Source organism: Hyaena hyaena, unplaced genomic scaffold (genome assembly GCF_003009895.1).
Source record: "Hyaena hyaena isolate Hyena2069 unplaced genomic scaffold, ASM300989v1 scaffold_799, whole genome shotgun sequence".
In the NCBI taxonomy this organism is placed as follows: Eukaryota; Metazoa; Chordata; class Mammalia; order Carnivora; family Hyaenidae; genus Hyaena; species Hyaena hyaena.
Window position 1 is genome coordinate 682076 of NW_024081430.1, and position 144179 is coordinate 826254.

Sequence of the window (144179 nt, forward strand, 5' to 3'; positions counted from 1 at the left end):
CCAGTCCTTCTTACATTAGCAGAGAGAAGTGAAAAGCACTCAAGATGTTTATTCGAACAAGTCTGGAGTCAAATCTGGAGGCTACTACTTAACCCCTCCCCCCGCCCCTGTGTCCCTTGGGCAAATCACTTAACCTCTCTAAGCTTTAAAGAGGAGAGATGGTAATAATATTTTGAGAGAGAGAGAGAGAGAGAGAGAGTATGAGCAGGGGGAGGGGCAGAGAGAGAGGGAGAGAGGGAGAATCCCAAGCAGAGCCTGATGCAGGCCTCGAACCCACGAAACCACAAGATCATGACCTGACCAGAAATTAAGAGTCTGATGCCTAACCAACACAGCCACCCAGGCACCCCCAGAAATATTTTAATGCCTTTTCCCTTAGGGTTAGAAGACAGTTACTGAAATCTCTGTCCTATATCTTCCAATACTGAATAAGGGAAATATTTAATGTCATGGAACTTTTTTATGATCAAGAGTTATTGTGATATCATCCCTTAATCTCTGTTCTCCCTAGCTTCCCCATTTTTCTTTTTTTTAATTGAAGAATTTCCCTAAAACATTTTTTATCCTCACTTGTTTCTACTCCTTGCAAATCTCATTGTCTCTTGAAGGCATTGCATTTAGGACTTTCTCCCACAACACCGACGAAACTGTACTTCTCAAAGTCACTGACAAAATCTGTCTTGCTAAATCTGGTGCATGTCTTTAATTCTAGGAGTACTTGATATATTAGCGCAAGATCACCCCCTCCTCCATTCCATATATTTGTTATTTCTTTACTATCTCTCCCCCACTGGAATGTAGGCTGTTTGAGGATTACTACGGCTATAACCCCAGCCCCTTGAATACTGCTGGCCATATGGCAAGCACTCAAGAAGTGAATGAAAAACTGCAAAAGTGGTGTGCTGAACAGAAGACTATTGCAGGTAACAGACAGACTTTAGCTGGGTGTGTGTGACTTAGAATGGAACCCTAACTGGAACGGAAATGAATGTTCCAACCTGAAACTCATCCCATAGATGCCATTTCCTGAATACATTCTGAACTTCTGTTCAATGCTCCTGATTGTTTGGCATGTGTGATGATGTGGCTTTAAAAAAAGATGCGATTCCTGCTTGGATTTTCCCGCAGTGAGCATTCTGCAGATGCCCATGTTTATTTGTGTACAGCGTGTGCCTTGCCTGGCACGTGCTGTGCCCCCCGCCCCTTTGTGCGCCCATGCCCACAGGGCATCTGGGAGTTTGCCGGCATGTTATAAGGAGGTTTGGAAAATTCTCCTCTCTGAGCCCTCTGGCTCATCCTATCAGGGCTGAGAAAGCTACCAAGCACTGCTAGGCTGGCAGGGTGACAAAAACAACCCACACAAGGAGATGAAACAGCTGCAGTGGGGAGGGAGCATTTCCGAGGACCAATGAAAGAGAAAGACAGAGATTGTGGCTCATGGATGGCAGGTGGTTGAGGTCTGGGTAGAAATCGGGTTGTCGAGAAACATTTTGTCTTAGGCAGAGCTAGAACATCGGCATTTAAAGCCACACATGGGCCAGTGACAAATCCTGGCAATCTCAGGCTCTACTGGTGTCAGGATGGGGTCCTCTGCTTCATCATCCTGCCCTCATTTTTGTCCATAATGGAACTTGCAAGTTGGCTCTTGCGAGCCCCGAGTTTTGCGATGCTGGAGGGTGTGTTATCTGGGCACTGTGCCCTCTTCCAGAGCATTCAGCCATTGCAGGGACATCTCTCTGATGGTGCAGGGAGAGGATGGTGCATCGAAGCACTGGAAATATGGGTGTTAAGAGAGGAGATTTCCATGAGAGCCATGGAAAAGGAGTTTGCCTTTCAAAGCGATTTCCTGACTTACTGTTTCCAGAAAGCACTATCTTGGAGGGGGATCACTTGTGCGTTTCCTGCCAGTGAATGTGCATGGTTCTGGTGATGTGAAATGGGGACATTGGGAGAAGGAGTAAACAAATACAAGGGAAGGAAGAAAGATAAATGAGAAGCATTGTTGTTCGAGTCTTTGGAAAGATTACTCATCCTCCCCAATACTCTGTCTTTTTTCCCTGCAGAGAAAGTGTCACAGGGTGAGAAAAGCAAATGCTTTGGAATTGGACACATCTGTGCTTGAATCCTGGCTGTTGCAGTTATGATGTTGGCTTAGGCAAGAAACCTAATTTCTCAAGCCTTAGCTCCTTAATCTGTGAAACTGGAGAAATAACACCTATCACATGGTGTTGCTTTGAGTTTTAAGTGAAAAAATATGTGCAAAGTGCCTAGCAAAGGGCCTGAAATAGAGTCCTTCCTAAATAGTAGTTTTAAAAAAGGTCAGGGGAAAGGAGCGTCATCTGGGCGGCTCAGTCAGTTAAGTCTCTGACTTCAGCTCAGGTCATGATCTCATGGTTTGTGAGTTTGAGCCCTACATCGGGCTCTGTGCTGACAGTCAGAGCCTGGAGCCTGCTTGGGATTCTGTGTGTGTGTGTGTCTCTCTCTGCTCCTCCCTGACTTGCACTCTGTCTCTGTCTCTCTCAAAAATAAATATAAAAAATTTAATAAAAAGGTAGGGGAAGAAAATACAGCATCAGATATGATAGACCTGGACTTCATTGATCAGTTTATTCAGCAGATATTTAAATGGAGCATCTACTTTGTATCTCGAGATGTGTGACATGCTGCACAAGACATATGTCTTCTTAGGGGCTAACAGTGCAGATGGACAAATACACATGCAAGCACAGACAAATGGGAGAAGTACAAAGTGTGGCAAATGCCATCACAAAACACAGGGTGGAGTGAAGGGGGAACAGCTTTATACAGGGTGGTCAGGGAAGGCTTCCCGGAGGAGGAGATGTTGATGTTGAGAATGAAAAATGACAAGGAGATAAGCCATGTGAAGAGTGGAGGGGAAGAGTTTCAGGCAGAAGGAAGGGGACAAGCAAATGTCCAAGACCAAAGAAGCCCAGAGTGGCTAAAATGACAGACCTGTGTCAGAGCAAGGGGAGACCTACAGGTATAAGTAAGGGCAGTCATTCCCAGGGAAAACCTCTCTTGGGAGTGTACCATTTCCCCCTGCCCCCCTGAAAATGCCACCTTGTAACGAGATTTCTCCCATTGGTTACCAGCCTGTCCTCCACAGTTTGGGAAACCAAATGATGCCATTTTGTTGAAGTGAAGTAGTCTACCTGCATTCGAATAGTTGGCATTTGATTGTTTGCTCCTGTTAGATGACAGAGTGGTACAGTTTTGTGAATGTTCTCTTGTTCTCCATGAGAACCAGACAGTGCCGCCAGCGGCTCCAATATGGAAGCCCTCTGGTCCTCTCCAGGGGGAAGCGTGACGAAAGGACTCCCACTCTGGTCTTGGCATTCCTGCGGCACGTGCTGGAATCTACTGGTGGGATTCGTGCTTTTCCTCAGACCCAGGCGCCTGTGGAGGTTAGTATGCTGCCAGGAAAACTCAAACTTTATTTCTTTGGCTCCCACCAGAGGCTGAGAGCTGCAAGCTTCCTCTCCTCTGGGTAGAAACTGCTCTTGCTCGCACCTGGAATGAGGTGGTGGACATGGCAAGGGAGTTTTATTGCACTCACAGCGGATCTAGGGCAGTTGTCTTTGTTTTTTGTTTGTTCATATTTTTATAGGCCTTAGTTCCCTTTGTTTTCCTTGTATAAAACTATGCGGTGAGCAGAACGGGAGCCTGGGTCCTCTGCACGGAGATGACGTGGGTCTGGACAGGGTGGTCAGTGAGTTCCTGACAGGGAGACTTGATGAACGCAGTCTCTTTCCAGAGAGGGGGGAGAGACAGGTCTTGGGAATCAGAAGTGGCCTTGGTGAAGTTGCCCAGGTGGCAGTGCCGTCCCTGGCTGACGTGTAGCGGTCGTCAGGACCGGCATCACCCGTATCTTGGGCACAGGGGCTGAGACGGCGCCGGTGTCCCTGGGGTCGAGGATGAGGCGCACCAGCAAGAGCCACAGCGGCCGGTCACCCCGATGGGACGGTGTGTGGCTTGACGATCGTGTCCCCCAAGTCACCTCGCCACACAGGTCAGTGGAGGTCTTGACGGGGATCCTGGCCTCATGGATGACAGTGGCTACCTCCTTGGAGCACTTAACACCCAGACTGACGTATCCATTGTCCTCGCCAATGACAATAAATGCCTAGAACCTGGTCTGCTGGCCAGCACGGGTCTGCTTTTGTGCCAGCATAGTCTTCAAAACCTCATCCTTGAGGGACGCCCCCGGGAAACAGTCTGTGATCTCAGATTCCATGATGAGCAGGGAGAAGAGACAGGTCTCCTCCAGGACGTGACCCTCATGTCCTTGACCAGGCAGCCCAGCTTGGTCATGGGGATCAATTCCTTGTCCTCGGCCTTGCCTCTGCGAGCTCTGTGGTCTTGGTGGCTCCAACTCCCGCCGTGACCCTGACCCCCCAGTGCTGCTGCAGAAACTGCCAGCTCCACCTCCCATCACAGGACCCTCCAATAGCACTGCTGTCCTCCGCTGTTTGATGTTTTCTCAGTGAAGCAGCAGGGCAGCTGTGTTTGAATGGACGATAGTAGTGGGCGGGAGGGTAGGCGGAGGCCAGATCACACCTCTTACTAGCTGAGTGACCTCAAGTCAGTAAAAATAGGGCCCATACTCTCTCTTAATGTTGTGGGGATGATAAAATTACAAAGCAATTGGCAAGCGAGGGATTAATTTTCTCTTCTTCTACTTCCTTCCTTTTCTTCTCTTCTCTCACGGTCAGCCACATCTTTTCCCTCCTGTCTGCCTCTGATCATCGAATGGCTCATCGTGGGCATGTGTGGAGCCCTTGGGGGTGGTAGTGAAGCCCCCACAGTCATTTGTGCCACTTGTTGGAAGTCATGGCCAAATGCTTGGAGGAAGAATGTGATCATAATACAGACAGTTCCCAGCTTAAGATGGCTCCAATTGCCATTTTTCATCTTTACTCGGGTGTGAAAGTGATTTACATTCAGACTTTACATTTTGAATTTGGGAGATGCCTGGGTGGCTCAGTCAGTTAAGCCTTCGACTTTGGCTCAGGTCATGATCTTGTGGTCCAGGAATTCAAGCCCTGCATCAGGCTCTGTGCTGCCAGCAAAAAGCCTGGAGCCTGCTTCGGATTGTGTGTCTCCCTTTCTCTGTGCCCCTCCCCCACTCATGCTCTGTCTCTCAAAAATAAATAAACATTAAAAAAAATAAATTCTGAATTTGGATCATTCCCAGCTGGTGATATTTTGTGACTAGGATTAGAACAGTCTCACTTGATGCGGGGGCAGTGGTGGCCTTGGTTGTCCATCATCCCCATATTCACAAGGGTCAACAACCAACGCACTGACGATCATTGAGGCATACAGCCATTCTGCTTTTCACGCTCAGTACAGGATTACAGAAATTACATGAGATATGTATTTAGTATAAAATAAATAGGCTTTGTGTTGGATGACTTTGTCCAACTATAGGCTAATGTGTTCTGAGCACACATAAGGTAGGGCTTCACTAAGCTATGAGTATTTAGCTGTAGTAAATGCATTTTCAACTTAATACTATTTTCATTTTATGATGGGTTTATTGGGACATAACCCCACTGTAAGTTGAGGAAGACCTGTATTTTTTTTAAAATTTTTAATGTTTTATTTATTTCTGAGAGAGAGAGACAGCATGAGCAGGGGAGGGTCAGAGAGAGAGGGAGACACAGAATCTGAAAGAGGCTTCAGGCTCTGAGCTGGCAGTCAGCACAGAGCCCGACGTGGGGCTCGAACCCACGAACTGCGAGATCATGATCTGAGCTGAAGTCAGACGCTCAACCGATTGAGCCACCCAGGGGCCCCGAGGAAGATCTGTATTTAAAATCAAGTTGGGGGCACCTGGATGGCTCAGTCGACTAAGCGTCCGACTTCAGTTCAGGTCATGATCTCGCGGTTGGTGGGTTTGAGCCCCGTGTCGGGCTCTGTACTGACAGCCAGCTCAGAGCCTGGAGTCTGTTTCAGATTCTGTGTCTCCCTCTCTCTCTGACCCTCCCCCGCTCATGCTGTCTCTCTCTCTCTCTCTCAGAAATAAATATAATTTAAAAAAAAGATAAAACCAAGTTGATTGTGGCCAATTTCACTTAGTTATGCTTTTTCTCTGCTCTAGCCCCCACCAGGCCTGTTGTCAATATATAATGACATTTAATTTGGTGGCATCTTTGGAAAACAGGGAGTTTAAATTTGTTTTCCAGAAACATTAATTTCATTTCCTTGTGACAAATCATACCAGATTTTCTCTAGGCTCTAAGGCACAGAAGGAAATAGAATGTGTAAGTGGTAATGGTGCAGAAGCAAGAATTTTCTTATATGAGAAAGTCCCACCTGGAGAGCTTTTAACATCCTTCACACTCAGGCCACATCCCAGGCCAATGACACCAGAGCCTCCAGGGCTGGGATCCAGGCGTCAATTGTTTTTAAAGCTCTGGGTGATTCTAATGTACAATCAATGTTGAAGCCACAGCAGTATGGTTTCTCAACACTTTGAACCTCTATGTGTCTACGTTTCTATGAATTAAAAAGGAGAAGGAGAAGGAGAAAACTACAATCATGTGGCCACCAGAGGTCAATGTTGGGTTCCACAAGAATGGGGTGAGTGAAATGTTAGTCACATCATTATGGAAATGAAGAAGATAGACCAGCTTCAGAGTGAGCCTGAGCACTGGCCATAGTTGATCCCAAACCATGGAACTGGGCAGGAGAATAAAGAAAATAAAGAAAATACTTTTTATCTCTTTAAGATAAAAAGACCAGATGAGAAGGAGAAAAAAGGCAAATCATATTTAAAATAAAGGAGGCGATTGGCAGACATGACATTTAAATTCTCTTTGAGGGAGAAAATAGCCACATAAAACTGATAAAAATCTAAGATAAATGATGAAGATGATAGTGGCAGGGGTCATTTTTATGCAGTGTATGTTTGTTCTCCCCAGTCAGGATAATTTTCTCTGGTCAAGATTTGGATTTGGTGGAGGCAGGTAATGAGTTGGGAGAATGGTAAATTGGGGAACACATGATCAGCATTAGGCTAATGCCTGGGCTGAAACCTTGGGATGTGATGAATGTATTCATTTACTGGGCATCACACCTAATAAGAAGAAGCATAAATACTAATATAGATGGAAATGTGGGTGAATGAGTTCAAATGACAGGAGGTATTGTATACACATTGATTACCATGGAAGAGAGAGCAGAAAATATCTCGCTTTTAGACATCTGGTTACAAATAATCCATGCAAGTCAATGGCTTTTCCAGTTCCTTCCCATTTAATTTCCCCTCACCCCTCCTGTAAACTCCCCTCTTCCTCCTGCAAACACTATGGATCAAAATCACAAAAAAGCATTCAGGTTTGAATACATTCTGTAGGATCATACATTCTGTATGTATTCTGTGGAAGGAATACAATGGGGGAAAAAAGCCCTGTGTCCTCTGGAGCCATGATTTTCAAATTTTAATTCTATAGCCTTTGGTCAAATGAAGTGTTACCAGGAAGGGTTAGAGAACTAAGATATAATTAAAACAAAGAGAGGGTAAGCCAGCATCTATTGCATTTCTTCTTGCATTAGCCATGAAGGAAATGCTGGAGGAAGCAGTTTGGATATGATTTGAAAATGAGAGTTGACATGAGATTTCCATATGAGACTGGACAATCTGTGTGGCAGCTCCGCCCTTCCAACTCCACCACCCCCCCCACCAGGTTTTCCTCTTCACTCATTATACTGCCCTAGAGTCCCCTGATCAATAATTCCTTTTGTTCTCTCTATATATATCCATCAGAAGCTCAAGTCAATTACAGAGGTCAAAGGGCTCTCAGTCTCACATCCATGAATATGAATTCAATTATACTGGCCTCCAGATTTCGAGGTAAATTCCTCGGCAGTTAGGATATGGCATTGTATGAATTAGGAGATAGGTAACACTGGAGGAATGAGGTGGGGAAATCCCATTACGGGGTCCAAAGGCTGTTTGGAAGGGGGTGGGGAGCTCTGAGAGCAATGCTACAGAGAAAGAGGAAACAGGTTCTGAAATGTTAATACATGTACAATTTTGTCTAGGGTCAGTTCTGTCCCAGAGAAGGGGATGACAATCTTTTTCTTCTTTCCAACTATATTCCTTGGTTTCTCGTTCTTAGTCTCTTTACAGCAAACCAGAATTTTGCTGAATTATTATTTTTTAAATGTTTTTATTTACTTTTGGGAGAGAGAAAGAGCACAGGTGGTTGGGGGAGGGGGGGTTGGGGCAGAAAAGGAGGGAGACACAGAATCCAAAGCAGGCTCCAGGCTCTGAGCTGTCAGCACAGAGGCTGATGTAAGGCTCGAACTCATGAACTGTGAGATCATAACCCGAGCAGAAGTTGGACGCTTAACTGACTGAGACACCCAGGTGCCCCTTGATGAATTATTTACATTGCTTTATGAGACAATGGGTTCTGGGTTGTAAACAGAGCTTTGGGTCATAGCCCATTTACAAGCTGATGGTTTCCTGAAACGCATGACTGACTGTTGAGCATGGAAGAGAAACATGTACAAAAACTGTTAATGAGAGATATGGAGGTGTACACACTTAAAAATTGCTCAGAGATTAAATGTTTATCCAGATGGGGCATCTCTGAGGGAAAAGAAAGAATGTAAGGCAGTGTTTATGGCTTCTGTGATCCAAATTCAGTTGTTGCCATGGCAAGGCATCTACTACAGTGGTTCTTAACTCTTCAGAGTTATTCACACCTGGGAAATCTGAAAATTGAATACATTCTTTCCATAATATGCTTATACATACAAAATCTTGCTTATATTTTCAGGGGTTTCAAGATATTGATGAAGGCTTCTAGTTGTTCTTGAACACTAGGCTAAGAATTCTCACTCTATTGAATTCAGGGAAAGCACTGGTCCATGTATTCCTATTTGGATAGAAATATTCCCATTGGGGAATAGGCTGTAAGGTAGAGGTAGAGAATCCATCCCAGTGCTTCTAGGACCTGGTGCATTTAACATTTGAAGAGATCAGTGAAGAGCTTGCACAAAATACAGAAAGGTGTTGAAGGCATGCTCTTTTCCTCAAGGAAAATTAGATTTGGTTAGACTAGAGTATATGGGATGAAAGTAGTAGTACTAGTAGTTGTGGCAGGAAATGTGGACTAGATCTAGACTAGAAAGGGCCTTGAATGTCACATGAAGGAACTGAAACTTAATCCTGAAATCCAGTGTCTTCCAACCAGTCTTTCTTATAGAGTCTTCATTGTTTTGCCATATCTATATGCCAATACCACAATCAGATACCCCCTTACAATTAGTGTTTATTTAGGCTTAATATTCATGGTTTTGTGTTTTATTGTCATTATTTGTAATATACATGCAAATAAAAACATCCCTCTTAAAATAAAAATATTCATTTGCCTTCTTCCTGTAACAGTCTCATAGGCAATCAGCATTCTTCACTTTGGGAAACACTGTTGAGGACAGTAGGGGTTTCTGATAAGGTAGGAGGTTACGTTATGAAGGTGGCTCTTCAAAAGGTGTCATTTGGCAGTTGACTGTCAGTGGGAGTGAACAGACTAGTGGCGGTGAGGCCAAGCAGAGACCATTGGTCAAGGCAAACATGGTGAGACCCTGGCCTAGGAGGCAGAATGGAGGAGAGCTGTGGAGTCTCTGAAGCCCAGTCTCTAGAAAGACCAGCTTAGAATTGAAACCCAAGCCGATTGTCAGAGAAATTACTTAGTAATTACGTCAGCTCCTGGGGGGAGTACAATAATATGTTTATTTCTTGAGTATTTATATTTTACTTATTTTTCTTCATAAAGAGAGTATTTTCTGTGCTTTTCTATTGACTCTAATCCACTGATAATTTTTGATGAATATGGCTGAGAAAGGTCAGGGGAATCTCTGTTGCTTATGAGAGTCTGAGACTTTTTATATTTTTATTTTAAGAGTCTGAGACAGTGAGGATGAAAGTCAAGTGGGATATTTCTGTACACTCCTGTAGTCTTCTCCAATTTGTTTTTCTTGTTGGCTGAAACATAGACATAATTCTTGACCCATTGTTGTGGGCAGCTCAAATGACACATAGAATGCAACAGAGCTTTGTCTATTATAAGGTATTATTATACATTATGTAAGATGAAAAGTGTTAGCATTGTAATTAGCTGTCTTGGCAAGGATAAATGACATTTCCTTCATATTTCATTTTCATTTCAATGAATATTTTGTAAGAAGAACATAGTATGAGTTTGATCTCTAAGTGGAGGGCTTCTAGTTAGTCTGATTAAAATACTATCCTGGAAAAGAATAACTTCAGTTTGCCCTTGATGCAGAAGTACTGAATGGCCTGGATCATGTGCTTATGGTTTCCTTGTAGGTATATGATGACTGCTATGTAGGTGTTTCTTCCAGAAACACCAACCAACAACGTATTCTTTTTGTTCTGAGATTCATGAAGTCTAATAAATACTTGTTCAGATTATTCTAGAAATGAGAAAGAAAATGGGTTCTGACTTCAAAGTCACTTTGAATTTGGTTCATACCTGATATTTAGAATAAGGAATCAGCAGAAATACGGTGGAAAGTGCTTGGGCCTTGCAGAAAGATGCTCCTGGTTCAAGTCTTGAAGTTGCCCCTAGCTAGCTACATGAATCTGGGGCTCTCATGTGAGTCTCTGAGTCTTGGTTTCTCTCTCTAAAATGGAAATAGTAATAGTGACCCTAGCAAGGTTCATTGTACCACCAAATAAGGTGACTTGTAGAATAACCATAAATATAGCGAAAGTCATTGAGTGCTTCTTGGCAATCACACACTGTGCCAGCATTCTTTAGACACACTAAAATGCTTAGTTGTCTTAGTAACCCAGAGCCGTAGGGCCATGGGGGTCTTCAGGAACATCTCCTAACCTGCCAAGGAATACTCACCCACCTGCCCATAGTATTAACAGTCTGACAAGCATCTCTTTTTCTTTTTTTTTTTTTTTTAAATGCTTATTCATTATTGAGAGAGTGAGCGAGCAGAGTAGGGGCAGGGAGAGAGAAAAGGAGACAGAGCATCTGATAGCACAGAGCCCAATTGCGGCTTGAACTCAAAAGCGGTGAGATCATGACCTGAGTTGAAACCAAGAGTTGTACACTTAACCAACTGAGCCACCCAGGCGCCCTAAGCATCTATTTTTCTAAGCAAGGAACATCTTGGACTTTGTAATCCTTTCCTGCATATAAGAGGCCTGTTCTCAAAAGGAGAAGAAAACTCTTTGTTTAGAAGTCATGTTTGCTTGGTTTTTATCAATCTGTGAAAAGGTAGGTACAGAGTTGTCCCTCAGTTTCCCAAATGTGGCAGAAGCTGTAATGGGATATCGGTGTACGGTTTAAATAAGTGCTCATTAAGAAACACATCTCCCTGTGTTGGAAGGTAGCAGAGGGGGGCCCCAGAGATTCATGGGCGAGGCACAGACAACACCCCTCTGCTGCCCTTCCCTAGCATCTAGGGGAGATTCATCAGCTCTGGAGCCCAGGATGTCAAGCAAGAACAGGAAGCTATGTGAGTGACATGTGCGTACTACTTGGCCTTGAGCCTGGCAAGGCATATAAAATCCTCGAGCCAGCCTTCACCTTTTGGTATTGATATATTTTTCTCAGTGTGTGTGTGTGTGTGTGTGTGTGTGTGTGTGTGTGTGTGTGTCTGTGTCTGTGTCTTAAAGAATCAAAGTATAATCTGTACCAATAAGGAAGAAGTGTGGCAAATCCTAGAATAGATGGGTATTCTTATCATTCCCTTTTACAGTGGATGGTCCTGGGGCTTAATGGAGTTAAATCACTTGAATGATGAAGCCAGATTTAGAATCCAGGTTTGTGTGCTTCTAGAGCTTGCTCCTCATAACCACCACATTAGAATACTGCCCATAACTTAAGCAGATGGCCCTGAATCAAACCTAGGTCCATAAACCAAATCTGTGACTCCCTAAGGAGATGTGACACCGTGTAAGTGGAGATTTTAAGGCACTTTATGGATACTAAATACGTATCTCTTACCACTAATGCATGTTCATCTGAATTCATTCATTTACTCATCCATTAAACAAAGATTTATTGAGTGTCTGCTACATATATACTATTCTACTAAGGGATAAGGGATAAGTGAATGCAGAAAAAACAGAATAATGAATTAGACATAGATTCTGCCCTTAAGGGCTCACATAAGTCAGAGATACATATAAATAACTTAAGGTACAAATGGTAAGTACCACAAGAAAGTTGCAATAATGGAGTGATGTGCATTCTAGGTTTGTGTGTGCATGTGCATGAACGCATGCATGCACATGTGCATTTGTGTGCAAGTATGTGTTTGGCAATTGGTTATGGCTAATGAGAGAGCCTTAAGTTTGAAGAAATGCAGGGAAGCAGGCAATAAAAATAATAATTGCAAGCGGATTGGTTTAGATAGCATGAAGGGTCCATAAAAAAACAAAGGAATTTAAGACTAGAAATATAAGCAGAACATTACACTTTGCATTCAGAGAAGTGCATTCTTCTTCAGCAAGAAGACTTGGCATCACTGTGCTGCAGGGGCCACAGCTCGTGAATCAAACATGGCCCATGGCCTGTTTCCAGTGGCCAGTAAGTGGAGAATGGCGTTTTAGATTTTAGAGTGTTGTTTAAAAATAAATGAGCAAATAAACAAAGAAAATATATGACAGGGACTTTATGCAGCACACAAAACCTGAAAGTTTGCCAACGCCTCAGTGCATAGAATGGATTGGTGGAGGATACTGGCTTAAGGGAGACCAGGCTTCCCCAGGGAATAGCCATAGTCTAGGAAAGAAAGAATGAGGGCACGGGTGAGAGCATGGAGTCTAGAAATGCAGGACCCTGGAGGAAGATAAGAACTGGATATTTGTGTATTTTGGAGTTGTCTCAAAATGATAACTGAAGGCAGAACAGTGCATGAAAGGGGAAAGAGCCAAGAAGTGATCTTTCATAAACATCTGTTTATAGAACAGGGAGGAAGAAGAAGGGTAAGCAAACCCAATGACCTAACATCATTGGTTCCGTTTGTTCAATTAGCATAAGCTATTATGTCCTTGGCTTTTTCTGTGCCTTAAGGTGCCCTCCCCAAGTGAGAATGTGATGATATCAAGATGCCACAGCTTCAGCTTTTAGGACAGAACAGTGACCTATCCCTTAAGTTTTGCTTCTCAGTTTACGTGTCCATCGTCTTTCAAATACAAGTAGATCCCAGGTCCCTTCAAATTCTCCCCAAGCCATCTCTTCTCTGTATCTCTGCAGAATCCCTCGATGCTTCTTGGCTGATGCGGTTTCTGGACACATCAGTTTCTTTTCCCTCCTGCACATCCAGAATTGATGGGCTGGATAAGCATACTTAATAGCCTGGCTGCAATGTTGGGTTCTAGACTTTAGAATTGTTACTGCACATGAGAACTGCTACCGGAAAGGGAGCAGGGAGCTCATGTGACCTTATCATAAACACTGTGAAATGCAATGCACAGGTCCTCAAGAGGCAGTGAGGAGATGACAATGATAAAAGTTTACCGTGATTGTAGGGGACAGGAAAGGCTTTCAACTGAAGATAAAGAAAAGATGGTTGGTAAGAACCAAATGAACTGCTTTGGGGATGATACCAAGAAGGACCAGGCCCATGGGCAGAGGGCAGAGGGGTAGCTAAGTCAGAGGACCCAGGCAAGGGAAGGGCAGAAATAGGCTGGACTCTCAACTAGGCAATGGGCAGAGAAAACCTCCTGTCACTACACTATGATTCCGATTAGGTCATTTCAGGAGTTTAGACTCAGACTAGCAAATTATGGAGAAGCTGGATTTTCAAGTTCCCTAGGAATGAAATAATGGTGGTGAGTGCAGGAGGGAGGGTGGTTATGTTTGGAGCAGCAAGTGGATGTTAAAGTCTCAGGTTTTGGAGCAACCTCAGTTTTGAAGGCAGGCATGACTCCCAGGTGTGACTGGGAGGAGGTGGTGGTGAGGTGGACAGCTTTGGCCCCTGTGAGGCCCAGAAACTGAGAAAGGACAGCAGATGGAAGGAGGTGTCGGTATGGAAACAGAAGGTGGTGAACTAGTCTCTGGGTGGATGCCCTCCTCCACTGTGACTTGGTTAGGGCCACGCTTACCCTGGGGCTTACACTGCTGAATGCTGAGTGGGGGAAGCAAATGTAATGGAACTTAGCTCTAAGGTAGGGTTCTAGGGGGATGTACCTTCTCAAAAGGTGACAGATTTTTGAGATGTTGTTTGGACCCAAGAGGAGAAGTAAATTTAAGAACAATATGAAATGAATAGAAAATATGAACACAAGATGCCCATCAAGAAATATTTTCCATGAGGCCACACAGCTCAGAGACCCAAGTTGCACAAGCTAACTATGCATGCCTAGTGCACTTCTTTATTACAGAAGCTTCTAGGATGCTGGGATGAGAAAGATGTCAGATCAGCTCTGGAGCCAAATCCCTTCGCTGAACTTGCCCAGGGTTAGACTGACCTCAAAATATTATATCCCACTTCATTTGTTAAGGGAATAAAGGAAACTTGAAGGATTCAAGAGTGAAGAGGAACTCCACTTGAATGTCTGTGTTGTGTGTGTGAATCTAGGCAGAGCGGAGAACAGAAGCCCCCTGGGCTCTGCAGTAGACAGCCCCATTGTGGTTCTTCCTGGCTGTATGCACGTCTCCTCCCCTCTCCCACCTCACTTCCCTCCCCAGTTCCCCTCCAAAGGGAAAAACCAGTGACCACCTCAGGTCCACATCCTTTACAAAGCATCTACTACTATCTATACATATAAACAGCCTCTCCAAAATGAAAATTATTTTAAATATATTTATGATTTTAAAAATCCCGATTTCTGCCCAGATGTGCAGGTAAGGACAATTCATTTCTTGTTAAGATTGCATTGCCTTAGCCTACCTCTAGGGACACCTCACACATCTTGAAGGAAATACCTGTCACTAAAATACATTGACCTTTACAGCAAGAGTCATGATGAATTATTGGGCAGAATCCCAGTGAACAGTCCTATGAAATATCCAGAGAAGCACATTCACCTCCATTTGGTTTTATGACTTCCAAGTGGTTCCTTGAATTTTTAATCCTAACTGAGTCTCTAGGAAATTTGTAAGACTGCTGAAATGGCTAGTTCTAGTAAGATTTCACAGCCAGCATTGGAAAACTGATAGCCACAGTCAGCAGGAAACCCATCCTCTATGACGTGGGCAGGTGCTCTGGGATACATGCACCCTCTTGAGGCTAGAGGCAGTGTTAGAACTGAACATCCTTGAGTCGCCATGTCCGAGATAGGAGATTTCCAGTAGGCAGTCGAAAGAGGCATCAGTCATTATGGCTATGAATGCCATCTGTGTACTGGCTTCTCTATATAAGACTACCTGGGTCTACAGACACTCAAGGATTAGAGGTGGCAACTTTCACCCCAAACCTGGAAGGTGCTGAAGGTTCTCACAAAGGTCATGAGGATGCTTTCCAGTGATGGGTCTGCTTACTTGAATCAAGTCCTGTTTTTCTAAATGCTTGGCTTCGCAAACTCAGAAATTGCCTCCTTCCCTCCCTCCCCTCCCTCCTGGAAGTCTCAGTGAGCCCCTGTGTGTGTCAGCCACTGTCCTAGGCATAGGGATATCATTGTGAGCAAGGCTGCTCCAGCTCATGCCTTGAGGAGCTTGCAGTCTAGTCAGAGAGCTGGCTGAAAGTGTCTCACTCCAGCCCCTCCCACCCTATCTGCCTCCATATGGTTGAACCCTTCAGGGTCTGGGCCTGATGTCCCTCTGGAGAAGAAGTGCCCCCATGGGATAATCAGCCCAGGATGCCCATGTGGCCATGAGGTGATTCAAAATATGAGTGAGGCTTCTGTTCAGGTGTAAGATGCTCCTTTACCCGCCCTGTCAGCACGTGGGTTTAAATGACCTCTCAGGAAAGTCTCTGCTTGCCGAGGCTTGCAGAGAATCTGCTCAGAGCGGGCGATCCACTACCTTGGCTTCAGTGAGACAGCTTCTGATACAAGCATTTCCCACAGAGAAGAAATACTACTGCTATTGAGTCCTGGTTCCTCATTTATTAATCAGGCGAGTTTGCATGTCCTCATTTGTAAGGTATGATTATTATCATACCTCTCTCATTGGGACACTTGTAAAGATCACAGGAGTTAACACATGTAAAGAGTTAGCATGCTGCCTGGCACATAGCAAGTGCTTGTTAAATGTTAGCTCATGTTATTTCTGTTCACTCTAACAGAAGGTCTCTGTGATTATACCACATTTGCAAGACACTTTTGCCAGATGTAAGAAAGGTTTCAGTAGCTATTGGAGGACACTTCAGAAGTTACAGAAGTTTCCAGCATTCCATGGGCACGTCTCTCCCTTTTCTACCCATATAGGTTACCACATTTGCCTGGATCCTGTGTCATTAGGATATCTGACAATAAGGACATCAGTGATTCCCTCCTCACAAGAAAAGTGAAACCCCAGAAGTATTTTCCAGGAGGAAACCTATTTTCTCTCTTTAACTCATTTGATTGAGGCAATCAGAAGCATTCGGGTGAGCTTCAGTAGGATGTTGAAACCCTGCTGCACACACTTCATTAAATCTGGGCAGAAAAAAATAGTGCCTTCGCTACTGAGGGAAGGAGGCTACAGGAGCCAATGGAGCCTGAGGAACACTGTGAGCTTGGCTGGAAATAAAACACAGTTGGTGTGTGATTCAAGAAAATGGTTCAACAGACGAAGGAAATATGGAGAGGGCTCTGCCGCTCATGGGGAACACTGTTTACATACCAATTCCTTCTTCTTCATGCATTCCATGAGGATGATGAACAGATGCTGAGCTTGGGTTCGGGTGTATGTGAAAGTCTTCTGGATGGTCACCAGCAGCTGGTCCCTCAGAGATTCGTTGATAAGTCTGCAATCAAAAACAATGCAAACAACAGGTCAACCCAGCTCCTATTCAGTACATGTTTCTGAGCAACAGTCTAGAAAATGGACAAGAAATCATTAGGAGAACTAACTTTAGAGTCAAGTTATTTCTTCCTTTATTTTTCTCACAAGTTATTTTGACTGTAATAATTTTAAAAAAGTGTACTTAAAAATAAATCTATTTGAATGTCTCAGAACCTAAAAGAATAAAGAAGATTAATTTGATTCTTTTTTTGTCTGTCTTTTTCTTTCTTTTGTATCGCAAGTGTCTAATACCCTCTTCCTCAAGTGTGGGTGTCAAGAAAAGCCTTAGTCAATTGGCATCTTGGTAAAGATTTACTGTATTACTTACACAAAGATTTAAATTTCAACTTTGTCTCTAATTGTGAGGGAAAAAGCTTACATCTCAGTAATTTGAGCACCAGTAAGGAGAAGTAGGACTTATGAATTCTCTAAAATCATTTCACATAGGTAGCTTATCTGGCCTATGATTCAGGTCATCATTTATGTCAAACATTGGCTCTGTTATATCCAAGAAGACTCTGATCTATAGGAGGTTTGATATGGATATTTTATTAAGAGATACTTTTCATACTATAGAGGATAGAGGGAGAGCAAGAGAGGCACATCATGCCCAATCCCTGCTCTGTTACCTCTTGAAGATGAACCTGTTGTAACATTATCTCTGCTCTTACTAGCCTGGTGAGAACTGGGCTATCTTTACCAGCCGTCAGATGGCAGGGAATGAAAAATCACCCTACTGTTAATAGATTCTGTCCAAAATCAGGAAGATAAGACTGCTTTCAAGGGCTAATGACAAAATTATACTTTGCTTACCATTTTACAGTTTTATATTTTTCCCCATAATTGAAGTACCAGAAACTCCTATGTATAATAGTAAATATAATGATCTCATTTGGCAGTTATGGAAACCCTATAAGAAAAAGGTCTGTACTATTTATTTTTTTCTTTTCTTTACTCTTTTTTTTTTTTGAGAGAGAGAGCTCATATGCTCAAGCAGAGGAGGGGCAGAGAGGGAGGGAGAGAGAGAACTCCAAGCAGGCTCCACACCTAGAATGGAGCTCAACATGGGGCTCAATGAAGGGCTTGATCCCATGACTGTGAGATCATGACCTGAGCCAAAATCAAGAGTTAGACACAGCTGACTATTGGTTGTCCTGACCTGGAGTCCCAGGTCTATACAATTTAAAAGGGAAGGATATTTAAGTTGGAAAGAGCCAGATGCTTAAGGTCACTCAGCAAATAAATGGCAAAGTGAGAACCAGAATCTAGATATTCTGATTCCTTGTCCATTACTCTTTCCACTACACCATGCTGTCTCTTATTACACCAAGTGTACTATATCATGGCCTCTCTTCATCACTGTGGTTCCTTGAGAAGCAAATTATAAAATTTGCTTTAATGTGAAAACATAATAAAATTTGTTGCTTAAAAGAAAGCAAGATGAGAGGCTTGAGGATATTTTCATATCTGTGGCCTGCCCCAGGATTGTGTGAGGGTCACCTGAGCCCACTAGGTTGGACATTATGATGCCCTACACTGAGGAGAGTGCATTCCTCATGACCGAATTATACCGGATTATACTGGAATGTCACTTAGCTTGATGGAAGACTGGGTTACCCCTTCTGCCCCTCAGGAAGATTTATATCATGAACATTAAAAACAAGTATTGTCCAGAAGAAGTTGAAAAATAATACCAGATCCTCTCAAGATTACTAAATTATTCTGGAAGACTCTGGCCTTAGGTGTAGACCAATCTGAAGCCATTCATTCATTCATCCATTCAATAATTGCCTAGTGATGTCTATTTAGTACCAGACACTGTGATATATGCCAGGGCTACAGAGATAGATGAGATATACACACTTCTAGCCTTCAATGAACTTATACACAGGTAGAGTAGAAAGACATGAACAAGCAATTCAAGTGTGATTGGCAATGGTAAAGAAGTAAAGAACTTGTGACAGTTGAATATAATCTAACCTAGGGGGTACAGGAAAGACCTCTCTGAAGAACTGTTGTTTAAGCTGAGACTGGAAGAATAAATGAACATTAGGATGATCAGGGATGTGGTGGAGCTGGGCAAGAGCATTCTTGGCAGCATGAACAGCCTGAACAGGAAACAGCATTAACAAGCCTAGTTTTGAGAAAATAAAAGGTGAGTATGGCTAGAAGGTGAGAGCAAAAGAAAGAGTGGAACAAGATGGCACTGCAAAAGGGGTAAGGATGAGATCATGGGGGACTTTTGGAACAGTGCTGTAGATTTTGGATTTTATCCCACAGGCAATGAGAAGCCATTGGAGAGTGACACAATCACATTTGTGTTGCCAATTTTCCTGAAGAGTCAAGACATGAGCACTCATACCTGGGTATGTGTCTACTTGATAGGCAACCGATGTGGATGGGTCTAGAGAGTTCTACAATATCAAATGTACATAAATGATGTACATGATTAACAACAGAGGAAGAGACTCTCCTGATTAGCCACTTGATAGATCTAATCATTCATTTGCAGGTATTTAATTTTGATAACAACTCAAAATTTGTTTTCCACTGCTAACCATCTGTAGGGAATTCCCAGTTCCCTGAGGTCATTAACTGTTTGAAGGATCTGTCATCTGTACCTAGTGTATCATTTTGTAAAAACTGAGAAATGAAGTGCAACTTAGCTAATTGTGGGTTTTAGTGGTGAAGAGAGTGAAAGACACTAAGCATCTTATCTTTTTTTTTTTTTTTTTTAGCTCAATTTTAAAACTGAATGAAGTTGTGGCTTTGGTTAAATCATATAGCAAGAGCCCAGAATTCTACTACTGGAAGTATAAAGATTCTCCAGGTTGGTGTTTTCCAAAGTGTGGGATGCCAGTCACTGATGGAGCAGAGTGAGTGGTCTTAAGTGGGATGATTTGCTCTTTCCAAAACATTAAGTTTTACTCATTAAACATTAAATAACTGTTATTTTGGCTTTAGTTCTTTTTCCATCCTTCTGATTCCATCAAGAAGAAAATCACATTTTTGATGCTTCTTTGACTTTAAGAGCTCACAAACATTTGCAAACCTCCCTCTCTTGACAAAGAAATAACAGGTATCAGGTCCCATGCTTTTTGCAGAAAGAGTTTAATAACTTTTCAAAAATAAGATCCTGTATAACATTTGATGTGCTCAGAGCACATCGTGGTTTACGACACATGATGGCTACAGAGATAATATTATTTGATTTTCCTAAGAATCTGAGAGAAGCAGGTATTAATTCCATTATGCAGAAGAGGAGGCTGTGGCCCAAAGAAGCTAAACGATTTGTACAAAGTCACATAGCTTGAGTTGAGTCTGCTGAATTCAGCCTTCCTTCCTTGGTGTTGCTTTTCCTGTTTGTAACCTATAAATATGTTTTTTGGTTTCCTAATCATCTGCACTGGAAGTAGACATTTAAATATATTTGTTGTAGGAAATTGCTTTTTCTTTTTTCTGATAGAACATTGGAGGGAAATCAGAAGAGTTTGGAGAAGATAGGGAGAAAATTGAGAACAATGGCAAAGTGCATTTATGATGCTGAAGATTCTATTTGCTTCTAATTTTTCACAAGTATTTGCTCTGCTGAATGAGATGTTTTCTATTTGGCACAAAGGCTTCCTCTGTCTTCTCTAAGGACCCTTTCTTACTTTGTGGCCATATTCCATAGGACACTGGGAAGCCTGCTTTATTGAAATTATTGCTTTCCTAGCTCTTCCCATTTTTTTTTCCCCTGCACAACACTGGAGTGATTTAAAAATCTTGATTGTGATATTTAAAAAAATAGAAAAAAATAGCAAAAAATAGAAATAAGCCCATTTTATGTTTCTTTTTATGGAACCAGAATAGTGATTGAAAATTTCTTGACATCAAAACATGGTCATAGTATTATATAAAATTTTAGTTTTAGAATTGGGTCTTTGACAAAGCGATGCCTATTTATAGAAGCTGTTAATTTGTGGCTCCATGTGTCCTAAAGCTATTTTTGGTATACCTCAAATTAGAATGTTTCTTGATTTAGGAAGGGTAGTCATTGAAGTGAGGAAAATCTCCATAGTATGGCATTTGTGTCTCCATTTAAACGCTGAACTTGTGATCTGGAGCTTTTTGGATGAGTCACAGAAGTATCTGAAATAGGTCAATGTTCATCCAGTCCTGTAAGTAACCCGTGGAACTTCCCATACTTTGCTATTAGCATTCTGTTCAGAGGCTAGCAGTACAAACCACGTGTTCACACTTTTCTAAGAATAACTTTAATTACCTGCAAGATGAGTCTCATTCCTAGATTGAAAAATTAGAAAATGCATTTAGAATTCAGTGGGACACGAAGAGCTAGACTTAGGTTAATGGCTTTCGAGGAGCAAAGCCCTTCTCCTGCCCTCTGCAGACACCCTCCATAAATTTATTCAGACACAATATGAGAAAACTTTACCTATACAAATAAAAAAAGATCACTAATAATACTGCAGTTTGGTACTTAAAAGGCATCATTTCCCAAGAATCTCCTAATGCTCTAAAAAAAAATGAAATTTTGTCATTTGCTAAAGCCAAAGCAAATCACCAAATATAACCTTGGGAGACAAAAAGATTACGTGTTTTGCCTAAGGTCACAGAGAATGGCATTTTTCTTTTCTTCTCCGTCTCCTCTCCTCCCTCCCCCACTTCCTCCTTTCCTCTTCCTCCCTATTTTCATCCTCCTTTCCCTTTTTCTTCTTTGTTAGTAGACGTTACCCCTTCCTCCCAAATGCCATGACTCTGGGGTCACGATTCTTCCCAGAGAGGCAGGACAACATTGTAAATAAATAAGCACCATGGTCACCAGGGGCAGGGTGTCCAGAGTGAAGCTGTCGCTTGCTGCCCATATAATCGTGTGCAAGCTATTCAGTCTTTCTGTGTCATGTTTTTCATACATGTCAAATGAGAATTATAAGAGTTCTTATCTCACAGGCTAGTGAATAGTAAATTAGTTCATCTTTGTAGAGGGTGTGATACATAGCAAGGCAAGCATTTGATATTATTAACACACAGTCCCACATGGCTCCATGATCACTGACATTCATTCTTGTTAGGTAGCATGGCCAGTGGCTAGGGCCTTTGACTGCAATACAGAGCTCTCTCCTGAGACCAACAGTGCTCTGCACACTTGGTGAGCTCAAAAGTATGAGGCCACACCCAATCCAAGCTGGAGAAAGAACTTTTCCACTTCAGAGAAATCAGAGATCACCAGTGCTTTCTTACAGGTGGGAAATAGAGATACATAGCAGATTTAGGAGGCTTAATTATCACAAAGGCTTGCAAATACTCCATGCAAACATCTGCACATCTATTTATTTGTTCATTCAACAAATAGTACCGGTGCCTACTGTGTACCAGGCACTATGCTAGAGGTATACATATGAATAATATTTAGTCCTAGCCTCAGGGAACTCATAGGGTTGATATTCTGGTAATCAATTAATAGGTACCACCCCTCCAAACTCAGTGATGTAAAAGAACATTTTTTTTATTGTGTTGATGATTTTATGGGTTGGGAATACAGGTAGAGTGGCAATGAACTCATGCCTATTCCATGATATCTAGGTTCTCAGCTGGAGAGGATGGAATGGCTGTAAATGGCTGTAATGGCTCAATGGGCATATGTCCATTCTTTTTCCACATGGCATCTGCTGCAGATACAATGACCAAGATGACTTCTTTGCTCCTTTGTCTGGTACCTAGTCCAGGATAGCTGAGAGAACCGATGACTGGCTGGCATTGCTCTCTCTGGTGGTTGCACGGTGGATGAACTTCTTACATGGAAGCTGGCTTCTCTCAAATTGAAGATTCCAAGAGAGTGTTTGAAGAGACTTGGGCAAAAACTTTAAGACTTCTTCTGATTTAACCTCAGAAGTCCCAGAATGTCATTTTCTTACATTCAATTAATCAGGCAACTCATTGAGAGCAACCCAGATTCAAGAGGAGGGAAGAAATGGACTCCATCTCTTGGTGGAAGGAAAGCATGAATATACAGAGAAGGAATATACTGATGGTGATCATCTTGATCATCTTCACAGCATAGAGCCTGCAAATATTTCCTTTTTTTATTCAGCTGCCTATTTGTGTTTATTTAGTGTGTACTATGTGCTAGGTATTTCTTTGGGACCTTGGGCACCTGGCTGGAGCATTTTTTCCATGGGTACCACCATTGTACTTTGCCCCTGTCAAATGCAGTATGCAAGGCACATCTTCACTCAAATGGGCAAATGCCTGGGTCAACCTTAATGCCCAGGTTAAGTCACCACCAAAAACAGTGGGTATTTTCTTGGTGCCCTCATCTCACTTTGAGGTCTGTTTGAAGAAGAAAAGCAACAACATCACCCTGCCAAAAGCTAGAGAGAAATCTGACTTCCTAAATAATTGGTTCAGTGTACCTTACTTCTTGATCTACCTTGGTGTGGGCCCGCCCCCTATCTTACTCAGTTGGTACCAACAGACCACTAACTGATTTCTTCTCTATCTTCTTCTAACGCACTCCGCACAGTTGGTTGAATGGTTGCTCTATGAAGGATTCCATCACATCCTTCTTAAAACCCTACAGTAGTTTCTCATCACCAGTAAGATAACATCTCAACTTTTCGTATTTCTGGATTCTGTATGTTGGTAATCTGAAAATACAGCTGCAGAATTTGATCTTTGGGATAAAGGGATGATACAGCTTAGGAGCTGTGGTTTTACAGATGAAGAATCTGGAGCCTACAGAGGGAAACTAGCTTGCTAAAGAAACATCAGAGCCAAACTTAGAGGAGAAGAGAGTCAGGAAGAATCTCTGATAATGAACTACACTAGTGTAAATATGTAGGCTCGGCTCAGTGGTTATGCAAAGCTAGTGAATTGTTGTTTGATGACTGGATACAAGTGGGGATTTCTTCTATTTTTATCCCTGAGACAGGATTTCTGTATCTTATATGCAAGAAGACTGAGCCTGAGTAATATGGATTCAAAGATCCACTGCCTACCCAGAGTTACTCCCCAGCTTCTCTGAAGCCCAGAGTTCCTTTTAATTAGTTAAAAGACAAACAAACATTTTGTTGAACAATTAGAAGTCCTAAGAGCAACTCTTAGGTTAAGTGATGTTTTATGTTAAACTCACATTCAACTGTAGCTGACTGATGCTGATGGTTTTTAGAAAGTACTAGTTGGAAAGAAAGTTGGGGAAGCTGTGAAGCGAACACCTGGAAGCGACCAATAGGTGGGTAGGAAATGACTTTGCCTGACTTTCTCCTGAGGATCAACTCCCTATCCAAATGGCTTCTACCATCTAAGACCTGTTAAAATAGTACCTCTAATCTCATTTTAATACATAGCCTAGACAAATGGTTCACCTTGGCTTTTCCTGAGGGCTCTATCTAGTCACATGAGGCAGGTAGAATGATCTTAGAGAAGCTGTCTGCAATCAGGAAGGACACACCCCGGAGGATGCAATCAGTTAAAAAAAAATGTCATTTACTGCTACCCACCGAGGGAGCATTTATTTTGGTTCACTTTATCTTTACTTTTTTTTCTTTTTAAAAATCCACTCTAGAGTCTTGAGCTATATATGGTAAAACAGAAGGCACAGATACACATACAAAAGGAAACAGCAGGAGGATGGTGCAGTGAGGTTGAGGGTTGTAAGAGAGGCACTTGGTATCTATTCTAAGATAAGATTTGTGCTAGGCATTTTATGTGTGGCATTTCATAAAGTCAGATTAGTCTAAGAAATTCCTAACTAGACTAACTCCTTGATGCATAGACTGCACATGCTCTTACTTATGTGTTCTCTTCTCTCAATCTTCATGAAGGTGCTGAAGGCAGATTTTCACTACCCCATTACCTTGATTCCCTTACCCTTCCCTTTCTCCATAGTATATCACTTTCTAAAATATTATACAATGTGTTTATTTATTATGTCATTACTTATTATCTACCTAACCCTGCTAAAATGTAAGTTCTGTAATCATAAAAATATTTGTTTATTTTGTTGACAGGTGTGATTTTGCCAGTGCCTAAAACAGTGCCTGGAACATAGTAGTGTTCAAAAAAATACTTGCTGAATGATTGAGTACATAATGGTGGTTGGTTAAAAGAATGTAATCAAAAAACAAAGGGGAAAATGTCGCGTAATATTGAAAATCTGTCAGACATTCAAGGGTTCCCAGTTTGGTGGAACTCAGTTACAGAAATACTAGAGCTATGTTATCTAATATGGTAGCTGTTAGCCACATGTGGCAATCTGAATTAAAATTAATTACTGCTAAATAAATTTAAAATTCAAACCCTTAGTCACACTAATCACAGTTCAAGTGCTCAGTGGCTATTTGATTGGACAGATAGAGAATATTTCCATCATCACAGATACTTCTATTGGACAGCACAGATAGAGAACATTTCCATCATCACAGAAAGTTCTCTTGGATAGAACTGCTGTTGAGGCAGACAGGGCTGCCAAGCACTTTACCCTGGGCAGAAACTAGTGGGACATTCAAGTGAAAAATCCCAAACAGTGTTGGCTATGTGCCTGTAATTTCTCTCCTTCCTTTTGCTATTGATTATGATTATGGCCAAGAGTAGAAATTGTTAAGTGTTGCCAAAGAATACAGGGACTGACACATGGTCAGGTACCTTCTCTGCTGCCAAAATGAAAGGGAAAGACACATCTTCTGTGTTCATCCCAAGTGAAATTCTATCAGTGATTATTGCACATGGCCTGGCAATAGGAATAGTCGGAATTTTATTGTTTTAGACCCTCTATAATGGAGCGAATCAGCTGGACTTAGATGTATGAAGTTCTTGGACAGGCAAAGACACTGGCACCTCTTTCAATGACGTGCTTTAAAGGTTGGTCCAATATTTATTCAAAGGAGAAGTTAACCAGCATGTGAGACAAAGTGGGGAAGATGGAAGCTGTTTTTCAGAATAACTCATCTCTGGGGCACCTGTGCGGCTCCGTTGGTTAAGCATCCTTCTCCTGATTTTGGCTCAGGTCATGATCTCATGGTTCATGAATTCAAGCCTGGAATCAGGCTCCACACTGAGAGTGTGGGAGTGTGGGATTCTTTTGCTCTCTGCCCCTCCCATGCATGCACTCTCTCAAAATAAATAAATAAACTTAAAAAAAAGAGAGAGAGAATAACTCAGCTCTGGGGCAAGCAAACTTCCTGCAGTTACTGGGTCTCATCTTCCTAGAGGTGATGCCCCATCTGCCTGGGCAGACCACCCCCTACCAGTGAGATACTGAGCAAACTTTGTAATCTTTCTGTCCTTAATTTCCTTATTTATAAAATGGGGATAATTATCATAGCTACCCCATAGAGTTTATGAAAGACAGTGTTTAGATCAGGCTCTTGCATGCAGAAGCTTTAAAAAATATTACCTTTACTTTTGCAAGTATGCTTTTGGGAACAGGGTCAGAGGTATGTGGAAAAGGGCAGGGTAAAAATTCTTGCTCAAGGCTTTGTCGAAGATGCCTCTAATCCCATATCCTACTCTGTGAGATGCTGAAACAAGTATAATTTTCTTTCATTTTTTTTTAGATGGATTAGTGATGGATTAATTCCTCACTGTTTTCAAATTAGTCTTTTATGGGGTATCTGGGTGGCTCAGTCAGATGCTTAAGCCTCTGACTCTTGGTTTCGGCTCAGGTCATGATCTCATGGTTGGTGAGTTCAAGTCCTGAATCAGTCTCTGACAGCACAGAGCCTGCTTGGGATTCTCTCTCTCCCTCTCTCTCAGCTCCTCCCCTGCTTGTGCATACTCTCTCTCTCTCTCTCAAAATAACAAATAACAATAAATTAGTGTTTCTTATCAATTATCCATAGATGATTGCTGAGTTAACTTGTCCCTCAATCCAGCTTCAAACAGAATCCCACAACAAAGAGCCTCTTGTTTTTGATATCCTATGTGTTATGTCTGTAGGGAAAGACTCATAATGTCAGGCAGTTTAGACTGATGCACTTCACAGTGTTGATTAAAGGTGGACTATTTTCCAGGTATCTTTTTAGGCAGATACATTTCTTATTTTTCCCTCGGCTTCATAATTCCATGTGCTATTTGATGACTGCCTGATGGTGATATATGGGGCTATCTATAAAATGTTGTCTTCATTCTAGAATAAAAGTAGACATCCATGGCATATTGACTGTACATTTCTTTCTTTGCATCATTGTTAATCTATCACATTAATCTCTCCCCTGAGCCCCAATGTGGCCTCGGAATAATTCTCAACACATTATTCTAGGATGCCAGTACCAGTTGATTGTTGCTGACATTCAAGATGAAAACTATTTGTCATCCCTGCACCAGAGATAAAAAAATCTCAAATATACTATCAAAGGGTGAACACCAGGGATATCATAGGGTTAAAGAACTCTAGATTTTAGGTCTGTCTCCAAGACACTGAATGAACTGTGCCTTCCATGAATTCAAAGGAACTGATTATTTTAGGGGTCATTGCTTATGGGTACTTGATTTGCATGGAATAGCTCCAGGAAATATAATAAATATGTGTATCAGCTATAGGACAGCTGTCCAGCAATTAGGACAATTAAAGGAAAAGCATATTGAAGATGAGTGGAGACTTTTCTAGACAACAGTAGTACAGACTTGAGTTAACCTTGGAATACTACTTTAATGCATGTTTAATGTGTCTCTGGTGGAAGAAGCTTTTATAGCAGGTGGTCACTGCTGTATTTAGTTTTTATGAATCCTGCAGTCCATAATCAACAATGAGAATTGCATGGAGAATCTAATGGAAATCCATTAAAGACATTGCAAACATTATCTATTATTAATGATACCACAGGGTGAGATGTTAATCCACTCTATTTCTAACAGCTGTGGTTTCTAATATCAGTCGGGATGATTCAGAATTCATCTCCTCTAGGGTAAAGGAATTAAATACCAGGACATTTTATTATCTAAGTCTCCCTCAAATATATTTTAAATGTATTTGTGGATTTTAAAGCCCTCATGACTTCTTTTCATAAGAGAAAGAGGCTATGTTGTAGAAGTGGGTAAAGAAATGTACATGTACATCTCACACTAAGGCAGCAGTGGGAGGGGACAATTCAGTTCTCTTGTCTGGTGAATGGAAGGTTCATTGAGAAGGCCATGGAGAGAGAGAGCTGGGGCCAGAATGCAAAGGGTCTTCAGTCCAAGCATAGGAATGTGGACTTGCCCTGTGGATTATCAACTGGTTTTCACCAAGAAGTCTTGAGAATTCTGAGGAGGCATTACAAAGCTGCCTCAGAGCTGCCTTAGTGGGTGAGAGCCAGACAGAGAGAGGAGACCTGTATACCAGTGGTTCTCAAATTATGGTCCCTGGACCAACAGCTTCAGCAGTTCCTGGTTACTTCTTGGAAATGCATATCACCTTGCCAGTCAGACTTACTGAATTAGAAAATCTAAGATGGGGCCCAGCTATTTGATTTTTCATAAGCCCTTTGGGCGATTCTGATGCAAGATAAACACTTGAGAACCACTGGTCTAGGCCTTCCACCCCAGCTTCGACACAGTGAACGTGTATCCTGTGTCTTATACATTGCACTTGTATCTGAGATTTCACATGAGGAAGGACCCACATATGAGCTTTACAAAAGTGAAAATCAATGTTACAGGCAAGTAGGAAATTGGGACTCTTGAATGGTTGCCCATTGTAATTGTAAAGTCAAAGGAAAATGAACTAATGCTGAACTTAATGACCTTGATGACCATCCATGGCGTTGCCAACAGCAGAGAGACCCATCATTCGGTTTTCAGTACTTTTAGATTTCTCATCCTCTTTTTTTTTTTCTCTTTGGAAATGGGTCATATATTCTGAACTAGTAGGAAAATCATTTTCGAAAGAAATAAAAAAGTGAACTGAATGCCCTTAAGAAATCCATGTAAATAAGAATGTGAATGGAGAATCTACCAGTCCTGTCAAAATGGGTATTTTTATGGTATAGCTTTCTCTTCAAGGGAGGAGTTTTCAAGTCTAACAGATGTTTGAAACCAAGAACAGCTGTGGTAAAGAAATAAATGAGGTGATCCACGCTAAATCAACTTCCCAAGCCAACTGGGTTCCAGGGACAAAATTTGGCAGAGGGTACAAAGTGCTTGTGGCAACAATGCTATGGCTGGTGTGAGCGGAATGTATGCCAGGCATGGCAGGTGAGGAGGCTCTTTCTGACAACATCAGAAAGCTAATTTGTACACATTTAAAAGGAGTTTCTGAAAACGTGGTCCATGGACCACTCTGGCTGGAATCACCTGAATTTTGGTTTCACATACAGTTGCCTTCACCTCAGCCCAGGTACACCAAATCTGGATACTTAGAGAAAACTGTGTCTCCTCACACTTTCTGGGTGATTCTAAGGCATGCCAAAGTGTGATAACCACATGCCTATTTTGAATACATTCTGTGTAACAAGTGGCCCAGAAGTGAGCTGAGCTAATCTCAGAGGAACATGGTTGATCCATCCTGTACAATGATCACTTGGTATTGATGAGCTGCCTAAAAGTCCTCTGGGCAGTGGTTCTCCAAAAAGGATTTCTTTATCATGATGGATTTTGCAGCTCTGTGTTCTTTCTAATGTTTGCTGCTTATGTTCATGGCCACACTTTCTCAGCTTGGAGCTGAGCAATTCTAAAGCAAATTTAATCAATTTAGAGAACTGATGGATGGGCAGAGATCAATAGAACTTTTCCCCTCACTCGTACTTTCCTCCATGAACTTTATGTAATTGTTTTTTAGTCAATGCTTCATTCTTTCCATGCTGACACAACATGGAGGGATCAAATAGCAAACTGGAAGACAAAGTATTTTCTTTTGAACTTTCCTAAATAAATTAAGCTACTCCAGCCTTGCAGAACTTGGATATAATGGTATCTATATATCTATATATCAATATCTTTATTATATTTTATATTTACATTGCCTTTATTATATTATTTGTATAGGTATCTACATATCAATATCTTTAATATATTCCACAGAGGGGAAAATTGCAATAATAATAGGCATTATTATATATATAAATTATATATGATTTAATTGATTTTATTGGATTAAATTCATTTGTCAATTAACTTGATTTCATTAAATTGAAATATAGAATTTCAATATGTAAATATATATTATATATAAATAATATGAAAATATATTTAAATATATGTAAATTTGAGTATATATAAATTCAACATAATAGTATGTATACACACATACAAACACAGTATCTCACAGAATTGTCCCTTTTATCAACTTTCTTTTAATGTTCTTCAGGCTGATTCTTTTTTTTTTCCTGTGTTAAGTTACATAAAAGAGAGTCAAATAGTAGCTTTTTCTTGTCATCCAGGGTGATACTCAGTTTGGATCCAATTTTTTTTTTTAATGTTTTATTTATTTCTAGGAGAGAGAGAGACAGCGCGAGCAGGGGAGGGCCAGAGAGAGAGGGAGATACAGACTCTGAAACAGGCTCCAGGCTCTGAGCTGGCAGTCAGCACAAAGCCCGACGCGGGGCTCGAACCCAAGAACCGCGAGATCATGACCTAAGCGAAAGTAGGATGCTTAACCGACTAGGCCACCCAGGTGCCCCAGTTTGGATCCAATTTTGATGAAAAAGGGGACTAGCAGCAACAGAGTCACTAAAATGTCATCTTGTGAGTAATTAACACCCATCATGGGGCTGGAACTCATGAACTTGAGATCCAGAGTCACACGTTCTTCCAACTAAGCCAGTCAGGCGTCCCTGAATAGACTCTTGAGAGAAATGTCACACTCAAGTAGTTGGTCCTCTGGGCTCTTATACATTTATCACAGCATACATGACCTTCTAGTTATCTGTATTAATAACTGTGTTTTTTAACCTCCGTTATAAAATCTCTGACAGGGCCATGTCTTTCTCATTCTCCAACAGTTAAGCTGAATGCATATAGTAGGTACTCAATAAATGTTAACTTAGAAAACAGTTTACAAAAACAAAACCCTTTTGAAATAAAGCTCCAAGTATGCTTTGTCTATACAAGATACTTCCACATTTCTTCCCTTCCCTTATGAGAAAGTTATAAAACAGAATCAAGTTTTGATGTGCTTTCTTATCAAAAATTCTAGAAAAGAGACAAGGTAAGATGAAATTAATGGAAACTAAAATAGACACTTGAAGTCAGCATGCTTGGTATTTGTTTCCTTCTTTCTCACTTGACATTCCAATTATGTCTAAATCATACTGGGAAACAGACTACTGAGATCAATTACTTCCTTTCAGGAGATCTTCTAGAGAGAAATGACATGGCTGTGACATCCTTCAGCCTTAGATGGAAATCTCTCAAGCAGAAGAAAACATTAGTACCCACCGCACAGAGTGATATGCTGTAGGGAATATAGGCTACACATGGATTTCTAAAATGGCTAGTTTTCTGGTAACTTCCTCCTGATTTTGATCATTTTGATGTGTATTTGGAGAGAAGCAAACCTTTGTTATATTTGTGCTAGGACACAGTGATATAATTTGAAGCCATGTAATGTACTTTTCCTTTCTCATCTCCACTTTGTGTTCCATTTATACTTTTGCCTCAGCTAATATACAATGAAGGATTCTTTATTAAGCCTGCTTTAAACAGGAAAATCAGATTTTTACTTGAAATATATTATCTATTCTCATCCTCAAGAACAAGCCATTAGTGGCCCAGTGTTTCTCCATGATATCTAATACAAATTCCAGACAAATATGAATGTGAACAGTCTATTGGCATCTGCTCCTTGGTGATGCCCCAGAGTTATCAACAGACTGTGTAACGGCTTTCTGTTACCATCGGGTCTGCCTCTTGTCCTAAGTTCTCTAAAAATGCTAAGTTCAGATACTTAATTTCGGGAAAAAGATACCAAAATAAATGTAAAACTTAGCAATAAAATCCAGAAGAATGAGGAGCATCATCTCAGAATGCACATTCACTCAGATGCCAGTTTCACGCTGACATCTTTCATCTGTGTGGCACTGTCTCAATGGCTGATAAATGATGAGCTAGGCCACATTTCTCTGCAATCTGAGACTTAGTCAGTGACTTATCAAGCAAACTCATCTCTGGCTTTAACTGCAGGCACCTACCGCCTGAAAGGTGTTCTGACTGAGTTTAATTGGTCAGCTTGTTTTGTCAACATAGCAAAAAGTAGAATCTTCCTATTTGAAAACTTAGGTAATCGAATCTAATGCCACTTGAGTAGCATTAATCTGTTTGCTGGCAGTGATTAGTCATTTGTGACTCAGAAAAGAAAAATTTGATAATATTTTTATGAAATGAAATTAGTTAGGGAAAGTGAGTTATGACTCATTTTAAAACTGTGACAGATGAGAAATAGAATGATCTAGCCAGACATTAAGGGAAAAAGAGGGTTTAGCCATTTCTTTCTGGTAGCAGGTGCCACAGGGCAGAGAGGGAAAAAAAGGCAAATGAATTTAATTGCCGTTGCCCTCTAGTGTATCCAAACCCATTTGCTTTGGGATGGATATGCTCTGTCTTCCTTTACCTCAAGTAATCTCATCGACAAAAGTTAGTTTTGCCAATTACAATTTGCTTCCAAAGTAATGACCTTTCAAATTTATATTCTTGCAAGTTGGTTAATAACAGGGAATTTAACGGCAAAGTGCCAACTTCACAAAAGTTAAAATACAAGGTCTGTAAATTTTATTTATTCCTTTAAGATTATAAAATGAAAAGCTTTAGAGCCAAATTTACACATTTACAGTTCTTGGACCTGTATTGTTTAACAATCTATAAATGAGTTTAAATTTTTGAAACCATATTTAAATTACCAAAGGGATGCCAGATGGCACAGTAGATTAAGTGTCCGACTCTTGGTCTGGGCTCAGGTCGTGATCTCAGTTTGTGAGTTCGAGTCCCATATCAAGCTCTGTGCTGATAGTGCAGGGCCTGCCTGGGATTCTGTCTCTCCTCTCTGCCACTCCTCCACTTGTTCACGCATGCTCTCTGTCTCTCTCAAAATAAATAAACTTAAATTACTGAAAAAACCTAAAAGTAAATATCAAGGATTTCAAATTCTGATTCAGGTTTCATAAACAAGGTGTGTATGTTTTGTATATTCAATTTTATATATACAATTACACACATTTATTTGCATAGGTTTACTTAGATGAATATAGTTATATATTTATATTTATTTATAGTGAAATATGCACCAACTCTGTTGGACATTTTGGAAACCAAAGAAATTCTTCTTGATGAACGAAGTCTGAGATGGGCTTGATTTTTGTTTGCTTGTTTTTCTTTTCCTTTTGAGCATAAAGCAAAATAATGTTCTTTGGAAATGTTTTTTAAATTTTTTTTCCTTAATGTTTATTCATTTTTGAGAGACAGAAACAGATTGCAAGTGAGGGTGGGGCAGAGAGAGAGGGAGACACAGAATCAGAAGCAGGCTCCAGGCTCTGAGCTGTCAGCACATAGTGAGACGCAGGGCTTGAACCCAGGAATCTTGAGAACATGACTGAGCCGAAGTTGGATGTTTAACTGATTGAGTCACCAGGCGCCCCTGGAAATGTTTTTTAAATTGGCTGCACGTATGTGGCCAGACAACTTTTTATCAAGCTAAATAAACATGATTAGTTCTGGCAGTTATTCACATGGCACAGAGAAACATCATGAATTCATTTGATCATGATAAATTTATAATTGCTTTCCTAGAGTAAGAGCATACATTTATTACAACACTGTATAAAATAAATAAATAAATATAGATTTATATATTTGGATTGGCAAATACAGAGCTTCTCTTGAAGTTTCTATTTTCTTAATATGTGTTTCTAAATGTTTCTTAAAATTTTTAAAGTTTTAGTGTTAATAATTCCCAAGGCATGAAATCATATCTTAATCCTTTATCTCCATGCTGGTTATGTGTATGACTTCATATTCTTTGATAATCAACCATGGTTTATATGTTTGCATAGATCCCATATAGATTATGCTTTTGCATATTTTGGTCATAAAATAATCAGAACTAAAACTGAACTTTGGTTTTAAAACCAAACTTGCCAATTAAAGTTAAAAGGGCATGGTATTTCTGCCTCTTAATTTGGGTCTGGGGCGGGGGTGATTGGAGAAGAGAATTCCCGCATTGTAGGGTTGGTCAGCTTGGGCCAACAAGTAGCTTTCTAGTATGAATGCATTGATTTTATCTTCTGGGAATACATGGAATAATACAAAAAATTAAGAAATTTTAATGCAAAGGGGAAGCTGAAAGGAACTTAAGTTATTTAAGAGATGGTACCATTGAGGTACCATATAAGAAATGATGAAGGCACATGCCACAAAATTCCATTTTGGTGTATTTTTATAATAGATCAGAATCCTGACCTGGGATTGTGGGCTATGTGGCCTTGGGAAAGCACATAATTGCCCTGTGTACCTATTCCCTAGGTTAAAAAATAGAGTTCCTCTTCCCCCAGCTCTCAAATGTGTAACATTTCCCCTACATGTAAAACAGAGTCAGGAAGAGCAACTTATCAGAAATTGTAACATTTTCGCAGTAAGGAACCCACGATAATGACACAAAGCAGGCCCTGGCCCAGAGCATCATTGTGTCCGACTTTAAAAACCTGAAATGTTCGGATGAACAGCTCACTTTTCCATGAATTTTCTGAAAAGGAAATGAGACTTCTGAATGCAAAGTTGCCTTTACTTTGAGGAAATACAATGAAATAATTACAAGCCTCAGGAAGTGAAAAGGTTAGCCGAAGCTAAAAGCTGTATAAATTCTCGAGTTATTTCTGAAAAAGAAACATGTTGCTATATTTAAATTGATGAGAACGATGGCTACATATTTAATAAAAGCAAAGCACAGTTGAGGATCCTGAACCCTGGTGGGTAACAGACACGGAGGCGTTCAGGCAAATGTTCTTTTTAGCGTCTTAGCTATAAAATGGACCAATATTTACAATGAAAGGAGAAGATAAAAGTAATCTAAATTTGCCAGGAAGCAAACTCCAACTTCATGCTTGTGAATATTGTTGTTTTTTTTTTTTCTTTTTCACATCAAAAGCTTGAAGATGGCGTAAAATCACTGTCAGTGTTTGCAGTGTTAGTGGGAGGGAGGCCTGTGACTCTCCGAGGTCACCTTTTCTTCCCTTATTTAGGTTAACACGCTTATCAGGGAAGGGGGTTGGTTAACGGCTCACCTGAGGCACTGCTGGGCCTCGGCACAGACAAGGAAAGGAATGGGAGAGAAGAGATGGCATGGAGCTGCCCAGCGGAGCCTGTTCTAAGAAAGGCTACATGGCCATGGCCGACAGGTGGAGTAGGGAATGTCCTGCGTAACCAAGTTCATCAGCCACTCACTACTAACCATTACATGCTTATCTACTTACTAGACTTAACTATGAGGCTGTTTGACAGCAGGAAGAATTGTTACTCTTTTTTCCCATCTCCGTGGGTGGCACCCAATAGATGCTTGGTGCATGTTTGTAAAAGGGATGAATGAAAGAGCCCATCTCCTTTGGGACTCCTTTCACCCACCAGTTTTATGGGTTAGGAGAATTGATTCGGTTAGGAAGTTCCTTATTTAAAAATTCACTGACGAGGGGCACCTGGCTGGCTCTGTCAGAAGGGCATGCAAATCTTAATCTCGAGGTCATGGGTTTGAGCCCCACATTGGGTGTAGAGATTCCTTAAATAAATAAAAACTTAAAAAATTAAATAAAAATTCAGTGACCTCCCCCCCCCATTCATACTTTGGGGTGAGTCACTGTGATCTAATAATATCCAAGAGTGCTTGGATGCCATCACTGCCTGGGTGGGACCTCAGATTGGCAGGGAAGGCTGTGGAGGGAAGTCTTCCTAGGGGCTGGGGCTGTGGACTGATGAAAGTAGCATTAGGGAGCAGACAGACCAAGGAAAGTGCATGGCAGTGGGAGTCCAGGACGAATTGACACTAGAACAGAGTGGTGAGAGAGTGCTTTCTGAGCCAGGCTACAGGGATTAGACAGCACCAGCCACCAGAAGTTTTTGTTAAGGTTTCGCGTTTGTGAACATGCAGCAGATTGATGAAGCTGCCGTATGGAGGCTGAGCCTGGAAACTGCACATCCCAGCTTCTCCGAAGGTACTAACCCGATCTACATGGTCCAGGTTAGTTGCGCCTTATGTGTTAAAACCCACTTCCTGTTTCTTCTTAGTGGGAGGGACAAAAGATGAAGAAATCAATAGAAGAGAAAGGCTACCATGTCTACGACCTTTCCTTTCCCTTTGTCCTCTTCATTGGGCTAGCCTGGTGGAGATTTCATGGAATGCCTCACAACATAGAATACGTTTATGTAGAATATGTAGAATACGTTTCCCTGCTCTCTTCCCCACCACCTTACCATACCAAACCTCTTAATTAGCCAATCAATCAATACCGTCTTTCCAAGCTTGGAAGCTTGGAACACAGGCTTCACACTCATCACCTACCCGCCTTCTTCTGAATATTTATGCCCAAAGGCCAGGATGTCAGACGCCCGTCCACTCCCATCACAGACAACAACTGGCACAGGAGGCGTGTCTCGAAGGTACTCCAAGACGATGGAGATCACATTGGGTCCTCCTTCCACAATGAGCGCCACCACCGGAACACCTTGACCGATTCCTGCATTAAAAAAGGAAAAGAAAAGGAAAAAAAAAAAAGAGGAAAGAACACAAAGCCAGCAAACCAAAGAAACAAAAAGAGAAACAAAAAGCACAAACTAAAATTACTGAGCACGGGGGAAATAAGAACATATGAAGGGATAAAATATGGTGCAAAAATGTTACGGAGACTCCTGTGGCACCAAGGAAGTCTGTTTGGCTTTGCCCTTTCCCCAGAGCTCCTGGGGAGCTGGGGCCAGTGAAGGCACCAGTTGTCATATTTTTTTGGAGGGGGGGTGCATAGGGCAAGGAGGGAGAGAAAGGAATCGGTTAGTAGATGAAACACTGAGCCAGCAACCAAAAGATTGGAAGTGAAATGTGATCTTAAGCAAGTCTCATGTGTACCCAGTGCTTTAGCTTCTTACATGAAAAATGGGAATTTACAGCAGTCCAGATCCCTGAAGTCATCAAAACACCAAAAAAAAAAAAAAAAAAAAAAAATGCCTGAATGGTTCTCTTTATTGAAGACTATCAAAATCAAGCTAGAGGCATATTTTCACTTCTTGAGTTAACTACTGGCTACATTAGGGGTCTATCTATATCTGACTATAAACGATCAGCTTGATTATTGATTCTTAATAGAGTCACAGTCACAATAAAGTACCCAGGAGATGTGTCATCTGCCATCTGCTTACTGTGCTGTGTCCTTAACCACTGAGCAAGGTGCCAGGCTCATGATGGGTGATCTGGAAACATCTGTTGAATCCAATTGAATTCAGAAGGGTCACAGACCTTTTCCAAAGTATTTATGCTATTATCAGTGAGCTATAAGATGTAAAAGGTGCCCTAACATCAGCACTCACATACGGTTGAACCTGACATTTTAAAGGGAGGGAATAAAAATGAATGTTCATGAGAGACATCATGAAAAAGACTTGAAGTTCATTTTCAAGAGTTCTCTTAAGTGCCATCATTGTTCATTGAATAACTTCTGCTCATTTTGGTATCACACTGTATTTTCTCACTTTACCTTCCCAGAATAGTTAAGGAATTGAGCAGTACCATAAAAATGAGATGGTTTTGTACAGAGCAGTTATCTTAAAAAAGAAATAATCAAGATTCTGTGCCGCTTCTGTAAATACGAACTAAAAAAAGGCCTTCAATCATCTCCATTCCCCCCTTCTCTTGCCTGCTGTTTTTTTTTTTTTTTTTTTTTTTCTTTTATCAGGAAACTGCTGCCCTGTGAGAAATAATCGTTTGAGGTTTGGTTCCTTGCTCCATTAATAAGAGATTGTATTTGACTTGTGTGACCTATTATACTTCTAAAGTATATCAGTGTCCTGGGGCCTTCTCTTTTCTAAGTCAGTGTTTTTCATGGTTTGATTTTCATTTTAAAGGAAATATCCAAAATGTCAGTTACACAAAAATGGGTGCTGTTTTCCTATCAACATTTTAAAAATTTAAGAAAATGACGATCATTGGTCCCCAAATTACTTTTTGTGGTCCAGAGGGTATGGCGGCGGGGGATAACTCGTGGTCCCATCTGATTCTTCTGTGGATGGAGAACTTCTGAGAATTACTCCTTCAAATCCAAGGAGAGGGAAGGGAAAGATTGTGCTTTTGACTAAAAGGCCCTTAATAATTCAGACAAAAGGGCACTTTAAAACTGTAAAACTATTTACATGTCTTTAGAAGAGATATTTTCCTTACAGCTGATTATGAGGATTAAGTAAATTCCTAATGAAAGAAACTCTGAAGATTAAGGGCTAACTTGAAATGTTAATACAGCACACTTCTTTTGGAGGAGAGGTTGCTGACATAAGAAATACCCACCCCTATGTGGGTTTGTATCTTGTTTGTTTGTTTTTTAGAGTATGGAGGGGAGGGGCAGAGAGAGAGGGAGAAAGAGAACCCCAAGGAGGCTCGGTGCTGTCAGTGTGAAGCCCAACATGGGGCTGGAACTCACAAATCGTGAGATCATGACCCGAGCCGAAATCAAGAGTCAGATGCTTAACAGGCTGAGCCACCCAGGCACCCTGGGTTTTTATTTTAATACGGCTTGGAAAAGAGTCTCTTTTCCAATGTTTAAAACTATTTTATGAGGTATTTGCCTAAGTACTATGCTATTTAATTTTTCCCTTTGCCTTGGTTTAGCACATGCTTCCTACTGCTTCATGTCAATGAACAAAAATGTGCTGTACCTGCTGTTTTATACCTAATGATATGTTTAGACTCATTCTAGGATCTTCCAAGAGAAGACTTTGCCAAATTCTGATCTTGAGCACTGGTGTGTCAGTGGGATCTTTACTCCAACTCACAGACCAACTGTGATCCACTTAATGTTTTTATGGAGAAAGAAGTCCTAGAATGGGCCTTCTAGAATGTTCCAGTGATCTAGAATCTACCAGACAATAGGCAAGATGCCTGGAAGCCTCTCTTCCCTCTGAGAGGATACATAGGTGCAAGGATCAATTTTCATAGGCTAAATTGAGAGCAATAAACAAATGATTTCCTATCAATATATTTGTCAATGTACCAAATTGCTATAACCCCTAGAAATACAGAAAGTTTAGATGATTAAGTTTCCTATATTTGAAATGAAGATGTTACCAATTCAAAGATGAAAACAAATATATAGATTTATGTTATTATTATATTATAGTCCAGTGCTAAAAATTGTATTAAGTATCAAAATATCATCTCCCTTTTCATAAATACTAAATATATCTGGCCTCCACATTCTCACCTACTTCCTACAGTGATAATACAGGGAAATTTGTTTTAGAAACAATAAAAGCCCTCATAGCCTAAAACAAAAGCAGTTTTGAATTTCTTAGTCATGAAAGGTAGAGAATGAGGCTATATCTAAAAATACCATGCTTTGTGTAAATTAAACCAGCCAGTATATGGTAACATTGTCTTTGGGTCAGAACACACACACACACACACACACACACACACACACACACACACATTGCCTTTGTTTCTGAGAAAAGAAATGATATCAAATAATCATTAATCAACTAAAGAAGTGATTCTTAGCCTGTTGCTTAGAGATAAGGATCTTTGAATACTTTTGTGAATCTGATGAAAGCTACCGACCCTTTCTCCAGAAAAATGAGTGCATATATGGATAGTCACAAAAATGTTTCTATGCAATTTCAAGGGTCTATGGATCTTTAAAAGCGATTCATGAAAAACTTGTGAATGGACCCTTATGAAACTCCATCCCAAATTAAGCACATTGATATAGCTATAAAGAACATCAGTTTGAAGCTCACTGGGGCCTGTGAGGCAAGTTCTAGAATGGGTTTTCAAACAAAACTCTATGTCCAAGGGAACTATACCATGCTATTGCTGGCCAGTTATACTGACTGGCTCAAATTCCAGAATAAACACTATCTGTAGGGTATCACCCTCCCTCCATTCTCTCTCTCTTGTTTTTCCTTATTTCTTCTGTTCACACTTTTGTCTCCAAGTTACATTTTGGACATAGGATATTAAAAATACTTTAGAGAAAGTCACAAATGTAAGAACTAAAATCTGTAGTGTATGACTTCATCAGTAAAGAAAAGGCTTTTTAAAATACCATGAACAGTACTTTTTCTATTAATGACAAAAGAAAACATTTTTAATTCTGGAATCCATTGTATGTTCAGCTGAATTCACATGGCACATTTCTATTTTATGTATGCCCATAACAAAATTAATATAAATTCCTTTGAAGATAATCACAAATTTATACCTTGCTCAGCAGACCTACTAGCCATTCACACACAAAAAAATAGTTGTTTAGATTTACAGTTTTAAAAAATATGACATGTATTATTCAGGAAGGTTTTTTCATTTTATCTAGAGCCCTCAGGGACTTGTGTGTGTGTGTACACGTTTCCTGTGCCTTTGGGGAAAAATAGGTTAATTCTTTAGTTGATTGCAATAATTTTCATTTTCTACCATAACCAAAGACTTCCAGCACTTCTCAGAGATTTCCATTAGAATTTAATTTTAGAGCAATGTGGAGACGCTTAAGCAGGAAGAGGTTTTGCCACACTCTTTTGCTTTTGCAGTGTTTGAACTAGAAGCATAGCCTTCAAAACTGTGGGCTTGGGCAATGGGTTTAAGAGCTACATTCTACAATGTTCCAGGTTGACCTACCACTTTCAAATTACAAACCCCACCCCAATTATTGTTCTTTGCTGAAGACAGCCTCTTGGACTTGGGTCACATTTTGTTCTGACTGCTATGTACTTTAGCTTGGGCTCCCAATAAGGTGGAAAGTGTCAAAATTGGCTTCAACAAAGACTGGGTTGGGATTTGGAAGGAAGAAAAAGTGGCAGGAACAGGAGAATGTCTTCAAATTGCAAAAAGATCCTCTCTCTCTCTCTCTCTCTCTCTCTGCTGACATGAGATAATAATCTATGATCAGTTCAGGCACTTGTGAAAATATTCAATGTTGTAGTGAAATGCCTGGATAACATGAGAGTTTTGATCAAAGTAAATTAACACTTTGGTTTCATGTCAACATCACCATATATGATCTAAAATGCCTATGGGCCTAAAAAATACTTTATTTGCTGTTGGACAATGGTTAATATTTATATGGAGATGGAACATAGAAGGTTGACCTTAGGTAGATCATAATGACCTAGGCCACAGATGTGATTATTACAGTAGAGGCCACTTAGAAAGGAGGGTTCAAACTTTATGTGAGAGATGACTACCCAAAGATCTTAATGCATTCAAGACTGAGTCTATTAAGGGTGGGTGGGCATTTCTGTCAATTCCCTGAAGTTGTAGAGCAATAAACATGAATATAATTAATTTATTGGCCTTGCCAGCTGGGGGATTATGGGATTCTTGATGGTTTAGAAGTTTGTGTGGAGAATTCACATGCTTTGAAACTATGCATATGGTAAGACTTTACCAGTATATTTTATATTTCACAATTTTTAATTTGCATAATTAAGATTTGCTTAAGATTATAAAACTTTGAACATATCCCCTTCATCCAACTTCCCATTTGAACAGCCTGGCCTTTGGTTCAATGGCTGACTCTACCAACAGAACACTGGCCACCATCTCCTGTATTTGGACTACATAATAAGGTCATAAAAACTCAGCAACTCCCTAAGATCTTGCGTTTTTCGAACAGAACGTTGCACAGACTTGGGGGATATTATCAATTACTGTAGTGATGGGAAGAGAAGCAGTAAGCTATTTGCCTCATTCTAATGAACACTAATTTGCCACCTTTATTGAGAAATAATGGCTGAAATTTGCATAATACCACAACTTTCACCAGATAGTTTCAGACTGAGATTCTTCATGTTCTTATCGATCTAGTGCGTCTTTTCTATGGTCTGAGAAATTGGGGGTAGATTTATGAAAAATACATAAATCTGGTAATCACTTGTGTTCAACTGACAACACTTAAAACTATTCCTGTTTATTAAGTTTAATTGGGAAGATTCATAAAACATGAATATTCAGATACAGTTAGAGAATATTGTTGTCTGGAAGGAGAATATTTTTATATGCTGTATTTTATAAAAGGAAAAATGATTGGAAATCTTTAAGCTACCAAGGATCAGAGTTGCACCAAGAAAATATCTAGGGACTGACATAAAAGAATACATTTCATTTTAACGAGAATATCTTTGCAGATCTTCTATGGAAGCAGAGATTTGGGATATTGCTTTCATGTTTTAGAGGTAGAATATAGTATCTATTCCAGACAACAGAACTATAACCAGAATGTGTCTGGCCTTACTTGGAAATGGGTAGTGAACCCAATTACGTTTTAGTGAATCCTGGTGATATAACCAATTGGTGAATGCCAAACCCACTGCAAACCTATCTTGTGTGTCATTATTATTCCTATACCTTTTTGTCACTATAATTCTGCACCTAACTTGATGCTTAGGAAAGCATCTGGGAGTATCAAGTACCACACAAACTATCAGACAGTAGAAATAAAGCCACATGCAACAAGACTCTTCACTTCTGGATACTTATGGTTGTCAAGTGGTAAGGGAATCCCTTGAAAGATGGTTGGGGTCTTTCCCTAAGTTTGGGACTTCCCAATGTATAAATTTCCAACTCACTTTAGGACTAGGCAGGTGGAACATAACGTGAATTTTTTAAACATTCTCTCCTGTTACACTGATCCCTATGGCAACTCCCTTACTGATACTTAACTTAATGGATCCCCTCCATGTACAGTCCTTCTATATTTACAGCTAACGCCAGTAGACTAGAATAAACATGTATATTTTATTTTGACATTTAAAATCTCAGGAAATTTGTCTGGGGATAGGCAGTTGTTAAGACCCTAAAGATACAGAGTTTGAATTAATGGCAATGCCTTTCCTGGTGGTAAAAGATTAAAAACCAATGGTGTAGCATTTCTTCTCCTGGGGACAGAGAATGCAAAAGCTATTGATGAATATGGCAAACCTGTTTTTGTCCAGCTTGTTTTCAATACTGTTGAACTCATCTACTTTGTGCATTATCAATGCTACTGGTATTTTCACAGGAATCCTGTACTAGCTCCCACCAGCTGGCTTTCATTTCAGAGGTTGTCTTGCTTCGATTTTCTGTCTGGCAATCAGAGGGGGCCAAGGACAGACTGGGAGAGTGGATGAGTAGATTAAATGCGGTATCCCGTAAGTCATCCAAAGATGTCACTGCGGCATGAGTTCTGGAAACACTGGTCATGCCCTCCCTGTCTACACTCCCTTATCAGAGAATTGACCTTTCCAGGTCAGCCTTGTGTGGCTTCTTTTAAAGCTGGTTGGACTAGAGGTGGATTCCAGACCTGCAATGGGCCACATGTGCCTTCCTGGAACTGGAGTGGAAACCTGAGGCCTGAAGTGAGTTTCTGAAAAGTGGGTTGGTGGAGAGTGAAGCTTCTCTATTAGCTGTAACTCTGGTAGGACAAACGGTGGGTGATTAAGCAAGGGAAGAAGACCATGTGCAGAAAGGAAGGAAGGGGACAGAGGGTACCACAGAGAAGAGATCATGTGGCCTGTGTGAGAGGAAAGGAAGGGTATGTGTGGGTGTGTGTATGGAGAGATTATTTATAATTATTTATATTATATTTATTATAAATATTAAATATTTATGTAAACTTATATACATTTATATACTATATATTTATATAAATTTGATTTAGATATTATATTAAATTAAGTATTCATATTTGTATAAATATATATGTTATGTTCATAATTATATTTTATAAATTTATATTTATAAATTACATATATTATATGTTTATATAAATTTCACTTATATAAATTATATTATATAAATTATGTATTTACATTCATTATTATATTCCATAAATTACATAAGCCATAATTTCTATATAAATTTATATATCATATGAATATAATTATAAATTATAATTATATGACATATAAATGTATATAATATATATTAGAAAGTAATATATGAATATATATAATGTATAATATAGTAATACATGAGTATTATAATTATAAAACACAGAACAGAGTCTGGTACTTAAGAACTACATGGTTAAACAAACACAAATATAAAGATTCTTATTTCTATTTATTAAGCTTATAAAAGAATTTCAATTTAAATATGTATAAATATTCATGAGGATGACAGAAAAATAAATGTACTTCATATATTTAAACAAAACGGATGAGTCAACAAATAATTTGGAACATGTTTTTCCAAAGTTTGAATGTTCTCTCATGCAGAACGATAATAATATACTGAGGAAGACAAATTTTTTTTTATCTTGTATCCAAAAGGCTAAAACTATCTGTTTTGGGGTAGGTGATTCTTTCTGGCAGGGGATTAAGTGACTTTTTGTATCATTCCCCAAATGTCTTCTACCATGGGCCTCTCCTCAGTGCTTCAGTCAGCTTGTTAAGCCTTTTGAGTTCTGTAGATTGGTCAAAGATGTAAATGCCAAATAACAAAATCCATAAACTGACTCCAAGTATATTATATGCTAATAAACTAACTTGGCTTTTGACTTAGTCAATGGGAAACAGTTATTCCCTTACGGCAAGCCAGCTCTGATTGAAATATCCTGCTATTAATCTTCATATATTACCAGGACATCCAAATAACATTCTATGTGAATCGTTTCAATAGAAAAGGAACAGCCAATCCCATGGGCTGTGGTGCAAGTATTACTTTCATAAAAGGAAAGAGCCAGCATTTTCTTTGAGGCCATTGTTTGCAGGCTGAATGTTTTAATGTAATTGATCTAAGTCTACAAGAAAACTCGCCCAAACAAAACCAAAGTCTTCTTAGTTTCTACTCTGTTCAAAACCCACATCAAAAGGCATCCTTTGCCTTCTCAAATGTAAGGTAATCAGAGTGGTTCTAACTCATTTTACTTTATAATATTTTGCCTATCCCCCCTTATAAACGTGCCAGGATCTAGATCCACAGCCCGTACAAATTCCTTCGACTTTTTGGTAGAATTAGCAGTCAGCAGAGCAGCCCAGCGAATTATGGATTGAAAAACACACGGAAAGACCTAGCCCACAGTACAGGACGGAGGTGGGAGGAGAGGTAGATGGTATGGGAGAGAGAAAAATATTGCAGATAATGGCAAAATGGTTGGATGTGTATTAATTTGCCCTTCCAAAACAAAATCTCTTTGTATTATTTGAGAGAGACTGTAATTACGTCTTCCTCCCCCAAATGTGAAAAGTTCTTTTCTCTCCTTAAGGAATGTTTTTTTTGATTTACTCTCTGTGAGCAACTTACATTCATCCTGCGGTTTCCAGATTCAAAGCCAAATCTTCCTGAGCCCCTTCCTCTCTTTTAACCCAACCAGGCAGAATTAATGATTCTTACTTCTGCTTCCTCTTAGCATTTTTTTTTTTAAAGATCATGCTAATGAATATATCTTTAAAATTCTCTATCACTTTGTTTTTTTAAAATTTTAATGTTTTATTTATTTCTGAGAGAGAGAGAGAGAGAGAGACAGCGTGAGCAAGGGAGGTTCAGAGAGAGAGGTAGACACAGAATCTGAAACAGGCCCCAGGCTCTGAGCTAGCTATCAGCACAGAGCCCAATGTGGGACTCGAACCCATGAACCATGAGATCATGACCTGAGCCAAAGTTGGATGCTTAACCAACTGAGCCACCTTGGCACCCCTCTATCAATTACTTTGGCGTAAAAGGCTGAAAAACTTTCTCATAGTATGTTTCGTATCTCTTAAAGTTTTTTTAATCTCACTAATTATGTGTTTGGACACCTCTTTTCTTTATTAAATAGGTTCATTTTTGTATTCCCTGCATGGGATGCACATAGTTGCTACTACACATAGTAGTTGCTGACTAAAAGGAAGGCATAAAAGGAAGGTAGGATACTGAATTACCATCAAGTATACCCTGATTTCTTTTTTCCTTATTTTCTTATTTTTGTTTTTGTTTTTGAGAGAGAGAGTGAGAGAGCAGGGGAGGGCAGAGGGGAGAGGGAGAAAGAGTCTTAAGCAGACTCCACACCCAGTGAGGAGCCCGAAGCAGAGCTCCATGTCATAACTCTGAGATCGTGACCATAGCTAAAATCAGGTATCAGCCACTAATCCAACTGAGCCATCCAGACACCCCAATCCTGATTTCTTATAGGTTAAATGACAATGTAATTATTTCCACAGAAATTTTTAGATATTTTCTAACATAAGCAATTTCCCTTCAATCAATGGGCCTGAGGTCCAGGGCACAGAGATCCAATTTAAATTCTCATGAAATCAGGAATTTTGCCAAATGCCCAGTGTTTTATGCTCATTCCTGTACACTGCTAGAAGTGCTTCCTGATTTCCCTGCCTCCACAGCGATCGTCACTGGCTGGTTATGATCATAAACACAGTCTTGTCCGTAGCCATCTTTAGTGGTTCTCCCTGCTTAGAGATAAAAGCCCACACTTTTCACACAACTGGCAAGGCTCCCCATGTTCTGGCCCCAACCTTCATCTGCAGCCTCATCTCCCTCCAGACCCTCTGTTCACCTTAATTCTGGTATTGTCAGATTATCATCATAATCTGCCATGTAGGATTATTTTTTACCTTGCCCCTAGCCATCCAAAATTTCAGAGGGGAGTAGCTCTCCCCACTCCCAGTTTCACGGGAAGAGGGAGGTCTCTCAGCTTCTCCAGGAGCCCTGCTGCTGAAGGTGTGTGTGGTGGGGCGAGGGGGGTGGCAGTGAAGCCTCACTGTGGGATTCTGCTGGATTTGGGGGAGCCATGAAACCCACTTGGCCAATGGTCTTAAAGCCACTCCTGCTAACGTGTCCAATAACAAAAACCGGTATTTTGAGTTTCGTCAAGTACTTTTTTTATTTCTAAAATTGTTCAGAATTTCTACGAGAAACACAGGTGCTATTTATTGTGGCCTCTCAGAGACCCCAACTCAATCTTCAAAGTCTACTTCAAAAGGTGCTAATTGTTGAGGTACTTCCTAACTCCCTTGGGTCCTATTGATCATTCATTGTTGATTTTTCTCTTTTACATATGTTTTGGCAGTAATTTTATTCTGCCTTGCTTTGATGGAAGCTTCACCCACTAAAAGTTAAGCTTCTTGAACAGACCCCTACCCTCCGTCCTTTGGCCAATATCCTGGTGTCAAAAGTGCTTTACCCGTAGAAGATAGTTTCAAGACTTGTGAAATAAAACAAAATTAAAGTGTACAATGCTTCAGGTACAATGCCTTGGGACTAGCACAGTTGAAGGGACAGGAATAAATTGGTGGTTATAAAGGGACTGAATGCCATATCTCAATACTATTGATATGTACTGCTGACAGTAGAGATGACAGTCATTTAAGTGGTCCCATCGTGTCCTTTCGCGCACCTAAACTATCCAGCTTCAGTAGTGGTCAGAGGCCTAGAGGAGATGCTGAGTCACCTGGGGGAGGTGCTCACATTTCACTTGTCCATTTGGATTAGGTCTAGCACAGTCCAGATTCTTAGTGACTCAAACAGCCAATTTCAGTTCAGCTGTCTTGTCCTTTTAAATTGAAGTCTCATTGTTTCTCCGAATTGGACCCAGCTGGAGTGGCAACGTGTCCTGGCCACTGGGAGGGGAAAGATGTAAACAAAGATTTACATTCTTCCCTTTGCTGGAACGGTATCCATGAAAGCTATTACTTCCTCCAGATAAAATGAATAGGGAACTATGTGACCGAAATGGAAACCTAGTTCTTTTCCCTCTGAGGTGATTGATATGATTCAGCCGCAGCTATGGTGCTGCAGGCTAGGAGTGACCTTCATTCACCACCAAGGCGATTAAAATAATTGACTGCCATTATCGTATATGAGAGAAAGGAAGTGTACTGATTGTTTGACATCTAGTAATAGTATTTAGTCCAATTTCTGACCAGCAGTTGGGAGACGTGATGAATTTTTAATTGATTATCCGGGCATCTTTTCTAAAAGACAATGTGTCAAGTCCAGTCTAATCAAATCTTTTTCATGACTAAATACTTAGTGGGAAATATGGATGACGACATCATGAGGAACCTTCTTTCCTCTGGTTTCAAGTTTCTGCCCAGATGTGTTAGTGTAACACATACAGCCCCTTGTCCTTCCTTTACTGCTTTCCACATATAAAATTGAGCAACTTGATTGGTTGTGACTAATGTCTTTCTTTGTTTCTTGGTTAGATAGAGCAAATCCACTACTAGTCTCCCACTGAAGAGAACTTAGTTTCTTTCTTCCTTGCCCTCACGGACCGATGCCAGTCAGTGCTATTAGTAAAGGTATGTTTGTAGATACTAATTTCCTTTCTGGTTGGCTGTCTGGAGGTTGAAGTGAGTAGGCAAACCCATTTGGCCCTCACACTAAGTCATTATTTCCAACAACTTCACCATTAATAAAAATGATGTTATGATCTCCATCTGCCTGACTCTGGTGTCCAACTCTCAGTCAGTTCCAATCTTGTCCCATCAAGGGTGAAGTATAATGTATTAGGCTCAAGCTCGAACACCATGAATTATAATCCTGTCATTTCTCTTGCTGGTATTCACTTAGCAGAACATCTAGCAAACTTGAGCCTCTTGTGAATGTGAGATCATTTTTCAAGTCCAAAGGTGGCTGTCTCTGACAGACATTTTTTAAATTTATTTTTTATCTTTTTAATGTTTACTTTTGAGAGAGAGAGAGAGCGCACATGAGTGGGGGAAGGGCAGAGAGAGAGGGAGACAGAGAATCTGAAGCAGGCTCCAGGCTCTGAGCTGTCAGCAGAGACCTCAACATGGGTCTCAAACTCACAAACGGTGAGATCATGATCTGAGCCGAGGTCAGATGCTTAATGGACTGAGCCACCCAGGTGCCCCTTCTTTATGCTTTTATAGCCCCTCAAAAGGAAATGACAATTACAATACATTAAAAAAAAACCTAGTTACAAATGGTGCCAAAACAAGGCTGCTTATGATCTTTCATAGTGAAGTCTACTCCACCAAATGGCTGAAGGCAGTTTTTGTTTTTGTTTCCTCTCCAGGGAACTAGCAGTTGCTGAGTACCTGCCAGGTATTGGGCAGCAGCCAGGCGGGTGGCTCAGTTGGTTAAGCTCAGGTCATGATCTGACAGTTCCTTAATTCGAGCACCACGTCAGGCTCTGTGCTGACAGCTCAGAACCTGGAGCTTGCTTTGGGTTCTGTGTCTCCCTCTCTCTCTGCCTCTTCCCCATTTGCTCTCTGTCTGTCTCTGTCTCTCAAAAATGAATAAACGTTAAAAATTTTTTAAATAAAATCTTATATTATTATCCCTAGTTTACAGTTAAATAAACCTAGGCATAGAGAGTACATTGTGTATCTGAATTGGTCTGCACTGTTTGCACTCTTACTGGATTTTCTCTCACTAGGGTGACCATATGCTTTATAATACAAATATCCGGACACTTTTGCAAGTGAAAGGGTCATCAGTCATTAATGGTCATTCTAGGATGACAAGTATAAGGCAGATCTAGTCCTGGACAAACCAGTGCATACAGTCGCTCTATCTTTCTCATGTCTCAGAGTTCCAAACTCATTTTTGGAAAATTTTAAAAATGGATGCCAACCTCAGATATTTAGAGAGGGGCCTGAGTTTGTTCACTTTTCCCATTTTGCATCTCTTCCTGGCTTAATAAGGCCAAGACTCACGGCTGCCCCTCTCTGATTGCCTGGGAGCAGGTTTCCAGCTCCATCTAAACCACAGCTATTTATTATTGGAGATAGTCCCCTTAGGTACTCAGAAGGATGAAGCTCCAGGGAGGGATCAGATCATTAAGCAAAGGAAAGTAGCAGCTATAACACAGCAGCACCTGCATAAATCCTGGAGGGGGAGAATATCGATTTAAAGTTTTTCTCATTCTAGCATATCCTTGATGGTGCTGAAAATAAATCCCTTCTACTTTTCTCTCTTATAAATACATGCCTCGTTACATTCTATCACTTAAACACATTGGAGGGCCGTGATGAGGAATCAGCACACAGTCATGGCCCCAGGGCATCCAATGGTACTTTGGGTCCTTAATCGCTCACTCATTATCCTACTCTGTCATGTTCCTGTGAAAGAGCCATTTGGCTTATCCCTACTCCACCACCAAGAATCATTTGACTGCTGTAATAAGTGCTAATACTATCATCCTAGAAGGTGGGCTCTCCTACTGGTATATATAAGAAAGTGGCAGTCTAAGGACTGTTCTTAAAACCCTAATTCTAATGTGCAAAGACCTAGCCTGTGCGTTGGACACTAGCACCAGAAGCGGTGTGCAGAAATGTCCATTGCAAGATCCTAGCTCTTCTGATCAGTGTCTGCTCTAGCACATGGCTCCTGAGTTTAGCATGCATCAGAATTGCCGGAGGAGTAGTTCAGGCACACCCTGCTGCACACCACCCCTTCCCGGAGCTTATGACAAGAAGCTCTAAAATGGGACTTGAGAATGTGCATTTCTAACAAGTTCCCAAGTGGTGCTATTGCCAGGGGCCCAACAGACCAGAACCGCCACCCCAGCATTAAGCTACAAGTATAGGAGACTTCCAGGTAGGAAAAGAAGTGGAATCTAAGATGTGTCCCATGGAGTAAATTAAGAAGAGAGCCCATGAGGTAGGACTGAAATCTCCATGTTATGTTCCCTGTGGTCTATTTTTAAATCTAAATCAGGAGTCTGCAAACTTTTTCTGCAAAAGGCCAGAGAGTATTTTCAGCTTTGCAGGCCAGACAGCCTCTGCTGTAAGTCCTCAACTCTGCCACAGTTGTTGGAAGGCCGCCATAGATGGTACACCAAAGAATGAGCAAGGACGTGGCCGTGTTCCAATAAAGCTTTATTTACAAAGACAGATGGCAGGCTGGATTTGGCCCACGGGCTATAGTTTGCCAACCTTTGGGTCTAAAAACGTGGTAAAAATGATTCCTATGAGGCAACATCTGTTAGTCTGCCAAGCCTGAGTACGTCTATGATCAATGAGAAACTAACCAAGCTGGAAAGCTGTGTAAGCCAAGCCGCGACAAGTAGTTCAGTCATATGTGATTGATATAACATTGCCCTTACTGGAAGATATATGCTTTTCTTGCAGTTCATCCCCAAGAAACAACTATTTAAAAATGAATAGCTTCCCACTTCATTCTATTTCAATAGGGCATTCACTGTACTGCTGAAAATTATTTACCTATATTTAATCTACTCTCTACTTGGTACTTGGTCTAAAAGTAAATAATGTATTTTCTGTCTAGCAGGATCATTCACTGAGTTACTAATTCATATTTTATTTCCATTTGTTTCTCCTTCTCCTTATTTTCAAAAGGGCCCACTGGGCTGTCTTTTCTCAGGGAAACTTTGCACTACTGGCCTAAAGATGAACTCTCTGAATGGCCTTTGTTAAAAACCTAAGCTCATTAATGTCTTAAAGAGAAGAAGACAAGGCAAGTGTCTCTGATGGGGACAGATAGGAGCAGATGAGACAGGGAAAAGGGACTCTCAATATCCTCTGCTGTTCCCTTTACTCTTCTCCTCACTCACTCCCTGGATGATCTCATCCATTCACACGGTTTCATACAGTGGCTAGACATGGACAACTTTATATCTCCAGACCCACTCTCTCCACTGAACTTTGGTCTTACTCACATTTCTGTGGATGTCGCCATGTACGCCATGGGCTAGCTCAGCTCAGACATGCCCAGGGTGAGCTCCTGATACTGTCTCGTACCTGCCATCCTCATCCCCATAGTCTTCCCCATCTGCATAAATATCAATGCATTCTAGCTGGTCAGCCCCTGAAAATTGGAGTCACTCTGGATTCATCTTTTCCCTCTCTCATCTTGTATCTAATTTAATGGTAAATCTTGTTGCTCTGCCTTCAAATTATAGCCTGAATTACACAACTAGTCTAAGCACTGCCACCTTTTGCCTGGATTGTTGCCATGGTCTCTTGACTGCTGTTTCTGCCTTCACACCTGCTCTGTGTATAGACTACTCAACTCAGTAGGTGAGGGGATGCTGCTGAAATGCACAAGAACACTTCCTCCTTTGCTCAAAACTCTGCAAGCTACTATTTCACACAGGGCAAATGTAGAAGTCAAAGTTCTTACCCTCCTCACTGGATCTGGCCCTCATTCCTTCCCTAAAATCCTCCCCTACCCCTCTCCTCTCTGTTCCTTCCACATGGCCACACAGACCCCTGCTGACATTCTCCAGTCATGTAGCCCACATTCCTGTCTCAGTGCCTTTTCACTGCTATTCTCTCTGCCAGCACTGGTCTTCCCTAAGATGTCACATACCTTGCTCCCTCACTTCTAAAGTCTTCACTCAGGTCTCCCCTTCCCAGTGAGGCCTTCTCCACCACTCTGTGTAAAACTGCAGCCCCCTCTTTACACTCCCTTTTTTGGCTTCTCTGCCTTCCTTCACACCCTAACACTTATCCCTACGCAATACACTACATATTTTACTTATTTTTGGTTTCCTTCAACCCAAATGCAAGCTCCAGGAGGGTGGGATGAGAATGGACACCTGGCCTGAGGGGGATTGCTGTGAAGTGCACAGTGGTGCTCCACTCAGCACCGGAGCACCAGAAGCTTCTGTCTGGTCTGGGGGGTGGGGGACCATGCAGACTTGGGCAGTTCTGGTACCTATGGTTACCTTGGCTGAGAGAAAACAAGAGGCCTATTTCCAATTTCCCAGGTACACCATAAGCCTGAGAGAGAGAGGAGGCAGGGAGAAAGGAGAACATAGGAAAGGAGGGGGTGAAAAGGAGGGGTAGGAGGGAGGAGAGAGAGGGAGAGGGAAAGAGAGACTTAATAAACCTGAGATTGAATTCACCAAAATTAGATGGAAAGGGGGCTTGGAATGGGATTCATTTGACTGAAGGAAAATTTTTATTATGCAACATTTCTTACCTAAGTTTATGAACCATAATTCATACTCACTATAACGGTTCTCATTGTCTGAATAAGGGAAACAAATCGTCAGGACCAAACAAATCCTGCTGCATGCATACTGTGCAGACAGAATCTAAGAACGGAAATACAGGGTGAAGAGAACCTTTTACGTCTCCCCAAACTCCTGATGGCACATTAATTGTTGCTTCTTTCAGAATCCAACCCTCTCCCCCTCCACGATTTCCTAATAAATTCTGATGGGCACTCGAGTCAGTCAGTACTCACTTCCTGTGTTCTCCCTCTGGGTGGAAGAAATGCAACTAATGAGGGAAGGTTCAACTCAGATTTGTCTGATGACCAGTAAAGCTGACTCTTCAATCCTCAGTCCCCCGTTCTAGCAAAGGCACACCTATTTTTTCATCCTCCCTCATTCGAGCAGGAATTGCCCATACAACCCCATGTGGACGGGAGGACACACAGGCTCATTAGCCAGCAAGAACTGTTGAGTCCCCTGCCTGAGATTCAGGACTGCAGCATTTGCCCGTAGGGTGCTGCAGTCTTTGGAACTTCACGCCAGTTTTGAGATCTGGTCCTGCTCATCGAACAGGGACAGCCTGTTCAGGGAGGGCAAGCACTGCTTGCTTGTTTCAGCGTTGGGTACCAAAAAAGAAAAAAAATAGTTCACCTATTTGGCCGGTCTTAGGGCATAACATCTGTATTTTCCTCTTTTTTTTTTTTCTTAGAGGTTAATATCTTGAGCTGAGAGTTCAAGGTTAAAAGATTTTTATTCTGCTAAAATCTATGACAATTTTATTGCTGACATCTTGGGAGCACTGTTTCTGGTCACTCTTCAAGCCTATATGAAATATATTTCGCTTTTATAGCCATCAGTTTCAATGGTGTGAAATGATTCAAATACCATTTGAAGGGATAGGCAAAGTATTTTAAATTCTGGGAAGGGGCTTTGAAAGGTCCTGGGACAAATTCCCGGGCCTTAATCACCGCAAGCAAATTAGAATCTCAGCCCACTTTTTTTTAGATTCCCGAGAAAGCGAGCTACCTTATCCTCTCTAAATATATCCCACAGTAAAATTGTTGATTATGGCAGAAAAGTACTCAGTCAGCCAGTCAGCACAAGTTCTGCCATTTATTTTGTTAGCCTAACTTTCTAAAGTTAGCGATGCTTTTATACTGAATGGTTGATCCTAATCTAGTCTGAAAAGCAGCCATAGGCAATTATCACTTTAAATAAGGGGGGAGGGGAATCAATACTTATTTCTTTTTCTGTGTAAATGGAAATAATGGAGCCATGATGGCTTTGTCTGCTACAAAAAAATACATATCCTTCAATTCTCTAAGTTCAGAAGAGGGAAACGATTTAACAAGAATCACAACTCAATAGAAACTCAGTCAAATTTCCAGAACAAATGATTTCATGCCCACGACCGAAGTATTCATGATGGTCTTGGCCTGGGCATGTTCCTATGCATTTATCTGCCCAGAGTCTATGTGTTACTGTTCTACTATGTGTCTTTCCCCTTGTAGTTTTTAACACACAAGCTCCTCTATTAAATTTTTATCAGACTGGAAACCAGAGCTAAAAATAAGGCCAGAAAAACATTTATTGATGTTTACAATAAAAATTTATTGAGCACCTATCTGCATGTATCAGGCACTGTGCTAGGTTTTCCAGATGACAAAAATGGCTAAGACTCAGGCTCTGCTCACAAGGAGCTCACAATCTACAGATGATGGAAGGCAGGGCAGGCAGGTAGAGATAACTACTTGAGCAAAAGAGGCAGTTCTGAGATAGAGGCTTACACAGAGTAGTGTGGGAACATGGGTTGTACGGTGAATAACTGAGCCTACCAGAATCTGTGTGTGTGTGTGTGTGTGTGTGTGTGTGTGTGTGTTATAAGATTTCACAGAAGAGAAGATTTTCAAACTGAGGCTTGGAGTGTAGGCTTTTGTCCATAAGAAGAGTTGGAAGAGGTTGGAATTTCAGCAAATGTCAACACAGGAGAAAAACATATCTGATAAGGAATGTCATTACGTCATTTATGGGGAAATTGCAAGTAGCTTGGAAGGGGTGGAACATAAGGTCTCCATGTATTATGGAAGAAGGGGAAACCAGAGAAATGACAGATGAGAAGATATGGAAAGATTTTCAGTTAGCAGTGGAATAAGGAAGAGGTTGGGCCGCATCAAGAGGGTCTATGTTATCATGAGAGTAACCTATTAGAGAGCTGACCAATAACAGCAGATTTTGTTGACTGTTGAGACCAAAATGTCAAATATTTGCTACCCAACTCTTTCGAATCTGAAAAGAGATCACAGAATTCTTCCCTGCATGTAAAAGAACCTAAGAGATCTTACCAGAATGGTGGAGAGCTCCCCCATTGGACTCATTTGTTTACAGAATTGGCCTCAGTCCCTGAACAAAGTCATTCTAATGCAGAAAGAAGCTCTTTGCTAAAAGAGAAAGCTCTTTGCTTAGCTTGGATTGGAAAATGAATCAGATAAACAAGATAGGCAGATGCCAAGAAACAGGTTTCGCTAACATCAGATCTACTCCCCCACCATTATTCTTTTGAGTCCATTATTATCTTGATCGACAAAGTGACATTTTAGTACTAAGCATGACAAACATTTCAGGGACAGCCAACTCATATCAGTCCATTGCAAAAGATGAAGAGAGGGCAGATGTTTAGACTGCATTATCTTCTTCACACAACCTATTCTTTTAGAGGGAAAGTTCTTTAAAGTAGAGAAAACTTCAAACAACACATTCAGTTGAGAGCGTCTGAGAAATGGCAGGTCATCAGAGTCCAAAGTTAACTGATCATGAATTTGATATTTGTATTATGGATGGCCTTTTACTTGATCTGTTGAGTCTACAGGAAGTAGAAAGTCCAAATGATTGGGCTGAACAGGATAGAGCATCCACAGAAGGCAATGCAATGTCCCTGATATACATGTCACCTACCTAGAGGAAGTTTAACATCGTTTTCAGGTCATGTGGTTTGAACCCAGGGCTTTCAGCTATGAAAATATAAATTCATTATTTCTTAATTCCAGGTCTCCCTGGATGAAGTTCTGCTATGACCCTTAACTTACTGACTGTTAATTGGTCTCATGGAACAGTTATGGGCCCAATGATGGAAATTTTCATGTCATGGTTATCCCAATGCATTGGAACATGGTGCAATGATCAAAAAAGATGCCAGTGATGACAATTGAACGTCCCTTTGCCTTCCCAGCCTCCTTCATATATTCTCAGGCATAGGATGACAAAGGGAAGTCCACGAGTCACATGAAGAAATACTGTAGCCATGGTTACACGTTCAGGAGCTCCTCTGTTTATCTTCACCACCCCCCCCCCCCCCCCATGTCATCACCATGCCCTACTTCCTCCTTGTGTGGCTCCTGTGAACTCCTCCACCATCTTGCCACTAACCACCATCTTCTGCCCAAAGTTCTCCTGCTGATGAATTCCAGCTGATGTTCAACCCGTGTGCGATGTGGAGTTTGTGTTCAAATAGTTGTTGAATGAAATAAAGACCCCCAAACCCTCCAAAGTAACAAGACTTTGGGTAGTGTCTTTTTGAATGAAATAATGCTTCCCTATGTGGAGTGAAAAGAGCAAAGGTTTGGGAATCACATCAGCCTGGTTTGTGCTATGCTGTACCACTACCTGGATTTAGAACAAGAGCCTAATTACTCTGAAATGCTGTTTCATCAACTGTAAAAAAGGGAGATAATAATCCTTAATTTGAAGGGTCTCCGTGGATATTAAAAGAGACAATACATATGAAAATGTCTAGCATAGTGCCTGGAACACACCAGTGCCTCAAGAAATGCTCATCTCCATCCTCCCTGTTTTATGGGCAATTTTAGGATAATAACTAATAAGGAGTATAATAATAATCTCGGCTGTGGTTGGAAGTCTTAGAAAGAGAAGCAGCAGTCATAAGGAGAGAGAGCGTTAGGAGTTTTGAAAGGAAATGAATGGCTTTATGGTTAATTGTCTTGGTTGGGGTTTAAGAGGAGATTCATGTTGTCCATTAATTATACTTACCTATTGTGTCTAATTGGCAACTACCCCAAAATGAATAAAACAAGCGGGAGTCAAGAGAGAAAAACGGCAGGCATCCTGTCAAAAAATAAAATCTTTGAAATTTCTACAACCCAATGGTTGAATATACATTTTATTAAAGCAAAGGGACTCACCCACTTTACAAATTTATACATGTGATGGCAATCCAAGTTGCACACTAAGACTTTTGCAAAGCATCAAATAGCCCTCTGTAGCAGCTAAGCCTGGTCTTCTCATTCCTTTACTTGTCTGCCTCATTAAAATTAGCCATCCCCTTTGCTGGAGAGGCATCCCTTATTATTTGGCTTCAGCCTAGGTGAGTGCTGTGGTGCTCAAAGGGTTAAACGAGGCAATCCGTGTTGAGTACTTAGCCCTTGTAAATCCTCCAGAAATGTTAGCTGTTGGTACAGTGATTATAATAATAATTATGAATCATTTGATTCTGTGTTTTCCAAGACTGAACAAGAACTGATTGTCCCCTCTCTCCTTTTAAAAAAGTGTTCTTTTTTTGTTTTTGTCTTTAGACATATGTGTCCTGTTCTCAGATGATTAGCTACTTGTGACAAGGAATATTTTTTTTTCCTTCACTGACTAATGTACTAGTTAATTTTCTTTTTAGAGAAGAATTGAAACCAATGCCGACATATCATTCAATATCATATTATTTACTGAAAAGATCCCCACATTTCCCTCTCTTTTCCTTCTCTCATTGCCAATAAAATGACTAATTAGATACACAGACATATAGAAAGACATATATAATATAAGTAGGTACACAGACATATAGAAAGATATATGTATTTATTATATTATATATAATATTATTTACCTACATTATATATTATTATATTATATATATACTTATATATATATATCTACCTATATTATATATCTTCCCCTTTCTTTCTTCCTTCCTTTGTGTATGCATACATGTATATATCTATCTACTTATTTATCCACAGAAAAAGTCATCAAAGCCACTTCATTATAATAGGTTTCCTTACCAATTTGTCTATACTATCTCAAACTGGGAGGCAAATTTAATTGTAATATCAAGACTCTGGAGTTGTTAATTTACTAAACAAGCTAGCCTGGGGTAAGATGGTCCAGTATCTCATTTCAAATCTAGGCCTCAGGGGTGAATCCCATCAAGAGTTCTGTTTCCTTTCTTTGTTCCTTCCCTGGAGGCATTTACGGAGCCCCCAGACCTTCAAATTATGTCTTCTGGTCCCAGCTTCCTAAGATCAAGCCAGACTCTTAGAGGAGCTTCAACTGGGGGCAGTGGTTGGGCAGATGGTAGCCAGTTTGTGAGAGACACAGTAGGGTCTTATCCACTTTTCAGGAACATCGCTTGGTGATTCCTCGGCACCCACAATCTGTCAGAGCTGCCTTGTCATAAGAATGTACCCACTGGGGGAAAGACAAAGCAATATCCCTCGAAGCACAAAATGTAAGGGTTGGTTCCTATGGATTCTTAATAGTTTGTAAAATAACAAGCCAAGAGTAACTACTGTATATTTTCCAGAAAGTTACCAATTAGCGTGTTCCTGAGAACATAAATTCAGCTGGGGAGCACACGGCTCCCCAGCTCGCTCTACTGCTGTGTATGACAATTAGACTGCTTGCTAAACACTATGAGCAAAGCCCCAAATAGACAAAAACACAAACCCTCCTGGAAATTTAGCACGAGCGTTTGTTTATGGGGCCAAGGACAAAACTGGCGAGCTCTGTGTTTTGAAGAGCACACCGGTATTTTCAGTGTATTTCTTTTTTGCTTCCAGTTACCAAACCCTAATGAACAAAAGATAAAACACCATTTTAGTGAATATGAACCAGATTTGTTGAAGGTTTGTTGCATGGCTGCAAATGGAAATGTCTAGACATCTGGCATCTGTTGACTGTGACCCCAGTTGTCTCGTTACTTCCTTGATTACCCTTTCGGGCATGGTGTAAAAAGTGGTCTCAAGGGGGAAAATAAAGGGCCATGGATTTTGCATCAAATGAGGTTGATACCCTAAGAACCCTGCTTTCGTTCCTGACTGAGGTGCATGGAGAAACTTTCCTCATTTGAGTGCCTCTGGTGTTATGTTAAATACATGAAAACTGGGGCCCCTAGGTGGCTTAGTCGGTTAAGCGTCTGACTTTCGCTTAGGTCATGATCTCGCGGTTCGTGGGTTCGAGCCCTGCGTCGGGCTCTGTGCTGACTGCCAGCTCAGAGCCTGGAGCCTATTTCAGAGTCTGTGTCTCCCTCTCTCTCTCTCTCTCCTAGAAATAAATAAAAAAATATTTAAAAAATAATAAATACATGAAAAGTACCTCCCAAACTAACTTGGTGACTGTGCTGAGCAGCAGACTAGGTATGTGGCATTCTGAGCTCAGCTAAGATTTGCGCCAGCGAATGCACTGCATGAAGAGGGAGGACACCTCATCTTTTCTAGGTGGGCTTTCTCATCTGGAAAATGAAGAAAGTGACCCTGGTGAAATATATATATATATATAACATATATTATATATGTTCATATATAATAATGTATGATATATGTAAAATCCCATTTCCTAAAAAAACAAATCCCAGTTCACATGTAGACCTCGTTTGTGTTGGCGGCTGAAATAATGCAATGCCGATACGTAAACAATTGAATGAAAGTACACCAAATTCAATTAGACCACATGCTGTGCGCTAAGTTTCTGGAGGTTGAAAGCTTTCACCTACATGGCTTATAATCCATTGCCCACATTCTACTCATTAAAATCTTACTTAAAATACCTCTGCCACATACCCCCTTGAATATTCCACCTAGAAATACTCTTTGTATGAATTCCTGTTGTATTTTATGTCTTCAAAGGGCACTTAACACTTGCTGCTTATTATATTGCAGCTCTTTGTATCCTGAGCAGAAACAGCCCAGTGGTGGGCGCTGATGCAGGCTGACTTCTGGGTCTGCCTCTTATCACCAGCCAGACATTGGGGCCAATACTGACCTCTTCATACTTCAGGGTTTTTCTTTTTTCTTTCTTTCTTTCTTTCTTTCTTTCTTTCTTTCTTTCTTTCTTTCTTTCTTTCTCTCTCTCTCTCTCTCTCTCTCTCTCTCTCTCTTTCTTTCTTTCTTTCTCTTTCTCTCTCTCTCTCTCTCTCTCTCTTTCTCTCTTTCTTTCTCTTTCTTTCTTTCCTTCCTTCCTTCCTTCCTTCCTTCCTTCCTTCCTTCCTTCCTTCCTTCCTTTCTTTCTTTCTTTCTTTCTTGTCAGTGGGAATAATAAATGATACTCACTTTACAGGGTTGTTGTCATAAGGAGTAAACCACAATTTCTTGTAAAGTGTTTAGAATAGCATTCAATTAAACACTACTTATTGCTAACTTATTTGTCAAACTCTAAGTTCTTCAAGTGCACAACTATGCCTTATTTATCTTGCAATCCCTATTGTGCTTTGTATGTTGTAGGTGAACAAGCCAGTACTGGTAGAGTGATAGAAATGCTGTCAGGGAGAAATACAGCAGAGCAATCACTGTTTATTTTAAATGAAAGATATTTTGAGTTCTCATTTTGCTACATTTTGAAAAGCCGAAGAGCATTCAGCCTGTGTTTTGGCTCCCCATGAAGCACCTTAAAGGTATAGTGGAACAAAGCGCCACTTTGCCACAGTGAGCACCACAGACAACATCCAACAGGAAACAGCTGTTGAATGAGCTATTGTATGACCCAGCTCCATCCATCTTTCAGCTCCCAAAGGCCCCGGGAGAGCAGAGCTGGATTCTGGGGTAGCCAGGACCATAAGGAAGGGAAAATGAACACTTCCAGCTCCAAGCAACTCTACATACAGTAGAAATATAAAAGTGGGACATTTTCGGGAGCCCATTATACTAGGGTGTCTGGTTATGGCTTTTAATTGGGGATAAATTTAGGCTGTATTGTCATTCATTAACTCCAAGTAGGGAATTTAATTTTGTTTCTGATTCCAGCTACTATCAAATATAAGCATCAAATCTGTTACACTGGTCTCATAATTTTTTATACACATCCTTTATGTATGATTGGGCAGTAGGATTCTCTATAACATGTCCTTAGCCAGCCGCTTCCTTTAGGTTTCCTGACATGACTCTTTCCTCTTAGATGAAGCAGAGGATCGCCAACAGGTTGAGTGAGCAAGAGAAAACAAGCCTATGCTGGCTCCTTATCCCCCAAGTCAAGAATGATATATATACACTTGAGGGAGGAAGCTTCTGAACTTGTCTATTACATGAATAGGCTGACTACTTCCAAAGGTTTTCTTCCTCCCTCCTTCTCTCCCAAGTCCTTTCCCCCTTCCCTCTGCCCGTCCTTCTCTCCCTCCTTCCTTCCCTCCTTTTCTCCCTCTTTCCCTCTGTCCTTCCCTCTCTTTCTTCCTTTCTTTCCTTTCCTTCCCTTTCCTTCCTTTCCCTTCTCTTCCCTTCCCTTCTTCCCTTCTGGCTCCTGCGCCTATCCCTTTACTTTCTTTCCTTTGGTTTGCCTGTCTCCCTTCCCCCCCTCCCTTTCCTTCCTTTCTCCTTCCCTCCCTCCCTTCCACGACAAAATCTGTGTTTGTTCATTGTAAAAAAACAACATTGACAAGTGTTCAAAGGTATAAGTGGAACATGTCAGTTCTCATTCTACCTCCCTTACCCCAGGTTTCACATCTTACCTCCTTCACCTCCTCCTTCACCTCATGGACAACTAATAATTATTCACCTGTGTCCTTTCAGGTATTTTATAAGCATATACTCTTTCAAATTCTTATAAACATAAATGTAATCATAAGCACACAGTTGTACTGTTTTATAACAGGCTTTTTAACTTAAAAAAAAAAAAAAACCCTTGGATATCTATGTATATGAGCCCAAATAGAGCCAGTCCATTTTTCATAGTAACTTCAGAGAATTTCACTATACATTTACACATAATTTAATGAGTCACTTATTCATGAATCTTTGAGTTATCCCATTTTTATTATTGTAAACAAACCTGCAGTAAATATGAATAGAAAAAATTCTTAGAAGTTAAAATAAATGGCCAAGGGTATGCACATTTTAAATTTGATAGAGGTAGCCAAGCTGTCTTCCAAATAAGGTTGCTCATATTTGTACATACACTAGTACATATTTCTATATACACTTATTGACAGTAGATATTTGCAAACTATTTTTTTTTTTTTTGCCAACTGATAGGTTAAAACATTTCATTGTCTTAATGTTAATTTCTTTACTTTCTAGTGAGGCTGAGTATTTATTTGTACTTTCTTCCCTGTGACCTTCCTGTTCATAGAGTTTGCCCATTTTCTTAGAGAATTTTTCTCTTGGATTTGTGGATGACTTTTGTTTACTATGGAAATTAGCCCTTTGTTATGGTTGCAACTAATTGCTTTGCTTTACCATTTGTTTTTTGAACTAGGATTTTCTAATGGGGTTTCTAAACATTGAATTTGTTTTCTACAGTGATGCAGCTTGTGTGAATGAAAAAGTCACAATAGCTCTGAGTTTGGTTTATGAAAAGAAGAAGGGAAAGGATATTAGGCAAAATAGAAACAGGGAAAATAACAGTTCCATAAAGGAAGTATCCAGAGAGGAAAGGTGAGGTTTGTTTTCAAAGCACTTGCCTGTGGTTTCATTAAATTTGTAAGACATTATATCTTCCTAGCTTTGTTCCTTTAGCAAGATAGAAGAGAAATTCCAACTGTTTATAGCTCTACCTTTGGGGTTTTCCTGAAAAACACAAGCTAAAAAAAAAATCAACTAGGGTTAGATGAATAAGGACACATGTATCCTGGTCTCTAAAACAAAGTGACCCAATTCACCATTTATTAAAAGAAGCTCCATAAAGTAATCCTTTTATATCTGTCAGTGTCAGCAAATACTCTCAATTTTATATTTACTGGCATTCAAAACATTTTAAGAGCCCTTCAATTGTATCTTGCCAAGTTATTAGTTATCGCTTAGGGGTTATTAAAATGTAGGAATGTCATATAGGATAATCGGCAAAAGAGGGCTTTAATTCCATAAGAAATTCATCCTTTAATCAGGTCTCCTCACATATTTCCTCAACAGAGTTAGGGGATGCTCTTATTCCCTAATATAGCTAACTCCCTTGCCCTTTTCTCCCAACAGGACTCAAGTCCTGTTATAATGTTTGGAGTTGAGAGGCTGACCAATCCCATCTTCCTGCTTATTACTAAGAATATAGTCATATATATGTCACATGAGAATTATTTTCCAGGATTTATCTTTGAAACATTTATATCAAGAGTACAGTGTCGGGTCACCTGAGTGGCTCAGTCAGTTAAGCATCCGACTTCAGCTCAGGTCACGATTTCGTGGTTCGTGAGTTTGAGCCCTGCATCAGGCTCTGTGCAGACAGCTCAGAGCCTGGAGCCTGCTTCAGATTCTGTGTGTGTGTGTGTGTGTGTGTGTGTGTGTGTGTGTCTGTTCCTCCCCTGCTTGTGCTCTGTCTCTCCCTCTCGAAAATAATAAAGATTAAAATATTTTTTAAAAAGGGTACAGTGTCATAGAAACACAGAATCTTTTATATTTATTTACTTATTTTTCAAAAAATTTTAACGTTTTATTTATTTCTGAGAGAGAGAGACAGCATGAGCAGGGGAGGGTCAGAGAGAGAGGAAGACACAGAATCTGAAGCAGGCTCCAGGCTCTGAGCTAGCTGTCAGCAGAGACCAATGTGGGACTTGAACCCATGAACCGTGAGATCATGACAGGAGCCAAAGTCGACTGCCCAACTGACTGAATCACCCAGGCTACCCTTTATTTATTTTTAATATTTTGGGATTTAAAATGTTACCAAGTGATGTACAATAAAATATATGGCTCCATTAAGGATCCATTATGGAATGCACATGCAATATGCATAGCACAGCATATGTGATTACTTTGAGGCTTAGGGGATCCACTGAAGTTGGTTAACTTAAAAAGTTAACTAACCCAGAATGGTCTAAAAGAATCTCTATAATTTTAGACATCTCATCTCATCCAGTTTCAAGGGGAAATTATAATTTCCAGAGCCAGTGCAAGTCTCTTCAACCACCTATCACTAAAAATCTCACAGGTGAAGAGTGAAAGGGCATGCTACAAAGCTCATGCTACAGGAGCTATTTATGGACAAGGCTCTCCAGTGAACACATTGGAACCCGTAAGCAATCTTTTTTTATGAATGGCAGATATGTTTTATCTCATGCAACCGCTCTGGCCATTTCTAAACAACAATCGGGAATGCTAAGCTGAAAAGATATGACAAAAACTGTCAGCTGTACCCTGATATCTATTCTTCCTTTCCTTCATAGTGATGGAAATTATGTAATTGTCCAGGATAAAGACTACATTTTCAAATCCCCTTTTAGGTAGGGGTAAGCATGTGACCAAATATTGGTACATGGGACGTAATCCAAAATGGTGTGTATGAATTTCTCAATGTGATTTTAAAGGGAAAGGGTATTATGACTTTTGCTCACTCCTTTTTCCTGATTCTTTCTGGCTAGAATGTAGATGTGATGGTGAACTCCCATGGGCCATGAAGACAGGGATAGGAAGAGCAAAAGGAAGAAGGGATCTGGGTCTTCACCACTGTGAGGCCACTACGTTAAATCTGGACTCCTGTTTGGAATGACATATATAGAAGGAATAAACTCCATTCTCATTTAGTCATCCATTGTTTTGGGCCATTGTTACAAAAGCAGAACCTGTGTCCTAGTGAATGTGAAATTGTTCTGAGCTGAATCAAGACTCAATAGGAAAAGTGTCATGCTAGGTTTGAAATGCCAGCTATGGGCAAGGTACCCGATGGTGGTCTGCCAACTCTAACCTCTTACTGTGTGTGTAGCTAACCTACTCCAAAAATGGAAAACTTTCAAAAATACCTCTCCTGTCACTCATAGGCCATTTGCTTGTCTTTTTCTCTGTGCAACGGTTGACCGTTTCCGGCTTAGCCTCTCTGTATTTGGTATAAATACAAAGAAATGAGACTGACTTTACAATCACAATAAGAATAAGATAACACATGTAGGGGGGCGCCTGGGTGGCTTAGTCGGTTAAGCGTCCGACTTTCGCTTAGGTCATGATCTCGCGGTTCGTGGGTTCGAGCCCCGCGTCGGGCTCTGTGCTGACTGCCAGCTCAGAGGCTGGAGCCTATTTCAGAGTCTGTGTCTCCCTCTCTCTCTGACCCTCCCCTGCTCACGCTGTCTCTCTCTCTCTCCTAGAAATAAATAAAAAATATTTTTTAAAAAAAGATAATACATGTAGTATCTAGGATATGCCATGTAAATGTAAATATGTAAATGACCACAATCCTTTAGAACAACCTCATGGAATATGATGTGCTTATTTCAATGATGTTGCCATTACTAAAATATTTCTGGAATTTTTTTTGAAGCTGTAAATTCACATATTTCTTCTAATAATAGGACTGGATCAAATCGCTAAAATTTCCATCATGCCAAACTGGCAACTCTTCATTGAGCAGTTACTCCGCATAACATTGTTACTTTGAGTGTCAGAGAGGCTGGTAATCAATTAGGGATGTCAAGGGCACTCTTTAGATAATCTATGTTAAATTTCTAGGGTAAGATGGCTTCATAATTTAACATAGAAAAATAATACATATAAGGGGTCTACTATATGTTTGAGAGAATGAGAAATAAATACTAGAAATGAAAGGTGATTTTTTAAAAAGCTCTGCTTCATGGGATTCTATATCACAAATCTATTCATTCACTCAAGATTTATACTACTGCCCCGCTCCCTTGCTTCCCCCCAAAGTCTCAGTAATTTATAAATTAAAAATTAGAGCTCTCTTTGTATTCAATTTCAAACTCTTTATTCTACTAGCACCTTGATTTATTAAAATAGTCCCTGGATAATGCATCTGGTGAGGAGGCTCTCCAGGGGCCTATGGGTAAAGCAACCACATGTCTGCTTCTGCCCCCACATCACCTAATAACCCTGGACTGTGGGGTTTCTCAGAGTATAAAGGACTCTGACAGGAGAGCTCCCAGTGTTAAGCAAATTTCTGGAGTCACTGAGCCTGAAACATCTAACGCGTGGTGCTCAGAGCGGGTGCTGCTGAATTAAAAATACTGATCCGATTTACTTCATGAGTCAGTTCTGCCTGTTAAGCAAGTCGGTATTTCTCTTAAATGAAAAATAGCTTCCTTATGGCCATTGTGGCAGAAAGGTCAACTCAAGTCCATTTACAGTTTTCAAAAATACGTCAGGAGCTCAAACTTAGACAATGACTTTGGTCTTTACCCGGGAGAGAAGAGATTCAAAGCAAATGAAGCCAGCTATAGGGAAGAACTTCCCAACAGCAAGTAGGATTGAAGCATGTGCCAGGGCTGACATCCAGCCTATTCTGTTGCTTTAGGAAACCAAAGTCTTCACAGGTTGTTAAATATTTTAAATCTTACTGCTGTCTCGTTTTTGCAGCTTCTTCTCTACATCTTTAGACTAGAACAGAGTATCCTGGCAGGGTGTGGTCCTGACAAATCAGGGGTAGGCTATTGGAAAGATTTGAGAAATAAAAAACAAACAAAAAGAACATTCAAGGCAACATATTTGGAGTAGTGTTTCCTAAGGCGAGTGATTGACATTTGGGCCAGGCGGGTCTTCATGGGAAACTGCTCTGCACAAGGTAGAATATGAACATTCCTGCCTCCTCTCTCGTGCCATTCAGGAGCACCAGAAATTGTGTCAACCTCAAAGCCCCCTGATATTTTTTAAATGACTCCTAGGGGACCAGTGTCAGCCTAGTAGTGAACCACCAAAGCCAGGTTTAAGAATTATCACCAAAAATGGTGGTGAAGGAAGTAGGCTATAAACGATGCAGTCAGAAGCACTTTTCTCTGATTATGAAAATTTCACAGAAACAAAATGCTTTCAATTAGTGTGTGTCATGTCATGGAGATGAGCTTTTTAAAACAAAATCTCTTGGAACCAGTCGGACTTCACCGGTAGTGACTTAACCTGTGCAGTAGCAATCTGTGCATTAGTTCATGTATCATATAACTCAGTGGAAAGGGGATATATTTGCTTCCACAATAAAGCTTAAATTTATTATGGGTGACATCCTGTACTGTTGAGAGATATTATTATTATTATTATTATTATATTCTTATTATTATTGTTAGTTTGGGTGATAAGCATCCAATCATATATAAATACCTGTATTGGCTTAGGGACCGCATAATAAAGGATATATTTTTTTATAGAATTCTAAATAGCAATATCCTCAAATACCAAATGTGATTATGCTTTATGAATTCTGCCATCGTCTCTGCTGCTTGTTTACTTAGAAACACCAAGTCCAATTTAATCTGCTGCTTTAGAGAAAGTGCTCTTAGTATCTTCATCAGATGAGGCTACACTCAAATGTGAGTCATTACTCTGGGTCAAAGAAAACGCAGGGAATCAAATACTCATTCAGGCAAACCCTGACAACAGCAAAAGTACTGGTTATGGAAATCTAAACTAACCCAGACATTCCCATTAATTAATACTACAAAAATAAATGTATCTATAATGACTGCCATGGGGACATAATCCCTTAGGCTGGATTTAGTCTGACATAGATTTCACTTTATAGTATGAAGATGACAAAGTCAGAAATTTCTAGCCTCATAATGAAAATTCCTACAACCTAAATTGATGTTCACAATATAATTAGGCAGTCTGAATAAAAGTTTGCATTTAGGCAAACCTAAAATAAAATTCAAACAGCAAAGGAGTAACATTTTCATCAAATAGAGCCCAAAGATAACTATATTTCTGTCCTGTTCCTTCAATCCCCTTTTTGAATAAAATGGTAACTTACAAGAAGAAAATTTAAAGTATAAGATATATTCTGGGCAAATTCACATTTAGCCCAAGTTCTAACACCTCCACCAAATACAGTATTCAACAATCCTGACATTCACCATGATTGCTCCAAGACACTGGAATAGCTTGAATGTCTAAGGAAAGATTACAGTTTCTCCCTCATGCTCTCTTTATTCAGACAGGAGGAACAAGTAGAGTGTAGAATGTGTTTTCAACAATACAGAAAAAAATCAAAAGAATTTTCTGGTTATTGCTGCAATGGTCAAGATTTTAAAATCAGTTACTACTTGGCAATGAGAAAGAATGAAATCTGGCCATTTGCAGCCATGTGATGGAACTGGAGGGTATTAGGCTAAGTGAAATAAGTCCGACAAAGAAAGACAGATAACATATGTTTTCAGTCATATATGGATCTTGAGAAATTTAACAGAAGACCGTGGGGAAGGGGTAAAAAAAAAAAAAGGTACAGAGATGGAAGGAGGCAAACCATAAGATACTCTTAAATACTGAGAACAGAGGGTTGATGGGGGTTGGGGGAGAGGGGAAAGCGGGTGTTGGACATTGAGGAGGGCACTTGTTGGGATGAGCACTGGGTTTGTATGAAAACCAATTTGACAATAAAGTATGTTTAAAAAATAAGCAATAGCTGTAAAAAATAAAATAAGGGTGTGTGGCTTTAGTCGGTTAGGCATCCAACTCTTGATTTTGCCTTAGGTCATGATCTCTAGGTTCATGAGATCCGGCCCTTTGTCAGACTCCGCACTGACAGCATGGAGCCTGCTTGGGATTCTCTCTCCCTTTCTCTGTGCCCTTTACTTGTGCACTTACTCACTCTCTCTCTCAAAATAAATTTTTTTAAAAAATGAGAAACACTAAAAACAGTAACAGTAACAACAACAAAAAGTTGGAATAAAATTCCTGATACTGTTATGGATTTTTAGAGTACTGTTGACTTGTTCAGTATCACTGTAATAATAAATAAAATATGTCTAAAGAACCTAAAATAAAAATAAAATAAAATCAGTTACTCTTTAACAAGGAACATCGAACAGAGGCTTGATGATAGGTTCCAGAACATAATTCAGAGCCTCATTTTTCTCTCTGGACCTTTTCAGCAACTACAGAGATACAACGGCTTCTTCTTAACAATCAGAGTCAGGTTTGATGTGTGGTAAAACTACTGTGATGAACAATACCCTTGACTTCGACAGGCTTTACATGAGAGGGTCTGGTCTCAAGTTGGAATCCACTGCAGCCAGGCCCTCTAAAGATGGGACATGGATTCTCGCTGGGTGACCACTGCACCATGGAGAAGACAAAAAGGAAACAATTTCTGAAGGAAAGGAAACAGTTTTGCCACATGCCAAAATCCTTTCATGTGATGACTCCTATGTTAACTCATCTACCAAGGTTCACAGATACAGAAACAAAGTCTGGAAGTGCTTTCATATTGAACATTTGTGGATGGCATGATATGCTGTCTGGATTTCCTTCAAAGTTAGCCAAGGGAAGATGTAGGCGGGTATAGAGAGAGAGATTCTGAGGTTGGACATGGGTTGATAAATGTAGAGGCTGGGTGATAGTTATGGAGATTATCATAATATTCCCCAATTTTTTTTTTGGTATGTGAATATTTGTAACAATAAAAATGTGTGCAAAAAATATGCTTGGGACTTTAAAGTCCCATTAGGCTGCTTGGATGCTACCTTCTGGAGCAGGCCATGAGGGGTAGTCTTTTAGTGGATATATATTTCCTGAACAAGTACTATGTTCCCAGCAGTGTGGCAAGTTGCCTCAATGTAGGTGACTATGTGGACAGCAATAAAATAAATATGAAGAAGAGCTGTTTATGTACCTTTGTATATTTAAACAGTTCAAACTTAGTATATGGTGTTTGAAACTGTTAACCAAAGGTGTGGGTCACTTTCCATAATTCTCTTAATCACTTCCCTGAACCTCAGTCTGGTCTTGTAGATGACTGATTTTATGTTCTTGTGAATGTCAGCCACAGCATGGCTTTCATCCACAGACTCTGGCCTCTCTCTCCCTCTTATGTGCCAGGCAAAATCCCTACAGGTGCTTAGCCCAACTTTATGTCTGTTCCACTACTCGAGCTGAACACGGCTGCAAAGAGAACACAAAGCCCTGGTGATTCATGCCTCTTGGAATTCACAACCTCAAATACTGAGTGGGACCGTGTTACTACGGAGTAAAGCTACATTTCCCTGGTCCAGTCACTCAGCCTGCCTATATATTAAGTACTGTTCTTTCCTCTCCCCAATCTCATCCACCTCCTCCCTTTCCACACTCTTTGCAAATCACCTCCTCTATGCTTTTCTTGATAAAGAAGCTATCTACAGAGAAAGTACCTGATCATCCCAGCAGAAAATGTTCCAGCCTATCCAGCTCTGTGCCCATACATAATACTCTGCCTTCCCTCCTGCTGTGCAGGAAGAAACTATCCTTGTCTTAAGGTCAAGCTCTTGATATGTGCATCAAATCTCATTGTGTCCTTCTCTCATTAGGGACTCTGTCTCAATTCCCTAGAGATTGGTCCTCAACTTCCTTGCTTTTCTGCAAAATCTTACTCTTTCGGGGTTCTCACTAGTCCCCTTGTTTTATGAATACACCAGTGTTGCTAAGAACGGCCCTGCAGCTTCCTTGATGTGTCTACTCCTTACCCTGAATGCTCAATTCATTAGTAAGTTCTCTTGAATTCTGCTTTTACAATATATCCTTAGGAACAATACTGTAGGATTTATAGGAGACACATAAAACAGGCAAATTCATAAAGATATAAAGTGGAAGAGTGGTGACTAGGGGCTGGAAGGGGGTAGTAAAGGGGAGTTAGTGTTGGATGGGTACAGAATTTCAGTTTGCAAGGATGAAAATGTTATGGGGATGGACAGTGGTGATGGTTACACACCAGTGGATATGTAGCTAATGCCATTGAACTGTATGCTTAAAAATGGTCCAAATGGTAAATTTTATGTTATGTATATTTTACATGTAAAAAAAAAAGATCAGTTAAGAAAATATACATGCAGGGGCGCCTGGGTGGCTTAGTCGGTTAAGCGTCCGACTTTCGCTTAGGTCATGATCTCGCGGTTCGTGGGTTCGAGCCCCGCGTTGGGCTCTGTGCTTACTGCTAGCTTGGAGCCTGGAGCCTGCTTCAGAGTCTGTGTCTCCCTCTCTCTCTGACCCTCCCCTGCTCACGCTGTCTCTCTCTCTCTCTCTCTCCTAGAAATAAATAAAAATATTAAAAAAAAAAAGAAAATATATATGCATACATTTGAATCCAACCACTTTTTACCACCTCTGTCACTACTGTTCTATTTCAAACTATGGTCATCTCCCACCTACAATATTGCAACAGCCTTCCAAAACATCTTCCTGCCTTTAACTGTGTCCCTACCTCAGTCTGACCTCTGCACATAACAGCAGAGTGATGTCTTAAGCCTGCTGTTATATTCTGTTAGAATAAAACCCAACTCTTTATAAATGTGTTGCTCTTTATTAAACTCCCTTGGCCATTGTCTCCCTGGGCCAGCTATCCCCAGAATGTTCTCCTTACAGTGGGCTCCCTGACTTTGTTCAGGTCTCTGCTTATATGTCCCCTCCTCATAGAGGCCCTTCCTGACCACCTAATCTCCATCATCCTCCCAATGCGCACATATGCATGTGTGCAAACACGTATATACTGGTCCACAGTCCTATACCTTCCTCTGCTCTAACAGTTCTTTTTACTACCAGATGTCATATATTTATTTATTTACTTATTGCTCTGTTTGCTCCTCTTGACTTAACCTCAACGAACTGTTGACAGCTGCTTTCCTTGACCTTAGCCATGACTGGTATATAACAGGAGCCCAAGAAATACCTGCATCCTAAAAGGCAGGCTTGGAAACTAAGTGTTGGAGGCTTTGCATGGTAAATGTGAAGTGTAAGAAGTTGCTGATGGAAGCGTGTTCCAAAGCAGGTAACTGCTCATGTCCAAAAGGATTCTCCTTTAAAAACAAAGTCCTTAAGTAAGAATGATAGTACTTCAGAAAGGACTGCTCACAGCAGAAGTGAGTGGAGGGTGGGGGAGAGATGAGGTAATGGCTGTTAGAGTAGAGAGAAAAATCTAAGAGACTGGTGCTTGTAATACATTATCATCAATAATTGGCATTTCAATGAGAAAGGGTTTAAAGGTCTCCTGAGCAGGATTCACTTAATATTTAAGGAAAATACCTTCAGAAGATGATGCCATTTAAGTAAGAAAGAGACTTGCTGAAAGTTTGTTATGGTATGCAGGTCAGCCCTAAGAGATGAGGAAGAATGGCATTTTGATAAGAAAAATGCTGAGTGCTTTCAGACATTCCTGGTGTGATCCAAGGTGTAATGGGTGACAAATCATAATATTGTGGTCTGGTGTCAAATTTTCAAGAGACCATATTGGGGCCCAAAATGGAGTTCCACCGTAGTGTTTTGGACTTCTTTAACTTTCGAAGAAGAAAATTAAAAAAGTAAATGAAAATTTTTAAAATGAGCTTATAGAACAAAGTTTTACTTAAAAGTATTTTTTTAATGTTTATTTTTAAGAGAGAGAGAGAGACAGAGCGTGAGTGGGGGAGAGGCAGAGAGAGAGGGAGACACAGAATCTGAAGCAGGCTCCAGGCTGTCAGCACAGAGCTCAAACCCATGAACCATGAGATCACGACCTGAGCTGAAGTTGGATGCTTAACCTACTGAGCCAACCAGGTGTCCCCAAGTTTTATTTTTAATAGGGGTGGAAGAACTACATTACTTCTAATTATGACATAAAGAAAAAAAAACAGTGTCCACATTAGAAAGTAGAGTTGCTATTCTTTTTTTTTTTTTTTTTTAATATTTTTATTTATTTGTAGGAGAGAGAGAGAGAGAGAGAGAGAGACAGTGTGAGCAGGGGAGGGTCAGAGAGAGNTTTTATTTATTTGTAGGAGAGAGAGAGAGAGAGAGAGAGAGACAGTGTGAGCAGGGGAGGGTCAGAGAGAGAGGGAGACACAGACTCTGAAGCAGGCTCCAGGCTCTGAGCCGGCAGTCAGCACAGAGCTCGACGTGGGGCTCGAACCCACGAACCGCGAGATCATGACCTAAGTGAAAGTCGGACTTAACCGACTAAGCCACCCAGGCATCCCTAGAGTTGCTGTTCTAAAGTGCTGACTGGGGATAGACTGCATTAGTCACTCCTTAGCTCTAAACACCTTTCTGCTCCTTCGTGCTTAGTGGGGTAAATACAGTAAAAAGAGAAAAAGATTCATGAGTCTCTCACCTGGAGGGCAACCTGCAATCGTGGTTTGTCTGGGACATGGGGACCCAGGGACATGGAACTTCAATGATAAATCTAAGTCTTAGGCAGCCGGGACAAGTCGATCACCCTCTTACGATTAAGTTTAGGGACAGAGCTGCTGTAAACCTAACTCACGGCATCTTTCACTCCAGCTCGCAGGCAAATTGCTGACCCAGAGCCTTTTTATTTCCCGTGACCTCAGAGATCTCCCCTGGGTGTCTTGAACTTTCTCTTTCCATTTAATTATTTTCACTGAATGAGAGCCTGTGGGTTTCTACGAATCCTCAAATACAGTTCCCAAAGGAGGGAAGGAGGAAAATTATGTTTATAAATTATGATAATTCCAGTGACAATATGGCTCTCCCTGCACCCCCCACCTTGCTCCAGCTTACTGTCACTTAACCCACCTTGGGGTCTCATCCCCTACCGCAGACCTAATCCTGTTTGTGGACTCGAAGCAGTTCAGGAGTCTCTAGCCTGCTTCTCTGAACTTGTCCTCGGCTTGGTACCTGGGTGCACACCTCTCTCCTCCCTGTTTACCCTCGATCACTGACTGGGCCCCCACTTGTTAATGTTTCTGTGTGCTGCCACCTCCTTGGTGATCTAGAAGGGTCCCCTGTCTCTCTGAATGGCATGAGGCATGTGCACGGGGTCCTGGTTCTTCCAGCACGCCTGACATCATGACCAGCCTTGGCCTGCTCTTTGACTTCATGCCGCTGGGCTCCGCTCCTCATTGAGGCCAGGGCACCCACAGGGGCCTCTCTGGGCCTCCCCTGCAGAGCCATCCACACACACAGCATCTCTGTGAGCTTTCAAGAAAGGTGACCTTCTGGGCACATAAATTAGCAAATGGTGGATGACCGTCTAGGATGACCAATTAGAGAAAAAGGCATCCTTTCCTTGGGCAGCCTGTAAGGTGTAAAGTTTGGTGAACAGAGCCTTGGCTGGGTTTTAACTTCCCCTGGCACTGCCTTAGCTGAGTATATACTTAGCTCTCCTCCTAACTACTGACTAACTGGCCTGGCTGCCACCGGGTCCCCGCACAATGACATGCTTTGTGTGTCTGGACAGATGTTGCCTCATTACTGAGCACTGAACCTGACTCTCAATTTGTTCTTTGTCTCTCATGCTCCTGCATCTTTAGGGCCACTCCCATTTAGATGCTCATTCTTAACCTGATGGTGTATAAAAGGTACTGCTTTAGCCTATGAAAATCTAAATAGATACCACAAATGAGACAACATCTGCCCTTCCAATCAACTATCATAATACAACTCAGTTTCAGTATTACAAAACCAACTACCTACTGGTTATACTGCTTTGTTACATTTGATCTCCATGGGTTTCTGGCTTGATTTAAGACTTCTCTATTTTCTTTTTCCAAAAGATGTTGATCTTGGGAGAATCCTGTTTTCTCTTTCCAAAAAGACAGTTGGGGATTCTTAGATAGAAGACCGTTTCCTCATACAGTTTGGACTTCTGGCCTACCCCAAAATGTACAATTCCAGACTCCTCTGTGTCAAAGATAAAAATGTGAAAGCTGGCTGCTTAAACAGGCATAGCACCTATAAGGGGGAGCCAGAAAAGAGAAGTATAAGAAAGAGAGACGATGGACATCCCAGGACTGGGAGTGAAGGTTCTGGCGAAGACAACCCATCGTGAGCAGGATGCAGACAAAAGAACAGAGAGGAGAACATCCATTTGGAGAAGCTGAATCACATCACATTGAGCTTTTGGGAACGTATTCAGCCAAAGACAATCTTTTGCTATTTGGAACTGCAGGCTCTGAAAGTTTAATCAATTAGATCCAAATTTCCCCGATGGAACCTACAATGACCCTTAAGCTTGAGACTGCCTGGAATCCTCCTCAAGTGTTACTTTGTGGAAACAAATTGAACTTTATTTTGTGAGGAGAGCCAGGAGATTATTTTCATAGCTCTGTTACTTTTAAATGCCAGTCCCTTCCTGATTTGGGGAGCACTACTGTTTTCACAATGATACCTTTTCATAGCTAATTGTGGGCACAATAAACAGCATAGAGCACTCGAGTATTGAAGAGATAATTTTAGTGTAATCACTAGGTACGTATTACGGGGTGCACATAAATATGCACGTATATCTAACTACATATACTTTTAAAGATGAATAAATACATACATAAAATTAAGATACCAAATGAAAGTTTATGAAGATGGTTATACAAGATACTTTTGTTTGAAGAACATCAGTTCCCTTGAAATGCCTTCGCACAGGCAGATCTATGCTAAAGCCAAAACCTGTGGGTATGTATGTATACATGTATGTATACATATATGTGTATATATGTATATGTGCGTGTGTGTGTGTGTGTGTGTATATATATATATATATATATATATATATATATATATACACATATATATGGTATATTTTAGCCACCAAAAATAGCTTAATAAATAGAAACAATTTCTCTAGGGTGCCTCCCCTCCTTAAAGTACTGTGTAAAGGATGTAGGACAACACTGGAAAGGAAAGTGCATCAGCATGCATACACCCCAGAGGGGGTTGACAAATGTCCACTTGTCCTGTGGCCATGTATCTTATGCACCCAGTCCTCTCCTCCAGATGACTTCCTCGGGATCTAACCACTGGCCCAGCAGACACATAGTGATACGTGCTTGAAACTTGCCCAAGCATTTATACTATTGCCACATGGTATACTTTGAGTCACTCTCACCAGGCTTCCTACGAGGCGCGACAGTGGGAACGGTAGCTACTTACTTGTGTTTATCTTCTGGAGGGAAATGTGCTTTTCCAGTTGTCTCCTCAGCTTCACCTCAGCGCCATACTTGCCGGTGGTGCCGTTGTCAGCCAGAATGAAGTGGGAATGCATGCTGTTGAGCACAGTGAGCTTGCTCATGGGGTTGGACATGGTCTGATATGGCCGCACAACCTGCAGGGTTTCAAAAGGAAGAGGCGGAAGTCAGAGAACAAAAGGGCAAAATATGAAAAGGCGAACCAGACAGAGAAGAAACAGGGAGAGAAGGAAAAATCAATTCTTCGGTACAGTGAAAATAGAGTTTATATCCTCTAATACCATGGTGGGTAGAAGCAAATGTTATGGTCCGTGTTCCCCAGTCCAAGCAAGATTATAAAGAATAATGTATGTATTTAGACGCTGAACCTATAGGGAAACTAGAGTTTGTGTTCTCTTTGGCTCAAAATCTGCCATGTGAATGACTGTTTCATGTTGACCGTCTTTTGTATGCTGATGAACAAATAATTTTAACATTAGTTATTTTGGTTTTTTTATCTTTTCCACAATGTCCATACTCTTTTTTTATGTTTATTTATTTATTTTTTTATTTTGGGAGAGAGAGAGAAAAGAGAGCGAGAAGGGAAGGGGCAGAGAGAGGAGAGAATCCCAAGCAGGCTCTGCGTTGTCAGTGCAGAGCCCAACTCAGGGCTCAAACTCACAAATCATGAGATCATGACCTGAGCTGAAATAAGGAGTTGGACGCTTAACCAACTGAGCCATCCAGGGTCCCTACAGGATGTCTGTACTCTTAATAGGCACAGCAGAGCAATCACAGTTCTGGAATCTGGGGTGGGAGGGGTCAGTCAGGGTGATCTTTTCTGTCAAGCCCATTCAGTAATCTGAAGGTCTGTTAATTCAAAAATCAACACTGTTCTTATTAGATACCTTATTTAAGTGGAAATGTTGAATGTCAAATACCTGTCTCGTGAGATGAATATGAATCAAATTGTTCATCTCTGTCTTTTTGTGTGTGTGTGGTTGCGTTATTTTAATTTCGTGATGAATTATACTCCCTAAATCAGAGTCATTCTTAGTGTGGTCTTTCAGATTTTTGATATAAAAAGAAAAGGAACACCTATTGTGAGTTTTAGCTGCTGTATCTAATTGCTTTACCTACATTATCTATAGTCCTGGTAACAATCTTGTGCGATGCTGATGCTGATCTTGTAGATAAGAAATAGAAATGGAGGTAAAATAGGTTCTTCAAGAGTATGTTACACACAAAACCAGAATTTACATCCAGGTCTGAATCTAAAATCTGTTCTAACCCCCCTTCCCCACACAGTTGAAACACAATGGAAACAAGATGATGTTCTGGAAATCTCCTAAAGTATTTAGGTAGAGACTTCACTCAAGATTATGAAATGGAACATTGAATGAGCTCATTGTTACACAGGCCCAGTACAGTTATCCCTGTACTAAATCATCAGAATTGACAGGATGGAAATAAATGCTACAGGGTTTTTATTTCCTGCCTTTGTGTACTGTGTACATTAATTACAGAGTTGAGATGCTCTTGTTCACCTTTAGTATGTAATAACTCACCACGAAAAGCTGTAGTAAGATTGAGTAGTTTGTTAAAGAAATTACAGAGTGATTTAGTAAGGGCAGTCTTCAATAGTAAAGATCTCATAAAAGGCATTTTTTAGACCTTGATGCTGATTTCAAAATCCATTTCTATGTGCCTGGCAAACAGAATCTACTTGATAAATAGTGAATGAATGACCAGGAAAACTTGAGACAGGCATGCTTTTGTTCAAAATTAGAAAAAAAAAGGACCCTCTTTTCTGAATTGTTTGGGAATTGGTCTAATCTAAATTTAAAATGTGTAATTTTAAGCTTCTGAAATGTCCTTCATTCCTTTTAATATATGTCTTATTTGTTAATGTAGCATTAATACAACATTAATTCATAGCTTCATTTTAGTTGACTCTTAATGATAAAGGAAGCTCATAACGTTTTGATTATTCTTTCCAGTAATGGATGGGATTTTTTCCCCTGTAATGGAACAGTATTCAATTACTCCTTTGTCTAGATGAGTGAACAAGAGTCCCCCCAAATACAGAGAGAGTGGTGTGCTGACTCCATCCTGAGTTCTTTCTCACTGGAAGAGTGGGTCACTTGTGGTTGAAATTCTCATTTTGTTGTTACTCATTTTTGATCATAAAACATTCATTCTATAGCAGAGTGCAAGTTAATAAATATTAATGCTTTGTTGAAAGAGGCTTAGCAGATGGGCTTTCTCCTATTCTTAAAGTGCCTCTGCATTGTGCCTTTGGATAAAAGAAAATTCTTTCGTTACTGTTCTCTATTTTCTGAGAGCAGGTCTCCAAGGCTCCATGCCACGGAGGAGGAAGGCCCAAAGAATTTCTTTAAGAGGCAGGGGACAGTGGATTTTCTAGAGGTTAAACTACACATGATAGTGAATCCCAAACACTTGTTCCAGGTGAGACATGAGAATACATTTTCTAATTCCTGGGAATTAATTAAAGAGTATCAGTGAACATCAAGTTTTCAATTGGATAAAGTAGCAAAAATAATTCTGGGCCAACTGACACACTTACCACAATCTGAGAATAACAGAACATCATCAAATCATCTAACTATACTCTGTATGTCCGTTTCCTTCACAACAGGATTCTAAGGAGAGTGGTGCTTCAGTTTTCTGAGTTTTGACCTTTTTTACTTGTGAAACATGGTGTACCAACTCATTGGGAACACTATCCATTTGAGTCAGTCATGGCTAGAGGGTTGGATTTACAGCATCACTCATGAAGTTTCACTTCTTCGTCTAAGTGCTCTCCATTTCATTTGATCTTATATGGAGGTAAGTTAGAGGTGCTCATATCTTGGTAGAGAGTTTTTCTGCTGCATAATAGGGGATATACATCTGAAAAATAACGAAATGCCCTAATTTACGTTCCTGTCATCACTGGAGGGAGATCTGCTGAACCCTGGAGAATCCTGAACATATGAGCCGTGGAGATCTGTTTGAATCCCCTTAGTTCTGCAAAGTGGCTGTGTGAATCAGAGGCACACATTTTTAATCTGTTAAAGGGAAATGATAAAACCACTTATCTCATGTGGGTTAGATGAGATTTTAGGTGCAGAGTACCTGGCACCTTGCCTAGTTCCTGGCAGGCAGTATATAAATGTGAATTCCTTCTCAAGCTCCGATTTATTTTACCAACTGTAAACTGATTTTCCAATTGCAAGCTAGTGACCAAAATGACAGACAAATCACACCGACTTTTGTTTTACACAAGGGATTTAAATCAATCAATTTAAGTTGAGAAAAAAATTAGCAATCAGTTGGCAAAACACACAAAGTGTTTTTTACTTTGTCACCACTCTCAGGCTGCTTAAGAGGGTGACGCTCTGGAATTATTTGTGGATTAACTTCAAAGTTGGAAATAACTTCCCAAGTACTTCAAGAGAGGAATGCATCTTGGTCTAACTTGCCTACAAAATCCACTTAATATTCTTCATAACAAACATACCAGCAGACTATTCTTGTTTGAGTTACAATTTGCATATCTCCAAAAGATTTGCTGATCTTCCTGTTATGTTTCTCAAATAGGAAAATAATAATGTCTTTGTGCCACATGAATACAGATGGATTCTTCCCTCTAACAATATTATGGAGGTAACGCACCCACTTTTATTGTTAAAGGCTCATAGAAAAGGATTTTTTTTGGAAAGTAAGTGTGTGTGTGTGTGTGTGTGTGTGTGTGTGTGTGTGTGTGTGTTGTGTGTATGAGAGTGCATAGCAAGAACAAGTGTGACATGTTCAGGACTTGCAGGTATATGAGATCGCTCTACCTTGTTTCTCAGCCAGTGATTTCTGAGAGAATCAAGCCCTAGTGCCTGTACATAATGGACCACTTCTCCTAAGAATATAAGATGGTCCAGGTTATGTACCATCTTTGAGAGAATGAAGAAGATATTCACTGAAACGATTTTCTCTGTTTGTGTTTCAGATGAGGAATCTGGGAGGAGAAAGGCTGAATGATATCAGAAAAGCCTACATATCAAGGGATCTTGTATGATTGGTAAATACAGGACTATGTGTACCGAGAAGGGAAATTTGCTTAGAAGTGGATTTTAGATACTTTGCACTCTTTGGGTATCATGGGCCAGGATACTCCTAGGTGATGACATTTTACCCCTCTTTCTTGTCCCTCTTGGGGAGATGAGAGAATTCTTCACTCTTTAATACACTATACACCACTTTGTGCTGGCTGACTGGTAAAATTCTCATTCCAAGGCCTCTGTATACCTTGATTCTAAAAGAGAGGCCATGAAGTGGAAGCTGTCTAAGAAGTTAATGAAGGTGAAGGCCCTTTGTGTCATGAACTTGTAGGTCATTATCAATGCCAGGAGGGGATTGCTCCAGAGACACCATGGAAAATCTGAACATTCCTTACGGGCTGGTGTCAGTATGCTGCATTTCTTATCCATGGATGGGCTTAAATGCATCATTTTGGAGCTGATCTAAGATACCAGCTTACATTTTCCTAACTATTTTCAAGTGTGTTCTGGTCTTACTCAGGGGTACTTAGTGGGAAGTCAGGAGATGGAGATTCTAGTTCCTTTCAGTTACTAATTTGTGACCCAATTACTAATTTGTCACTCTTTCAACTCATTCATTCCTTCATTTGTTCACTCATTAAGAATATCTTGAGGAAATGTACGTGATGAATATTGGGCTGGCTTGAGGAAACATATAATCTTGCATCTATGTAATATCTCTCACTAAGTGTTCAAATTATATGTATTGAAAGAAACCTTTTGGGTGGTAGTTTCTCATCTATAAAGTAGTGGGTTTGGCTGTAATTTCTGAAGGTTTTCTACCTGTAAGATGGAGTCTGGACAGCCTTTGTTGAAAAGTACATTTGCTTCTTCCAAGTTAGTACAGAAAAATGACACAAAAGTGGGTTCTGGGATCTCTTATCTTTGGTGGTCCTTTCTTTGATGCAAGGGCAGTGTGTTTGTCTGCAACTCTTTCCTGAACAGAATTAAATTGAGCTAAATTGGATTTTTGAGTCATCAATCATAGGATTTGGGCAATCCCTAAACTTATGACCTGGAAAGGTATGTATCCACATGCCCCTGGCAAGTAGCAGGCTATCGGATATGTGGCACAATTGAGTCATCCTTTCCCTCCTAATAGCACTATGGTTTCAAATTAGGCAGGAAGAAAATTAACATGCACTGATGGCTTATTATGTGCCAGGTACTGGGATACACACTTTCCCATAGATTAATCCATTACATGCTTATGTTATAGGCAAAACTATAGATGCTCAGAGAAGTAAAGTCCGGCCCAAATGTGCCTTACTAACACTCTTTCCTTTGAATCCACACAGCATGTAGATCTTAAATTCCTGTGCAGGCCAGGAGACATTTAGAGGGAAGATGGAAGACCCAGCCAGATTTGAAATTTATAAAGGATATTATGGTTGGTTTTGCTGCTGGACATTTCTAACAGTGGCTCAGCTGAGCACTAAAATCCTTCTGACAGCTGATCAGATTATTTCCAGATGGGTCATCTAGAACTGTATAGGATGCAGGGGTCAGAGGAGGCACTAGCAGGCAACAAGATGTGGTCTGTGCTTTGGAGAAAGTAAAGCAAAGGGGTGGGGCAAGGTTCTGTTAGCATCAGGCATGAGTCCCTGGGAGGGAAGAGGGGATATTGCTGTGACATGGGCAGCAGCCTCTGTGTCAGAGATTAAGGCACATGGGAGCTGGGAGGGTGAGATGAAAAACAAATAAAGGAAGGCACTGTGTGTCCTCAAATCATAGTGAGGTCTATGCTCACAGGGACACTGGGACTGTTATTTCCTAGTCAGCCAGCTCAGCTCTAAGTCTAGGGATAAAGGAGGGTCGTATGGAACCCAGATATTGCCTCCAGCCTGGCAATCCAAAGAAGAAACCAGCAAACCCAGGGATCCATCCTCAAGAGTGCCCAGAAACCTCAGTTGTATATTTCCTATTAAAATCCATGAGATGAGCAGTTACATCGTTCTGCAGCATTTTGAACACATGTCCCTCAACTCCTGGGCTTTCAGAGGGTTACAATGTCCTCATTACAGGCTTCCCATTTGAATGGGCTCACCTCCCTTTGCCCTGTCCTGAGGAGAGCCCAGGACAGTCCACAAGAAAGGCCTACTAGCAATGGGAAAAGGCCCTTGAGTTCTAAAAGGGGTTACTTGCTTGAGAAGTCACCATGTGTCAGTGGGGTGATTTTAAAATATGTTAAAAAATTCTCTGAAAATCCTCCCTTCCAGTCTGCAGTGGATTCAGTGACTCAGTTCTAAGAAATAGAATGAAACAGAAGTGATGGTGTGTGACTTATGAAACTAGGTCATAAAAGGGTTCCTTTTAGCTCTCTTGGATCATTTACTCTGGGGGAAGCCAGCTGCCATAATAAAGCTGCCTTCTGGAGAGGTCCACATGGTGAGGAACTCATACTAACAGCCACGTGAGTGAATCATCTTGGAATAAGGTACCGTATCCCCATTCGATCCTTTAGATGATGTAGCCCCAACTGATATCTTGACTGTGACCTTAAGGGAAGCCCACACCAGAACCACACAGATAACCTGTGACTCATAGAAACCATGAGACAAGAAGTGTTGCTTTAAGCCATAAAGTTTTGGGATACTTTGTTACAAGGCAGTAGACAACACAATAGTGTATTACTGCTATACTGAGACTTCAAAATGTATTCTCTTCTCTCTATTATGGACTCACTGGTGCATCATAATTTCATGACCTCTAGAGCCTCCCTGCATCTTCCCGGGGCTCCAGTCAGCTCTGGGGCTGTGGCTGCCATCGTCTACTGTCTCAGTGCACCTGTCTGACTTTCCTCACTGGGAAGACAGTCTGACTCCCGCACCTACACAACTGCTAGTTGGGTGACCCTACATGGGTTGTTACCCTCTGTGTCTCAGAGTCTCCATATGTAAATGGAGATTAATGATGAATATAACCACCTCAGTAGGGGGTACTGCGAAGATTGAATGAGATCTAAAACACATATATGAACTCAAATAAATTATTGGTATGATCATGGAGAAGTCATACTGCATCATAGGAATGACTGTGGTCTTGGGAACTGGATGAGCAAGGCTGAAATCCCAGCTATGGGACTTACGAGTCATGTAATATTGGGCAAGTTACTTAATCATTTTGTGTTTAGTTTTACCATCAGTGACATGGAAGGACGATGTCATTATGAGAATTAAATGGCTAACTGTGATGGGTGCTGACATTTTTAACCTCCAAAAAAGTGAGCTAAGTTACTGTTGTTATTTCAGGGATAAATGCTAAACCTCCAGGCTGATTCAATATCCTACCACCAACCCACCAACCCTTTGCATATATACTCTTTCCTCTTCTGCTTCAGTTACAAGGGTGCAGATGGCTCCTCTCCCCTTTAGCTCTGGACCCCATCACCTCAGACCACTCTAGGACATATTTCCTCAATTCTATTCTATCCTTATTTTCTCCCCTATCATCAACACATAAACAGACTCAAGTCCCTCCCTTCTCAAAGAAAACCCCCACAAATTATGGCTCCCTTCAGCTACTCATGTCACTTCTCATCATAGCTAAACTTTGAAAAGGTTAGTTTCCATTGGCTGCCTCTACTTCCCTTCTCCCTCCTCAACCCAGCGACTTGAGAACTGCCCCTTCACTGTTCTTCGGAAACAGTTTTGACTGGTGATACCAGTCACGTCTGTTTTGATGAACTGTACGAACATTTCCAAGTCCTCATCCTCCTCAATCTCCCAACTGTACCTGGCATTGACCACTGACCTTCACTCTATCTTCCTGGAGCACACTCTTACCTTGGCTTCCATAACACTCTCTGGTTTTGCTTCTACTTCTCAGCCCTTCTTTTGGTCTCCCTCTCAGGCTGTTTTTCCTCTGCCCAACCATTACATATTGGATGCCATCAGGATCCAGGTGTAGGCCCTTCTTTCCCTCACTCTACATACACTTCCTTGGTGATCCCATCCACCACAATGGCTTTAATTTTCATCTAGATGCAGACTCATTTGAGTCTGAGCGTATAGCCAGATTTTGCTCCTGAGACTCCACCTCATAAACTACTGTCTTGCTGGACATTTTCACATAGATATCTCAAAGCAACTCTGAAATCAACATATCCAGTTACAAACTCAACATTGTCATTACTGAAACTGCACTCCCTATGTCATTGAATGTAGCCCAGAATTGGAATGTGGTCCATAGTTAGTTAGTGTTAGCTCCTGATGACTGTAACACACTTGGGTGAGTCTCCTTGTCTCGGAGCTTCTCCTCTCGAATCCTCTGGATACATCTTACATAACCTAGTCATGGATGGCCAATAAATTCCATGCAAGAACCACTACTGGGAAGTTTTCTGAGCTCACAATTTGAAATCATATTTGGCTTGCCTTAGAAATAGATGACAAATGCACTATTAAACTTCATTTTTTTGGCTTGAAATCTAGAGATGGCACCAAAACAACACTTTGCAATTAAATAGAAGAACTGTTAAAGGTTATAAAATTCTGAGAATAAATCTATCTTTAGGGGGAAATAGAGGATATCATTGAAAGTCATGAAAATCTAATAACCGCATAAGATGATATGTTGGAAATCTTCCCAAATACAATTTCATCCTCGAGTTAAAATGAAAAGTGCTTTTTCTTGTGATCATGCCTGGATTTTTAATTTGGCATGGATTTTGTTAATCTAGATTTGGGAAAAGATAAATTACAAACGTTTCACAAACTGTTCAATTACCTGAAACAATTTTGGTCAGACTGTTTTCTAAAATAAGGAAATCTAAGGCTAAAATGAGTCATGTAAAAATCATAATTCAACGGAAATTCTTTTTTGACTTTACACTGCGGATACTTTCATCATCTGTTCAGATCGAGATTCTCTAAGGACAAAGAAAATGGTTCTGGTCATTCTTGTAGCCTATTTTTGAGTCCAATTTACAGACGTAAGATATTTGCCAGTGTCTCAACTAATAATAAAAACATCATTAAATATTTTCTTATAGATTACTTGGCATACTATTAGTTAAGAGTATGGGCTTTGGTGGGGCACCTGGGTGGCTCAGCTGGTTGAGTATCCCACTTTAGTTCAGGACATGATCTTACAGTTTGTGAGTTTGAGCCCCACACTGGGCGTCATTACTGTCAGCCTGTCAACACAGAGCCTACCTCGGATCCTCTGTCTTCTTCTCTCTGTCCCTCCCCCATTTGTGCTTTCTCAAAAATAAATAAATATGTATTTACAAAAAAAGAGCATGGGCTTTGGAGACAGTGGATCTTGGTTCTAACTCTTAGTTTTCTTACATAATGATACATACCTCATAAGGCTAACCTAAGCAATCACAGAGAGTTCAAACAGGAGCCCAATAAATTGTAAAGACTACTATTACGATTATGCTAACACAAATTGTATAAATATAGAGCGAGTATTTTTAGATTCCACTTTGACATGAAGAAATCAACTCTTACAGAGTTTAAGTCACATGTCAATGCCTCACATTCACACCAAATATCTTATTAGTGGTTGACAAGAAACAAAGAAAACAATTCAATCTCTATTTTTGAGGAACTTTTACCAAAATTGGGGAAAAGGAGAGCTGTAGGAGAATTATAATCATTGATATGACATTATGGGTGAAGTTAGTCATGGAAGACATCTTGGTGGAGGGGAGTCTTGAGCTTGGTTTGACTCAAGAGTAGATTATGGGTTGTAAGAGAAGAATGGGGCAGTAGGAATCATATGGAGAAGTCACAGAGTAGTAAAACTTAACAGCTGAAAAATATTCATTCTCACATTTAATGGGAGACTAAAAATTATTACCATCTCCAATATTCACAGCATTATTGTTCACCAAATTCTGTTGTTTTGATCTATTAATGGGAGGTTTGGTTAAACATAGTAGAAGACATTTAAATTTAAAGAATCAAGGCTAGTTCATTCCTCAGTTGGGTGGATCATGCATGTCTTAAAGGGTTACAGAAAGGCTTATTCTCATTCCATTCTTCTCTGCTCCCATATCCAACATGCAGAAGCTTTACCATTCACCTCCCACCTTAACTGCTACATAAGAAAATAGTTTTATATTTAGATGCATGGTTAAAAAATGCTCTCATTATAGTCACTAAAGCATAATCAAGCCTGGGGACATAATACGGAGATGGAATTGTGGTAAGGCTGTGAACTAGGTAAGATTTATTACTGTATTTTTTTCTACAATGCTTATTTTCCTTGTAGCCTGAATTTCATCATGCCCAATCTGTCTTCATTAATATGGTCTGAGCACCCACTACATATGAGGCTTTAAGTTGAGCTGTGAGAATCTGAAGCTAATACCCTGTATCTTTAAAGTCTAACCTAAAATCTAGCTAAGAGATTAGACGTGGAGGGAGGTAGATGTTTCAGAACAACTAGAAGCAGACCCAAGGGCAAGTTAATCTTTCTTTTTTATGTTTAGGAATAGTCTTTGCCTTTATAGTGCCATTCCAAAGATGTAATCAATGCTGAGATGAATAGTAACTGCTGTGTCTACCACTTCTATCGATAGAATAACTATAGAACTACGTGAATGTTCAGCTTCTGAAAGTGCTCATCTGAGAACCAGCCCCACAGAAATAAAAAGATCTATATTTTCTATCCTTTTGGAAATAAATCTACTGTAATAAAATATTTGGCATAAGAAATAGAGCCTTTCTTTTATCTTCATACTTTTATTTCATGTAAGTTTCCTAGATTTCCCTTGATAATTATTTTGTGCCACTTCAACCTTATTCTGAAATCCACACATAGACTAGACCAAAAATACAAATCTTTTTTTTTTTAGTAAATGCATTTTTCATAGAATTCTGAAGTGGTACACATTTTTAATACTATGTTAGTTTTTTTCCCTCTGATATCTGGTTTCTGATACTAAAAGGTTTATTTTCTGGATGTTTATTACATATAAGTTTTGTTAGATAAGAGGGAAGGAAAAGACTCAGAGGCACTAAAATAAGCTAAGCTACGGAAATTCTTATAACTACTTTAGAAGTTTATCAGACAACACTTCTACTTTGTGGGGATTTTGTGGGGACATTTCACAAGTGATCACTAACTAATATTTTATTCAAATACTTCCTTTTAGGACAACCTGGCACCATATTCCTTTTGAATCATAACATTAGAAGAGTAAACACATATACAAATTTCCCTCAAACTGTGTCATCAATCCGGTACACTAAGAGTGGCATTTCTGGTCCAAGTAATTTACAATGTGAACAACAAATTCTATTACTGTACAAGAGCCTGAGAAAGCCTATGCATATTCCAACTCCCCAGTTTTAAGGGGGAGGGTGGGAATGTACCAGAATGGTTGAAATTCAATAGATTTTGGTCAAAGATCTAGTAAGAAACTAAAATACACTGTTTTTCTGGTGTTCTTTATAATCTGTCAATGTCAATTCTTTTCTTGACGGTCTCTCTGCAGGGTTCACTTGGATTTTTGTGAGCCATGGTGTGCCTCTATTAGGCCCCTGTGAGCAGGGAGAATGAATGTGCACATTTTACTGAACATGAGTGGCTCCTTCTGACCTGTGTGATCAAGACTATTTTTTCACTGGGAAGTCAGACAATGCAACTCACCCTCACTGGCTTAGGCTTGCGTAAGTTCCTATGGCATAATACTGGGAAGAAATACTGGGAGAAAGAGAGTAAGTACAAAGGAGGCGCACAAGAAGAGGTGAAATCAGAGGAAAGAAACTCAAATTAGAGGAAGATGAATCAGGGGTCATTTCTCCAGCCAAGAAAGGAAAGGAACTGCAACGTAAGTACTACCTTTCTGCACTCATACAGAATTTACAAAACACCCAAAATGACACAAAAAGGCAGTGGCTAAATGATTAGGCAACAGAGGTAATAATTTGGTCACTCTATCTTAAATAAAGAACTAATCAGCTCTGTTAATTCATAGTTCATCTGAATAAGAAAGGTCCAAAATGGTTTCCTTCCCCTCCCCCAAAATTGAATAATAGTAACTCAGGTTTACAATAAGAGATTATGAAGCAATGGACATTTAAAAACGACTTCTGAATCATCACATTTTAAATAATTAATTCCTTTGTTCACCAAATGCACTATTAAATACCTTTGGTATCAAGGGCATTCATATTCTAACTCTCTAAGAAATAGATTTGCTCTAGCTCACAATCAACTTCAAAGCCAGCTTGGAATCTAAGGCAAGCATTCACGCAAGTATATTTCATCAAAGACCAGTTGTAGATACTCTGAAAAAAAATTAGTAATGCTTGTTTTTCTCATCAGTTCTGCCTACCTATCACTTGGGAAATTGCTGCTTGAGATACTCAAGGTGTGTGTGTTGTAAAACAGCCAGTAAATTTTAGTTAAGAGAATATTACACTGATAAAATGAGGATCTCATTTCTCACCCTATGTTTTCAATAAATTAGTGTTTCTACATGTAATTTAGACACATAGCATTGCTATGGACACCCTTTATCACTTAAAGGTTCTGAAGGACTTAAAGAGTATTTGTTTACTGCATTTCATAATGTTTGATCTTTTTATTCAAAGTATTTTGCATTGCATTGAAAATTGCCTATGTTTGATTTCACTCTTATGTGAAATTTAAGAAACAAAACAGATACAAAATAAAGAGGATGGGACAGAAAAATAAAATAAGAAAAAAACAGAGAGGGAGGCAAACCTTAAGAGGCTCTTAACTCTAAAGAAAAAACTGAGGGTTGCTGGGTAGAGGGAATGGCCTAAATGGGTAATGGGCATGAAAGAGGGCACTTGTGATGAGTACTAGGTGTTGTATATAAGTGATGAATCACTAAATTCTACTCCTGAAACCAATATTACACAATGTTAACTAACTTGAATTTAAATAAAAATTTGGAAGAAAAAATTGCTTATAATGTGTTATATTAAAATAAGATGGTTTCAGGGGTGCCTGGGTGGCTTAGTTGGTTAAGTGTCCGACTTCAGTCCAGGTCATGATCTCACAGTTCATGGTTTCGAGCCCCGCATCAAGCTCTGTGCTGACAGCTCAGAGCCTGAAGCCTACCTCAGATTCTGTGTCTTTCTCTCTCTCTGCTTCTCCCCGACTCATGCTCTGTCTCTCTCTCTCTCTCTCAAAATTAATAAAAACATTAAAAAATTTTTAATAAGACTGTTTCAGTGTATTTCTGTACAATTCAAGAAGCAATTTAGGACCTGTTAATTCTGAACTTCTTGGATTTTTTTTTTTTTTTTTTTGGTTCAGATACTTGGAAAAAACTACTTAGCACATTTGTTACATTCCGTAGCAGGCCCAGATTGGGAAGAGAAGACTGTACTGATCTGATGTAGAGGTTCAGTGATCAGTAATTAATTGTAAAAGTTATCAGGGAAAAAGGCAGTGAATAAAGTATGACAATTATAGTTTAAGCACAATTCCATCAGTGGAATTTTAAGAAGTGATATATGGGGGGGAAGCCTGGGGGATAGTAGGAGAGAAAGCCCTCTAAGGAGGTTGTGAATAATCTGTTTGTGGTAAACAAAGCAAAGCAAAACAGAAACAAGACCCTAGAAGAAACAGAAGAAAGATGATGACTCAGACAAAGTAAGGTAAGTTCTCTCAAAGACAAACCCTTTGACTGATCAGTCGGTGTGTGGCTCTGGACCTAAGAAAAGGAAAGAGAGGAGGCACCCTGCAGAGTTTGGTCATGGGTTTCTGAGTAGTTTCCAAGTGGAAAATCAAGAATGACACAGTGCCCACTCCTTGTACAAGCATTCAGCAAATGCAAGACCAACTAGGGAAGCCACAGCCTGAAAGGAAAGAATCTTCCTCTGTGGCTTTCCTGAGCTGAAGGGCACTCAGATAATAAAGAAGCTGGAGACTTGGGGTGAGAGGGTCCCCATTTAATACTGCAGTCAATGAACTCATGATGCTCTACATTACCTGGTGTTACTTCATCTTAACCAATAGAGCTAGCAAGATTTGACAGGTGAGGAGAGACCCTTGTTTGATTCAAACCAAGAGGTTAGGTAGTAAACCTCTGGACCTTTTCCGATCATAAGAATTGATGTTGGAGTTCACATAGATAGATTTTAGAAAATCCATGATCTTGCAGTAAACTATTCCTAACATGAGTTTCATTTTGGGAGGTGGGAGCTAAGATAGTACTGTAATATGCATATTTTGAATTCTTATTTTATTTTACTTGTTTGCTATCACCTCTATGAGAAGTCACAGACAGGGGCAGCCTCTAGGACTTACATCTCTTCCAATGAGGTCCTCTTGATTTTCCACAATTCCCCAGGGGGCGATGCCTATGGTACATATCTTCCCTCGAGACTTAGATGCATGGTCCTTCAGGGCGTCCCCAACGTGGCGAATGACACCTACGAGGACAAAGGGAAGTATTACTCTTGTCTTTTAAAGCAATGACTCTCCATTGTTCTAAAGGAAACTGTGATAAATGTGGCTCACAAGGTTATACGCAATGAATATAAAATTTTGACACATTATTACCCAAACTACATGTGCTCAGAAGAGAACATAAATTCACGGCTCTAATGTCAGATACATTTGCAGGACATGTATAATATGAACTCTAGCAATGCATTTCTTCTTGCTCTTTAAATTCTTTTTTTTCCCTAAGAACAAAATTAAAAAGCATCCAGTGTCTAAAAATAGAATAAAAAAAAGAGGGATGCCTAGATGGCTCAGTTGGTTAAGTGTCTGACTTCAGCTCATGATCTCACAGTTTGTGGGTTTGAGCCCTGCAGTGGGCTGTGTGCTGACAGCTCAGAGCCTGGAGCCTGCTTTGGATTCTGTGTCTCCTCTCTCTGCCCCTCTTCTGCTTGCACTATGTCTCTCTCTCTCTCTCAAAAATAAACATTAAAAAATGACAAAAATAAAAATAAATAAAGAAAATATCAAATATAATTCTTTAAACTCTGGGAGTCTTTTTCTTGTTCTATAAGCATAAGGATGTTAGTATGACTAATGATCAGTACCATGAGTATATCCTATAAAAAGCACCCATGTAATATTATATTAAGTCTGTACCAGAGTTTGTGTATTAGTTAGGGTCATTCAAATAGAGTAGCTACTTAGCTCAGATCTTGTTAACCTTGATTTCATCTTCTTATTTATCAATATAGAAAGTGGGGACTCTACTTCTAAAGAAAACCTTGGCATAGTCTGTGGAAGATTTATGTTGAAAATATATAAATACAGCTTTTTAGCTTCATCATTGAAATTGTTTTTGTATCCTGTCATAAATGAACTTCCACATCACGGTGGCCTTCCCCACCGTAGTTAAAAGGAAAGAATTCAGTTTATAAAATGGGATGGAACCTATCTCTTATCTGTTAATAAAGATAAATTGCATTTAAAGAAGATGTAATTTCTAATCTATTAACCTCCCTCTCAAATAATCATTTTTTATAGAAGATATAAAATATCTTTTCTAAGAAAAGTTACTTCCACTTACCAAAATTCCACCTATTCCTCAAGGAAAAATTCACACCTTGTGCCATCTCGTATATGAAAGCTGAATTGGATTTGATTTTTTTCTCCCTTTGAACAGGATTGCAGTTTGCATATCTTGAACAATGCACTATGTTACCTAATATATTCTTCCAAGATTCACAATCACAGATGAGGCCATCTTTTCTAAGGGTAAAACTCCTTGCGGGGAAGGTTGGGCAGGGGGGTAGAGGGGTGGAGGGGCGGTCAGTATCTTACTTCATCTTTGTATGCCTCACGTGCTAGCACAGAGTAAGGGTTCTAATACTGCACTGAACTATCAAAATGCACCAGGCAATTTAATCGTTGAGTGGACACATTTGTGTGAATCACTCCATTCTGAAATATTCAGAAGATCAAACAGAAAGGCCCTCCTTTAAAAAAAGAAAAGAAAAGAAACTAAAACTGTGTAAATGGCACTAATCCATGTTGCGATATGCTGGCAGTGTTGATTAGAATACAATTTCACTTCTTAGTTTATCTAGGGATCTTCTAAAAGAGAGTACTGGTAAAGAAAAACAAATGCAAGAATCAAGCTGTGAATATCAGTGTTCATTTTGTTTCCCTATTTACACACAAAACTCCTTTCAGGGCCCATCCGGGGACAAGAAGTTTAACTTCCTGGTATGCCCTCCCTCAGCCACAGTTCTACTATTACCTCTTACCTAATCTGAGATGCCACCATTAGAACATCGCTTTGGGTATTGGATTGAACACTAGCCTGGAGCGAGGCAGAGATGAATTCTTCGGTTTACAGAATTCATGCTGTAACGTCTTCTTTTGATAGTGGGTGCACTTCATAGAGGAAGAAAAGTCATAAACAGTGTTCTGAGTTCCCAGAAACAGAAGGCTGTTACAAGTTTCTTTGGAACCTTTGGAAACCTTTGAGTGGGTCTGTATATAAGGTGCAGATTATGCCAGGAAAGCAAAACAGTGCATAATCACAAGTGAATGAAGCCAGCTAAACTGAACGAAAGCAGGAGCCTAAAGCCTGAACAGCCACGCAAAGCTAATTGCTCTGTAGATTTTTGATTACTACAAAACAAACAGCAAAGAGCTGACGGAGCATTCTAAGATCATGTCAGTTTACAGACTAAGTCAGGATTCCATGTAACAATGCAATGCAACATTACGTGGGCAGTGCTGAATCTTCACAAATTCTAGGTGTTGAGGAGAATGCTGAGTGCGGATCTGGTTCAAATATCACCTAAACTGCGAACAAATGAGTAAATAATATTGAGATAACGGTCTTAATTTAAAAGTCATTGGTTTGGGGTTGTGTTCCGACTGTTTCACAACTCCACGTGTGTGCACACTGCACAGACCACACACTTGCGGCCTTGAAACAAGTCTGAGTGAACTTGCTATAGTATTACTTGTGTATTTCCAAGGGCGCTTCTGACTCAGGCTGGAGAAATATGTCAGAGCAATTTATGGGCATCTATTCCATTATCGGCTGCACATTAATAATGTGCTGCATGTAAGCACTCAACTGTAAGTGGGTGTGGGAGCACTGATTTGACGGCCTACCTGTATCACGATATAGAGAAATTCATTTGGCAGGTAGAAAAAAATTGCTTGGAATTCAGAGTGTGATGTGTCTTCTACTGGTGCAGAGTTGATTTAATAAATTATTAAAAACCTTTTTTAATGTTTATTTATTTTTGAGAGCTAGAGAGACAGAGCGTGAGTGAGGGAAGGGCAGAAAGAATGCGAGACACAGAATCCCAAGCAGGCTCCAGGCTCTGAGCTGTCAGCACATTCATTGTCTGACACAGGGCTTGAACTCAGGAACTGTGAGATCCTGACCCGAGCCAAAGACGGATGCTTAACTGACAGAGCCACCCAAGCATCCCTTAGTAAACTGTTTTAAATAATAAACACATAATACTCCAGATGTCAATGTCACTATTTACATCCCAGATAAACAGGGATTTAACAAAATTCAGAGCTATTTGCATCAAACTTAAAATCACATAAAGATCAGACACAGAGCTTCCAAATTTAGAGCAAAAGTTGTTCTTTAAAAAATCACTGGATACTCAGTTGGCAACTTGAGGTACTGAAAATATCTCGTGAAATTCTACTAGTCATGTTTACAAATTCTGTAGCGTCAAGTATTAAATAGCCCAACCTGTTTCTCATGTGTAAGCAATTCTTTGTGGCTGAGAACTAACTGAATGGCTATCGTGTGGGTTCATGGAGGGCAGAAGAATCCATGAGAGGAGGGAGACCCAGTGAATGTGGACGCACAGGGAAGAGAGATGAAGGGGGGGGGCGGAATATAAACATCTTTAGCCTTAGGAGAAAATGATCTTAGTTGCCACATTCTCATGGCCTTAGGTTGCCTGTCTCTGTCTGACTTCCCATTACCTGTGTTAACCCCTCCAGTGAATATCCAGGCTCCGGTCGTCATGGCCGCTTTGATGAGACCTTTCCCGAAGACTTGCTTGAGCTTTGGCTGGAGTTCAAAGTTCTGCAGGCCTCCGTGCACAGAGATGAGAAGCTTGGGAAGCTCCAGCTGCCATTCCTTGGTCATCAGGTGTAGAAGGAGATCAGGTTTCGTGTCAAAGGATACTCGAACGTACTAGAACAAGAAGGGCCACCAATTAGGGAGACAGGGCAGGGCTGGCTGCCGGGGCTTATCCTTCCTGATCACAAGGACATGTGTAGGAGGAGAAGAAAACATCTCTTAAAACATCCGGTTTTTGAAAAGAGGCAAACTGTTTACCACAAGAGTCTTTGTTAGGTGAAGGGATTCGCCATTAAAAAAATTTTTTTTTAAATTTTAAAAAAATGCTTTATTTATTTCTGGGATAGAGAGAGAGAGAGAGAGAGAGAGAGCGAGCTAGGGAAGGTCACAGAGAGAGGGAGACACAGAATCTGAAACTGAAATCAGGCTCCAGGCTCTGAGCTGTCAGCACAGAGCCCGACGTGGGGCTCGAATCCACGAACCCCATGAGATCATGATCGGAGCCGAAATCCGAGGCTTAACCGATGAGCCACCCAAGCGCCCTGGGATTTGCCATTTTTAAAGGTGTTCTTGAAATTGTGAATTATTACAAACTTTAACACTGATTGATTTTCTCAAATGCAGTGCGAGCCCAGCTTTGCCTGGTTATACCGTAAGTATAGATGTTTCTGCGACCCTATCACTTTGAGAGGTTTTGAAAAATTCTGCGGTTCTACATAAAGTACTAAGAATTTTAAAACGAGATAAGAACTGGCTATATTTATTTAATTTACAAAAACTGCATACGAAGTATCTCTATGTTTTAAAGAAGACAAGTGACAAAAAGCATGCCAATCATTCTTGTAGAATAATCTTAAAAATGAAAGTGTATATCAGATTTCAAGGTGTTAGCAGATGCAAATGGAAATAAGTTATACTAAGTATATATATATAAAGGAAATGCTGTAGATACACACAAGGATAAACATCTATATAATCATAGATATGCTCATTTAGATCTCAGTTTAATTATATAAGGACTTCCATCTTTAGCTGGAAACAACTGATATACTGTGAAAATATATTTGAAAGCCTTTTGAAATGCATTGCTGAGTGGACACTTAAAGAGCAAACAGTAAGATTCCGAAAACAGAGTAGAAGCTGGGACCTCAGAGACAAGGAACGACCAAAGCAGGCTTTGGACTTGAGAGTTCCTCCCAAACTCTACAAGATGACACCTGTTTTACTGGCATCATGCAGGATGGATGAGCCTCATGGGGAACCCCCTGTAAGCTGGGGTACTACTTCAAAGGGCTCCACCCTCAAGTGTAAGGAAGAGAAAAGTAAGTCTGATGTATAGAAAAAGAGAGGAAGGAAGGAAGTGTACCTGCTTCTACCTTCGTTCTGAGTGGATGGGGAAAGAATTCCCCCCTGATTATTTACAAACGAGGGGGCCCTCAAGGCCCCCTGGGAGGCTTAGTCAGTTAAGCATCTGACTTTTGCTCAGGTCATGATCTCACGGTTTATGAGTTCGAGCCCCACGTTGGGCTCTGTGCTGACAGCTCAGAGCCTGGAGCCTGCTTTGGATTCTGTGTCTCCCTCTCTCTCTGTCCCTCCCCTGCTTGCACTCTTGTCTCTTTCTCTCAACAATAAAATAAACATTAAAAACTAAAAAATCAAGGAGGCCCTCTTTCACACTAACTTTGACCCACATTGACAGTATCAGTGTGGCTTGAACACCAGGGTTTTTAATTTGTTTTGTTTTTTGTTAAATGTTTTTTATTTATTTCTGAGAGAGAGAGAGGCAGTGTGAGCAGGAAAGGGTCAGAGAAAGAGAGGGAGACACAGAATCCAAAGCAGGCTCCAGGCTCTGAGCTGTCAGCACAGAACCCGATGCGGGGCTCAGACCCACAAACCATGAGATCATGACCCGAACCAAAGTCAGACGCTTAGCTGACTTAGCCACCCATGCGCCCCCAGGGTATTTAATTTGAAATGGTTCTGGCTGGGCTGTGGTTCCAGATCGCAGGAAGAAGCAAATGCAAATCACCTGTGGAGGAATGCATTCTCAGTCCTGAGCTCAGATAGTTCCCATGGGAAAATAAACATTTCAGAGTAACATAAATAAATAAAATAACATATTTTACAAGGAAATAGAGCAGTATGAATGAGAGCCAAAAGGAATAACAGGTAGCAGAATAAGATCCTCAAAGATATTGAAATATTCGAGAATATAAAATATTTATCTTTACTGTATTTAAAACATGAATGGGATTATTGAATGCATCAGTGAGGAACAACAGACTATAAGGAATGACCACTACATTTGAAAAAGAATCAAAAACAACTTCTAGAAATTAAAATGCAATAAATTAAATGAAAAACACACCAGAAGAATTAAGCTACAGATTAGACACACTAACGATAGACCCCGAGAAATAAACCAGACTTAAGAGACAAAGGAATATAAAACAGAAGCAACACTGAAAACCTTAGAAGAGAGGATATGAATTCTAGACGGAAATAAAAGAGACAGGGAAGAACTAACACTTGAATAGATAATGGCTGGGAAATTTTCAGAAATGTTGAAAGATATACATTCTCAGATCCTGGAACGTCAAAGAGTCCCAAGCAGGGTAAGTAAAAACAAACCCCAGTCAGAGACACCTCACAGGAAACACCAAAGGAAGGGGAAAAAACAGAAACAAAAAACCTTCAAAAGCCACTAGAAAATAAGACAAATCACCTACAAGGAAACAGTCGTTATAAGACAGAAGGTCTACTCCTCAACGGCAAAAATGGGTGCCACAAACCAGTGCCTTCAATGTGCCAAGAGAAGTTATCTGTCAGTGTAAAATTCTATATTCCACAAAAATATCTTTCAAAGATGAGAGCAAATTATAGACATTTTCAGGCTACCGAAACTGAGAATTCATTTCTGGCAGACTTCACTGAGGGAAGCTTTAAGCTATAGATAGCAGGGAGAAGTTACATGATCCCCCATGGACGATCTGGGATACAAGAAAGAATAGCAAACAAGGAAATTAGCGAATGCCCTGTAAATTCAAAAAAACTTTGCTTGTATAATATAAAATGATAATAATACTTAATTGATGGTGGGAAGGGCAAGAACTAAAGCAGTGGGCATTACAGTATATAAATGAGGTGGAAGTAATCAGCATTAAACATCCTCAACTCTGTGTCGTGTGGGAGAGAAAAGAAAGGTACTGATTAACTTTGGAAATTTGTTAACTATTCCTGTTGACGTAGCATAACCACAAAAAGAGCAGACCTGCATGCAATCGCACAGACAGATGTTTTTAGATGTCTAAGTAAATAAAGTTATATAGGAGATGACAATTTATTGCCATGCTTTTCAATCTAGGAGACCCCACTGTTACCAAAAAACCCTCAAATGATGTCAATTCTTTTGTTAAAAGCCTATTTTAAAAATATTTAGCTGACATGAGAGGCAAAGTAGCTGAAAAAATGAAAGGAGCTTGACAAACTACATCATCCAGAAATACCAAAGAGCTAAAGTTCCCTACATACCAATACCAGAAATCCAAAGAGGCGTTGGGATCTAATAACTGGCTCTATATTGATTTAATCTCTGTAGCAAAAATCAATTCCAGAACAGAAAGAGTAAAGGTTGGCAATTTTAGCTAAGCACATTATACCAACAGAATTTAACTAGAGTTTACAATATGAGGATTGGCATATTTTCTACAAAACTTTCGTGCAGAGGGTTAGAACATTCTAAGATCTACCAACAGAAATTTTCAGAAACAATATGCATGCGTTTTTGTGCCATGCGAGGGGCTATGGGGCTGAAGAGTGGGTATTGTTGTGCTGGAAGCAAACACAGTGTTTCTTAAAGGCTATGTTATTTCTTATTATTACATTTATTAGCTCACTGACTCTAGAAAAAATATCTAGATAATAAATTCTATAAGATGAAAGAATAAAATGTTTTCTGTCGCTGTACACTGAATCTATGCCACTTGAGTAGTTAAAATTTGGCAGCTCTGCTGAATTGAATTTATGTCATTTTGACTAATTCCAGAAAGGGATATTTAGTGAAATAAATTAGGACTGGGATGCACAAGGCTTCCCAACTGGACAAACCAAAAACGTTTAGTGTGGGAGATGGTAAAAAAATTGCTTTTTAAGTTACTGTTCTCTTATTCACCTTCTTATAGCTTTAAAAAAAAAGAATTAAAAAATAACCCCAGAAAAGTGACAAAAAGTTTACTGAATGTGTTAAAATTCCTTTTGAATTAGCCTAGTTAAGGAAAGTTTGCTCATGGTCACAGAGCTCTTATTAGTCTGATAAGTGCTCTAGTAGGGAATGAATGACCTTGAATCACCTTGTCCCCCACTCTGTCTTACAGATGGGGAAACAGAGGCACTCTGTGTTTCGTCTGTGTAAGGTCACATTGCTGGTGGGCCCTCTTCATGTATTTCTCTCTGCTCTCCATTTCTTAACTCTACTGAAAAGAAGAAAAAAAAAAAGAAAAGAAAACAAAAAACCTTAACCCCAAACCAAGACCTTGTGTACTTACTATGTTCCTGCACAAAGATTATTTCATGGACTCCTCCCAGTAATGATGAGGTTGGTTATCATCCACATCAGGTACAACTGATAATAAGCGGTAATGACAATGTCCATAGCACAGGTCTGCTGAGTCCACAGTCCTTGCTCTTGACCTCAAAGTAAAAATGCCCTTTCCATCTTCTGTCTCCTTTTGTTTCACCTACAAGCAGTCTCAAAGTTCTAACAATCCATTTCTGAAAGGAATGTTCTCAACCAGTCCTCTCCCTCTATTCCTTCAGTTACCACTTTAGGGATACATTCTCCTCACTAGGGTGTCATATTGGATTATGGCAACAGCCTCAAAATGACTTCTCTACCCACACATCCTCAACAAGACACCAACAGACAGAGATCTTTCTCCAATTCCTTCTGATCAAACTATTTCTCAGTTCAAATTGTTACATTATGTGTAAACTCATTCTGTCGTGGTCCCCCACAATTTAGCTTGACCTCATCTGGAGGTATTCTCCACTTCTCTCTGCATTTGGCTAATGCTGTTCCCTAAATCCTAGAAAACCCAGTTCCCCTCTTTGTCATCTACAGAAATCATTCCCGTCTTTTAAAGGCTTTTACTTACTTTTCCTGAGAATGCAAGCTCATGTTGATGCAGCATAACTATCATCTTAACCCAGCTGGGCTTTTATTTTTCTAGTTGTTTCTTGTACGTGTCCATTTTATCTGCCCATGTTGCAAGATCTGTGAGGGCAGGGACCGTGTTTGACCTGACTGCGATTTTTGATCTTTCATATTGGCTATGAAATAGTCAGTTTTAGAAATCAAAGGGAACTTAGAAATATCTTGGCCACCATGGCAACTCTAAATAATCCAGTTCAAATTTTCTGCTTTACAGGGAAAGATGGGGAGACCCACATAAGGTGAACGACTGAGACTTGAGAGCTAGCTGTCTAATAATCAACCACTCATGTAATCCATTATTTAAGCTACTGCTGTGGTGGAAAACTCTCAGTTGAGCTGTGATTCTCCAATTTAACGTGCACAATTCACCTGGAGACCTTGTCAAAAATGCAGGCTGGGATTCAGTAGGTTCGGGGTGGGGTCTGAGGTTTTGCGTTTCTCACTAGCTCCTCAGGGACCACATAAGAAGCAAGGATTTCAACTCTTCCCCAGATGAAAGATTCTAAGTGGTGTCTTGTCTTTATCATTGGTACAAAGGGAAGAAAGAACACTCAATATTTTACATGAACATCACAGAGAAGAATGGAGGAAATGCTGGAGGAATTATTCAGGTGACAATAAATAGGAAAGTGCAGCCATTTTCAGGCTACCCAAATTATCTCGAACTACCTTGTACTTGGAGAAAGTATTTTTTTAAGGATTTTTTTTTAAGGAAGAATTTAAATGAATCAATTAATTTGCTTTTTGTCATTGTTATTGTTTAGTAACTCAGTAAGTGGTTTGGGAGATAAGAGGCTAATTAAAATGGAGGGATAAAGGGACTCTATGAATATCTGAAGATGTCAATTTTTTTTTAATGTTTTTATTTATTTCTGAGAGAGAGACACACACACACAGCTCCTGAGCAGGGGTGGGTCAGAGAGAGAGAGGGAGATACAGGATCTGAAGCAGGCTCCAGGCTCTGAGCTAGCTGTCAGCACAGAGCCTGACATGGGGCTCAAACCCATGAGATCATGACCGTGAGATCATGACCTGAGCCGAAGTCAAACACTTAACTGACTGAGCCACCCAGGCACCCCTGAAGATGTCAATTTTTAAACTGTATTCTTACACCCATAAAAAGCAAGTTAGTCAGTGAATTCTCCAGGTGCTTGTAATATAACACTAACTCATGTGCTGAATCAGCAGCTTCAAGGTCATAAATGGTTGTTCCCAGAGCAATTAATAAACAGTCAATGTGATTTGAAATAAGGAGCTATTTTGGTCTTCAAGATAAGCAATTTTGACTGTCCACATGTGAGCTCATTAATTGCTAAGGGATCACCTTACAAATAATAAGAAATCTTCCTGATGGGTATACTAAATCTGGTCACCTGGGCATTACTCTGATGTGGTGAGTGATATGTGCTTCCATTTATAGATCATGGGCAGCACCACACTCTAGCATCAGGCACTGGCGCTGTAAGACATTTGGCCAATCTGAGCACTTTCTCTTGTGAAATGGGGGTGATCCTGACCACCTCACAGGACGCTATAAAGATTAAATTGTGGAAAATCACCTGGTGGGGCAGAAAAACCAATACATGTAAATTGAATAAAGGTTATAAACACTCGCCTTTTAAATTACTTCTGCATACAACGGGATCCAAATAACTTGCCTCTAGCTCTTTAGTGGATATGTTAAAGTAGCACTTTGTTTCTCCACTCGGAGTTAACTGGGGAGTGACTGGGACAGCTGTTTATCTATCTATATAAAACTAAAATGTACTTTGAGAGCAAAAATACCACCTCTTCTCTAGGCTACCTCACCCATCCTTCGCCCACACACCCTTAGTTCCTCACTTTACAATTTCTAGAGATAAGCTAAGCTCAAGTCAGTTGCCCATGCCCAGAATAATCTTCTCCTTTTCCTTTCTATCATTAGTGCCCGTGCCTGGCTGATGCATGATGAGCGGATGACATCCAGGCCAGCACCTCAAGAAAACTCTGAATTAAATAGTTTTGCTCTAGTTGAAATTGTACTATTTGATCTGTTCTTAGGTGCATTGGAGAAAAATGCATACAGCATGATTTTCATAAAAAAATACATGTTTTGAATAACAAACCACAAACTTGTAAATTAAATTGTGTGGGACTATCATCAAAAACTACAGATCCCAGGGGTACCTGGGTGGCTCAGTCGGTTAAGCGTCTGACTTTGGCTCAGGTCATGATTTCACAGTTCGTGGGTTTGACCCCTGCATCGGGCTCTGTGCTGACAGCTCAGAGCCTGGAGCCTGTTTCAGATTCTGTGTCTCCCTCTCTCTCTGACCCTCCCCTGCTCACGCTGTCTCTCTCTCTCTCTCTCTCTCTCTCTCTCTCTCAGAAATAAATAAAACGTTAAAAGAAAACTATTAAAATTGTTTTTAAAAAAACTACAGATTCCGTTTGTTGGAAAGGCACAGGGCTTTGGTAACTGACACTTGAGTTTTTGTTCTTGATTCTAAAGGTCTTTTTGGTTAGCAGGTGACTTCATGGCAGTTTTTTCTAAAGCCACTCTTACTGCTTCATCATTAGAAATGTTAACTATTCATGCACCAGAACAGGACTCCACTTTATTATGCTCCTCCCTCCACACTAAAAGTGGAACTCATAGACATGTCACAAACTAGACAGCATTGTTCTTTCTTTAAAATGCCCAGGGTGGGCAGAGACGGGATATGTGTTGTATGTGTGTGGGGAGAGAAATAGTTATTACTACTTAGAGAAGGCTGGGGCTGTTTAATTAAAATATAATACTTTTCCTTTGGTATTCTGAACTTGAGAGTTGGTGGAACAATTTGGCTCCGACAATGGATGAGGGACCTCTTTAGCCCTAAGGTTTCACTCACGTAACTTTGCCTAGTTTTCTAAATGAAAACGTAAAAGCTTGAGAATGCTAAATCTGGCTATACTCCTGGAAACGGCAAATGACAAATCCTCTCGCTAGTACCGCAAAGCCATCTTTAATTATCAATTGATACTTGTGAGTAACGCTTGTTCCGAGTAATGGAATTACCATTGCTAACTCTACTTGAATGCTTATTTTTAACGTTTTTCTTTCCAGGCTGTAAGGAGAAATTTGGCCCATTTTTCCTTTCTGTTGAGAAATGAGATAAGCATCATATTATCTCTTTAATTCGTTGTAGCCACATTTTTAAACGAGTACTTTCAATTATCGCTGAGTCCAAGGAGACCGTGTTGTATCAGACTGCTAAGATAATTTTGCTGATACCGGCTCTCGAAGTGTCTGTAGTTGTTAGTTTTGCAGTAAGAGATTCATACTGATGGTGGTTCCATGTATGTACAAGTTCCCTAGAAAGAAAATACTTGGAGAGCAAATGTGTAGTCACTGGTTACTGTATTCCTAGTTTGATGACCCACAAAACGTTGGAAATGAAAACGCCATTGTAATTTATTCTGTATTGTTTTTGTGATCTCTCAATGTTAGATACCAGGTATTTCCAGGTGACTGGTGCTGGCTGATAAGCCAAAGCTAAAGGTTTAGAAATATAAAACTTCACTGAGCTATAGATAGGTCTCAAGGGGATATTCTCTGCATTTCCTGCCAGAATAATATAGCATAAAATTTTGTAGAGGCAAGGAGATGGGGAATTTTCTAGAGGCAAGATGGGTTTTAGAATTAGCTCTTTTATTTTGTGAATTGGGATTCATTTAATTTCATATTTGGTATGTGTCAATCAGTGATGATTCCCAGGTTAAATTTGCATAATGCAAAGAAAGACATTTAAAGAAAATCAAATTTAATCCTAAAGTATTTAAAGGTATAAGATTGTAGATGCCTTGCTGTTGACAGAGTCCTCACCCCCTGGGGCATCATCAGCAAACACCCCCCCCCCCCCACCCTCCATCCTACTGCCAATGCTCAGAGAATAAGTTTTTCATCCTGGCACACTCAACAGTTAGAGCTTTAAGTGTGACAAGGAGGCATAGGAATAATTATCTAAATTATATAAAAATTATAACAAGGGGCTCAACCTGATCTAATAAGCAGAGTAACTAGCAAGGGAAAACCTGAAGATAATTATGCAAAAGACTTGAGAGGTTTAAATACAAGTCCTTAATTAGGTGATACTTACCTGCTCCACAAGACAGCTCAGCATTAATTGGACGAGATGATTAAGTAGCAAATAAGATTCTGTATAATCAAGTCCAGCACTGTCATCTTTTCTAAATAACTTACAGCCCAAGATAAAGTAGTCTCTGAGAGAACCCAATATCTCTTTTGGGGCCATCTTGCTACTGCTCCCTAAGTTAGTTTTAAAAAGCTGCCTGACGCTCACTCAAGTAAGACAATGTCTAACCCAGAGTTTTACTATCTCACTATCTTCTTCCTTGGTCCTCACGTTCTGACTTTTAGGAGATATTTGAATGAACTGCCAGGGAGGGGCATGCAATTTGGTAGGATGTGGCTTGGTGCCAAGAAGAAAGAGCGTAAGGATCCTTCACTCGCTGTCAGCTATGAGTGCCTCCTTCCTGGGTCACAATTTCTCTGCAAAAGGAGAGAGATACTGGATTCATTGCTATTGTACTTTCCCAGGATTGACAACCCTGGGAATTGAGGACAGAACACCACAAAGTGCTGGGAAAGGCTCAGAAAATGGTTCTATTAACCCAGGATGTACTGTTCCAAAGACCTTCTCCTGCTCATAGCTTTTCAGTTTAACTAACCTCATCAAATAAGAGTAATTTTATAACCCAACTACAAAGTTTTCAACACCCTTATAAAAGAGCTAGAAATATAATAGTTATTAAATGCCTTCAAAACATCTCCTACAGTCTTTACCCAGCATACATGACAGAGAAAAAACAGAACTGAAGGGGAATCCTGAGCAGCCCAGGTTTGAGAATTATCTTTGTCATTGAATAAGTGAGTAGCTCTCAGAAAAATATTGAACTTCTCTGGGCACAAGTTGCCTTATCTTTAATACTGGTAGAATGACAGAGATTATTTAGCAATTTTTAAGCCTCACTGAAGAGAATAACTAGGCTAGCTTTTCAAATACTTCAGATGCTCAAGTTCTATCCGCGACCAATGAGGGAGACTCCCTGGGCATGATTCTTGGCCACTGGGCATTGGTAGTAGCCCATAGGCTACCGTGATTCTCCAAGCAGCGAGCCACTGCATAGATCCCCTCAAGCATCTTTGGTGACCAGAGCTCCCTGACATCATGCTGTACTGCCTATGTGATAACACACATACATAATGTTCCTGAGAAGATATGGTTCCCACATGGCCCACAACATATTGATAAGGATTCTTTCTCTCCAACTGAAACTTCTACCAGATGCTGGAAGATTCTGCCTCACAGGGTGTCCTGACTACAATGGCATTTTGAAGACCCAAGTGCCTCATCTTGGGCTGTCTTGAAGAAAAAAAATTTCATGGTATATCTTTTTATTTTTTTTTAAATAATAAAAGGTCAAAGTTAATCTGCTCTCTAGAGGTTTTAAGCTTCAAAATCATCTCAACCCTCAAATATTCTTGTCAGGAACAGGGACCAAAGACATTAAGTTAGTTGACCTGTTTCATTTCAATCGTGGTGAATATTTAACCATGCCTTCCCCATATGAAGACTAACATTCTTTAACAGAGAGTAGTTGCTGATTTTTCCCTTTGTCCGAATTGCATGCTGGTTTGTTGGGGAGGGAAAACAGGAAAGAAGGCACAGGTTGGCACAAAGCAACCATCCTGCCTGATAAAACAAGACATCTGACCAGCTGTCGGCTCCACCCCTTTGTCTAGACAAGAGACTCAGAATAATTCAACGGCAAGTATTCATTCGAAGCAGACAAAATGCTCATTGTGTCTAAATAGCGGGGGACTCCCACTTGTTAAATATTTGGTTGTAAAAAAAAAAAAAGGAAGAAAACTGGCTCTCATTTGGCTGATTAGACTCTGAAAGAAAGGCTTTTCCTCACAATGACTGTTGTGACACCATCTAGGATAGGCGAGACCTAGCCTCAGTGTTATGGTCATACTGCTCAGAAAGGCAGTGCTTAGGGTGTAGTGCTCTGTGCTTGCTTCCTTGGAATTCTTAACAACGTTAGCCCTGAGTTTGTGTTTTGTAGTCTGATGGGGCAGTGGAGCACGTGCAGAGGGCTCAGAGCCTCTGCTCACATGTGGTCCAATGTCCCACATCCCACCTCCTGCTCCTTCCCTGGGACAAGGGATCTTGGCCACCCACTCCCACCTATGGTGTCCTGGCCAGTCTAGCCTTCCCTCCACAATGTCGCTTGGGGCAGCAACAGGGTTTTGTTCCATCATTGCCTTCCATCCCAGACTGAGACGTGAGTGCAGGCAAGGGGAGAGGTGGGTGGGGTGTATTCCCTGCAGCATTTCAGGACAGAGCAAGGATGTAGCTGTCCCTGCCTTAGGCCGTCAGTGCCATGGTGTTTCACAGGTGATTTGGTGGCAAGTCTCACCCACACCAGATACTGAGCATACCCCACTATGGGACAGGAATTCCTTGGACTGTCACCTGTCTACTGTGTGTTGGGGTTGTTGGCCGTGGGAAGGGGGTATTGATTTGCCTGCCTCTGTCGGGAGCCTACATTTTCATTTTAACTGGGCTCCACAACTCATGTAGCTGACCATGCCTAACCAGATTGCCAACAGATAGTTCTGGGTTTCAGAGAGCTATGTGGGGCTTGGGGAGGGGCTCTCAAAGTTCAATGTCATATGTGTTCACACTTCAAGAGCAGAGTGAAAGATGTGCCTCTTCAAGTTTTTAGTCTGCCATGAAATATAATACACACATATCCTATGGGGCACCTGGGTGGCTCAGTCAGCTAAGCGTCTGACTTTGACGTAGGTCATGATCTCACAGTTTATAAGTTCAAGCCCCATGTCAGGCTCTGTGCTGATAGTGAAGAGCCTGCTTGGGATTCTCTTTCTCTCCCTGTATCTCTGCCCCTCCCCTACATTCTCCCTCTCTCTCAAAACAAATAAACTTAAAAAATTCCCACATATATCAGCTGTGTGACATGGGGCACAAAGCCTCTGGTCACCATTCAAGCACCTTATGATATCACTGGTGGCGCCACCCTATGGTGATATTGCCTGCTAAGCCACTTCCCCATCTACAGCACTTGGCCTTTTGGGTGGGGGGGAGTGGTGGTGGAGGGGGTGGCTAGTCACTTCATTCTCAACATTATCGTATTGTATCTCCAGTGATGACCTCTGGCCTTCTGGATCCATTTCCATCCCTTTGCTCTCCTTCTCCTTCTCCTTCTTCTTCTTCTCCTCCCCTCCCCTCCCCTCCCCTCCCCTCCCCTCTCCTCTCCTTTCCTTTCTTTTTTGGAGCCCTTTTCTTATAGGATGAACTTGCATGAGTTTTAATTAATGCATGGTTCCAGAGGAACCATGGTGGATAAGGTTCCATCCTGTACTGTGAATGGGAATTATGCTGAGTTGGGGACCCTTCATGGCTTTGTGTAGATGGAAATATCCCTTGGGCAGATGAGGAAGTTGGCGAATCTCCGTTGCCCTTGGTTCTACATTGGCCGAGGCCAAGCCCCCACCCCCCACTTTTTCCCCAGGCTGCACGTAGCCTCCTCTTCTTCCCGATACATTGCTCAAAATTGTTTTTACTCTAACGTATAGCTCAGAATTGATTTTCTTGAGGAAATACTGTGAGAACAGTGCAGTCAGCCATTCTTGGGGAAGAAAATCTTGCAAGAGTGGGGAAAGATGGAAGGGGGAGGAGGGAGGCGAGAAGAGAGAGGGCGGAGAGGTGGCTCTCCTGCCCATTTTTAGACTAGAACTAGTGTGAAGTGACTTCCCTTGCATTTTGCAGTATGCTTCTCTAAGCACAAATTCCTCTCCAAACTCAGAAAACTTCGTGGTGAGCCTGAGAGCAGCCACCTCCAATGTGCCACCCTCAACCAACTCTCTGTTAGAAGCAAGCTTGTTGAATTATAGCACTTCTAGAATTTCCAAAAACATATGGTACACTTTTCTCCTGGCAAAATCTGCCAGCCAAGTAGGGAGAGGTTCATGATGAAAGCTGAAATTTAGGAGCAACAACTCTTAGAAGTAAAATTTGTATTGTTTCCTAAAGCCTCTGTTCCAAATAAAATGCCTTTCATATGGAGTTCTTCTACTGGGAACATTATTGAACACAGCTGCTTAGAGCAAAAAGCACTCACTTTAGGTGGCAAGATCTCTGTTAGAACAGGGAAGGAAATAGTCTGGGATGATCATTTCTACCTTGAATTGAGAGAAATGCTAGTTACCAAGAGAACAAAACAGAGACTTAAAGGTAAGATTTTTTTTTTTTTTTTTTTACTGAAAGAGATAGAAAAACATGCCTAATGGAGGACACCCAGAAAGTAAGTAATAAACAGTGGATCACTATAGAAAGCTTCTTGTTACTATTAATAATAGCAATAATCACTGTCTGATATTGCACTGTTTTTAAAATCCTGCGAGGAAGGTTTTCTTTCCCCTATTCTACAGAGGAGAGCAGAAATGCACAGGGGCAAGGTCATGAGAGCTGACGGCCCAGCCAAGCCCAGAAGAGGTGGGATTAAGCCAAAAGACGAAATCTCCAGCTCCTCACCAAACCTCTGCAGGACCTGAGATGGAACTTGAGAAGCAAGTGAATGATTTTCTGATTACCATGGCTTTGTTGGAATGACCGCCTCCTTGAAACTCAATGGTCCCAAAAGCATCCGTGGGACTGAGTTGAGTGTGCTTGCTGATGGACCACTTCTCGGACTGGATGTCATTTCGGGAGAGGCGACTTTGATTTTTCTCATTCTGAAGAACAGAGACGCTGGGAGTGAGGCCCACATGCTGGCCAATCAGACGCCCGCAGCAACACCTACAACATAAGAGGTCAAAGTGAGCCCCTTGGGTCAGCCATTCCTGGAACACCCACCTGAGGTGACCTCCCAGAGAAATCTACAAACCATAGTGAGCTCGTCCATTCTCAGGCAGAATCCCACAGTGTGGCTGTATCAGGCAAATAGTGAACCCAAGATTTACTTGACATATATCTTTTTTTTCTGCCCCTATTTGTTTTCCGTTAGCTGTAGAAGTTGTAACATGCCTGCTGGCCTTCTCCACCCATCCCTTCCACACCTGCCATATTGTTTAGGATTGAAGCCTGCAAACAAAAGCCCTATAGATTTTTCTACTTCTCACTCCTCCTATCTATCAAATCTTGCACCAAGGCCACTGCGCAGTTTTGAGGGAAGAATTTTAACATGTACATTTAAATAAGGACTCTCACTCATATGTGAGTCACAACCTAACTCATCTTTCCCCAATTGACATTCACTGTCAAATATCCAATTTTGAGAATAAAAACCTACAGCTTAAGTGTTCCTTCCTGAAGGAACAATGAAAATATTATTTACAAGATCTTTGAAAACAAAATTCACTCCTTACATCATGAAAATATCCTTCCTACTTTTCTACCACTGTTATAATACTGATACACATGCTTTATGTTTTACTTGTACCACGATTATAACTATTAATGACAATGCTGACATAGGATTATCATTTTTTAAATACTAATAATGTGTCATTCCTTTTGTGAGTAAAAATAGTGTAGTTTTGAAGGTTAGAGAATTTGCTCAAGGTTACACAGCTAGTCAATAGGACTTTCTAGTCTATATTTTAATTTGATTATATTACCTTTTCTCAAAGGCATTTCCAGACATTCATATATTATTTCATCCCAAACGCTTCCTACCTAATATGCTGTTAATCTTTAAGGCAAAATCAGGAAGGTAAGTAGGATAGCTAAAGGTAAGGTCGGTAGGATATTAAAAATGTACTTGGACAGGAATCTGAGGGTCTGCAGTCTAATTAGTAATCTGCTAGGAGTCTTTTATTTAAAAATACCTTTTCATTATGGCAGGGAATATTGCTACAAATGAAACATTTTGATGAAATGCTTAAAAGGGAAAACCAGTAACCACACTAAAAATGTATTGAGTCCACTTAGAGACAGTGATTATTTCCTTCCCAATGAAGTGCCTGTTATTTTGTACAGGCTCTTAGAGAATTAACTGCAGACACAACGTATTATATGGTGTATACATATAAGATTGCTTCAGAGATGTCCAGCAGAGATTAAGACTTGACTTAATCTTTAACTTGACTTTGGCTCCCTTGTAATGCATGGTGATTACTATCATAGTTTTGTTCCCTTAATTGCAATTCTGTGTTCTCACTTTATTATACAGACAGAAAGATTACCTATGGGGGTCTTTGGTGCTGGGTATGATGTGAACACATTCTCTTTTATAAAATGCTCTTTCTATCCAGGATTTCTGAGCCTAAAAAAAAAAAAAAAAAAAAAGAGGAAAGGTGAATATAACCTTCAAGTATTTTTGATTAGGAAGCAAAAATTTCAGAATCACATAATAGACTAGTATCTCACGAATTGAATTGAAATTGTAGTTTCTTCAAACATAAACACTGTTTATAACAAAACCAATGACCGCCAGAACATTTTGATTAGGTTAACATTGTAATATTGATTCAAAGAAAAGAATCATAATAAAAAAAATGTTAGTGATGGAATCCTATACAGATTCTTAATGTTTTTTTGAAGAACAGAAGAACAATGCTATTTATGGAGATAATGAATAACACAGAGCAGTATGCTTATATTTCCGTACATAACAAATATTCAGTGATGGGAAGAAATATGTGTAAATAAGTATGAGGTTCTCACGGCTAACACTTCCCTTAGATTTTCCTTATAGAAACAAAGAGAAATGGCAAGAGAATTATATAACTCAAGAGCCCTAATCCATCATGATGTTTTCCCTAAAATCCAAATGAGCAGTGCTTAAATACAGAATGGAGAAAAGGAAATGGAAACATAAGGAAGATAAATGTCTTTATCACAGTCGGAAATTTCACAGGTAATGCCTTTGGCAGGAAGAAAGATAGCACTTTTTCTTTTCTTTTTATTTTCATATGTCTTTAAGTACAGGAAATACAGCTTCTTAGAATGGGCATTGTTGGGACTGTCCGCCCACAAGTCCGGCCACTGAGATTGGGTTCCCAGAGTATAAAGGAAGTTCTAGAAAACTGTACCATCTTTGTTCCCACAGTGTCCATCCTGCAGCTCTTTACCAGCACTGGAAATAGTAGAGGAGATCTATTAAGGTATTTATAAGATTCCTTCTCTAAGCATTTAAGACAGAAGTTAGCACATCCTGTAATGTTATTTTACATGGCATCATCTTTTCTCTGACACAGTATCAGTGCAACTTAGCAATTTACTCGGCTCAGTGACCAGTGCTGACTGTTACAAGCCACCATGTGTTGGTCATAATTGATACTGACCCTGCCAAGGACCCAGGCATCTGTATAAACTGTGCAAAGGTCTGGTTTGCTGTCAACCCTTAGTCTCCCATCTCCCTCCTCTCTCATGATGGAGTCTATGTAAACATGCAGCACTGAAGGCCATGGTTACTTCGTATGACAAAGCCCATTGTGAAAGTGGCAACATGGGGGATGCCTGTGGGTACAAAGAGCTGCATCCTGTTCCAATCATGGTCACAATTGGGTCGCATCATTTCTCAGTGTTTCTGCACTGTTTACACAAAGAGAAGCACCTGTCCTGTCTCAGAGACCCCTGGGTCCAGTGGCCCTCTGCACCCTCACATCACGAAGGTAACATTTGCAGTTCTGTCTGTCAGCTGGGCATGAGAAAGGCCTCAGTGTCTGTTCGTAGAGATTTTTCTTCTCAAATATATACGAATAGCTAGTGGCTGCATCTTTGCAAGAGAAATGAGCTGAAGAGCATAGATAACCAGGCTTTATCTTTGTGAAAAGCCTGTAAGTTAAACTACTCATAGGCTGTGATTTTTCCTAGACACTGAATACTTTCACTGATAACATCTCTTGGCAGACAGACGGTAAAAATATTCCTCACTGGACATTTGAAACCAATGTTCTCTACACCTCGGGGAACAGAAAAGGGAGAGTGTACTTTCCTTTCTTCTTTATGGACCACTTTGGCTAGAATTCAGAAGGACCTTTTGGGGAAGCTTCTGCAATTTTGGGGGGAGTGCTAATCAATACTCTCTGAGAGAAAGAATCAAGGGCAGTATCATGGATACAAGGTGAGGTTTGCTGTTAGAAAAAGTGGCATGCGTGGGATTCTACAGCATGGACAAAGTCATATAATTTTTGTGGTCCACGGTTTTTCTTATCTATAAAATGGGCACAATAATAATAGCTAACACTCCGAGTCGTTATATTATTATTTGGGTACCATGTTTCCCTTCAAGAAAAGGGACTACTGGGTTGGTTCTGGTACTAAAAGTTCTGATGCAGGTTCAGATAAGAGCATTATGAGTCTTTTCTATAACATGAAGGTTAATTATAGCTACTTCAGAGCATTGTTGTATTTACCAAAGCATATGATTCAGGGGGAGCACCTGGAACTCAGTAGGCACTCGATGCCTAACATTACGAAGGGCTCACAATGAACCTGGAATTGTGCTATACATGAATTAGCTCCACAGATCCTCATAAGAATCCCATGAGGGACGTACTACTATTTTATGCATTTTACCATTGAAGAAACTGAGGCAGAGAGTTGTCCCAAGTGCAGTTTAAAGCCAGAGTTTGAACTTGGACAGTCTGGCTCCAGAGTTCATACTCTTCTTACCCAAGCTGCTGAACCGTCTTTCCAAATTACACAGTATTGGTACTAAATACCCTTGATCTGGGCAGTGCCATCTGGGCATGTCTGGGAGTACCCTGGTATTTGGACAGTGTTGGACTCCTAGGAGCATGCCTTAGAACCAGCTCATACTTGGACTTTTCCCTCTTTCTGTCCTCACATGTACAGTAATAAACACTCTCCTTAGGATAAGAACTGGGGTAGGAGATTAGGAAGACCGCGTAATAGGAGCAAGAAGTAAAAGAAGGAAGATCGTTATAACAAATGGTCCTCTAACAAACAAATGTAATTACAGCAGGATTCCCAACTGGAGAAGGGGGGAAGCAAGACAGATGAATTAGACTTTTCAAGGACACTTTGATTATTTCTCTCACTCATGGATCCCAGTTTCAACTTGGATGGCCCTGAACGTTCTACTCAGAATTACTATAGAGAGAGTTGCCAATGCTAGTTAGTTCCTAAAAATAAAGTTACTTGCCTCGTTGCAGTTTAGCACCTTAATAACTTTTTCAAAGGTGAAAAACCCACCTCACTCTTTAGCAAAAGGAACCAAGATCAGTTCCCAGTTTATTACTAGCAGATTAACCATTTCCCTTGTAAAGGCATGGAAAAAGGGAGGGCGGGGGGAAGAAATGTAATATAAAAAAATCTCTCCAACATTCATAATTGAATTGAATTCTCCTTTTTGAGAAGAAAGATATAATACATAATAGAACAAGTGCATGTAAAACACATGAATTCGGAATTCTACAAAGTATCTGCATAATTGACTCTGCTCTACTGTGGGCTTTGCTCTATTGTGCTTTTATTCAGGTCTTCAGTGTGGGTAGATCTTAGATTTTTAAAGTTATTTTTTTGGAGAGGGCAAATTTGAGTATAATCACGGTTTAACTTGTTCCATAAACTAATTCTCTTTTCTTTTGTCCCAAAGCTTTGAACTGCTCTGTGTGAGTTTCATACTTGGCTTCAGGATCTGAGTTAGTCAGCTCAGAATGGCTATCCTTGTTGTTAGAAAGCATGAAATAGTTTTGACATGCCACATTTCTCACTGACCCTTTAATTCTCTCCTAATGCAAAACTTCAATGGACAGTATGTCCGAAAGTCTTTTCTTTTTAAATATCCCTCAGAAGCCTCATGTACTCTTAGAAAAGATGGCTTCTACCAGACTTTAGAAAACCACTGTGTACATTCTTTTCTAAAGGTAGAATGGTCACATCGCCATGACTGAGCTTGTGAAGGACTATTTTCTTTCTTGTCTTTCTGCATTACCAGTCATGTGTGATGTCTAATAGGGAAGTGATTCCAAAGGCTAATAATTAAAGGAAATGGAATTGAAAACAAAAATGAGGACATTCACATTTTCAACAAAGTATAATGATTACCCCCGAAGAATAAAGTACAAATGTTGAAAGTAAAATGTACAGTCAATAAGGGATAAAAATGATAGAAACAAACAAACAAAAGCTGTAAATATTGCTTTCAAAAGAAAAAAAAAGATTAAGTAATTTTCACAAAGGCTCTGCTACAAACATTAATTCCCCCGAATTACTCTGATGCTTCTTACTCCTGACTCCCCACCAGCTCCAGAATCAAGAACTTCTCTAGCCAGGAATGTTTTACCAGCACATACATTGAGAATGTACCAAATGTGTTTCCAGAAGGTCTTGGAAAGTGCTACGGCAATCCACCCTTTAGCAGAAGAACTTAACAAAATGGCAACAATCCAGACCAGTAATCACAAGATTAGAAAAAAAAAAATAAATAAATCCACTAACTTTAGAGGAACAAATTACAAGTGAAAGGTCACTATGTTCCTTTTTTCTGAGACTCTCCCGTTTCAAATGTACACTCTGTCCTGATCAGAACAAAGCCCCAAAGACCCAAAGGTACTGAGTGCCTAGGTTCATTTTTGACTTTTGCTTTCCTTTAGCATCTCCCTGGACATTCCTGTGGTCTTTCTGCAGCACCCCCCACCCCCATTCACTCCTGGGAGGCTGAACAAGAAGAAAACGAGCCGAAATCATTTTACCTGAGCACTGACTCTTGGGTGGCGGCAGAGAGAGTCTCAGGAGCAGAGCCTGTTGCTTTCATTTTGCTGCGTCTGGGGCTGGTCATCCCGTTAATAATGCTCTTCTGACCGCCCACTAGAAAAAAAGCCACTTGCCCAGCTCTTCCCCCAAGAGACGTTTCAAGTAAGCAATGAACTTGGGCAGATTAGCCCCTTGGAATGTGCCGCTTTGGGATTAGCCTCACTAAGAATCCCATGGACATTCCCTTGCAGCCCTCAAATACAGCTTGATTTGAACATCTAATCTGACGCCAGAAGAAAAACAAACCCCCAGAGAGATCGGATTTAACTGGCACAGGTCCTGACAGGCTCTCCCCCCTTGGCTTTTTCCATTTTCAGAGAGAAGCTTTCTGAAAGTGTGATAAGGTGTTCTGAGTTCTGAAAAGTTCAACTTGGGAAAGCAAATCCTTCTAAAGAAACAGTGTGTTAATGCTCTGAGTGGTTCAAACACACAGGGGCATTGTTCATTCCTCCCCAAAGAATGGAATGATAGCATTTCTTTAAAGAGGAACTGCTACAAACTCTGAATGTTTCAAAGGAATAGTTTGGTCCCTGAATGGGAGCCCAAGTAGAATGAAGTTAGACTTTCTCAGTGTCTTTCCACAGCTTCTAAAATGTCAATAAAATGATAAGACTTGTCTGATCACACTTCTCATCCTTGGCCCCTCCCTTACCATCACAAATGTGTGACTGGAAACCTACACTCTGCTGTTTCCCTGTGAAAAAGAGATTAGCTGGGACCCTTCCAGCACACAGATGCAGACTGAAGGCAGGATGGGGTTTACCTGGAGGGGCCCAACTGGGAGCTTCTGGCTTGCACTACAAGGTCTCTCTCTCTCTCTCCCTCTCTCTAATTTCTGAGACAGAGAGAGAGAGAGAGAGAGAGAGAGAGTAGGGGAGGGTCAGAGAGAGAGGGAGACACAGAATCTGAAGCAGGCTCCAGGCTCTGAGCTGGCTGTCAGCACAGAGCCCGACGCAGGGCTCGAACCCACAAACCGCGAGATCATGATGACCTGAGCCGAAGTCAGATGCTTAACCAACTGAGCCACTCAGGTGCCCCAACAAAGTCTCTTTCAAACATCATCCAAGAGTTCTTAACTAGATAAGTGAACAAATTGGGAGAGAAAAGAGCTCCAATTTCAACGAGGCAAAAATATTTTTAAGTAAGTAAGTATATGAGCATTTCATCCCCAAAGGACTTATTTCCTCCCACAGAGGGAAGTCAGAACAGAGGGGCACCTGGTATCGGGTCCTGAGTCAGGATCTGCACTGACAGTGCAGAGTCAGCTTGCGATTCTCTCCCTCTCTCTGCTCCTTCCCAGTTCTTGCATGCCCTCTTTTGCACGTGCTCTCTCTCTCTCTCTCTCAAAAGTAACAAATAAACATTAAAAAACAACAACAGGTCAGAGCAGAGAGTTGGTATTTATGGTCAACAATATGGACTGTAAATCTGTGAGGGCAGTGCCACTTTGATCTTTTATTTCCCTGAAAAGACCTCGTATGTGTTAAAAGAACATTCACTGGGAGTCACAGTGTGAACTGGATGACTTGTTCTAAAGTTGGAAGGAATACTGAGTCTTCTCCTCACCTCTCTGCTGTCTCTAGAATTGATCTCCTTCAAACTCTGGTCTCTCACTTACCAAGTTTCCCCCAAACACAAAAATCAATAAACTACCTAATGACCTTCAACTGAGGAAGCAGTACAGTGAGCAAGATGTGCAAGTGAAACATCAGACAGCTTTAGCGTTAAAGGTGTGATGGAGAAGTCCCTTCGCTTGTCTTCAGGAGTGGGCTACAGAATAGTGTGGAGGGACAGCCTTAATAATGTGTATCTCCTCCTTTTTATATATATATATATATATTTATATATATATAAAAGAGAGAGAGAGAGAGACAGCGTGAGCAGGGGAGGGTCAGAGAGAGAGGGAGACAAAGACTCTGAAACAGGCTCCAGGCTCCGAGCTGGCAGTCAGCACAGAGCCCGACGCGGGGCTCGAACCCATGAAGCGTGAGATCATGACCTAAGCGAAAGTCGACGCTTAACAGACTAAGCCACCCAGGCGCCCCGTGCATCTCCTCCTTTAACGCACTGGTAACACTCCCATGCATTTTGTTCCCAGGGAATCACCAGAGATGTAAGCACACAGAGATGTTCACTGCATCTTTATTTATAATACAGAAAAACTGGAAAAAAGGTTCAGCAATGGGAGGTTAATTAAACTATGGCTCATGCTGTCTGATGATGATCATAATCTAGTTTCAGAAGACTAATTACATAGAGAAATACATATATTCACATTCTTGTATGAGACAAGAAGGCATAAAATAGGAAGCGAGGAATAATTATAAATTTTAAATACAGACAGACATGATAGGTAGGAAATACACTAAAAGGGAAACTGTGACTAATTTTTATTTGCTTCCTTTTGGTTTTCTAGATTTTCCAAAGTGTTTTCCTCTAACGATATATTTGTAGTCATAAAACTATATTCTTTGTGGATGGAAGATTTCCAGATTTTTTAAAATTTCAACTGTTAAGCTTAAGATAACAGGAATTCACTAGGAAGAGTAGTTCAGGAAGTGACTTAGGAAGAATTCAGTCAAAAGAGAGGGTTGTTGGCTGGCTCACTCGGTAGAGTAGACGACTCTTGATCTTGGGGGTCTTGAGTTTCAGCTGCATTTTGAGTGTAGAGATTACTTTAAAAAATATAGAAGGGTGCCTGGGTAGTTTAGTCAAGTAAGCATCTAACTTTGGCTCAAATCATGATCTTATGGTTCATGAGTTCAAGCCCTGCATAGGGCTCTGTGCTGACAGCTCAGAGCCTGCTTCTGCTTCTGTCTCCCTTTCTTTCTGTCTCTCCTCAGTCATGCTCTGACTCTCTCCCTCTGTCTCTCAAAAATAAGTAAACATCAAAAAGAAAGAAAATACAGAGGGCTTAGTGGGCACTAGTTGGAAAGAATATTTCTATAAGGTGCTGGGTGAGTCTTCTAGAGTTTAAAGGAGGTGGGGAAAGGAAGGAATCGGAGAAGAAAAGGAAAAAAACAAGAAATGGGAAGGAGAGAAATGGGGTGAGTAGAGGAGGAGGAGGGTTGGTGGGCAGACAAACACCTGAGAGACAAGGATCTGGTAGGCTGTAGACTATCTGGGTGATTAAATTGGTTACTAGACAATCCCTCCAATATAAGAAATATTTTAAAAATTCAGCTTTCTTTCAACCCCCTTCATCATTAGATGCTACTTCAAACCTTCATCTGACTCACTTTAAATCTTGAATTCCCTCACATTCATAATGAGCCTTTTAAACACTGCCCTTGGTTTTCTTAACTCTATTCTCTCTAGTCTTACTTATTTTTCTTTTTACTTACTTTTTCTTTATAGAGGGAAATGTTTGATAGGGACCAGAACACGTGGCCTCTTCCAAGAACTTTATACCAAAGACAAAAGCATTATCTCTAGAACCACAAGCGCTTTTGTTTAAGAGAAAGGGAAGCCCCAGGTAAAGTCGGCACTGAGATGCTTTCACAAGAGGCTGCAGATGATCTTCAGGACCCTTTGATTTGAGAAGGTAATTAGTTCCACAGAGACTGTAGCTCTGGGCCACACTGTCCATGTGGATCTTTTTAGAATCTCTTGTGCATCACCCAACAATGCAGCTCCTGACAGGGTATATTTCTAGCGTGTTTCAGAAGTAGTTTACGGAGAATATAATTTGAATACTAACAAGAGGAAACCACAAGGGTAATGCTAACTGTGGTTGTTCTTTATGTAGAGGCAGAGTACCTTATTCTAATTCCTCATTAAAGAAAAAAATCATGCTCAAATAGAATATACTAAAAACTTTCCACTGGTACCTAAACCAATTTTAAAAATGGAAATCAGATTTCCTACAAGCAGCAACTAGATTTTGACATGAAAATAAAAATGCCTATTTCACTGCTATAAAGATGTCCAAAGCATTTTTCCCCTGTGATGCCCACATCTGACAACAGCAGCAACAAAAAGAGCATGATGTAGAGTGGGAGTCAGCAAACATTTTCTGTAAGGGGTCAGATGGTTAGTAATTTGGGCTCTCCGTGGTACCATATAACTTCACCATTGTAACAGCAGAGCCGCCATAGTTGTGACGTCGACCAGCGAGCATGGCTGTGTTCCACTAAAACAGGTAGCAGGCTGGGATTGACTTGTGCTGGTCAACCCTTGGTATAGGAAAAGGGGTCTGTGTGATGGGGCTGCAGGGGAGGGAGTGGGGGTCTGCGTCTTCCTCAGCTGTGTTAGGTAAGTTCTCACCCAGGTCCCTTCCCTCTTGTTTCTTCTACCTGGACAGCGCCATCCTCAGAACACAGAGGTAACTACTGAGACCCTTTACCTGCCCAGCTATCTACAGGCACACTGTGTCCTTCTCTATTCCCTTACTTTCCTCTGTATTTCACACAGCACTTCACGTCACCTGGAAGTACACCATGTCCTTACGTGATTGTCTTGTGTCTGTGTCCCCCACTAGAATGTGAGTTCTTGAGGACAGTGATTCTGTGTTGTGATTTCTGTTGACTCAGCACCTAGAACTAGGTTTGGGGCCTTGTAGACATACATAGGGGATTTAGGCATATCATTCGACGTACTTGCCTATCAGTTCCTCACCTATAAGATGATAGAAGTAGATGGACCTGTGTTTCCTAAAGGGAGATATTAGGGTGAGACCTTGGTGGCGGTTAAAAAAACTTTTTTAATGTTTTTTTTTATTTTTGAGAGAGAGACACAGTGTGAGTGGGGGAGGGGCAGAGAAAGGGGGACACAGAATTCGAGGTAGTCTTCAGGCTCGAGCTGTCAGCACAGAGCCCAAAGCTGGGCTTGAAGTCATAAACCACAAGATCATGACCTGAGCTGAAGTTGGACACTTAACTGACTAGACCAACCAGGCACTCCTCGATGGGAACTTTTAATAGTAGGGTTTATGTTACTATATAACATATATATACAATGGCTAAACCTGTACCTTAACAAACGCTATTTCCTGGGAACATACATTTTCACTTTTGGAGTTGAGAAAAAAAATGAGTCCATTAAAAATATTTAAGAAATTAGAATAAAAATCATTTGTAGATCAGAGAAAAATCGTGCCGTATCACAAAACTGACTGGAGTTTGGGAAACACAGGACCAATCCTTCTTAAATGTTCCTTGTGTTTATTCTAATGCTTGACAATAAATATACTGTTGTCTCTAATATTTACAGTTGCAGTTGACCTATAAAGTAAAAATAATGCCAGAGAAACATCACAAAGTCAACTTCCTCTAAAGCATGCTGCCACCAGCACATTCTCGCTAAAGCAAGTGATTAGAACACCCCTCGGTCAGCCCCTTTCATGGCTCCCCATCCCCAGCCTGATCATATCAGGTCAGAAATTAAAACCTTTAGGAAACAGGTTTGGAGGTTTCTTTATGGAAATCTCTCCATTTTCCTCCAAATCTTTGACCACATTGTGCCCCAGTAAACTAAATGATTGATTGGTCCCCTAATGCACCATGTTATTTATTCCACACTGCCCAGCCGCTCAATATGCTGCCCCATTTGCCTGGAAACGCTAAGTTCTGGCTTCTGTCCTGAGTCAATGCCTCTTCGTTCTTCCAGACTCCGTATGAAATACCGTGTTCTCTAACAGGCTCGGCTGCCTGCTGCCAGACACGATGAATCACCACAACTACTATTGCACTTCTGTACCTTGCCCCACTTGCATTAGGTAAAAAGGCATACAGTATTATAATTACTGATGTTCGTGTCCAAACTGATAATCGTTCATTGTCAAATTCCACTGTAAATACTCAGTACTCCAGGTCTGTTATGGTACTGCCTCAGCTACATCAGGTCTCTTTATTCTATTTTTGAACCTGGTTTCTATGGGAATATCAATTCCTCATTTAAAATTTATTTTAATGTTTATTTATCTTTGAGAGAGAGAGAGACAGAGTGCGAGCAGGGGAGGGACAGAGAGAGAGGGAGACACAGAATCCAAGGCAGGCTCCAGGCTCTGAGCTGTCAGCACAGAGCCCAATGCAGGGCTCGAACTCACAAACCATGAGATCATGACCTGAGCCAAAGTCAGACACGTAACCAACTGGACCCCAATTTCTCATTTTTAAAAAGTCATCATTGGGGGAGAATTCTTTGTGACCTGAAATTATTTACATTAAAATTCACTTCATAGCCTCTACCACTTAGATCATAGACACCTTAACATAAAGTTAAATTATATTTTTATCACCAGATTGGGAAACGATTCAATACGTTATGCTTTACAATTATAAATGAAACTTATTTTTTATCAATAGGTCATGCTGTGTAAATTATACTTAAACACATTCAAAATTTTTACGTAGAAATTAATATGAATAAATATAAGACTGTTAATCTCATGGGCATTTTCATAAGCCACTTAAAATATATTTCCATGTTTCTTTGGAAAATTGTTTCCTCATCATAAAGCAGCTAATCACTGTTTGGCAATAATACATCGTATTTATAAAGAATTCTACAGTTCACAGAATGCTTTCACAAATAACGTTTCATGAAATATTCCCAGGAACTCTCTAAGGCAGGTATTATAAAATTTCATTACCCAAGTAAAAAGCTGGGGCTTACAGAGGTTAAGTATTGTGCCAAAGTTATACATCAGCCACTGGCTTAGCCTGAGACTCAAATTCCTTGTGCTCCCACTGGGGTACAGCGAACCCAGCATCTTCATACTTTGTGACTGATTTTAGGGGGTGCTGAACGATCCTTTTCTCCTCTGTAGTGTAATAAGTGGATTGTTATCATCCTGATCTTAAAAAAAGTATACATACTGCTATGTGTGTATCAAGCCTAACAGACTGCTGAAAATTTGAATGAGGATGTAGGTCTCTATTTCAAAAAGTATCCCATTTATAGTCAAGGATCTGTTTGAAAGTAATAGCTGTGTTCATACCTGGTAACATAAACACTTACAAGCCATACACATACTCTCAGCGACCTGAACGCCTCCATAGATGGAAAAACTGAACTACAGTAGTGCCGACCCTGTAAAACTGTTGTACATCTTTAAGAGATAGTGACAGGGGAAACTTCACTCAGAGAAGGAGAAAATGAAAGAAAAAATCATGATCAAGAAAACTAGGAAAATGACACACTCCACAAGAGCTATGTTGTTTAAAACCATGAGCCATTCGTTGGAAAGAAGTATCTGTGTTATAGTGTGGGTGCACAACTTGTGGCCGGGGGGGGGGGTTCTGTATTCATGGGGGCTGCCCCCATGGGAAATACATCAAGTAAATGATGGCAGGGGCGAGGTGAGGTCCTCCTGTATGCCCTTGATTCTGTTTACCTTACTACTCATTCCTGAACTGTCCTGACTTTGTCAGGAGCCAAAGAAATAGGCTGAGTTGTGAAATGGAAGCATTTTGTGTTATGTAGAAATGTGGAATTTATGTAACAAATAATATCATAGATTCAGAGACTAATTTCTATTTTGTGAACCTCTTCTGCCCTGGGAGGACCAAAAACTTCGAGAAGAGGGTGAGGATGGATATGCAGCTGTATTTGTATCTGTAGTAGAATTCCCACATCAGGATTCACTGCTAGGGAAGCCAGTGACGCCACCCTCTCTTCTTCCCTTCCTCCCTCTCTCTGTATGTGTACATATATGTATACATATATATGTACATATATACATATATGTGTATATACAAATACATATATATGTATATATGATATAGACATACATACATAGATACATGAAGTTTAATATATATACAGATAGGTGCACCTGGGTCGCTCAGTCAGTTGTGTGTCCTACTCTTGATTTCTGCTAAGGTCATGATCCCATGGTTGTGGAATCAATCAATCCCTGCATCAGGCTCTGTGCTGTATTTGGAGCCTGGTTAAGATTCCCTCTCTCTCATGGGGCGCCTGGGTGGCTTAGTCGGTTAAGCGTCCGACTTTCGCTTAGGTCATGATCTCGCGGTTCGTGGGTTCGAGCCCTGCGTCGGGCTCTGTGCTGACTGCCAGCTCAGAGCCTGGAGCCTGTTTCAGTCTGTGACTCCCTCTCTCTCTGACCCTCCCCTGCTCAAGCTGTCTCTCTCTCTCTGTCTCCTAGAAATAAATAAAACATATAAAAAATTTAAAAGATTCTCTCTCTCTCTCTGTTCCTCTCATACTGCCCTTCTCCCCTGCTCACACTTTCTCTCTCTCAAAATACATAAACATTAAAATATGTATACAAATATATACTCATATTTCTATATTTATATTTATACGACCTGATATATTCTATATTACATATTACTGTTTTACATTGTATTCATATTTTTATATTACATTTGGTTTTAATTTTACATATTGTGTTTTAAAAATATATTTTAAAATAAATTATTAAATCCATTTCTAATTCTATATTTACATATATTTATTTATAAATATTTTTATATATACATTTAAAGTTATTTTTAGTTTTCTTATCATTGGTCCCAACTACTTAAAAGCACTTTGATTTGTCTGAGATACTGATTTATCTTCATCAATGAGTTATTTCTCAGGTCAAATGCTTTATCCTTACAAGGGAAAGACCTAAAACTGGCTGTGGGATTTTCTTTCTGAAACCCGGACTGTCTTTATCCATTCAAAGCTTTCGTAAGGCGGAGCCCGGTGGAAGCATGACTGACCAGGAGTCCCAAAATACGCATCCCAGCCATGGCTTGTTGGTGACTGTGCGTGTGGTCTTGGGGAAGTGACTTCATCTTGGTGATGTCTTAGGTCAATCTCATTTCTTAGAGCTGGAGACTCAGGGAATCAGAACATGACAATTTTGCCGTTAGTCCCTCGTTAGCGTGTACGGAGTACGTATAGAGGCATTTTGAAGATGAGAGTTTTTGTAGTTTTAATTTCTACAAATTCGGGAAACATTATTCTTTTGATAACAAAAATGTAGCAGGGCACAAGGTTTTGTGCCTACCGAGACCAAGTACGTAAGGAGATTTGAATTAATAAATAATCCCTTAAAGAATTCTCACTAGATGCCAACAGTTCTTAAGAATGCCCCGGTTTAGCAATCCGACACACACAAGAATCTTATTCTGTCTCAGTAAGATTCCAAGTATTATTAAGACATTATTACAATTAATTAATACTTGACATTTCTGGTTCTGCCATTGAGAGAGTTTTCAAGACCAATTCTCTTGCCTCATCCACAACCAAATGATAAATCAAATCAGGTCAGAAAATGCAGAGACTGCCCATGATTGGTACTTTTTTTAAAACCTAACAATCAAGCATTACTTAACTGGAGAGACTGAGATCGAATCAATCTCATTTTAAGCATCAGAAGTAAGTTATAAGCAAACAGATCCAGCAATATCAATGTAAAACTATTCCTATTACTCTCTGGAAATAAAAAATTATTAGGTATTAAGTTAATGCAGCATGAGTATATTTCTGTCTGATAGCCATCTTTCTCTGTCAACTTACTAGATTGTTAGGTAGAAAATAAAACCATCATAAATTCAGCCTTTGCTTATGTGGCACTAAAGTTTTAAGGTGCTTCAAGTTTATTAGGCACTGTCCATGTCTTCCCTTACATACTCACTACCAAAGCTTGTAGCTTTTTTATTTATTCTTATCTTTGTATAATATGAAATCTCTATGGAAGATTTTAGGACCTGGAAGATATAAATACATATATTAGCTTTCTCTAAATACATTAATTTAAATTTGGTGTGCATAGAAATGAACACAAATTCAAAAGTAGGTATAAAAAATGACCACTACAGAAATATAGATTTAATCTCCTATGTGTGTTCCACTGGATGGCAGCGTAATTTTTTTCTCCTCTATTTTCTCAGCACCTTACCTTACTCTAATGGCGAGAATTCTGATCTTTGAGTATTTGATACCGGAATGAATGTCTGAGAGCAAATTCTTTTGAAAGAAGCTATGCTAATAAAGATATTTTTAAGAATACACTGTGCTGGCTTCCTAATTTGTCCCCTTCATTGTCCATCTAGCATAAATCTCTTTTTCCCTCTTAATTAAGAGAATTTCTTAGAGCATTTTATGTTTGAGGAGAAATTGAACAGAAGTACAGAATCCTCATTTATTCCCCATCCTCCATGATTTCCAACTTATTTAATATCTTGTACCAGTGTGCTACATCTGTTCCAATTTATGAACTGATATTGATACATTTTCATTAACAAAATCCACAGTTTTATATCAGGGGTCATGCTTTGTTTTGTATAGTTCTCTGGGTTTTTGCCACAAGCATAGCATCATGACTTCATCATCGCGGTATCATGTGTAACAGTATTAGCAATGGCCATTTAAAATAATGAATTGGCTCATGTCATTCCCTGGTCCCCAAAATCATTCAGTGGCTTGTCACTACTTCTAGAAGAAAATCTAGGTCCTCAACTGGTCTTTAGTCTTTTTTTTTTAAATATTTTTATTTATTTCTAGGAGAGAGAGAGAGAGAGACAGCGTGAGCAAGGGAGGGTGAGAGAGAGAGGGAGTCACAGACTGAAAAAGGCTCCAGGCTCTGAGCTGGCAGTCAGCACAGAGCCCGACGCAGGGCTTGAACCCACGAACCGCAAGATCATGACCTAAGCGAAAGTCGGGCGCTTAACCGACTAAGCCACCCAGGCGCCCCAACTGGTCTTTAGTCTTGCATGGTTCTCTCATCTCTGCTCACTCCATCCAGCCACATCAACCTCCTTTCAAATCCGTGACTGCTCCAAATAAAAAGACAGGAGTAAAAATGTCATTGGTCTTTAATTCAAACACTACTTTCTGAGGAAACATGAACAGATAATATTCATCACCTGGGTAAAGGGGGTTGTGGAAAGTTTGATGTTTCAAATGTCAATTTTCATAAGTAGCAATTCTTTACAGATTTATTTAACTAAATAATGTGATCTAAGATTCCTACTGGCACACAAGGGATAAGTATAATAAGTATTTCATAAGTAAAGTCAGGTCAATAATTACCAGGAAATTGTGGAGCAGAGATGAAGTACCTGATTCACCTACCAACTTCACCTCCAAACTCTAAGTTTGCAAGAGATCTTAGGTCCTTTCCCAGTATTTAGTAAAAAAGTAACTTCTTTCTTGTGAACCACTTTTTTCTAGCTCATGATATAACTGTAAAGGTAAGTCATAAAATAAACACACACACACACACACATATACACATATATGAAATTTCTGACTCTGGGATGCTACCTCCTGTGTTAAAATACTATATGTGACCATTTATTAAAACTGTCACTGCAGGTAAAGGTATCTAATTGACTGTAGTACCAGTTGACTTTCACAGACACACACACACACACACACACACGGACTTTCTTTTATTAAAACAAGTATTTCTTTTTCCTTTTCCTTTTTGTTTTGAGTACCACACGTCATAATGATGTGGACATGATTGCTAAATACTGACTCCACCTGAGGTCACATTAAATGAAGAGTAATAATAAACTATGGGATGCATATAAATGCACACGTATGCATTGTGTTCCATTTGGGATCCCAGAATTTGTTATTTGAAAGTGAATTATTATAAGAGAGGGTATGCATTTCATAAATGTACAAATCCAATATTTCATAAGAGAACCAGGTAGAGAAAACTGTTCTCTGTGCTTACAGTTCTAATGCAGAAGTCTTTAAATAACCATTAAGAATATAAACGTAGGGGTGCCTGGGTGGCTCAGTTGATTGAGAGTCCAACTTCAGCTCCGGTCATGATCTCATGGTTCATGAGTTTGAGTCCAGCATTGGGCTCTCTGCTGGTGGTGCAGAGTCCGCTTCTGAACTTCTGTCTTCCTCTCTCTGCCCCTCCACTGCTCATACACTCTCTCAAAAATAAATAAACATTAAAAGAATAAAATTAAAAAGAACAAAATGTGAACAAAAGCTTAGTTGTGGAGCTAATTATATTTTATTAAAGTTGATGCCACCTGGAGCCTGACTCTGACCATTACAGGAAAAATTTGAACACCAGCTATCAGAGCCGCATTCACTTACTTTTTAAATAATTCACATCAGCATTCAAGAATACTTGTTGAATGCCAAATCACGTGCAAATTATTTTTATGTTGCAGAGGAAGAGCAAAAGTTTTGAAGAACCTTTATCTGCTTTCCAGTTCATACTGTGTTCCAGAGCAATGCTTTTCAGATGATTTGTGGGGAAGGATCACTTAAAATAAGTATTCAATCCACTGAAAACTGATCATTTTATAAAATGCCATAAAATGATGATGCACGTGGACTTTGTGGCAGTGGCGCATTGCTGTACCAAGTTCTAAATGTTTCTTCTCAATTTTCGCCCTTCTCTCATTATTCACATACAGATTGTGGGTGGCATCAGCTCATGGACCCTAAGGCACCCCCAGTTTTGGCCAGAAGAGGGACCTGAGCTCAGTCTGGAAGAGAACTGGTGCTCTTAGCAGAGTAGGCACGTAAGTGATTTTTGTTGTGTTTCTTTGAATGAATTGAATTTGTCCTTCAGGATTTCCATGATTTCAGGGAGGTGGTTTCAATTTAATTACCTGTTCCCATGCTTTCTACTTCTTAAGAGTTAGCTTTAATTTTCCTTTATTCTCTTCTTTCCATCTCCACGATAGAAAATGTCTCCTCCCTTGAGCTTTCAAGTACGTACTTTTCTTTCCCTGCCTGTTACCACTTTCTATCCTTACTGATGATACACAGTTAGTTATTCTATATCCTCATGCCCGTTTAGGGCGGGGACCAGATCTATTTACCTTTTTACTCTCTTCCCTTACCCCAGTGCCTTGTCCCTAATAGACCCTTAAGAAACATTTGTTAAAATAGTGGATAATATTATACAGTTATCAAGAAAATAGATCATGCAACTGTGGACGGAGCATTCTTTAAGATGTTCATCAATGGAACACTTTACTCCTCTATTTTCCCAACATGCTCTGCACCTGTGCAACTGTCAAATCTTAAAATACTGGGCAAACTGAACCTGTCAGTCTTAAAGTATTGCCACTGAAATGACTGAGTGATTTACTGGGTCACATGTTCACAAGCTCTGCTTTCACCAGTTCTACATTACAGAAAACATTCTGAAAAGCACTGAAAAGAGAGAAACATATAAAAATGTATTAAATCTCCACCCTTCCTTTTGGATGGTATTATAGCTTACTAACATATTTGAAGAACAATGGGTCCATAGCATTCTTGAATGCCTGGACATCATATTTTTGGAGTCTAAGGGAAAAAAAATCTTAGGAAATATTTTTATTGCAATGTTATTTTGAAGGTACAAAAAGTCTTTTCTTAATGTTAGATGCCAGTATTTAAATTCAATCGTTTGTTAAGTAGTATAATTGCCCATCGATTATGTTTTCCCACTGAATTTAGACCATGTTATACCACGGTTTGGCTCAAAAATTTTCAAGTTATAGAAAACAGAGGCTGATGTAGATGATCCAAAAATAATTTTCGTCGTGTAATTCAAAATAACAGAGAAGATCAGAACTTTTGTTTCTCAGATAAACTTTAAGTGACGGTCCTTGCTAGCCCTCTCTTGTATTCAAATAGAAAGTTCAGTATTTTCTATGTAAAATGAAACGGTGCCAAGAGAATCTGAAATAGCTGGATGTTAGTTGGTATCTGCATATGCGTGGAGTTCTGTGTGCCCTGGACAGGCTTATATGATTAATTAGTTCAAATGATTGAGGACAAAATCTTGAAGTGCTCTGTTCAGCTTAATTCTAGGACTCCCTTTCTTTGTGTTCTTAGATTCACAGATTTCCCCACATTTGTACTCCTCTGCTCATGATTTAACATTTAAGACCTAATTGATGCATTTCTCAGACACTGTTGCTATCAACGTGAGCCTTGGTGCTAGGCATCGATACAAATCATTTGGAGAATATCTACATGAAGGCTAAACCATTCAGTTAGAGATTTTGCTTATAGTCCTCTCTTTCCTAGAATGCTTAGGGGGGAAAAAAAGAGATAGAGATGAAGCGATAGCCTGTTTGTGTTTCCAATTATCCTTGGCTGCAAGCCATTCCACTGCCTCAGTTTCTCCTTTGGCAAACCTAAGCATACTGCCCATCTCTTGTTATCCCCCAAGGGACTGTGGTCTGGATCGATAACACGATGACAACCTGGATACTTTGCGTATCGTATGAGGACTTGTTTTCTACCGTGCTCGCTTGTCGTTTGCACAATAAAACATTCTTTTAAGCTTTTTTTGTACCAGTGGCAAAATTTAAGCAGTTTTAAATTACATTCTTGTCTGACTTATACCTAAGTCTCAATTTTCTTTGGATTAAAAAGGCGCTGTATAAATTAATGTGACTTAAAAAAAAAAAAGCACACACACACGTGACCAACTATTAGGAGTTTTGTGAGTTTAAGTTAACATGGAATTTGATTACACAGTACATTCTGGGGCTCAGCCACAGCAGGCTGTAGACACCAGGCAGGCTGCTTACGACTTAAGCATTGTTTCAATGTGATTTTGCAAAGGATTTCATTTAATGCAGATTAGTAAGTTTATTAAGCTGGTAATAATTGAAGCCTCTTAGGTTTGATAAGTACCATACAGCAAAGTAGATTAGTGGGCTTTAATTTGTTGCTCTCAAATAACAAACAAAGACTTAGCAGAATAATTACATCTCCTCAGTTGAGTTAATAGAAGGCGACATCACAATGGTGCTTTTGACCATTTCTGCATTTCTGCAGTTTCCGCTGGAGCACGGCCTTCCGGGTTCTGTGCGGTTTCTCTCAAGCGACACCCAGATCCATCACCCGCAAATTACTTCACTTCAAGAGCAATTAAAAATGTTGTCATGAAATGTGAGCCATGAATGCAAATATTCACTTCAGAGCAGGCTGTCTTCTTTCTTAGTCACAACTTTTCTGTTCCCTAAATTTTTGTCCATTGCCTTGTCCAGATTTTAAGAACCTGGAGGGCAGAGACCATCTCCCAAATGATTCCTCAGCAACTTGTACAGCATTTGATCTCTTGAGGCTAACCTCAGTCTGCTTGCCTACCAAATTAATGAATTATCTTAAATAATTATAAAGTATGCCTGTGAATAACATTATCACCAAGTTTTCACGTTCTGGGAAGTTGGTCTTAGTGGGAATATAAAGTTGCTGTTCTAGCCAAAAGACTGAGTCAACATAGGCAAGAGATTGTATCAATGAGGGAAATGATTTATTATCTGATAGATTCTTGGCCACACAGAGCATTTAGCTCGAGTCAGTTGGCTAGACAAATTAAGTTGGTGACTTAACATGACCCAGTCCTACTTTAGTTGATTTGGCGGCATGCATGGAGGGAGAGACAGGCCTCATTTGCCTGGATTGCCAGGTCTACCATATTTCTAACAGGGTCACAAGCCAGGCAGTGAAAAATGCTATGCTGGAGGAGTGGACATAAATAATGTTTCTTAACAGGAAATGCCAAAGCTTTTTGAAATGGCTGGAAATGAATTTCTAAAGTTAACCTTGTTTCTTTTTCTTGTTTCTTTCTTTCTCTTCTATCCCTGTATATTAGAACATCAACAAGACCACAGGAGTGGAGACTGAGTCTTTGAGAATTGATGCTGGTTTATTCTCCCCTGGCTTTTCAGGGAGTTTATTTTTTTCAGAATGACACCCCACACATCAAACTTGGCAAGCAATTTTGAGTATTCTGGGAGATAGCACTTTCTTAAGATTAATTTTAAACTCAATCCCACTTCTCTATTTCCCACTTGATATGGTTGATCATATGAGGGCTATATTGAATTATTACAAAGTTCTCCCTTAAAGATTCTACCATGTGACTTAGCAAGGATGCTTGGCTGCAGGTCGTGGAAACTGTTCCAAGTGACTTTATGATAGTACAGAAAACAAAATAGGATGAAACCTGATTTTGCTCCTTCGTGTGAGTGAGTAGTGACTTTTTCCTAGACTGGGTACCTTTTAAACCATGGACCCATTTCCTAAGACGACCCATCATCAGACATGTATGTTTCCTATACCACAGAATAGAATAGTGATGAACTTCAAGAAGGTACATATGTAAGAGTGCTAAAACCAGGAGTTATAGTCAAGTACTCAAACCAGGGTACTTAAAGCTCTCAGTCAGTGCCTATCTGTCCATCTGTGGCCATTTTTATTATGATACCACCTCCTCACCCAGCCCCAGTGGTCACAACTGAAACAGACCAGTGGACCAGTGGTGGTGCCTGACTCCACAGCAAAAATCTGATAGGTGGGCCACTACCATTGACTTATGGGATAGCCCCCAAAGAGAAGCGGATCAATAATATTCCTTTTCTTGGAAATTTCAACTTAGAAACTTAGAAAAAATGAGCCACGAACCACGAAGAACTAATTGCAGATAAGTCTTGAGGTTGAGAAAGTTCCAAAAAGGCAACCTCACCTATGCACCAAAAGACATCAAAAACCTTATTGCTTCACAGGTCCCAGATCTAGCTGTCAAGTGCAGCATCTCATTTGATCTCTGTGAGCCCCATGGTGGAAGAAACTGACAACTGGAGAGGGAATATGACTTGCTCAAGGTCACACCACTAGCAAAGCCAGTATTAAAGGCAACTATTGTAGACAACTATTCTGACCTAGATACCCCTCACACGAAGTGCACTCCAATCATATCACACTCACCCCTTCATGGAGAAGGCAGAGTTGGCTAGCTTCTAATATTATTTTCATCTCTGGAAAGGGGCTAATTTGTAGGATAAGGACAGAGAGGCTGATACATTCTGTTTATACCAGGGGCAGAATCCTAGTTGTTATTTTGCATTTAGAATTACACTGTTAGCTCTGACATCCATGGGTCTTAGATGTCCCAACATTTCACTTAATGGGACTCATCTAAAGGAACTTGACTTTCAACAGTTGAAAAAGCTGTTTCCTGGGCTATACTGAAAACCTTATTTTAGGGATCTCAGGAAATACAGGAACACATCTTTATGGTGAAATTCATCCTCTTTTGGTCTCCATCTTTTGTCACTGTTGATAATGAAGGGCTTCCTGGGGTGTCATTCTGTATTAGGGTGTGGTTTATGATGATCTCTTGCAGGGATAGTGCCCAAATGCAAACTCATCAAATTGCGTTTGACAACCCGTTTTGTATATTCTTTCCATAGTACAAAAGTTGTGCTGAATCAGTGAGGGCCTTTTGGGAAATAGTTGTACAAGAAAAAGAAACTACACATTATTTCCAGCCCTAACTCCCACCCAGAGAGAAGTCTGATAACATGTTGGCATATGTTCTTGGTAGAAAAGTATAGGATACCCCAGAAGCCAACAAGACAAATGTCTGACTTCTCCCTGGGATGCAGTGACCTGGTGAAAGCATGCGGAACTGAATTAACCATTCATCTGAGAATGTGCTGACCAGGCATGTGAGAGGCAGGACTAGTGAAGGCCCCAGCACAGGACAAAGTGTGTATGTGAAATGAGGCAAAGGTGTGCCTTACTGCTGGAGAGATGTGGCATTTTACATAAATGCCCCCAAAGAGTTCCTTTATACAAAAGACACAGCTATGCTTTTGTTTTTCTGAACATCTTCAATGTGTTTGTGTCCCTACTTCACAGAACTGGGAGCCAAATAGTCTTCTCATTTAAGTGATTAAAAAAAAAATCAGGACAATCCTGGAGATCACTATAAGTATTCTGATGTATTAGAAAACAAGTTTACGAGTCAAGGATATGAGGTAGAACTCCAACTGAAGATTATTCCAGGAGTCATGGAAAATGTGCTGATGGTTCCTGCCTCACAGGTTCTGCATCTGTCAGTGATCTGCATCTGTCGGGTGTCCAGCATCTCAAATTTTAAACCACAGACAATTCTGTCAACTACTCTTTGAGATACAACTGCTAATGTTTCCTCTTGGTCACTGGTTCAGATTGGAGTTTCTCAAAGTTGGCTGCTTATGATTACTCACAATGTTCCAAACACATGGCTGATGCTTTAGTTCAGTCTTGTCATCTCACCCCAACCCTGTGACTGTAATTTTCTCAACGTCTCTCTGCCCACAGCCCCCACTCCTTCTTCTACTCCCCAACCAGTGCCACAGAAATATCTTCCTAAGCCAGAATTTCTCAACCCCGGTACTATTAGCATTTGGGGCTGAATAATTCTTTGTTGTGGGTGGCCATCCTCTCCTTGTTGGGCATTTAGCAACATTCATGGCCTCTACTCACTAGAAACCAGTAGCATCCTCAGTTCCAACTATAACAACCACAGCTGTCTCCAGTCATTGCAAAATGTCCCTATGGGGTGAAATTGACCTTGGTTGCAAACCACTATTCTTAATATAGTGTTTATTATAAACACTATAACCAGAAGAATGGGTTGGTGTCCTCTGTTGTACAAATGTTATATCACGGCATTTGAGCACCAACATAATTTATCTCCAAACCACATGTCCAGCCTTGTCTACTGTTAAACTCCTCGATGACCCCCACTCTTCACCAAATTAGCCCATTCAGCCCTCAATACATTTGCTTTTCCTTTTTCTCAAACCATCAGTATCTTTTGTTTTCTGCTTGCTTTCCCAGAGAAACTGACTCCTTCAAAGCTTAGCTCAGAATTAATCTTCTCCAAAGTTTTCTTTCTGGATTTTTCTAATTATCTCAACTCCTTCCTTGTGTACCACATGTTTACTTTTGCCTCTGCCTAGAATTTCTTCAAACTTGTCCTGCAACCCAAGTTTTGTCCATCTCTTTCCCTTAGATTGCAAAGACCAGATCTTATTTCTGCCCAGGTCCCTGACACATAGCATAGGGAAAGAACACGTTGGTCCTGCACAACTTTCTGTGCGAATAAGTAAAAATTTGACATTTAAAGGTCACCAGAAAATAAACATTTTTCTTTAATCCATATATTGTAATGGACTCACCAAGAGTAATAGAAATAAATGTGTGTGCCATAGACCTTTAGCGTTATACTTAGAGCCTTCAACATTTTGGAACACTTAAGTTGCATTAAATCCTTTAACTAGAGTTAACACCAGTAAGAACAAGTAACCAAACTACTTATACAAGCAGCCTATATTAAGTAAAACCACCCCTCTCCCAAACCAGCCCATGAGCTATTTTCACTTTAGTGTTTCTCCTTTCCTTTAATAGATATAAATTATACCTCAAGTCATCTTTGAAAAGCACTGATTCAGGTAGCAGCTGCGTTAGCACCTTTGATGGAATTGTTACAAAGAGAACTCCAAGGAGTTCTAGGTTTTAGGAATTCCTCTATTATTGGCTTAACAATTGCAGTAATTCACAGCAATTAACTTGTCTACTTTTCCCTCCCATTCCCTAGTGCCTTTACTTGGTGTTGCATAACAAATGCATCCAGTTGACCCTAACCAATCTCAGACTCAGGTCTCAAGGACTTATTTCTACCATCTTAACTACCTTGGAATTCAGAGGGAGATAGAGACAGAGGTTTAAGGGGGAAGTGGGTACCACTGAGGAGGTCTTTTGAGAACTTTTGTTTTCTTTATAATGTGTCAATACTTAACTGATAATCTGGAGGAAATAAAACCAAAACAAAGAGGACCTTCCTTCTTCATGGAAATCTATAATTCTGCCTAGAGTTTACCAATGTAGACTGCCTAACTTCTGTCATTTGGATTTCTTTAAACACATCATCTCCATCTAGGTGGTTGGGCTCCTGCTTAGAAAGAGAGAGGGCTGAGAACATGAATTCAGGTGACTTAGTTTAGGTTGGTCCAGGTCTTATTAAGTGAAAATTGTGTCACATGCATAGTCTTCTGCTCACCTTCAGTGCTGAAGTTACAAAAGGAAAGGGGAAGAGAATTTAAAATCTGGAAAGATCTTTGGAAGGCAGCCATGCTCACCACTATACCACCAACACACACTAAAATCTGAAAAGATCTTTGAAGAGTTAATTGTTCAATGACAAAATGATTCCTGACTATAACTGTTCCTCATCTAAAGTGCAAATAAAACAGTGGGAAAAAATATAAGGAAAAGAAGTATAAAAGTGCTTCCTCTTCCATTTTTAAAGAGCATTTTGCAATGGACATTTGATGCAAACCTAATCGGTATAATTTGATGCTGTAGTATTTATGTCAATATTAATGCCTTCTTTTTATGAATGATTTCCAAAGAGATTTTCCACGGATATCTGAAATGACAAGAAAATATTTCTGCTAGTGAACTATAAGTTTCCTATTTCAGTAGTTATGATTCTCATATGATTTATGTCACTGAGGAGTGGGTCAGCTCCTTCAAACCTCATATTTTCTTGTTATCTGTGTTTCAACATCTGCTTGTTAAGTATCAACTCATTTATTTCTTATCACCGTACACTTATACACCGTATCCATTACACCTATGTATCTAAATACACATATTTAGACTCTTGTGTGCATGAAGACTTAAATTTGGTTCGAGGCAGAGATATTACAAGAGTCTATCAGGCACCATGTATCTTTCCCATAACCATCATATGATGAAAAATAATGTCAACAATTGTGCAAGTGCAGTATGACAAGTGTGAAAGCCCTAATTGGCCAATTGGACCAGAATGATGAGTTGCTTTTTTTTTTTTTTTTAGCCAATGTCACTTCGAATCTATTACAACAGTAATGAACAGCCAGGCAGCCTATTTCCCACGGATATCTTCAAAGCTCTACAGATTGCCATTTGAACCATTCTTTAATTGCATTTGGCACAGATTATAGTATGGTCCATAGAACCAAGAAGGCGTGTTAACTAGATTTGGCTATCCCTAAGTCACTGTAATGATGAGGCTTTTATGACTAAAGGGAATTTAGCTTCAGTCTTTCCTCTCAACTGTTATAACCACGTAACATACAGTCATTGCCTGAAAATTTGAATTTTTATGACAATGTATTCACTTTTTAAGGTTTATTGGGTTAATAGGAATTAACAGTATTTTTTGCTTTTGTTTTTGTTTTTGGGGTGTGCATGTGTGTGTGTGTATGTGTGTGCCCTGTCCAATCTCGGACGTAAGATTTTCTGGATTTTAATTATCCAGAATTTTATTTTAATTATAAAATTGGAAACAATCCAATAGTATATACACTCCAAGGCTTTTCTCAAAATTTTATCTTTTATCTGTTAGGGGATTTTGTTTTTGAATTTATTTTGCCATTGATTGATACATACTTTGCTTTCAGCTTTGTCTCCTGTCTTATTTCCATTGTTAATGTATAATTTATGCCATTTGAAAAATGTCTATGATAATTGGGAGGGATGTCTATACAATATCCTTGTCCTGGATATTCACTAACCATTTCCATTTAGCTACTTTGGCTCTGCACAGGCACTGACGTGACTCTTGGGCATAGAGAATAGGGAGGAGACATGGTTCCCTTCAGGCTGAACTTTATCTAAGAGGCAATGGTGTATAATTTGGAATGGAAGGTGGTGATGTCCAATTGGAATACGGTGACAATGTACATTTTAGAGTGCTCATTCAGAGCACTCCTGATTAAACATGGAAGACTGACTATATGTTTTTTCCCTGGTTCTCTCAAATATTCTCCTAAAATGACAGTAAAGGAACAATAAAAACGAAACAAAGGCATATCCCACCAGGACAAGAGCAGGGAGAAGAAGGTGGCAATTCATGGTGGATGCCAACAGCATTTTGAAAGCTTTAAGTGGATGAGTGCTAACTAGTAGAGCCGACTGGGGGCTGTACCCAGATCAGTGACTGGGGAGTAGAGCCTAAGCCAACAAGAACCATACTGTTTCGCTCAGCTGAATCTCAGGGAGGCTTAGGAAGGCACCAGGTATTTTTGAAGGCTAAGGAGTAGTTGGGTTGTAGAGTCATACCCATATGAAACAATTGGTTTAAAGTCTTTAAAACAAGTAGCTGAATTTCCCCTTCTACTCGACACAGCCAGGAAAATGGCTCTCTTCCACCCAGGCAGAAAAACAGAGGTTTATTCTTTTGAAAAGTTGACTCTCAGTGAATTGGGTCCTAAGGCATGGCTGAAAGAAGGCACGAGGCACTAGACCAGAAACAAAAATATCAAATGAAAGTCTACACAAGGGCCAGTGAGAGCCCCCAGGTTCCTTACCTCTCTCAGCTGCTAGAACATGAGCAATGTGACTGAATATCTTCTCCACAACCCTTGCCCACTCCCACCCCACCCTGCACACATCTTCAGGTACGACATTGCAGGACTTTTCTTTGGAAATACTACAGAGCACCAAACAGGGACCTAATGGTCTTGGCTTTGGGGGCTGTCCCAACAAAATATTAGGTACCCACTGACCAAGTAACCAGGCTAAGTTCCATCTTAGCACAAAGAATTTCAAGTTTGCATTTTAGTGCCTCATTTTAAGCTATAATATAGCCAAATATTTCTAAGACTTGAGGAAAGCCTCTAACATGAAAGACAGAGATCACTAAAAAAAAGTTTTAAAAACTATATTTAGGAATTAATTTTTCATGGATCTAGAGGATTTACTGTTTTCTTTTTTAAACTTATTTATCTTGAGAGAGAGCACAGGAGCAAGAGAGGCAGAAAGAGAGGGAGAGAGAATCCCGTAGGGTTTGACCCCATGAACCATAAAATCGTGACCTGAGCCTAAATCAAGAATTGGGCACTGAACACCAGGCACTCTAAAGATTTACTTTTTTAGTCAATAGGGTAGTATACATTACCAAATGTGCAGTGTCTTTCAAGGAAGCCCCTATTAGAGTTACACTAAATTAGGCATCTACAAATTGGTAGAAATATCTAGACATAGGATAATTCCCCTAGATCAATACTTCCTTCCTTTACATTAATGGGATTAGACCTAGAGTTTTGAGATTAAAATTAAAGCCAGTTTCTGGAATTTGATTATTTTCTGGGGGATAGTTTTAGCTGATTTACGGAAATTATGCCACTTTTTCATCTTTAAAGAATTATCTTGAAAGAAATACTGTGGTTTGACTCAATTTTGGCTACTTTCATGTTTTATGTTTTTGGAATTTAAAAAAATCTCTGATACCTTGTTCTTTCTACTTTAGAGTCAAGTTTTACACCTATATGTCAGTCCTCAAGAAAATAAAGAGGGGGATCAAATCTGCAAGGAACTATGAAAAACTATCATGTTCAAGGATGGTTAAAAGCGGGTCTAAAGGAATCTATGTTTGTATGCAGTTTACAGATTTTCAATTAAAGAGGCAATTCTAATTCTTAATCAATATGAGCATGAAGTGGGTAACACTGGTAATTATTATTTCAATCACATGTATGCCACAGGTGGAATAGGAAATAACTTGAACAATTAAAAGAATACTATAGGGTCCTTGTTCTCTTTGTTACTTACCTTCATGTGTCTAGGAACATTACTTAATTACATGACCAAATATGCCTATAAATGAAATTGAGAAAATATACCATCTACTGTAACTACTTACAAGATTGGAAACACACTGCAACATGAGAAGGCATTAACATTTTTTCAATATTTAATTATTTTTGAGAGAAAACAGTGTGTGTGAGAGAGAGCGCGCCACGTGAGCACTACTTCGGGGAGGGACACAGAGAGAGGAAGACAGAATTCGAAGCAGGCTCCATGCTATCAGCACAAAGCCCAATATGGGGTTTGAACTCATGAACCATGAGATCATGACTTGACCAGAATCCAGACGCTCAACTTACTGAGCCACCCATGGAGCTTCTGAGAAGGCATTTTAAACAAGCACAAAGTACCGTCTATTTACAACGTACTTAGAAAAAGAGGCCACATTGATGATCTGTTTCCCCAAAGGACAGTCTGCTGCACTGGACTGCTATTATAATATCTAGGTGCAGATACTATCTGTGACAACAGTAACACACTTGCTAATGAAACTGCTCCCCATAAGTCCTCCAAATTGGAAAGACTGCATAACCATGAAGTGGTTTGTTTGGTGAAGTCACATGGACCATGACGGGGCTGGAATCAGAGCTGACTTCGTCACAAGGAACCTTGGGCAGCAACAGGAACACTCCAAGGGCAAGTTTCCTCATCCATAAAAGGAAGCCCTGTTTGCTTCTTAGGGCTTTTACAAGGTTCAAATGAATACCTAGTATGAATGGGTACTATACATGCTCTTTGACAAATGATAAAGTGCCATAAAAATGCAACTTATAATGGGGGTGCCTGGGTGGCTCTGTTGGTTAAGTGTCTGACTTCAGTTTAGGTCATGATCTAGTGGTCTGTGAGTCTGAGCCCTGTGTTGGGCTCTGGGCTGACAGCTCAGAGCCTGGATCCTGTTTCAGATTCTGTGTCTCCCTCTCTCTCTGACCCTCCCCTGCTCACACTCTGTCTTTCTCTTTCTCTCTCTCTCAAAAATCTCTTTCTCTCTCTCAAAAATAAACATTAAAACATACAAGTTATAATGATATGAGTACAAAGACAAACATAACATAAATATCAAGATGCACCATGGTGACCACTGATTTTTCAATTGTATCTTGATAACTTTGGGATTGAAGGTACACCTCTTAGATTTGGAATGGTTAGGGCTCTGTACTCTTCCATTTTGGAAAAAGAAAACTGAAATTTATGTACCTAGAGTCATGTTACTGTGGTAGCAAACACCTCCCTCCCCCAATCCCACACGTGGTCAGATTAAAGGGGTAATGGTAATTAAAGAGGGACACAGAGTGAATAAGATTAATATTAGAAAAGGATTACAGCAAAAAAAATTTATATCAAAAGATTCTTTCTCTTTTCTCCCCAAGAAGGCCTAGGACACGAAATAAGTCTTATGCAAAGCATTTTAAGCCTCTCAGTTATTTTTAAAGAAGTTGAAAATATGACGAGGTAAGCACAATTTGTTTTTCTACTGGAAAATAGCAGGAGTTATAATATGCTTAAGGCATTACTCCACATACAGGAAATTGTACTATACTTGAAAGCAAATTGGGTCATGGATGTCCAGGAACTTGAAAGTCTTGTTTGGAATAGTTACAGGAGAGCATATACAGTAGACAGAATGAAAAGCCAGCCATCCCACCAAATTTCAACACTAATATAAGCTCTTTTTTAATGTGCTTCTTATTAAGCTACAAGTTTTCTTAATACAGTATTTTGTACAAATGCGGCAGATATACATCTATGTTTTCAGGTACACAGTCATCTAATTATGATATAGAGTCATAAAATTCACACACACACACACAAGTGTGGAGGTTCTGGGTGCTTTTATTATAAACCATCAGGAATATGATCTAAGACCAAATTAAAGAGATATGAAGACAACCACTGGAGGAAAAAAATTTGCTTTGCTTTGCTTAACAGCTGGGAGGTAATTTCATTACAGATATATTCTTGTCCCTAATTCACAAGTAAGGAAAGAGTATGGTCTTCAGAATTACAACACCAGAAGAGCAAAGGACTTCAGAAATCAAGGAGCCCAGGTAGGTGCAGGGACCTTGGATTCTCCCTTTCAGAGTTGTTCTGGAGCTCAAATGCAATGTCTAGGAAAACACTTTGGGAACTTTTATGTAAACCAACAAGAAGGAGCATTTTCAATGGGGATGTCCAGTGGCCCTTCCGTCTAGGAGCACAGGCAAACTCAGGACCCAGCCGAGGTTTGCCCTGGGCTATGGGGTGAACTGATACCGGGGCAAGAGGGACCATGGCATGTCACATGGCCTTTCTGGGAGTGCATCACTCTGGTTTGCTGCATTCAGTGTTTGTATCTCGTAAGTCAAGGTCTATGCCTTTGGCACAAAGGTCAGGGATACTTTTATCACTTTCCATCAACAATGTTACTTGAGCACCTACCAGGTACTAGGCACTGTTTCAACACAAATACAAATACAAGTACAAATACTGTATTTGTACAATACTGATCAAGAGGATTGAAGATGAGAATAAAATACAAGGTTATATGCACTAGAGAATTCTGTAAAGAATAGAAACAAAGGCACAGGGTTTCTCTAGGGTCCCAATCTCTGTTTAGGCTGCCATGTGAAACTGTCGTAGCATTACTAATACTTACATAACACCTGACAGTTTGCTACATAAATGCTGGTAGTATCGTGACAATGCTACTTCTTACGACAGACTTTCTCAAGGGTCTGTATTTCTAAGCAGCTTACATCTTAGTGCTACACTGGTTCCCACAGGACCCACTGAAGTACTTAGGCACTGCTGGTAGGTCTGTGATGTGGGTAAAAGAGCACAAGTTTACATGTCAGACAACATCCAGTATGAGTGTGAGCTTTGCTGGGGCGCGGAAGCCTAGAAGGCCTGGAAGGTCCTTATCTTTTCAGAGCCTCTACTGAAAAGATGACAAGAGTCTATTGTGAATACTGAACATCAGAGGAGATGTTATCCATGAAGGCACTCTGCAAAGTGTCGAGTGCTATATGAACATTACTGGTAGCAGGACAATAACTTAGGCTGCTCCAAACACATGTGGATCTGCGCTATGGGATCCGCTGATGCATTTTATGTTCTGTATGGAATTCTCAAGGGCACACCACTTTGGATTTGTTCTTCTGTTTAATGCTTATTAACTTTTCAGAAGATTTGTTAAATCATTAACATTTTCTACAGTGGGGCAAGACCACCTGTCCCACTCCAATGAGGCATATCTGTCGATAAAATAGCTTACAGGTCACTAAAAATCTAGAGAAGCATGGTAACTGGAGCTATGTCATTGATATCTGGATGGAATCCTAATTTTTCTTTTCCTTCTTCTGATACTTCTAATTAGGATTATCTAATATAACCAAGTGATCAAGTAAAGGGGACCTGCAATAAATCCTAATATTTATGATAAGGTGAATAGATTACAAAATACTCCCAGTATTTATGAGTAAAGAGAATTCCTTGAGATAATTTCCTACTTTGTAGTATATTTTAAAACACAATTTTCCATGACTTCACTGTGCCAGAAGCCATTTTGAAGAAAACCACACTGAGAATATATTGTACAGGTATAGAAGGACCTCAGAAAATTAAATGCTATTTATAATTTACAAAAAGAGACCACTGACTAACCCTCAAACACCCTCAAAACCAAAGGGGGGTAATATCTTAAGGAACACATCTGGAAGAGAGAGAAAATTTGACAAGAGACAGCATAAGTATTAGATAACCCTAGGCTACAGATTATGGCTCTACAGTCTAGTGGAAAATGGTGATTTAATCTTACACTTTATTTAGCTAAGTTGATCACCGAAAAGCTAAAACCCTTCAAAATATATTGAGGTCTGGATGAATTTTTTACTTCAGCTACACATATTGATTACATTAAGCAGATAACCATCATATCTTGGATTTCTTTTATGAGATACAGTCACAGAAAATAAAAAAACAGATGCTTGGAGACAAAAGAATTCAAAAGTGAATGTGCATGAATTATGATACAAAAAAGCAGTAATCAATTTGTGAACATTTAGAGACAATGAGTACTTTCAATAACAAAAGACGCACAAAAATACAGCTGCTTCATCACAACTGACATTCACTGTGCAGTAAGATATTTTAATATTTATTAAGAAAAGCCTAAAAGTTCATTGTAGATCACTCTTGGAGTGGATTAGGCAGATTTTAATGAAAAATTCATCTTTGGGGACACCCAGGTAGCTCAGTCAGTTAAGCATGCAATTATTGATTTTGGCTTAGGTCATGATCTCACGGTTTGTGAGTTCAAGCCCTGCATCGGGCTCTGCACTGTCCAAGTGGAGCCTGCTTAGGATTCTCTCTCTCTGCCTCTCACCCAGTCATGTACACACTCAAAAAAAAAAAAAAAAAAAAAAACAAACTCTAAAAAGACTACCTCTGACAAATAACAATAATGAGATTTAAAGGGACTAATGCCTAAACCAAGAGATTTATATCTTATTAAAACGAATTTCTCTAGTTCACAATAGATTTTTATGTGACACAGTAGTGTAAAGAACCACCTCACACCACAGAACATTTTAGAGCTAAGTAGACTTGCTGACTAATCTTTTAGACAGGTGAGAAAACCAAGGTACACAAAGGATAGTAAATATCAGGGTTGATGCTAGATCCCGATTTTCCAACAATTCCTTGTAGAGATCTTTAATTACACTAGACGGTTGCTCCAAAAAGTTTGAGCAAGTCTAGGCTGAATTGTGAAGAGAAAATTGTTTTCCCAGAGACAATCTTCTAGAAAAACTTGTAAAATCTGTAGGTAGATGTCTCCATTTATGAGAAGGTGTTGATTATATTTAGTGAAAGGAAGAAGCAGAGTATTAATGGTTTGTAAAATTCAACAAACAATGGCTTCTGAATTATGCTGATGACTAGAAGACAATTCTCTGTGCTGCTATGCACCAGCTCACTGGCCATTAGCAGCATCTCTTGTGAAGGCCAAGGAGGGTCAGACTGGTAAATTATAGCAAGGCTCAAGCTATCTGGGCAGTTGTGAATAAACCATAGATAATTAACAGTTCAAGATAAAGTGTTAACTTCAATTTCTGGAGCTTGGCTAGTTCTGGCGATATACCTGCTTAAATGAGATCCGTGATAAGTGCTACGTGCTGAGTGACCTGTTAAAACAGTCTAAAACAGTCTTTATTTTGGCATTGCAGGAATGTAAATTGTCACTCAGCAACTCTCAGTAAGTCTAAAGGAAAATGTTTCATGGCACCTGGGTGGCTCAGTCAGTTAAGCATCCGACTTGAGCTCAGGTCATGATCTCGTGGTTTGTGAGTTCAAGCCCCATGTTGGGCTCTGTGCTGACAGTTTTGACAGAGCCTGGAGCCTGCTTAGGATTCTGTGTTTCCCTCTCTCTCTGCCCCTCCCCTGCTCGTGCTCTGTCTCTCAATCTCAAAAATAAAGTAAACACTAAAAAAAAGTAAATGTTTTTGAAGGGTTTTCTGAGTTTTTCTCTACTTCTAGCCATTTGAAAGCAGAAGGAGAACAGAAGCTTGGGACAGAATTTGGACTGAAGAAGTCTCGTGGCGTGAAACCCTTCCTGGCAATAAAGGTGATCCAAGTGGCTTGGGGAAATGTGTGCCTAACTGGTGAGTTGGTTAGCAATGTGGAGCTTGGACAACAGAAGTATCCCTCTGTAGGAAACAGCCAGTGAAAGGAACTCAAGTCAAGGCCAGTGTCTGCAAGAAGCAGTCAAAGAACTTGAAATGTGATGTTGCAGAGGGTAAGGAGCTGGGCATGGAAGTCTCTAGAAAAGGCTGAGAGATGATATCTGTCGAACCAGACAGAACAGCAATAGGGCAGACCAAAGTTGAAAGAGGGAAAGAGAAACTTCATTTTATAAGATAACCCAAACTACTGTCATTCATTGAAAATCTGCAACCACATTTTGTTGTGGTTTTAAAAGATGACTTGCTGTTCCTGCAGGTAATCCTATGGTTATTAGAGTTCATGTGTTAAAACATGGTCTCTTGGGCAAATCTGGTCGTCGTCTTCAAATAGATCATCACTGGCTAAATGTTTGTGTCCAAACTTCTTATCATCACATTCAGAGTTCTTTAATGTCTCTTTCCTCACTCATTTCTTACTATGTCTCCCCTTCACACCTCACACTTGAGTCACAAAACTACATCTGAGACCCTAAGCTTGTTATACTGGTTTATGTCCTTTGAATTTTTCTTTTTTTGGTACTATACCCTCCATCCAAACCATCATCCCTTCCCCTGACCCTTAGGGATCTGCTGTTTTGAAAACTCGACTGAATCATTAGGTCATTTATAAAGCTTTTCTATGCCTACATCTGAAGGAGAACTAACTACCCATTCTTTTGGGCCCCAGTGCACCCCGAAGATGCCCAGACCATAGTAATGATTATACTTTGTGACATCTGCTTAATCGTATGTTTATCTCAACTAGACTGTGAACTTCTCCAGGTTAGGAACCCTCTCTGCTTTATTATTATAGAAATAGTTCTTAGCCTTGTGCTTGCATAGAAAGTTGTTTAATGTTTGAAGAATGAATAAATCAATGAATAAATGGGTCAATCAACCAATCACTGGATAAATGTATATTTGAAGACACTGGTTTTTATACTATTGAGGCTATAATTGCTTCAAAGTATCTATAAAGAATATAAGAACAGACACTGTATAAACTCTCATTATCTGTTTCTTTCTTGAATAAAAGGGACATTTCAGAGAATCTCAGCGTTGAAAGGGCTCTTAAAAATAAAGTCATCAAGAACAGAAAAATCAAGTTCCTACATAGGAATTATAACTTTAATGACAA

At 40.1% G+C, this 144179-nt stretch overlaps 1 protein-coding gene and 1 pseudogene across 1 annotated transcript; both read right to left on the reverse strand.

Annotated features, from left to right (window-relative positions):
- Positions 1-3660: 3660 nt before the first annotated feature.
- On the reverse strand, positions 3661-21867 carry LOC120221663 (annotated as a pseudogene).
- A 14534-nt stretch (positions 21868-36401) lies between these two features.
- On the reverse strand, positions 36402-107906 carry LOC120221665 (transient receptor potential cation channel subfamily M member 3-like). Its single transcript, XM_039219179.1, has 6 exons — positions 107858-107906; positions 93884-94097; positions 90254-90378; positions 75904-76075; positions 56987-57061; positions 36402-36580 (listed from the first exon to the last, which is right to left on the reverse strand). Exons 1-6 carry the CDS (start codon positions 107858-107860, stop codon positions 36402-36404), a joined length of 768 nt encoding a protein of 255 aa, XP_039075110.1. The 5' UTR covers positions 107861-107906.
- Between the last annotated feature and the right edge of the window lie 36273 nt (positions 107907-144179).

Excerpts from the sequence above, each read along its gene's own strand:
- LOC120221665 (XM_039219179.1), bottom strand. Across the intron at positions 76,076-90,253 it reads AGGACCTCATTGGAAGAGAT|GTTGTGCGGCCATATCAGAC; the intron begins GTAAGTCCTAGA and ends GAAACCCTGCAG. Across the intron at positions 57,062-75,903 it reads CCTCCAGAAGATAAACACAA|GATGCCTGCCGTTTTTCTCT; the intron begins GTAAGTAGCTAC and ends ATTTTTTGACAG.